This window comes from Apostichopus japonicus, chromosome 14 (genome assembly GCF_037975245.1).
Source record: "Apostichopus japonicus isolate 1M-3 chromosome 14, ASM3797524v1, whole genome shotgun sequence".
Taxonomy (NCBI): domain Eukaryota; kingdom Metazoa; phylum Echinodermata; class Holothuroidea; order Aspidochirotida; family Stichopodidae; genus Apostichopus; species Apostichopus japonicus.
The window spans coordinates 7,020,854-7,165,032 of NC_092574.1; the positions used below are offsets into that span (position 1 = coordinate 7,020,854).

Here is a 144,179-nt window from a genome sequence, read left to right on the forward strand (position 1 = left end):
GCTTTATATTATTATTTATTATTAAGAGGAATCATTTTACAAGAACCTTGATATCAATGGAAAGGGTAACAATTGTTGATTTCATATCTAATAAGTTTCATTAATTTTGGGCTACTTATGTATGCAAATTAGGTCCCCAAATAGCTTATTTTGGAATACATACTACCAATATAGTAATAACCTTTTTGTTTTTGGTGTATTTTATGTGTTAATAGTATTATCTAACATATTTCCTATATCCTTTGAGGCTAAAATTGTGGAAATTGGTTGAAAAATGACCGACATATATAAGGATTGTTATAAGAACTGCGGACGCGCCCCCTCCTCAGGATATACAATACATGAACAATACACATATATACAAAACACATATATACACGCACACGTGTATGGCAAGCCATGTAATACATCTTCCGCATAATATATCCTCGTATTATAATAAGGTATATGTGCGTATTAATTCGAACATTATACGCGTATTAAATCAGACAATAACTGTCATGACTTTTAGCTTACATCCACAATGTAGCCTCGTTAGTGCAATAAGTGACCTTTTGCAAAGTATTATCTATTGATGTACCTTGTACACCCAGTCCATTTTGCAAGTTTTTCCTACGTTGAATTGGTGGCGCTATGCCGATATTCATTGCTTCACTTTAGTAAGGAAGCCTGTACAAAACATAATATTTATTAGATTTTCGAAAAAGGGTGTAGGGTGCGCGAGATATGATTTTTTGAAACACTGACGAGTTTTTCAAGAAATTGAAAAGAAGAATTTAGAAGAGGAGTTCTGCCACCACCATTTATTCTGCAATAATCCACCATGATAAGGATATCAGAATACATACAATTAAATGGTACTCAGTCAATGAGGGGTGACCACTGCATAGGCCAACCCAAGTAGGATGTATGACCAATAAATAACAGTCCCAAAAGGAATTGGCAACATATACTTTACAATGAAAACAGTTTTGCATAATTCATACAACACATCAACCATTAAGTATGACTTCTGATACAGGTGCATGATTGAACAGGTCTATATTGTGATGTCTTGACTGACCTGTAGAATACCTGCAGAGTTTTAAATGTACCTTTTGAGGGAGTAAAAATCAACATTCACTGCCGGAGTGATATGACTGAAATTTACCTTAACAACAATAAGAAAGGTAGATATTATAAAGAAATGCTGTCAGCGCTTCAGGACCTCAGAAGAAAGTGACACGGAAATAAAATGAGATGTGCTAAACCTAAATAAAGGGAGGGAAAATGTGACAGATTTTAATATCTGTCAACAAATATTACCTTGTTTTTTTTTTGGGGGGGGGGTAATTGAATTCTGACATTGCCTTGTAATGAGGAGAGTCACTGGGTGGTTGGTAAATTAACAATTATTGCCACCTTATGATAGCCTTTATCAACTGACCCAGTTAAATTGCATAGCATAAGACTCATAGTACACTTGGTTATGATAGAAGGCACCATTCTGCCTTGCACGCCAAATGGTCAGTATCATCATACCTATGGTCCTATAATTGGGCCCAACCTTCTTGGCGGTTACACCAATTAGCTATTCAAACAACCTTTTCACACATTTAGCATGTGGAAGAGAATATTTAAACCCCTCTTTCTTTCTGAGTACCAATTAGTTTCATAACAATGAAGTAAGATAAGAACTATGGAAAAAAGATACAATTGGATAAAATCTGAATACTATTATTATTGACCGAGAAAATTTGAATATTCATATCTGCACAGCAGATAATATGCATACAAATGTTTCCTCTGTCAACCATTTAAACCATGTTTGTGCCATTGGCATAGGTGCTGAAATCAAATTGTGCAACTAAATTCAGTAGGCAGCTTAATTTTTCTACTAAAACTTAAAATGACGATTGAGTTTACCAGAAACTCTGACTCCATCAACCTTGATTTAAGAAAATGCATCATAACTTGAATCAAACAGATTATAAACTAATCCTAGGTTTAGGTAAACATTTGAGAATTAATGTTAGGTTTCATACACATTTTGGGAGTGAATTTTAGATTTAAATAACATTTTAAAAATGATTCATAGGGTGAAAAATTTCATGTCAATGTAACGTTAGGTGAAAACATGTTGTCATGTGGTGCATAATGGTAAACAGTCCGTGGATCAATTTAGTTTGAATCTTATTTTGCCAACTCCCTTAGAAAAAGAGTCGTAAAGTTTGTAGGATATGGATATCAATATGTATCCCTCAAATACATTTTATGCTTTTAACCAGTAAAAAATATTAAAAGAAATACAGAAAAAAATCACAAAACAAAAGACAAGCAATATAATAAACAACCACCACCATTTTGTAGTGCCTTATTGACTTTTATAGGGCCTAGGACTTGTTCAAGCTCAGCAATGAATCAGTCAGGGCATCAGCACTGTAAGTCCATTCAGTTTCGGTGGTGTCTGAAAAGAGAAGGAAGAAGAAGAAGGAGAAGAAGACCAAAAAGAAGGAACTGAATACAACTGGATCGTGTTAAAGCAGATTAACATAATACACAAGCCACAAAACAAGTTTACAAACAAACGGACAGAGTGTACATAATTTTTAAAATAATTTTACACATTTTTCAACTGAACAAATGAACAAAAGTGTAATTAAAAATGGCAAGATAACAATAACTAACATATCTGGCTGTCTGTTTGCACAACTTGTTATCTTAGGGATTTATCCAATGATATGCCCCCGAAAAAGACCCTGCTAGGAATTTCAGACCCTCTACCTTATGTACATGCAACTAAGCATGATTTTAGTGAACAATCAAGTGCTCTTGATTAATGAACCTTGGCTTTATGGTATTACTAGGGACAAAAGGAGGAAATACAATATTTGAAACTGAAAAAGAGGGTAATGCATTGTGAAGATGTCATAAATGTCACATGAAAGACATACGACATACGTTGTTTTGCTCTTCTTGGCCTTGTTACACAGTTTAAAGGAGCAGAGTAAGGGTTTATTTAAGCTGTATGTGTGATACTTTCACATCAAATAATCCCAAAAATGAACTTAGTACAAACTGTGTCAATAAGTTTATTTTCACATTAAATTAATCATGGTTTTTCAAATGTACTTAACACCAAATTTAAATGTCACAACAGGTTATCACTCACCAGTCATATTAGCTCCAATGGATCGACGTTTCCGTCCCATTGTTGGAGCTTCTAAACCAAAGTAATGTAAAAAATATCACATTATCGTGCATGTTATTTCGTTATGTACAGATGAGAGACGATGAGGATACATGTAACTATGCAGGGCTCCAATTGACCATTGGGGTATAGGGCAAATTGTTGATCAGTGATCGTACCATTTACCATACCATTAAGAATCATCTGAAATCAATGGCAACAAACTGCAGTGGCCCTTTAATAAAGTTGCAGAAGGTATCTTCATAATGCTCAGAAATTTCAACAAAACTCAAGTGATATAGGGAGCAGCAGTAAACGTGGAAAGACATAGATGTACAGGTTTACAAATGATTTCAAGAATATGGTGCTGTTTGCTGTCATTTTCTATACATGTTTTTTTCTCAATTTGGTAAAATATGCCTTTGTTCAGTTATGAAAGCTACATCATTGCCGTGGTTACCTGGCCATTAATGATAAATTGGCTACAAGGCAATACCTAACTTACTCTAAAATTGTTGTCAAGGTTCTATCTATCATTGATGACTTGTAATCTGAAAGAACTCTTGTATTCCTTTTACAATTCTCTATAGATGATACACCTGACAGAGGAATATTAAAAGTGTTACACAAAGTTAACAAAGTGGATTAAGTAGAAACGTTGTCCAACTACAGACACTGGGTTGGATAGCTTAGAAAAAACCCAGAAACTTTGAATGATATAAAGTCATTAAGCTACTGTGTGGTTATATGCAAAAGCAATAACATGCAGTAGAACTACATACAATCAGCTTACCTTCTATTTGGAAGACGAATCCACTATTCGTAGGTATTTCATTGGGAAACGTGCTCACAAATCTAATCCAGAGTGTGTTGTCACCAATCACAGTTAACATCGGAGCTCTTACTGTGTCATAGGTGTTCAAAACATTATTTCCAATGACCCCGCCTGCACCAATGGAGAGAAGCTCAGTGGGATTGCCATTAAACGTGGGTACCATGAAAAAGACAAGTACGGCCTGTAAGTTGACAGTTGATGTCACCACAGTATTCAGTATGAGGCCTTGAGGATACGTATTAGGAAATCCGTTTGATACAACAAAGAAGCTTTGGGGTGATTGCGGATCAAAGAGTCCTGTTTGAAGAAGAAAATGAAATCATATAGTTATAACATCGTTATAATGTACGTACGATTCCTCATGAAACTGTACAACTGATATAAGCAGCGTCATATAAATCTATTCTTTGAATTAAAAGTGGTAAAAAAAGTGATAAAAAGTGATAAAGTATAGTCATTCAGAGTTTTTTTTTTCAAGACAAGAACATGAACTTCAAAGCTTTGATTTTTTTGGTTGTTGTTTCACAATTAACCAGATTAAAAGTGAATGAGAATTTGATAGCAGTAACTGATTCATTACAACACATTATAATGATGGGACAGTAAAACATAAACATGCACCCAAATACACATTTCCCAACATTGGTTAGTTCTGCGAGTAGTTCGTTCATCATGCATTTACTGAACTTAAAATCATAGCAATCAAAAAGAAGTAAAATACAAAGAAGAAGAAACAACCCCCCCCCCTCCCTTTCAACAAAACACACATAACCGTTAATTAGTTTTCAATGAACTTTCCCTTTGATTGCTGTTGTCTGCTGATGCAGTAATTTGATTTGAGTGTTTAATTTACTTCTAATATTACTGATTCATCAACCAAATATGGGATTGATTGCACTTACTTGCAAAACAACATTGGCTTTCTAATTGGCCTAGAGAACATGTGCAGCAGACATCGACAATGTCCAATGCACTCACAAGGGCATTGTTCGCTTGAGTACACGATGATACTTGTCCTGCAGGACACACCGGACTGGCAAATGAAAGCCTTATCATACCATTTCCAACTGCTGTTTCCATTACCTGACCAGGGCATTCTGCAAACGCTTGTGTCACAGCTAAGAGTAGAAACAGACAATTACAATCATAAACTCTATCAGTGCCGTAAAGGATTCAATACATCGGTGCGAATATATATAAAAAATTGTAGGAATGATACAATCAAGCACAGAGATCACATTTTAAAGCAGCTGTGTGCATTTAGGTCATCAATAATGTAACAAAAGCTATAGAATATCACAGATTATTCATAATCATAGTAATCAATGATTTACCCAAAATTCTTCCACCTACACATATTTTATCTGATTTTTGCCTATCAATATTACATGCATTGTTTTGTAATAATACATTACTTGTTCTGGAAATTGGATACTAGTCAAGCTCAAAACTTAAATATTACAAATTATTATAAATCTTATGTTAACAGATAATTTGTTTAAGTTAAGGCTAGTACTTATTTGGTCTCTATCTTAGTTCAAGTTCAAACTGTCCTCATGTTCTGATATGTCTGACTACATGAAAAGCAAAGAAAGGCAATGTGTGCAACAATGTTGTAAATAACACTGAACCACAGACACACCGTATTAAAAACCAGTTAACCAATATAAACAGACATTGATCTCTGATGAAATGCATATAACATTTCAAAGCTAAGAAAAGAAATATATCTTTCAGTCGAACTTTGCTTCCCAAAATAAAGATTACATCGATACACTGTGACAACAAATGAAAAGGTGGCAGTATTTCAATTTGCATTAGCATAGACATAAAGAACATTTCTTGATCCGATAGGAAACAAATAGAATTTCTCCTACAGGTTATCAGCTGCTACTGTGGCGATGCATTCCTGGTATCAATGTATCTATAAATATACTAGGACCAAGTAGTGTACTTACGTGTTTGACAGATGTTGCCTGAGAATCCTGCCACACATGTACATTGGAAGGTATTACCAATATTAGTACAGGTACCACCATTTAAACAAGGTGAATCACTACAGGGATTAGTAACTAGTAACAAAGAGATGGGGAAATATAGAAACCATTAATGCCAGAAAAATCATTAAAATTTAAAGATACAAAACTGAAATATCTGTGATAGATCTTGAAGAAAGTTAGAGGTTCAAGATTGTCCACTGTAGGATTTAAACTAACACGGGATGACAGACAAACATGATCTGCAATGCATATACATTCAAACTGCAGTCAGATATTAACAATGTTGAATAGTAGAACACAGATGCCAGGTTATTATTGGTATATCAAACCAATCCATTAAGTTAATATTATAGCTCTATTAACTGTGAGGCTCATGTGGCAGAGGTTAAGCAGTATGTCCTTCCAAAAGAAATATTAAGAAATAACTTATTTCTGGTTTTCAGAACATGTGGTTACAATATAGATTTAAACAAGGTGAAATAAATTAGATGGACAAAAAATGGTATTTATATGTATCTTAAATTGTAGTCGGTTGTGTTAAATGTGCCACGATCTAGTATAAATGTTATTAAAAAGTTTATGGCAAAATGATTGTTTACCGGCAACGCTACCTCGAACCTCTAGAAAAAACCAATAGGAATGATAAACTCAATAAGGTGGGCTCCACATTCAAACTACAAGGTAGATAAAACTATAATATTGGTGTTATCATGTTTACAGTGTTTCAAACTTCATGTGACCTTTAATGACCTTTGAACTCAAACAAAAACGATAGAAGTTCTTGTACTTGATGAATTGCCAAGTGAATTAGCTTAGTTTTATCACATGTATACACACTCACTCTCGCCTTCAGCAAGAGCTGGATCAAAAACTGATCAAGACCAGATGACAGCTTACCAAACTTAATAATGTTAATTAGTGTTTAACTAACTGTAAGTTAGTGTGTCTTCCAAACTTAAACAACGTTACGTTGAAAGGATTGGTGGCACAGACATGGTTTGTGCACAATTGATTTGATAATTAAGACAAATGTCCCACAAGTGATTAAAGGTGCAATTATTTGTTGCAAATGATCCAACAACAAAAAAACTCGGCAATTTGTTTATACCTAGACTCATTTTGCAATGATTACTATTTAAGGAATTATTTACAAGAGTGGTTATCAATTGCATTTATCCTGCTCAAGAAAACTATTGATTATATAAAACTGGAGTGATAAAAGGCATTTTAAGAAGGTCGACCTCAATATTTCGCTGGTGAAATGGGAAGATTATTTTATCATGGGCAACCACAAGTGTTGGGAAGAAGGATGTGAAAGACTGTCACTGCTTCTTGTTCAATGATCATGGTGTGTCAATTTGCCAGTGCCAAATAAGTCCTTACCATCAACTATCACATAAATTACAGTGAGACTTATTTGGGCAGAAAAAAAACAGAAATTATAACTGGATATAACTCCAAAAGTTACATAGTGCGTCAACAAGGTGCAATGCTGCCTAAAATCCTCAACTAATTCATTTGACTGTACAGAAAAAGAAAAGATATAAGACGTCATGCAAGTCTTGTATTTATTCTTACCCACAGACACACTGAAGGTACAGATATCTGATAAGCCAAGATTATCTGAGCAAAAGCATGTAACAGTATTGGTTCCTGATTGGAATGTTGTTCCAGCTGGAGGGTTGCAATTGACTGCTAGAGTACCTTGTTCAGCATCATTACAAGTAGGGGATGTTGTGAAACTGTTGACAGTGCCAACTGGACAACCAGAAAGCATAGGTGCAGTGTTTGCTGTTGCTGAATTAAACAAAGAAATCCACAACTTGAAGAAATATAAAATAAATGAGATTATTTGATTTTAAAAAGTAGAAAGCAGTCCTAGTTTCTGAATTCCACAATTTTATTTTTAGAGTACTTATATGAAATTCATGCATAAAGGCCTAAATTAGTGTTCTAGATTTAATTATAAGTAGTCCTTTTATTTCAATATTGAGAATCTGGATAAAACAATCAGAAGAAATGACATTTATAACTGGATATAACTCCAAAAGTTACATAGTGTGTCACCAATGACCAATGTTACCTAAAATCCTCAACTAATTCATTTGACTCTACAGAAAACAAAAAAAACACAAAAAGAATTTCAATGATATAAGACGTCATGCAAGTCTTGTATTTTTTCTTACCCACAGACACACTGAAGGTACAGAAATCTGATAAGCCAAGATTATCTGAGCAAAAGCATGTAACAGTATTGGTTCCTGATTGGAATGTTGTTCCAGCTGGAGGGTTGCAATTGACTGCTAGAGTACCTTGTTCAGCATCATTACAAGTAGGGGATGTTGTGAAACTGTTGACAGTGCCAACTGGACAACCAGAAAGCATAGGTGCAGTGTTTGCTGTTGCTGAATTAAACAAAGAAATCCACAACTTGAAGAAATATGAAATAAATGAGATTATTTGATTTTAAAAAGTAGAAAGCAGTCCTAGTTTCTGAATTCCACAATTGTATTTTTAGAGTACTTATATGAAATTCATGCATAAAGGCCTAAATTAGTGTTCTAGATTTAATTATAAGTAGTCCTTTTATTTCAATATTGAGAATCTGGATAAAACTATAAGAAGAAATGACATTTATAACTGGATATAACTCCAAAAGTTACATAGTGTGTCACCAATGACCAATGTTACCTAAAATCCTCAACTTATTCATTTGACTCTATAGAAAACAAAAAAACACAAAAAGAATTTCAATGATATAAGACGTCATGCAAGTCTTGTATTTATTCTTACCCACAGACACACTGAAGGTACAGACATCTGATAAGCCAAAATTATCTGAGCATGAGCATGTAACAGTATTGGTTCCTGATTGGAATGTTGTTCCAGCTGGAGGGTTGCAATTGACTGCTAGAGTACCTTGTTCAGCATCATTACAAGTAGGGGATGTTGTGAAACTGTTGACAGTGCCAACTGGACAACCAGAAAGCATAGGAGCAGTGTTTGCTGTTGCTGAATGAACCAAAGAAAACCACAACTTGAAGAAATACAAAATAAACGTGATTATTTAATTTAGTAGTAGAAAGCAGTTTTACTTTCTGAATTCCACTCTAGTATTTTTAGAGTATTAATTTGTAATACATGCATGAAGGCCTAGATTAGTATTCTAGATTTAATTATAAGTATTGCTTTTACTTCCATATTGATAATCTGGATAAAAGTATAAGAAGAAATGACATTGATAACTGGATATAACTCCAAAAGTTACATAGTGTGTCAACAAGGTGCAATGCTGCCTAAAGTCCTCAACTAATTCCCTTCGCTCTACAGAAAACAAAAGGAGGAAAAATGAATTTCAATGAGATTATATTTCACGCAAGTCTTGTATTTATTCTTACCCGCAGACACACTGAAGGTACAGATATCTGATAACCCAAGGTTATCTGAGCAAAAGCATACAACAGTAGTAGTTCCTGCTTGGAAAGTGCTTCCAGCTGGAGGGTTGCAATTGACTGCTAGAGTACCTTGTTCAGCATCATTACAAGTAGGGGATGTTGTGAAACTGTTGACAGTGTCAACTGGACAACCAGAAAGCATAGGTGCAGTGTTTGCTGTTGCTGAATGAACCAAAGAAAACTACTACTTGAAGAAATATATATATATAAGAGATTATTTGATTTTAAAAAGTAGAAAGCAGTCTTAGTTTCTGAATTCAGCAATTGTATTTTTAGAGTATTAATTTGAAATTCATGCATCAAGGCCTAGATTAGTGTTCTAGATTTAGTTATAAGTAGTGCTTTTTTTTCAACATTGAGAATCTGGATAAAAGTATAAGAAGAAATGACATTTAAAACTGGATATAACTCCAAACGTTATAAAGCGTGTCACCAATGACCAATGTTACCTAATGTCCTCATCTAATTCCCTTGGCTCTACTGAAAACAAAATAAAATGAAATTCAATGAGATTATATGTCATGCAAGTCTTGTATTTATTCTTACCCGCAGACACACTGAAGGTACAGTCATCTGATAAGCCAAGATTATCTGAGCAAAAGCATACAACAGTAGTAGTTCCTGATTGGAAAGTGCTTCCAGCTGGAGGGTTGCAATTGACTGCTAGAGTACCTTGTTCAGCATCATTACAAGTAGGGGATGTTGTGAAACTGTTGACAGTGCCAACTGGACAACCAGAAAGCATAGGTGCAGTGTTTGCTGTTGCTGAATGAACCAAAGAAAACCACAACTTGAAGAAATACAAAATATACAAGATTATTTGATTTTAAAAAGTAGAAAGCAGTTTTATTTTCTGAATTCCACTGTAGTAATTTTAGGGAGAAAATATTGCTACAAAGGATACATTAAGTTCAAATTCGTGGTAAAGAGAACATTGACAGCTAAGCAAATATTCCAAATATACCAGGTTACAATGATAAATCAAGAAGAAGACTGTAATAGCTTAAGTAGAGCTTTTAAAGATAATGATGACATCACATGTCACTTACTGTGAACTTGAATAATTATTCACAGTAAAAAGGGGTCCTATTCCACCCATGGTTTCTTTTAAATTAATCTTAGATATGCAGGATAAAATATTTGATTTGATTTGATTTGATTTATTTGATTTTCCACTGGATATATACATGTGGAGGGAAGTCCTCTAAAAAGCCAATTCAGGCTTAACAAGGTAAAGGACTCCCAGGAAAGAAAGAAAGAAAGAAAGGGAAAACAAAAAACAAACAAAAAGCATATATACATAAATGAAAATATAACTAGTGTCTTAATAAAGAATAATTAATAACATACAATATAAACGATGTATCAATACTGAGAAATTACTTCTTTTTTTAGTGCTTTTCTAAATGTTTCTTTAGATGGTTTAGATTTTATAGTAGCAGTTAGATCAGCTAAAAATTCAGCTAAAATTCAGCTAAAAATTCAGCTAAAAATTCAGCAGGATATTCAGCTAAAAATGGAAGGATATATTTATGGGTCATAGCTTTACATCGATCTCTGATAAAATACATATAACATTTCAAATCTAAGAAAAGAAATATATCTTTCAGTCGAACTTTGTTTCCAAAATTATGATTACCTGGATTCACTGTGATGACAAATGAACAGATGGCAGTATTTCCATTTGCATCAGCAAAGTTATAAAGAACATTTCTTGATCCAATACTATAGTTTCCAGGGGCTCCATTTGAGCTGACAAGATTTACATGGCCGCTGTTATCAGTGACAATCAAATCTGGCCAGGTGACAAATGCAAAGTCAACTCCAGCATCGGCTGTGACGGTTACACCTTGTGTTGGGCAGTTGGAAATGACAGGCATCTGGTTGTCCGCTGGAAAACCAAGAAATTACATGACGACTTGTTGAACAAAACCAATAAATGCTCCATTTACAAGGAATATAAGTAAAATGAACAATGAAAACTAACTGTGAAATCATATAAAAAATGGGATAGAGAAAATAAGATTGGAACCTGTGATTTCAGGGTTTATATGACCTACACTCTGAGGGCTATCCAGCCCTTAGTTAGTAGCAATCCCTATATAGCCATATATTTTTCTGGGGGGGGGGGAGGCAGTCAGAAGCCAAGATATCACACAAACCATTTAACCAGAGTTCATGCTCTGGTTGCATTCGAATACAGCCCAGAAATTTGTTGGGAAGGGATTCAGAAAAGACAAAAGTTCTTACTTCTTTTCCATAGTTATAAGTATATATGATTTGTTGTATAACAGGTTGAATGTATGTTACATTAAGCTGAAACTAATTGGTTAAGAGAATTACACTTAATGAGAATACTGGGTGGTATCCCCCAGTCAAATGTTTTGCCCCTCCACTTGCCCCCCATATGAAATTGGTGGGGGAAACAAAGATTGGACGAAAATAACAATATACATTTAAAGGCAAGGGCGTAGGAACCGGGGGGGCTGGGGGGCGCCAGCCCCCCCAGTGAAAAATGTGGAGGGGCGGAAGTATCATTCCGCCCCCCCCGGTTCGCAAGTCAGAAAACCCCTTTTTCATTTCTAAATGAGAAAAAAAATCTCATTTGGAGCACCAAATTGCATCTAAGGCCAGGTGAAAATTCAAAATTAAGTTTACAAAATGGAGTGGGTGTTGAAGAGTGCTATATAGCACCAAATTGCATCTGAGGCCACCTGGAAATGCAAAAAAATCCAAAGGGGAGGGGGACACCCCCTCCCCTTAGACCCCTCCCCCAGGCCGGCCATCGGTCTTCAGCCCCCCCACTCAAAAATACCTTCCTACGCCACTGTTTAAAGGCTCCTGAGGGTACAACAGTGTGGGGTTGCCGTTAACCTGTAACTTATGGGAATTCTCAAATTAATATACCAGCCAATGACGTCTCAAGTTAAGTAGATAACCTGCTACCATGCTTGTTATATATCATTAGTATGTTTTTAACTTTATACTATGGTTATACTATGGCTATACAGACCATCCGAAATTAATCCGAAATTCATATTGGAAGCTGCAGCATGATATATTATGTAATTTCAACATCACATGTGTGAACTCGCACAAACTGATCAGTAGTTAGAATAAGCCTTACCGAAATATTGTTTCCAAGGACTATACAGGTTTAAGCTTATAAATGTAAAAAAAACTATGGTTGTAGTGGGTGAGCGAATGAAGCCTTAGTCGATGAAATTGAATTTCATATACAAATTGAATGTAAAACATAACTAGTAAATCGCAGACTATGAGACAGCTTAAACTGCACTGTTCAAAGAATAGTTCAAACCGAAATGAGAGCTTCAGACAAAATAATTGAAAGGACGAAAAACTGCCCCCAATTGTCAAAATCCCATCGCTATACTATTTTAATATTTTAGTTTATCCAAATTCTAAATTTGATTTGACAAATAACCGATTTTACCTCAAATATGAATCATTAAATTATAAAGAAATACATAGGTTTTGTAGACTAAGTGTGGACGATACATTCATGTAATTTAAACAGTATCAGAACAGAGTACATAGGGTTAACAGCTAAGAGTATAGTGACTTTTTTCCAATCACGTAGCCTGGGGGAGCAATAGGGGTATAGTAGCACCCTTAAACAAGAAATGAGAGAAAAAAGAGAGAGGCAGAAAAAGAGGGAGAGAGAGGGGAAGGAAGAGATAAAAAGGGGGACCATGAGTAGGAAGAATTTGGAGAACAACATAGAGAGACCTCACACAAACTTTCAAAAGTGTGGAAATTGGAATATTCATTCCCATTTATGACTTAAAATAGTTTTTATAGGCATAGCAGTATATTTAAGCCTTTTGTCCCCCATACTTTTAAAAAGCTTTCTATGCCAGCAGCCTACATAAAGTAGCTATATCCAAAAGGATTGCAAACTACCAAATTGATAAAATTTGAAAGCTATGAAGCCTCTAAAGTCCAGCATTTCGTATACTGTAGCTACCGTTCAGCAAAGAGACCCCGGACCCTATCAGGGACACAGATAGCACATGGGGTTCTCATTGACAAGACACTAAATTGAGTCCGACCCATCCCTAAGATGAAATCATGTATACGCACTTGACTTTCTCTTAAATATATCAAGTTTTTGTTTTTAGTTGGAATGTCCGTTCAACATCATGGAATTCAGGAATAAACTGTGCAATTTGGGTAAAGAGACATTGATAACAGCTCCATTACCATGGTTTCAAGTGTTTGGGAATGGGTTATATTGCAAAAGTATATAAAACGACCGAACTGCTCGCGCACCTAACTTGTCCCCAAACTCGGAACTCTTTGCCCCACTCACCCCCCCCCTTCGTCCCACGATGAAAAAGTCTTGTTATGCCACTGTTACCCTATGTAGCTGAATATGTAAAATGAACTGTACAAGCATGCTGAATGTAGAATGCATAGTTCTACCTCACATCTGTTACATAATCCATGTTAGTATACTCCATAGCTGTGTGGCCATATAGTCTTTACTTTGACACTGAAATAAGGATACCTGAGTAACATATTTTGTATTTGTGTGTTTTATGTTGTAGTGGCAAGAAATGGTTCAGAAATTCAATGAAGAGCAAATTACTCACCACCTGTTACTTCGCAAGTGGTTCCACCAAACCCTTGAGCACATGAGCAGACAAAGAATTTACTGAATGCAGTACACTGTCCTCCATTTCTGCAAGGTGAGCTTGAACAACGATTAACATCTGTAAAACAGTAAACGTTTGCTTTAACCATTTGAATAACACGTTTAGGCTTGTAACATATAACCTATGTGCACAAGAGGTTAACATACTCATTACATACTACCATTATTACTTTATGAATAAATAAATGTGTCTGTAACACATTATCTTTGTCTATATATAAGAGCATACCTATTTTTAATTTTTTTTTTTTCAATTTAACTATTAACCATTTCAGTACACCATTATTCATCTTCACTTTACTTTTTAATCTAATAATATATTGCAGTAATACAAGTTGAGCAATATGTTCCTCATTATCTTCACATATCTCCAACGACCATAAATATTTACCATTTCTGTGTTAATGTCTTTAAAATAATACATTTTGTATCAAATAATTTCTGTTATATGATATTATCTCCAGAGCTCAAAATGTGGGTTAGATGGCTAATAGATTTCACTGTTTGCTAGAAGAAAATATAGGCCCAAGCATTATTCTGTCAGTGCAAAACTGATATTGCTTTTGTACAAACTCAAGTAGGGAGTTTTATTTTAATCAGTATATTTTCGTGAAATTCTTTTACATAACCATTTTCCTTTCATAAATTAATACAATATCATCAGAATTTACATACCATTACCTTATATATATCTCTTTATCGTATCTTATGATTATTATTGATATCATAACCATGTTACAATACATAATTAACAGTTTTTGTCTAATCTGTACGTCTGGGATATTTCGATCATTGCTGGTTCATTTATAAGTTAGTATTATGTTTTTTTTTTGTGTAAATTAAGATTGAAAGATCAAATTCTGGTATATTTAAACTGAGGTCAAACATGTGCACAACTTTTTCCTGTTGGGTGTTCCATCCCTGCAATTTACCTTGTAACTGACATCGTTCACCCAGGAAGCCAGCTGAGCACTCACAGAAGACTCCAAGATCATCGGTGGCACTGCAATAAGTATTGCGACAAGTTCCACCATTCAGGCAACTAACTCCAGTAGAAGTACAAATATCAAATTGTGGGAAGGCAGCTGGCGAAAACATAAATATACAGAAACCATGACCATACCAGAGAGCAAAAAAAAGGAAAGAAAATACACAAGACACAGAGATAAATAATCAGGAACAGATGCTAATATGGATGTTAGATAATAGTTTTAAGGAGATAGATAGATGCTATGGACATGTGTATTATAAGATAGCAGTGTTATGGCAGTGTGTTTTTTCATCCAGCAGTATGCAGTGCAGTACGTTGTCAATATTCTTTGCTAGTTTCAAGCTTTGTAACCTTATGAAAATAAATACGTCAAGAATCATTCAAATTTTGAGAAAGGAATAAACTATATGAAGGTGCCGAAGGGTTATTTCCGTTCGAAGAGGGAATTTAGTAATCTGGTTTAGGTATGACGGGTCATCAGAATTGGGGCAGGCTAATTCTTTGCAGGCTGAGCGACACAAATGTCGTGGAATAAAGTTAGAAACAGTTGGGGAAAAAAAAGGAAAATGATGACAAACTTTAGTACTAAAATAGACTTGTAACATGTTGTGCTCATTGTGTTGTTTTTTGAAATCCAAATGGTTAGTCTTTTTGGTGGTGTCCAGTTGGTACTTGACATGTCACATAAACAAAATATCCTATCAATATTGGCTTTTTGATCACACAAGAGATCATGCTTTTGCAAAAGTTTTGTTACATTTTGCAATCATGTATTACAAAACCTAGTCACTGGGACAGCCAACAGTTAACACTTTTTCAAAGTAGAATTCTTGGAGATTCAGACCCATAAAATTATGTATGGAATGTTCTGTTGTGTTAAGTTCACTGTGTTATTTATCACTTTAGCCATCACCCCTTTGCCTTAAAAGTTTAATTATTAACTATTTCCTGACTTTGTGTTTTCAAATTTATTCACCCCTCACCCCATGCCAGAGGAACCTCTGTCCTCTTTGTTAGAATTAAAATCAAAAGACATCCAGTTATAATTTCAGGATTTTTTGCTGCTTCTACTGGGATGAACAATATTATTGAAATTTTTGTCATTTCCTTTCGTTCTTTCACAAATGTATTAAGATTCCTATCGCTGGCAAACAGTAAATTGAAAATGATAAGCAGGCGTGCCTTCAAGACTGCATCATATGACAAAGCCTCAGGATCTTCACTCTTATCCCGTTTCAAAGATTTGAAGAGAAAATAATCTTTGTACTAACCCAAAGGGAATTGGCAATTTTGTCCAACAAATCCTGGTTGACAGGCACAGGTGTATTGTGGTACAAACACAACATTATTGGTATTACTATTGTAGCTGTTGTAACATGTTCCGCCATTAGTACATGGGTTGTTTCTGCATGAGTCACTGCTAATAATGACATTGCCTGTAAAAACAGAAGAAAATGAAAAAATATATGTAATCAGTTCTATACAATCATTGCAGTTTCAGCATGTAAAAGAAATATTCACATGTAATCAACACCTTCCTAATTAGAAACCTCTGCAATTACATCACACATACATGGTACACATGCTTCCTTGTAGCGACAGGCCTAACTTGTTGCAGGTTCATATAAACTGTCAACATATTTGCACTGATAATGTCTTACTGGAATCTTTGAAATCACAACATAATTCTAACACTTTTTGCACAAATTAAAAAAATTGTAGATTGGATGAGTTTCTTCATAATGTTAATAGGTTTACATTAACATTAAAACAAAACATGTGTCTTTCACACCAAGACAATGTTGTTTCTCAGACAATAAAGTTTTTGTACATAACTGAAGTTTTTGTTCTTTATACATCCTTTCCTTTAAATTCTGGAGCTGTCCTGAAATATACCTCGGATCTTTGTCATATTCCATTTTTACCCCTTAAGGATGATCCATAATTATTACCTTCAGTATTGCTGATGATGTAGCTGGCTATGCTGTTGTATTTACGGAATCATAAAGTTACATTATATATACATCGTTCATGTGTATCCTCACTTTACATCCCCATCAGCTTTTGAGACGCAGTTTTAAAGGTCTACTGATGTTGACAACGAACAACAGTGTCTTCCAAAAAAGTTCATTTCTCAATGATAAAAGAAATGGTGGCACAAACCATTTCATATTGAATTGGATTAAAAATTGGTCATACTCACCCTGCCACGAGTATACTATATTGTTTGAACTCCCTTACCCCCCAGGGTATCTTAATTGGATATGCTCCTCTTTCCCAGGGTATCTCCAAAATGTCTTCAGCCATGGCAAAGAGGGAATCTTTTGCAAGGATTATTGGAGAGATCATTACCAATCCATTAACTTGTGAGGAAACTTACTTGCTATCTCTCCACAGAGTATACCAGTGTATCCATTCCTGCAAATGCACTTGTAGTTATTGTTTCCAAGGGAGACACAGCAACCATCATTCATGCATGGGAAGGTATTACAAGGGTTATTAACAACTGCAACATCTGAAAATAATGAATACATAATGTGATACCTCCTCAATCTGAATGGCTACATATTCACCTGCTGAGGTTATCGTTTATTGATCATACTCTACCAAGAGGATCTTCTATTAGTTATACTGTACTTGCCCAGAGTAACTCTAATTGGTCATACTCACCCTGCCCAGAGTATACTCCATTGCTAGAACTCTCCCCACCCAGAATATATCTAATTGGATATACTCCTCTTTCCCAAAGTATCTCCAATTGGTCATACTCACCCTGCCCAGAGTATACTATATTGTTTGTACTCCCTTACCCAGAGTATCTTAATTGGATATGCTCCTCTTTCCCAGTGTATCTTCAACTGGTCATACTCACCTTGCACAGAGTATACTATATTGTTTGTAATCCCTTACCCAGAGTATCTTAATTGGATATGCTCCTCTTTCCCAGAGTATCTTCAATTGGTAATACTCACCCTGCCCAGAGTATACTATATTGTTTGTAATACTTTACCCAGAGTATCTTAATTGGATATGCTCCTCTTTCCCAGGGTATCTCCAATTGGTCATACTCACCCTGCCCAGTGTATACTATATTGTTTGTACTCTCTTACCCAGAGTATCTTAATTGGATATGCTCCTCTTTCCCAGAGTATCTTCAATTGGTCATACTCACCCTGCACAGAGTATACTATCTTGTTTGTACTCCCTTACCCAGAGTATCTTAATTGGATATGCTCCTCTTTCCCAGTGTATCTCCAATTGGTCATACTCACCCTGCCCAGAGTATACCATATTGTTTGTACTCCCTTACCCAGAGTATCTTAATTGGATATGCTCCTCTTTCCCACAGTATCTCTACTTGGTCATACTCACCCTGCCCAGAGTATACTATATTGCTTGTAATACTTTACCCAGAGTATCTTAATTGGATATGCTCCTCTTTCCCAGGGTATCTCCAATTGGTCATACTCACCCTGCCCAGAGTATACTATATTGCTTGTAATACTTTACCCAGAGTATCTTAATTGGATATGCTCCTCTTTCCCAGGGTATCTCCAATTGGTCATACTCACCCTGCCCAGAGAATACTATATTGCTTGTAATACTTTACCCAGAGTATCTTAATTGGATATGCTCCTCTTTCCCACAGTATCTCTACTTGGTCAAGCTCTCCTGCCCAAAGTATACTTTATTGTGTGCACTCTCCACCCAGAGTATTGTAATAGGACATACTCCCCCTGCACAGCATATCCTCTATTAGATGCTATATTTCCATTGATCGCATTCTCTCTGCCAGAAGTATTCACTATTGGTCATACTCCCTTGTTCACATTATCTTATAGTATCATACTTCCACTATCCAGAGTACCCTTTACTGTTCATATTCTCTATTTTAAGTATTGATTTCTATATTGGTCATACATGACGAGAATTAGTCCATTAACCATAGGTTGTATATTTCAGCTCTCTTGACCTCAACTTACTGAAACTTTATCTCTCCTGCAAACAGACTCGTTAGTTTGGAAGAATTGATTTGTTCACACCTTGCCATGTCTGCCTTGATCTGATACTGATTTGGCTACTAGCTGAAGAGTTGTGAAGAGTTGCATAATAGACGAATAGGCAGCTCAACTAAGGTGTGAATAGATGGGACTGATCACTCAGCTAACCAACTGGAAAAAAACCTGCCCTTCAGTACAAACGGCTGGTTGTTGGATGCAACCTATGTACATAATGGACACTTTCAGGGCATGTAAGCTCTGTGTGCGGAGTGTTATCTATTGGCCATATGTTCCCTGCAAATCATGCTGAGGATATGCCATACTAGTCATACTCCCTCCGATCAGAGAATTATGTTGGTCCTACTCTCCTTGCTCACAGTATCCTCTCTTAATCATACTTTCTTTGTATTGAGAGTATCTTCAACTGATCAAGATTCTCTCTTTTAGGAATATCCTCTATGGGACATATTCCCCCTGCTCAGAGTATCAACCTTTGGCCCAACTCCCCTTGATCAGATTATCCTCGACTGATCATACTCAACATACTGACAGTATCCTCTACTGATCATACTCTACATGCTGGCAGTATGCTCTACTGATAATACTCTCCATGTTGAGAGTATCCTCTACTGATAATACTCTCCATGCTGGCAGTATCCTCTACTGATCATACTCTCCATGCTGGCAGTATCCTCTACTGATAATACTCTCCATGCTGGCAGTATCCTCTACTGATCATACTCTACATGCTGGCAGTATCCTCTACTGATAATACTCTCCATGCTGGCAGTATCCTCTACTGATCATACTCTACATGCTGGCAGTATGCTCTACTAATCATACTCTACATGCTAGCAGTATCCTTTACTGATCATACTCTCCATGCTGGCATTATGCTCTACTGATAATACTCTCCATGCTGAGAGTATGCACTACTGATAATACTCTCCATGCTGACAATATCCTCTACTGATAATACTCTCCATGCTGGCAGTATCCTCTACTGATCATACTCTCCATGCTGGCAGTATCCTCTACTGATAATACTCTCCATGCTGGCAGTATGCTCTACTGATAATACTCTCCATGTTGAGAGTATCCTCTACTGATAATACTCTCCATGCTGGCAGTATGCTCTACTGATCATACTCTCCATGCTGACAGTATCCTCTACTGATAATACTCTCCATGCTGGCAGTATCCTCTACTGATCATACTCTCCATGCTGGCAGTATCCTCTACTGATCATACTCAACATACTGAGAGTATCCTCTACTGATCATACTCTACATGCTGGCAGTATGCTCTACTGATCATACTCTCCATGCTGGCAGTATCCTCTACTGATAATACTCTCCATGTTGAGAGTATCTTCTACTGATAATACTCCCCATGCTGGCAGTATCCTCTACTGATCATACTCTCCATGCTGGCAGTATGCTCTACTGATCATACTCTCCATGCTGGCAGTATCCTCTACTGATCATACTCCATGCTGACAGTATGCTCTACTGATAATACTCTCCATGCTGAGAGTATCCTCTATAGATAATACTCTCCCTGGTTGGATATATCCTCTTTTGATGATAATTATCCCTGTTGGGAGTAATCTCTATTGGTCATACTCCCCCAGATCTGTTGTTCAAACTAACTTTCTCTAACTATTACACATTACTGGTTTTACTCACTAAGGCATCATCTTTTTTAAAGGGGAGTTAATTCAATGATGTCACAAACTTTAAAAAGCACTATAGTACACCAAAACAATACAGTTTAACAAGGTTGCTTAGAGGATTCCACTGAATAACCATAGAATGTTCATTTATAGATGGGAAGTATTGCCGGAATGTATTTACATAATGGCATACTGGGAGCAATCCGATTTATGGAATGTAGTTTCAGTAACCGATGTGCAACTACCGATGTGATTTAGTTATATGTGAGTATGACCAATTGGAGATACTTTGGGAAAGAGGAGTATATCCAATTAGATATATTCTGGGTGGGGAGAGTTCTAGCAATGGAGTATACTCTGGGCAGGGTGAGTATGACCAATTAGAGATACTCTGGGCAAGTACAGTATAACTAATAATGTGTAATTTGTTTGAATAATCTAACACTGCAATAGTAATGAAAGTAGGCCCATGAAAAATATTGAACACGGTTAATACCACACGTTATGCCATAAACTAAATGAATCTAAAGATAAAAAGGAACACTTACTATTTCCACACAGTACACCGCCAAATCCAGTTTGACAACTACAGGTAAAGCCCAAGCATGTTCCTGCAACCCTCTGGCATATTCCATCATTCAAACATGGTGAAGCCACGCATGGATCAGGGATCACTAGATAAAAAAAAAAAATCAAACTTAGTATGAAACAATCATCTTATCAAACTGTGTCAGACTTTGAACCAACTTTACTGCACTATTTTCTATCTATCGCTTCAACGACCCCACTAAGTTTCTCAAATTTGTGTATTGAATAACAATTTAGACGACCTAGTCCCGTTTAAGTGGTCACCAACTCTCATATGTTCATACTTACCAGTTTGACAATTGTATCCAGTGAAGCAGCCGGTACATTGGCAGGAATAACTGGTACAGGATTCAGCAATGTTAGTACAGGTACCGCCATTCAGGCATGGAATCATTGAGCATGGGTTGAATACTGAAAAGTACAAAAGGTTTAAACATGATAAGACATGGTGGTGGATCTACCAGGAGCCGTGTAACAGTCACACAGCAGACTCTCTAATATCACGGCCACCTAAATAGATTAACATTTCTAAAGCTTTTTTAGGTAAACAACCTTTTATTGTTTGATATTTGTAATACACACTGATGAAATACACTATGATATATGGCATGCACTACTCACTCGACATCTGCAAAATGTTGATTTGGCTGCTTCATCTACTTTTTACCTATCCACAATTATAAAAGCAGGATAACGTTTGTTTGAGACAACCAAGTTTCTGTACAGACAAACAAAACCAGCTTTGTAGGTTGTTCGGTGGATGACTAGTTGTTGACATCAAGTTCAAATTGCATTGTAAACTAAATTGCATAACTAAATACCCCCCCCCCCAAAAAAAAAAAATAGGTAAACTGATTGAATTGGTATCACCCTCAATTACTTTGGCGATACTGAAATCAAACAAATATAGTAGGCATGTTATGCACATACCAGAAGGAGAGTTCTACGAGCCCAAGGCTGGTTTTATATACCAAACCTATATGTCTCTCCCACAATGTGCATATTAATCATTCTTTGTTATTTTGGCCCATTTTGCGACAACCAAATTCGCTGTTTGGACACAACGAAATAGTGTAACAATAATAGTAAAACCTTAAAATTGGCCATGCAAATTGGCCAGTACCGCACAATACTATTGTACATATTTGTACATATTAAAGAGACACAACAAAAGTGTTTTAATTAATGTCACAGGATATATTCATAATGAATATATCGCAATTGCGCTGTCATATAATGATATACTGTACCATCATTATTTAATGCATATGAATAAGGCATTTATACTATATCATATATTTTACTGAATATATTAGTATAGTGTTCTACTGCTTTGCTTTCTAGTAGAGGGTTCTACAAGGATAAATATTGAATATTACATTTTGAGTTACAATTTCAGATAAAAATCCATATGGTTAAATTCTAGCACCTATTTTGTTTATTTATTTATAACAGAGTTATTTTCAAGGCAACAATTTTGAAATCTGATAATTTAAAAAAAATAGTACCAGATATTCAATTCACTTCAGTTTTTATCTGAATCAATCACCTGTAACAATCAAACATTACTAAGAGATAGATTAAACATAAGAGTGATAACATCAGTATTGACAAAAATAATAGGAAAATATATTTTAAATCTCAGAAAGTACAACATACAGGGGAGAGAAAATTGACTGATTTAGGAGACTACCATGAGGGTTAAAGAAGAAAAACTTGTGGAAAAGAAGTTCCAGGAGAGAAAAAACCCCGAAAAAACTAGCAGACACTAAAGGACTAGTAAGAGACTGACATATACTAAGAATACAATGCAGATCCCCAACCTGCCCACACCACAATGTTCCCATATCACTATGAAGCAGGTTACACATCTGAGATTTAAGACAACCAGAAGTAATTTACATACACCTCAACAAAACTTACTCCTTGACAGACTGTCATTCAATCTGACATCCATTATTTTAGTCAATGTTATCGGAAGATTAGCAAACTCACCCCCTTGACAGAATGGTCCGGTCTGGCACCCTGAGCAGACACAGGTGTAGGAATCACAGTTTGTTGCACTTGGAACACAGCCACCACCATTGCCACACTGGTTGTTATCACATGGATTGGAAGCTGATAAGACAGGAATAAATCACAAATTAGGAACTGAAAACAGTAACATCTTTCTCATCAAACTCTCCCTTAACCTCCAGCCTTCATTAGACATCAACCTCAGTGTCACAATAGATGCCACCAACTGAGATCGCCAGCTCAAAAGAAGTTATACCATCCATATACAGAACAAGTTAGACCCATAAATTGTATTGAACATTTATCATCAATCTCTTCCACTTACCTTCACCACCTCTGGTATTAAAAATGTTATTACATGAATTACCAGTTGTAACGCTACCAACGTCCAGGTGTGGGAAACTCCCTCTCACGGAACCAACCGGAGGGGCGGGGTAGGTAAGAGGGAGGTACAAGAAAGACTAGAAACCGGACATCACACAGCTAAAGGGTAAAGTTAATAAGTATATAATTCTCATATGATTCTTTACACTAGTTTAGATACTGTACATATATATATGTAACACATAGCTGCGCTAGGATCGGGCACCATTCATGACTGTCGTAGCCTTACAATCGCACAGCGCAGGGGTCGGGCACTGCACAGGAATTGAATAATTCAGGCTGGAGGTGTCCGGCAATCGGCAGGTCCCGGGCAGCGCAGGTGTTGTGCAATACGCAGCTTCTGGGCAGTGCAGGTATCGGTACAGCGCTATGAAAATACATATTTTAAAAATCGGTGCTTCTATCATACGTTTCTCGCAGCCAAACGACACACATCCAGGAGAAACTTTTATTTAAATACCCCGTTACAAGTAACCCTTGTGGACTCTCACTTCCGTACATACACTGTGCAAAGGCCTTGACCAATCTGAGACTACCTGTACAGTCCTACGATGAGCCGCGACCGATGAGGCCAACTGACACACCTAATATATTCCCTGTCCGTAACAAGCACGATTGAACACCCAAACACAAGTTAATGATAAAACTATTCTGTAACCGTTGCGTGGCTTTAAAATGGCTTGTTGCCTCCCCACAGTTCAGCGGACGTTTAAATTAAATACATGAAACCCGTAGATTTTCGCTACATAGGTTATGACAGACTATAGAAACAACAATATGAAGAATGATATAGGGCAACGAAACAGTCACATCTGCCATTTCACCTTTCCTACACAGTTCTCCTTCCCGATGCAACTCCTTTCTTCCCAATTGAACATCAGCTTCGTTAACACATTGTCTTTTTTACGACTATGACAGGTAGTCGACAACACATAGAAACATCAAAACGCAGAACATGTTACACCAAAACTTATGATATGTTTCATACTTGGCATTCGCCAGACTTATATATCCTTCTTTAGAACACCCATCATACTTCCAAGAGACTGGTAACTATAAACCAATCTGTTCTTGTAGATGGTATGATACTCAACTGTCCACCAGTAAGCAAGATCTACATAAAGGAGAAGAGCCCTCAAGCTGCAAACGTTGATAATACTCACATATCTGGCAATTAGCACCAGTAAAACAAGGTGGACATTCACAGAATGTTTGAGTGCATGATCCAGCATATACTCTACATTGGCCACCATTCTGACACTGGTTATTATTAGTACATGGATCCTGAGCTGAAATAATAAAAAGCACACATTATGTCAACCTTTTCTTTATTTTCATTTTCCTTCCATCTTTTCTATGAATCTTAGTTGTAATTGTTTTTTTCTTTATCTTTTGCTTTCAATTCTGTAAAGAGGTCCGAGCTGCTGCCTTGTAAAACCATCTAATTTTTCTTCAGCTCTCCTTCACTATTTTGTATCTTGATACTTGCTACATCTTTGTTATTTTTCTCTTTTGGTTTGGGTTTCGTTACACTTTTGGAAATAAACTGAAGTGGACCGAACTGAACTAATGTCTATTTCTCTCTCTGCGTTAGTGTTGAAATGGCTCAGTCTATACCTATAATGCTGCCTGTAACTTTTTACCTTATTGATTCGTAGCTGAAAAGTCCTTGCTGCCGACTGGCAAATGCAAGCTAAATTTAAAAACACAGCTAATTGATTGCTTAAGTCTAAAACAAATCAGGCTTAATACTGAGTGATGTAATGGTTTTTTAACTTACAGACACTGCATGTATCTCCAATGAAACAGTCTGGACATACACACCAGAATCGGCTGTTATCCACTGCAAGGCAGACTCCTCCATTAAAACAGGGATTACTGTCACAGGGTGAAGCTACATACAAAGACACAAATGAAACAACACTTCGTTTTAACCACCCAAAATGAAGGTTCATTATTAACATACAATACAACAGATAATGCATATAGAATATTATATAAAACAAGACGTAACGAAACATTGTTACATGCTTTTAAATTAAGCACAATTAGAGGACTCTTCGTAACTAGTAGTACGAGGATGGGAAGACTCTCCCTAAATACTTCTGTTTTAATATTACTAACTTTTCTGTCAAACTCCATTTACTGCTACCTTGGCACCAAATTGTAAATAACATTCAGTGTAGGCGATTGCCTGATGGCTTTGAAATATTGCTATATTGAGTAAAATATTTTAGATTAATGCATTAGCTGAAAACAACCAAACAAAAAACAAAACTTAGTCTTTTCAGATCAAATGCAAGGTGAAAGTCTTCTTAACTTTATAGCGGGATACCCAGAATATAACAGACAGTAAACAAATTTACAGAGCATGGATTCCAAATTTATCATACACTACTGAACTAGTCTAACAAGTAGAATGGAGCGCCTCTCCTTAAAGACCGCCTGTTCTCACCTTAGACGAAGCAATGAGAAAGGTACCAGTTGGTCAATAACATAGCTTTTACACTCTCTTAGTGCCTCGAGAAACATCTAAAAACGTAATCAAACTTTCCAGCAGTTAAGGAAATTTCAACTCATGCACCAAGGAAAGAAGATTGTTTTCATGTCCATCTAAGCTTGTATTATTTTGGAAAAGATGACAACTATCATTAGCAACAATAGATTTTAGAATACATTTAGAAAAGTAAACAAGTAGAATATATCGGTAGCCTATTATGAAGGCTGAAATTTGGATTTGGCAAGATCTGATGGAATATTACTTGGCATTTGTTGGCAATGACAGAAAGTCAGAGCGTAACCTGCTAATTCCACACACACAAAAATTGTAACAGAGATGATGTAGTTAAGGAAAGTCTTAAAATGTAATGTAAAAGTATTTTACATAAAGTTTTGTAGGACCAAACTTGTTTGGGATTTGACAGAACTGTCAATTTGACAAAATGTTTCTAACCACACCGGTCTCCAGTCTGAAATCATATAATACATAAATATGTTCTTCATCAGATTTTTCCAAAGTTACAACTCTTTAAGTTAGAGATAGAGAGAGAGAGAGAGCAGTCATTATGGTTGTGTGGGACATTATACAAACCTGTGTTAACTGTGACTGTGAATGAACAAGTTGCAGTCAGAGGTACTGCATTGCTGAATATGTAAGTGACAGTTGTATCACCGAGAGGGAAATAAAAGCCACTGTAAAACTGAGGATCGTTAGAAACAAACACAGAACCAGAAGTATCCTCTGCTACCGGAGTTGGGAAGCTGACGACACCACCCGACTCTCCTGTCAGTACTGTCACCGCTTGATCTGGAGGACAGAACACTATGGTGGGAGGTCCACCTGCAAAGAAGGAACGTGAAACCAATTGGAACACTGAAGATTGAAGAGCAAACTTCTATCAATCACTATATCTGGCAATAACCAATATCATGAATCAGCCAATGAGCTAATCTATCAATCATGGAGCAATCATTTCAACCTAACAGACATTTCTTACCAGCAATTCAAATCCATCAATGAATTAAATATATTGTAAAGAAAAACCTGACAAATTTGACCAATAAGTCTATCTATATCAATCCCTTTAATTCAATTATTGAGTTTGTGATGAGTATAGATAGACTTTGTTGGTATTACGACTTTTGATTACTACATGAATAATACACAGTGCTAGTTTCATAATGGAGAACTTACACGATAGGTACTCATTTAAAATTACCTACCATCTACCAACATGGCTGGTCTCATTAACACTATAGAAATCAACTGCTTCCTACACCTTTGATGCTAATTCTGAATTAGATCTTGAAATGATTTTGATGAGTAAAAACTACTTCAGGAATTAAAATTTTGCAATAATTAGTCAATAAAGTCATTGCGATACACAATATCGTTTTTAATGTTTTCCTTGTAATTCTGAAGCTATGATTTGTAGAGTTTCCATACTACCATAACTGAGGCTGAAGGTGAAATCTACCATACATAATTATACTTAACCTTCAGTTGATGAGAAACCATCCTGTTATACAACATTATAAGCTTTAAAATAATTCCTTTTCTTTTCATTTGTAAACAAGCACGATGGTATTGAGAAATTAGGTCTACTTTAGCAAAGTTTCTTAATTGTCTATTTGTGATATTTACAATATACTATCAGTATTGCCATTTTCCATTTATATCACTAAATGGTGAACAATGGTTCATCAGAACCTTTTACAGTTTCAACAGAGCGTTCTAATTTCATTCTCCATTTGCCATGACTATCCCTTCTCATTAGTTACTAAAATGTCAACAAAAGTTAATAACCAAGTGATAGTAGCCCACATATAGGCCTACACAAAATAAAAATGATCTTGCATGGCCTCTCAGTTACTGATTAACGCTAAACTTTACCAAACATAGAAAAATAAGAGCATCTCTGTAACTTCCCCCTTTCATTTTCTTTACAAAACAATTTGTGCCCATTTTGCAACTTAATTTGGGAGTGCAGTGAAACAACAAGTCTAACGTTCACTAAAAGCTGTAATAATAGCTAAATTGGTAGACAGATCCAATACAAGATTTCTCTTGTGAGAAATTTGGCAAGTGTCCAAGGTAACTGTCAGTCAGTCCTACGTACATGAAGCATCTGGGAAATCCTTTTGACATACAAGATGTAAAACGTATATCACATATTCAAGCCTAAAAACAAAAATTGTGGTATCAAGACTAAACTTCTACTTAATGTCATCCATCAGGAGGTACCAATTGTTTACCCTCATCCATTTCAATGTATTATCCCATGAATTATCATGTAACACCCACTGTACAAAGACAATATATATACAACAAATTGAGGGTACAAACGTTCCTTTTAATATAGCCACACAATCTTGTCATGTCAATATGATGCCAACCTAATTTACAAAGATCAATCCTCTCAGACTAAAAGCTTAATACTGGTTTTTACCAGGAGGGTTTGATTTCACCTCAAAGTGGGAAAACCTCAAAATTCTTTGACTATATTTAATTGCAAATTACACATATAAGTCATTGCCGACATGCATGTAAACAAACTTCCTTAAATGATTAGAAAATAGAGTATTATAATTACTTTACTACCTACTATTAACTACCTAAAAAATTTGGACCTCTGTTGACTCTGACATTTGACCTCCACCAACTGCAATAGCATTATTGTAATCTATAAGGTGCAAGCTACATACCACATATTACGACCATCCACCCCATACATATTGGGTTATTGTGTTTCTAAGACATAGCTTCCTCACAATAACAACTCCGCACAGTACTACACACACACACTATCATCATCGCATAGATTCCCTTTGCCTTTTTGACAAGGAATCAATATCCCAAGCAACAAACACTGGAACCAATTAACATACATTAATTAAAGTAATATGTTTAGGAAAGTACAACATGGAAATAAAATCAAGGTACCATGCTTTGACTATGAAAAAACTCAAATTCAACGTGTTTCTGAAGAAAGGGTCATTTTGTTGTACAAAGTATGGCACACTATGGGAGCAAATACTTAATATCATTCACGTGAACTGTGAATGTGCAAGATTGTGACAACTCTTAAAACTGCCGCTCTTGAAACCTTTCCATCTTATATGAATTGAATGCAAAATAAATTGGATATTTGGATTTTCTCTTTTTAAATTTATCTATCTGTTTTTTGGGGGGGGGGGGGGAGTTTCTTTATTTGCTTATTTGAAATGAAACTGAAGCCAAATTGATTTACACCTTTATCAGATTCCAGGATCAATTCATCATGATAAATCAGTTAATAATAGCTTTGATAATGCTATGTGTTTAAGAGATGGCTCCTCTAACGTGCAACAAGAAACAGACAAAATATCATCCAATTATTAGTGAAAAAGTCTAAATGAGTTTTGCTTACTTTAGGCAAACTTTTAGAGAAGGTTGTTAATTAATCTGTGATGCTGGTTGTACTACATGATCAAGTCATATTAACTTAAGACCATCGCGCACTGCCCGACTGATCGCTACCCAACTCAACCAGATTGTCTTCGTGTGGGAAATCGTGGATAGTCTGGCAGTGCGGACAAGACTACAACTAATCAAGAGTAGTGAGGGAAGTTTACTCATAAAGCCTCAATTAGTACTCTAGAATTAATTAGAAGATTGTGCTTCCGTTTCAATGCAGAGATCTGGATAAACAAGATATAAGAACAAATGAAATTTATAATTGGATTAAACCCCAAAAGGTTACATAGTGTGTAATCATGTGACCAATTATATGTTCCTGAATGTCCTCAACTAATTCCCTTGACTAAACAAGGCAAAATGAAAATCGATGAGGTTATATATCACGCAACTCTTGTATATCCTTACCGACGAACACACTGAAGGTACAGACATCTGATAAGCCAAGATTATCTGAGAATGAGCATGTAACAGTAGTAGTTCAGCATTCTTATGAATGCAGGATTCTGTGTCTGGGACCCAATGTTTTAGCCAGGGACTCAAAATCTTCAAATTGCTTGGATCTGGCGGACACAAACTTTGTATTACATAACAAACTCAAAGTACACACACTCAACACTAGGCCTATGCAAAACATATAAAAAAAATTTTTTGAATGAACATCTTTCTTTCTTCTTTTCAAACTATCCACAACTTCTGAAAAGAACAAAAACTTCTTCCAATCCTACCGATGATTGAATTTGTTTGAAAAAAAATAAATCATAACGATTAAGCGCAATGTACAGTGTTAACAATTTCCATTACTAAGACTTTCATGCTAAAATATAGTCAATGATGCTTGTCCAAATTTCCAGTGATTTGATTGGCTAATAGTCCCTTATTCAATGTCTGCAGACATTCTTGCATCTGTAGTGATCCATGAACATAAAGTATGCAACTACACGAACTGTATTTATTCTTACCTAAACACACACTGAAGGTACAGAAATCTGATAAGCCAAGATTATCTGAGCAAAAGCATACAACAGTAGTACAGGGAGTTCCTGGTGGGAAAGAGCTTCCAGCTGGAGGGTTGCAATTGACTGCTAGAGTACCTTGTTCAGCATCATTACAAGTAGGGGATGTTGTGAAACTGTTAACAGTGCCAACTGGACAACCAGAAAGCATAGGTGCAGTGTTTGCTGTTGCTGAATGAACCAAAGAAAACCACAACTTGAAGAAATATAAAATATATGAGATCATTTGATTTTAGAAGTAGAAAGCAGTTTATTTTCTGAATTCAATTGTTTTTATTTAGAGTATTAATTTGAAATTCATGCATAAAGGCCTAAATTAGTATTCTAGATTTAATTATAAGTAGTGCTTTTGCTTCAACATTGAGAATCTGGATAAAAGTTTAAGAAGAAATGACATATATAACTGGATATAACTCCAAAATAAAAATAAAATAAAACTGTTAGCAAACTGCTTATCCACTAGAGAGCCTGTGTAATAGAATGTGTAAAAGTAAGTTGGCCTGACGTTTCGATCCTTGTAGGATCATCTTTTCAGAGGCTAAATGACAAGTAAAAGTACAGTAACAGAAGGGACAAAAACATGCACAGAATACAGACAGGTCAATGAGCACGGTGAACACAATGAGATGGGTGAAAGGGGATTATAAGTGGACAAGGCATGGAGAGAAGAACGCTTCAGGGGAAGAGGAGAGGTAGGAGATAAACAGTGGAGGGACAAAGTGAGGATTAAACGAACAGGGTAGGGAATAAACTGGAGAGGGACAAAGACAGCAATGTGTGGAAAAAAAAGGAGGGGAAGAGAGCTATGAAAAGGTGAGTGAAGGGGGGGGGGGGAAACAAAGGGAGAAGGAGTGGGACACAGAAGAAAAGTTAGTCATGTCCTTCCTGAATGTTCAGCCCATGAGGTTGAATGGTGCGAAGGCATTGCATCCACAGCCTCTCTCTGCTGATTCGTACTAGGTCAGGACGGCTACCTAAGGATTCAATCCCCTGTAGGGACATGTCGTTAATGGTATGGTTGGGAAGGTTAAAATGTTCTCCAACTGGGGTCTCCAACTGGATATAACTCCAAAAGTTACATAGTGCGTCAACAAGGTGCAATGCTGCCTAAAGTCCTCAAATATTTCATTTGACTAAATTACAGAAAACAAACAAAGACAAAATGAAATTCAATGAGATTATATGTCATGCAAGTCTTGTGTTTATTCTTACCTAAAAACACACTGAAGGTACAGAAATCTGATAAGCCAAGATTATCTGAGCATGAGCATGTAACAGTAGTAGTTCCTGATTGGAATGTTGTTCCAGCTGGAGGGTTGCAATTGACTGCTAGATTACCTTGTTCAGCATCATTACAAGTAGGGGATGTTGTGAAACTGTTGACAGTGCCAACTGGACAACCAGAAAGCATAGGTGCAGTGTTTGCTGGTTCTGAATGTACCAAAGAAAACCACAACTTGAAGAAATATAAAATATATAAGATTATTTGATTTTAAAAAGTAGAAAGCAGTCTTAGTTTCTGAATTCCACTGTTGTGTTTTTAGAGTATTCATTTGAAATTCATGCATAAAGGCCTAAATTAGTGTTCTAGATTTAGTTATAAGAAGTGCTTTTGTTTGAACAAATGATGGATAAAAGTACAAGAAGAAATGACATTTAAAACTGGATATAACTCCAAACAATACATAGTGTGTCACCAATGACCTATGTTGCCTAATGTTCTCATCTATTTCCCTTGGCTCTACAGAAAATAAAATAAAATGAAATTCAATGAGGTTACTGTATATGTCACACAAGTCTTGTATTTATTCTTACCTACACACACAATGAAAGAACAGACATCTGATAGGCCAAGATTATCTGAGCAAAAGCATACAACAGTAGTACAGGGAGTTCCCGGTGGGAAAGAGCTTCCAGCTGGAGGGTTGCAAGTGACTTGTAGATTACCTTGTTCAGCATCATTACAAGTAGGGGATGTTGTGAAACTGTTAACAGTGCCAACTGGACAACCAGAAAGCATAGGTGCAGTGTTTGCTGTTGCTGAATGAACCAAAGAAAACCACAACTTGAAGAAATATAAAATATATGAGATCATTTGATTTTAGAAGTAGAAAGCAGTTTATTTTCTGAATTCCATTTTTTATTTAGAGTATTAATTTGAAATTCATGCATAAAGGCCTAAATTAGTGTTCTAGATTTAATTATAAGTAGTGCTTTTGCTACAACATTGAGAATCTGGATAAAACTATAAGAAGAAATGACATATATAATGGATATAACTCCAAAAGTTACATAGTGCGTCAACAAGGTGCTGCTTAAAGTCCTCAAATATTTCATTTGACTAAATTACAGAAAACAAAAGGAGACAAAACGAAATTCAATGAGATTATATGTCACACAAGTCTTGTATTTATTCTTACCTACAAACACACTGAAGGTACAGCCATCTGATAAGCCAAGATTATCGGAGCATGAGCATGTAACAGTAGTAGTTCCTGATTGGAATGTTGTTCCAGCTGGAGGGTTGCAATTGACTGCTAGAGTACCTTGTTCAGCATCATTACAAGTAGGGGATGTTGTGAAACTGTTGACAGTGCCAACTGGACAACCAGAAAGCATAGGTGCAGTGTTTGCTGGTTCTGAATGTACCAAAGAAAACCACAACTTGAAGAAATATAAAATATATGAGATTATTTGATTTTAAAAAGTAGAAAGCAGTCTTAGTTTCTGAATTCCACTGTTGTGTTTTTAGAGTTATCATTTGAAATTCATGCATAAAGGCCTAAATTAGTGTTCTAGATTTAGTTATAAGAAGTGCTTTTGTTTGAACAAATGATGGATAAAAGTACAAGAAGAAATGACATTTAAAACTGGATATAACTCCAAAAAATACATAGTGTGTCACCAAAGACCTATGTTGCCTAATGTCCTCATCTATTTCCCTTGGCTCTACAGAAAATAAAATAATAGAAATTCAATGAGGTTACTGTATATGTCACACAAGTCTTGTATTTATTCTTACCTACACACACACTGAAGGAACAGACATCTGATAGGCCAAGATTATCTGAGCAAAAGCATACAACAGTAGTACAGGGAGTTCCTGCTGGGAAAGAGCTTCCAGCTGGAGGGTTGCAATTGACTGCTAGAGTACCTTGTTCAGCATCATTACAAGTAGGGGTTGTTGTGAAACTGTTGACAGTGCCAACTGGACAACCAGAAAGCATAGGTGCAGTGTTTGCTGTTGCTGAATGAACCAAAGAAAACCACAACTTGAAGAAATATAAAATATATGAGATCATTTGATTTTAGTAGTAGAAAGCAGTTGTACTTTCTGAATTCCACTGTTGTTTTTTTAGAGTATTAATTTGAAATTCATGTATAAAGGCCTAAATTAATGTTCTAGATTTAATTATAAGTAGTGCTCTTGCTTCAACATTGAGAATCTGGATAAAAGTATAAGAAGAAATGACATTGATAACTTGCATATAACTCCAAAAGTTACATAGTGCATCTACAAGGTGCAATGCTGCCTAAAGTCCTCAACGATTTTATTTGACTAAATTACAGAAAACAAAAAAAGACAAAATGATATTCAATGAGATTATGTCATGCAAGTCTTGTGTTTATTCTTACCTACAAATACACTGAAGGTACAGACATCTGATAAGCCAAGATTATCTGAGCATGAGCATGTAACAGTAGTAGTTCCTGATTGGAATGTTGTTCCAGCTGAAGGGTTGCAATTGACTGCTAGATTACCTTGTTCAGCATCATTACAAGTAGGGGATGTTGTGAAACTGTTGACAGTGTCAACTGGACAACCAGAAAGTATAGGTGCAGTGTTTGCTGTTGCTGAATGAACCAAAGAAAACCACAACTTGAAGAAATATAAAATATATGAGATTATTTAATTTTAAAAAGTAGAAAGCAGTTTATTTTCTGAATTCAATTGTTTTTTTTTAGAGTATTAATTTGCCATCATGCATAAAGACCTAAAGTAGTATTCTAGATTTAATTATAAGTAGTGCTCTTGCTTCAATATTGAGAATCTGGATAAAAGTATAAGAAGAAATGACATAAATAACTGGATATAACTCCAAAATAAAAATAAAAATAAAACTGTTAGCAAACTGCTTATCCACTAGAGAGCCTGTGTAATAGAATGTATAAAAGTAAGTTGGCCTGACGTTTCGATCCTAGCAGGATCTTCTTCAGAGGCTAAATGACAAGGAACAGTACAGTAACAGAAGGGACAAAAACATGCACAGAATACAGACAGGATAATTAGCACGGTGAACACAATGAGATGGGTGAAAGGGGATTATAAGTGGACAAGGCATGGAGAGAAGAAAGCTTCAGGGGAAGAGGAGAGGTAGGAGATAAACAGTGGAGGGACAAAGAGAGGATTAAAGGAACAGGGTAGGGAATAAACTGGAGAGGGACAAAGACAGCAAGGTGTGGAGAAAAAAAAAGGAGGGGAAGAGAGCTATGAGAAGGTGAGTGAAGGGGGGGGGGAGGAAACAAAGGGAGAAGGGGTGGGACACAGAGGAAAAGTTAGTCATGTCCTTCCTGAATGTTCAGCCCATGAGGTTGAATGGTGCGAAGGCGTTTCATCCACAGCCTCTCTCTGCTGATTCGTACTAGGTCAGGACGGCAACCTAAGGATTCATTCCCCTGTAGGGACATGTCGTTAATGGTATGGTTGGGAAGGTTAAAATGTTCTCCAACTGGGGTCTCCAACTGGATATAACTCCAAAAGTTACATAGTGCGTCAACAAGGTGCAATGCTGTCTAAAGTCCTCAAATATTTCATTTGACTAAATTACAGAAAACAAACAAAGACAAAATGAAATTCAATGAGATATGTCACGCAAGTCTTGTATTTATTCTTACCTACAAACACACTGAAGGTACAGTCATCTGATAAGCCAAGATTATCTGAGCAAAAGCATGTAACAGTAGTAGTTCCTGATTGGAATGTTGTTCCAGCTGGAGGGTTGCAATTGACTGCTAGATTACCTTGTTCAGCATCATTACAAGTAGGGGATGTTGTGAAACTGTTGACAGTGCCAACTGGACAACCAGAAAGCATAGGTGCAGTGTTTGCTGGTGCTGAATGAACCAAAGAAAACCACAACTTGAAGAAATATAAAATATATGAGATTATTTGATTTTAAAAAGTAGAAATCAGTCTTAGTTTCTGAATTCCACTGTTGTGTTTTTAGAGTACTCATTTGAAATTCATGCATAAAGGCCTAAATTAGTGTTCTAGATTTAGTTATAAGAAGTGCTTTTGTTTGAACATTGAGAATCTGGATAAAAGTACAAGAAGAAATGACATTTAAAACTGGATATAACTCCAAACAATACATAGTGTGTCACCAAAGACCTATGTTGCCTAATGTCCTCATCTATTTCCCATGGCTCTACAGAAAATAAAATAAAATGAAATTCAATGAGGTTACTGTATATGTCACACAAGTCTTGTATTTATTCTTACCTACACACACACTGAAGGTACAGACATCTGATAAGCCAAGATTATCTGAGCAAAAGCATACAACAGTAGTACAGGGAGTTCCTGCTGGGAAAGTGCTTCCAGCTGGAGGGTTGCAAGAGACTTGTAGATTACCTTGTTCAGCATCATTACAAGTAGGGGATGTTGTGAAACTGTTAACAGTGCCAACTGGACAACCAGAAAGCATAGGTGCAGTGTTTGCTGGTGCTGAATGAACCAAAGAAAACCACAACTTGAAGAAGTACAAAATATACAAGATTATTTAATTTAGTAGTAGAAAGCAATTTTATTTTCTGAAATCCACTGTAGTATTTTTAGAGTATTAATTTGAAATTCATGCATAAAGACTGAAAGTAGTATTCTAGATTTAATTATAAGTAGTGCTCTTGCTTCAACATTGAGAATCTGGATAAAAGTATAAGAAGAAATGACATTTATAACTGGATATATCTCCATAAGTTACATAGTGCATCAACAAGGTGCAATGCTGTCTAAAGTCCTCAAATATTTCATTTGACTAAATTACAGAAAACAAACAAAGACAAAATGAAATTCAATGAGATATGTCACGCAAGTCTTGTATTTATTCTTACCTACAAACACACTGAAGGTACAGTCATCTGATGAGCCAAGATTATCTGAGCATGAGCATGTAACAGTAGTAGTTCCTGATTGGAATGTTGTTCCAGCTGGAGGGTTGCAATTGACTGCTAGAGTACCTTGTTCAGCATCATTACAAGTAGGGGATGTTGTGAAACTGTTGACAGTGCCAACTGGACAACCAGAAAGCATAGGTGCAGTGTTTGATGATTCTGAATGTACCAAAGAAAACCACAACTTGAAGAAATATAAAATATATGAGATTATTTGATTTTAAAAAGTAGAAATCAGTCTTAGTTTCTGAATTCCATTGTTGTGTTTTTAGAGTACTCATTTGAAATTCATGCATAAAGGCCTAAATTAGTGTTCTAGATTTAGTTATAAGAAGTGCTTTTGTTTGAACATTGAGAATCTGGATAAAAGTACAAGAAGAAATGACATTTGAAACTGGATATAATTCCAAACGTTACATAGTGTTTCACCAATGACCTATGTTGCCTAATGTCCTCAACTATTTCCCATGGCTCTACAGAAAATAAAATAAAATGAAATTCAATGAGGTTATATGTCACACAAGTCTTGTATTTATTCTTACCTACACACACACTGAAGGTACAGACATCTGATAAGCCAAGATTATCTGAGCAAAAGCATACAACAGTAGTACAGGGAGTTCCTGCTGGGAAAGTGCTTCCAGCTGGAGGGTTGCAAGAGACTTGTAGATTACCTTGTTCAGCATCATTACAAGTAGGGGATGTTGTGAAACTGTTAACAGTGCCAACTGGACAACCAGAAAGTATAGGTGCAGTGTTTGCTGTTGCTGAATGAACCAAAGAAAACCACAACTTGAAGAAATATAAAATATATGAGATCATTTGATTTTAGAAGTAGAAAGCAGTTTATTTTCTGAATTCAATTGTTTTTTTAGAGTATTGATTTGAAATTCATGCATAAAGACCTAAAGTAGTATTCTAGGTTAAATTATATGTAGTGCTCTTGCTTCAACATTGAGAATCTGGATAAAAGTATAAGAAGAAATGACATTTATAACTGGATATAACTCCAAAAGTTACATAGTGCATCAACAAGGTGCAATGCTGCCTAAAGTCCTCAAATATTTCATTTGACTAAATTACAGAAAAAAAAGAAGACAAAATGAAATTCAATGAGATTACATGTCATGCAAGTCTTGTATTTATTCTTACCTACAAACACACTGAAGGTACAGAAATCTGATGAGCCAAGATTATCTGAGCATGAGCATGTAACAGTAGTAGTTCCTGATTGGAATGTTGTTCCAGCTGGAGGGTTGCAATTGACTGCTAGATTACCTTGTTCAGCATCATTACAAGTAGGGGATGTTGTGAAACTATTGACAGTGCCAACTGGACAACCAGAAAGCATAGGTGCAGTGTTTACTGGTTCTGAATGTACCAAAGAAAACCACAACTTGAAGAAATATAAAATGTATGAGATTATTTGATTTAAAAAAAGTAGAAAGCAGTCTAAGTTTCTGAATTCCACTGTTGTATTTAGTTTAGTTTAGTAGAAAAAAGGATCAGGAGGGACACTTAAGTCCCCATCAAGGACCCTATAAAGAGAGGGAAAAAAACTGAAGACACAAACACTCAGACCCGATTACAATGCTTAAAGTGCTTGTCCAAAGCATTCTTAAACCCATTGACACTACTTGCAAGTACAACTTTCTCAGGCAAACTATTCCACTCATTCACAACCCTATTAGAAAAAAAGTTATGCCGAATATTAATCCTACTATGCGACTTTTGAAGTTTAAGACAATGACCTCTAGTACAACTACTGTTTGCAAACATGAAAAAGTCGGTAAAGGATAAATTGTCGAAACCATACACAATCTTGAAAACCTGGATCAAGTCCCCACGTAACCTCCTAAGCTCCAGTGTGGTGAGATTCAACAGTTGTAACCGCCTATAATAAGGAACCCTCTTTAAGGAACTAATCATCCTAGTAGCCCTCCTCTGGACCCTTTCAAGTACTTCCTTATCCTTAGCAAAATAAGGGTTCCAAGCCTGCACAGCATACTCCAGATGAGGCCTAACCAACTGCTTATAAAGCCTAACTACGATGTCCTCTTTCAGAAAACTGAAGTTCCTCTTGATCATACCTAAAACCCTATTACCTCTTTTAGCAGCTTCAAGACAATGTTTGGAAGGTTGCAGAGACGAGTCAATGTAGATACCTAGGTCTCTTTCAACAGAGACCTCCTGTAACTCCACACCATTTAGATTGTATGTAAACTTTTGGTTACTACTACCAATGTGCATTACCTTACATTTATCAATATTAAAAAGCATTTGCCACCCCTGAGACCAGGAAAAAATCTTATCTAAATCCGCTTGAAATTTCTCAGAATCGCTTTTGGAAGAGACCTCAGAATACAATTTGGTGTCATCAGCAAACTTCTTAGCTGTACACAAAATATCTCCGTCGATGTCATTTATATAGGCAACAAACAACAGGGGACCTAATACAGACCCTTGTGGAACCCCACTAGTAACGTTCTGCCAAGAAGAAGCACAGCCATTAATTACCACCCTCTGTTCCCTATTACCAAGCCAATTCCCGATCCAAGACAGTAAATTCCCTTTGACACCCATGCTCTTCAGCCTAAGTAAAAGACGCTGGTGGGGAACTTTATCAAAGGCCTTCTGGAAATCCAGGAACACAACATCTACAGACCTCTGCCTATTTAGTGAGCTTGTTACATCTTCCATAAACTCAAGGATATTAGTGAGACAAGACCTTTTTTGACAAAAGCCATGCTGAGACTCTCTGATCAAAGACTGACTGCTGAAGTGACAGACCAAAGACTTTTTAACAATAGACTCCATGACCTTACAAACTACACTAGTGAGACTAACGGGCCTATAATTACAGGGCTTAGTCTTATCACCCTTCTTGAAAATTGGGGTAATATTAGCACATCTCCAGTCCCTGGGAACATAACCTTCATCCATAAATTTACTAAAAATCAACGAGAGTGGAACGCAGAAATAGTGTGCAAAAGTCTTCAACAAATACGGATGGATTGCATCCGGTCCAGAAGCTTTAGAAACATTTAGACGAAGCAGCTCCTTTAAGACAACGTCATCCGAAAATAAGACCGTATCCAGTTTAGGCCTATCACTGCCCCCCTGAAAATCTGGAATACTACTCGTATCTTCCCTTGTGAAAACCGACACAAAATAGTCGTTCAAAAGATCTGCAAGATCCTGACTATCAGTAACTATCTTATCAGCCTGTGGTGCCCTAAGGGAAACAATTGCATCTTTAACTTTCTGCTTAGACCTGACATAAGAAAAGAAGGCCTTTGGGTTATCCTTAATTTTTAGGGCGATGCTTTTTTCGAAATTCAATTTTGCATCAGAGACTAAGCATTCTACTTTCAGCTGATGAATTTTAAACTTGGCCAAAAGAGATTCAGATTTAGTCCTCCTAAACAACTTCCACATTCTACGTTTTTGCCTAATTGCACATCTAACTTTCTTATTCATCCAGTGAGGCATACTGCTTTTACGACGACGATTCTTCCACGGAACATGATTTTCCATAATGACCTTTAATTTATCAGCAAAACAAATCCAAGACTGAGAAGCACTCATATCACTAAACAAATTAATCCAATCTGTACCCTTTAGTAAAGTTTCAATTGCCTCTGTATCTGATCTCGAAAAATCAGGTACTTTTTCCTTGCTAATAGAACTTACGACCTTACAAACAACATCAAAAGCTAGTATATCATGATCACTAGTTCCTAGTTTTCCTAGACCGGTCAAATCAACAACATTGCTTGGATTAGAACTCAAAACAAGATCCAGGATGTTATCCCCCCTAGTAGGGAAAGTAACATGTTGATGTAAAAAGCAATCTTGCACAACATCTAGAAAATTACTACCTTTCCTACTACTAGAACCATCTATCCAATTAATGTCAGGAAAATTAAAGTCGCCCATTATAACAACATCACCTTTAGCAGCCTTTCTAATTGAATCAAACAGCACGACATCATTATCATCGCTGCTGTTAGGAGAGCGGTAAACAACACCTACAGTGATAACGTCCCTGGACCTCTTGGAGTTGTTTGTGGACAACTCGCACCAGACAGAATTAACAAAAGACCCTTGCAACTGAGATTTCTCAACACTTACAATGTCATCCCTAACATACAGTAAAACTCCCCCACCAACCCCATTATGAGTATCCCTTCTGTCCTGACGATACACAACATACCCCGGGTGAGAAACCTCAGCACTATCAATGTCCTCCCTTAACCAAGACTCGGTGATACCAAACACATCCGGTTTCAGATCCTCGAGAAGCACAGTAAATTCAGCAAAATTTTTACGAATACTTCTAGCATTGGTAAAGACAATCTTCAGCCTATCCCTGAAACTATGTACCTTAGCATGCCTCCTAAAGTTAGAACTATGACTATCACTTATTTTGCTCTCAAAACGCCTATAATCGCCTCCACTAGGAACATAATCCTTATCCAAACTAATTCCTGACTTCATTTTTAGAGTACTCATTTGAAATTCATGCATAAAGGCCTAAATTAGTGTTCTAGATTTAGTTATAAGAAGTACTTTTGTTTGAACATTGATAATCTGGATAAAAGTACAAGAAGAAATGACATTTGAAACTGGATATAACTCCAAACGTTACATAGTGTTTCACCAATGACCTATGTTGCCTAATGTCCTCATCTATTTCCCATGGCTCTACAGAAAATAAAATAAAATGATATTCAATGAGGTTATATGTCACACAAGTCTTGTATTTATTCTTACCTACACACACACTGAAGGAACAGACATCTGATAAGCCAAGATTATCTGAGCAAAAGCATACAACAGTAGTACAGGGAGTTCCTGTTGGGAAAGTGCTTCCAGCTGGAGGGTTGCAAGAGACTTGTAGATTACCTTGTTCAGCATCATTACAAGTAGGGGATGTTGTGAAACTGTTAACAGTGCCAACTGGACAACCAGAAAGCATAGGTGCAGTGTTTGCTGTTGCTGAATGAACCAAAGAAAACCACAACTTGAAGAAATATAAAATATATGAGATCATTTGATTTTAGAAGTAGAAAGCAGTTTATTTTCTGAATTCAATTGTTTTTTTTTAGAGTATTAATTTGAAATTCATGTATAAAGACCTAAAGTAGTATTCTAGGTTTAATTATAAGCAGTGCTTTTGTTTCAACATTGAGAATCTGGATATAGGTATAAGAAGAAATTACATTTATAACTGAAAATAACTCCTAAAGTTACATAGTGTGTATACCATGTGCAATGCTGCCTAAAGTCCTCAACAAATTCATTTGACTAAATTACAGAAAATAAAAGAACACGAAGAGAATTTTAATGAGATTATAAGTAATGCAAGTCTTGTATTTATTCTTACCCACAACACTGAAGGTACAGTCATCTGATAAGCCAAGATTATCTGAGCATGAGCATGTAACAGCAGTAGTTCCTGCTTGGAAAGTGCTTCCAGCTGGAGGGTTGCAATTGACTGCTAGAGTACCTTGTTCAGCATCATTACAAGTAGGGGATGTTGTGAAACTGTTGACAGTGCCAACTGGACAACCAGAAAGCATAGGTGCAGTGTTTGCTGAATGAACCAATGAAAACCACAACTTGAAGAAATACAAAATATACAAGATTTTTTAATTTAGAAGTAGTGAGCAATTTTATTTTCTGAATTCCATAGTATTTTTAGAGTATTATTTTGGAATTCATGCGTAAATGCCTAAATTAGTGTTCTAGATTTAATTATAAGCAGTGCTTTTGTTTCAACATTGAGAATCTGGATATAGGTAAAAGAAGAAATTACATTTATAACTGAAAATAATTCCTAAAGTTACATAGTGTGTATACCATGTGCAATGCTGCCTAAAGTCCTCAACAAATTCATTTGACTAAATTACAGAAAATAAAAGAACACGAAGAGAATTTTAATGAGATTATAAGTAATGCAAGTCTTGTATTTATTCTTACCCACAACACTGAAGGTACAGACATCTAATAAGCCAAAATTATCTGAGCATGAGCATGTAACAGCAGTAGTTCCTGCTTGGAAAGTGCTTCCAGCTGGAGGGTTGCAATTGACTGCTAGAGGACCTTGTTCAGCATCATTACAAGTAGGGGATGTTGTGAAACTGTTGACAGTGCCAACTGGACAACCAGAAAGCATAGGTGCAGTGTTTGCTGTTGCTGCATGAACCAAAGAAAACAACAACTTGAAGAAATACAAAATATACAAGATTATTTAATTTAGTAGTAGAATTAAAGCAATTTTTTTCCCTGAATTCCGCTCTAGTATTTTTAGAGTATTAATTTGAAATTCATGCATAAAGACCTTAAGTAGTCTTCTAGATTTAATTATAAGTAGTGCTCTTGCTTCAAAATTGCGAATCTGGATAAAAGTATAAGAAGAAATGACATTTATAACTGAATATAGCTCCAAAAGTTACATAGTGCGTATACCATGTGCAATGCTGCCATAAGTCCTCAACAAATTCATTTGACTCTACAGAAAATAAAAGAACACGAAGAGAATTTTAATGAGATTATAAGTAATGCAAGTCTTGTATTTATTCTTACCCACAACACTGAAGGTACAGACATCTGATAAGCCAAAATTATCTGAGCAAAAGCATATAACAGTGGTTCCTCCTGCTTGGAAAGTGCTTCCAGCTGGAGGGTTACAATTGACTGCTAGAGTACCTTGTTCAGCATCAATACAAGTAGGGGATGTTGTGAAACTGTTGACAGTGCCAACTGGACAACCAGAAAGCATAGGTGCAGTGTTTGCTGTTGCTGAATGAACAAAAGAAAACCACAACTTGAAGAAATATAAAATATATGAGATTATTTGATTTCAAAAAGTAGCAAGCAGTCTTAGTTTCTGAATTCCACAATTGTATTTTTAGAGTACTAATTTGAAATTCCAGCATAAAGGCCTAATTTAGTGTTGTAGATTTAATTATAAGTAGTGCTTTTGTTTCAACAGTGAGAATCTGGAGAAAAGTATAAGAAGAAATGACATTTATATCTCCAAACGATACATAGTGTGTTACCAATGACCAATGTTGCCTAATGTCCTCATCTAATTTCCTTGGCTCTACAGAAAACAATATAAACTGAAATTTAATGAGATTATATGTCACGTAAGTCTTGTATTTATTCTTACCTACAAACACACTGAAGATACAGACATCTGATGAGCCAAGATTATCTGAGCATGAGCATGTAACAGAAGTAGTTCCTGATTGGAAAGTGCTTCCAGCTGGAGGGTTGCAAGTGACTGCTAGAGTACCTTGTACAGCATCATTACAAGTAGGGGATGTTGTGAAACTGTTGACAGTGCCAACTGGACAACCAGAAAGCATAGTTGTTGTTGTATCTAGTGACAAAAAATTAAGATATATTGACAATCATGTGAAAGGTCCTGAAGAAAGGGATATAGGCTCGTCAAGAGTGATTCTGCTGATTGCGTGATGATAAGCAGGATCAGAAGAAATTTTCACAGTTGATTTTATTTCCACATTATCTTTTAACTATAAGTCACTTACTGACAGGATAGAGAGTCTCCAATATAATCACATAGATACAATTTTTATCTTATTAATTCAAGCATACTGTACAGTCATTCCCTTACACGATGATGGGTACCCCATTCAAAGAAGAATGTTTCCTAATTCATCAATGCAATAATACGTACAGCATCTTTAATACATCAATGCAACCATATATCATTAACTGGCAGGTTGAAGAGTAAGTAACTATATGACAGATGTATGATGTTTTTACCCCTCAATGGCAGAAGAATGCAGTTATCATTTACTTACAGGATGATGAGTACCCAAGTAACAGATGAATATGTTAATGTTACTCATCAAAAGTGCCCAATAATGATGGATGTGTTTTAGTACATCAATACAAGCAGGTACCATTAACTGACACGATGATGAACTTTAAATTTAAATTAGATACAGCAAGGTACTTCATCAAAAGAACCCACATAAATAATGGATATATGCATGTGGGTTTAGCTCTTCAAAACAAGGATATTGGATGATGAGTACCCAATTGAACGTATATGTGTTGTTTCAACTCATCAAAAGTACCCAATTAGATTATTGATGGTTTTATCTCACCAATGCAAGCAGACATATATTTAACTGACTGGATGATGGATACCCAATTAAATGATGGGTATTTGTAGTTTTAGCTCATCAATGGAAGCATAGGGTTGGAAAACCTTGCTTAATTTCCTGCTGATACTTTGCTAATACTGGGGATTTCCCACCATTATTCGTGAAGCAGAGCATTTTCACACCTTTTCAAGTTCGAAATTTAAGTGTAACTAATGTTCACCATAACAAGTTTTGCACAAGTTGGCTTGCTGTAAAGGCCACCACCTTCAAAAATCAGTCTGAAGCATTTTGTATGGTCTGTTGTCTATGATGGAGATGTGACAAAATGTCTAAATGATATGTTTTTTTAATCATTGTTTAAAATGGCTCTTTTAGCCTCTTCTTTTTATTATAATAAATTCATTTTCTTGTATGTGTGTGCAGGAATTTTGCCTGATGAGACAGCAAATGTATTGTTAACCTGGTTGGATGGATGCACGGTTTCCCAACCCTGTGCTACCATAGATCATTAATTGACAGGATGATGAGATGACATGAAAGGAAGCAAAATTAAAAGTATTCAATTATAAACATTTTTAATCTTATTGTTCGGGCCTAATGACGGCAGCGGCCAATTGCTTGTAACAGCAATTTCCTGGTCACTCGTGGGATAACCTCTTTTTAAAATTATGTTATATGGATGGAACATGTGATCATCGGATAAAAGGCATATAATGCAGCATTACATGACCAGTGTACCATCAGACAGCACACCAGTATAATTTGTGTTTATAAACCACTTTAAAAACTGTTGCTATTGGCGAAACATTATGTCCAAATATTTTAAACCTATGGCAGGAAGCTCAATATGGAAGTGATATTCATGCTATGCTAGTGATTGATCACTGGAAGCAGACTGAATTGTGTGGGACTGTCCCAAAGCCTTCTACCCTAGATATGCAGTGTTGCCCTTATATCTCCCAATGGGTCTTTGTTCCCCTTGTACAGTTTAGTGACTTTCTTTCAAAAAGTCAAAATTTCAAAAAAAAATGTGTTGTCATACAGTTTGTTGTGCCCTAGAAGCAAATTCAATTCATAGGTTAGAAGTAGGTATCACAGCACCTTTTACATGATTCGAAAAGAAACAACAAGACTAACTTGAGCAATGTTGAATGTTTTCCTTATCAACTTTTCAACACTACCCAACATTCAACTTTCAAGTACAATGACTGTGGTAAGTCTACACAAATTTGTTCATCTTTAAATGAATGCCAGCTACATGGCAGTTACATGTCATAAACTCTGTTGCCAATTTTCCTAGTAAATGTTGTGCATAATTGTCTACAACTAGTTGATTGTGTCAATGACTAATATATAATTTGGCATATATTTTAAACAATTGAGGAACATTGTCTACAGTAGTTAAACAATGACAATACTATATTTGTCTTTGAGTATCTCTATCAGTGCTGTTCAATTTCCAACACTATTCTCAACTAAACCTCAAACCATAAGCCATGCTTTATGAGGAATTTGGGAGATTCACCAGCAAATCACCTGAACTTCAGCTGTTTCAAACTTCCAATTTGGCCTTCCCAAAAAGAAAGAACTAGTGCGTGTGTGTGAAGGATAAATAAAGGCCTAAACACACATAAGATCACAGTTTGTTATAAAGCACTGGAGTAAACAGTGTGAACTACTTTCAGACCATTATGGTAGCTTAAGGCAAGGATATTGCCCTAACTGTGAAATAACAAAAGTAAAAGAAAACAAAAGGTCAGAAAAGCTGTTTGTAAACAGAGAAGAATGGTACCAAGACTGTTGAAGAAATCACTTTGGTGGCAAAGATTTGAGATTAGAGTGACTCCATTGCCACTTTACAAGTTTTTTCAATAGTTGATAGTTTGATAATTGTTTCTGACACTGTTGCTTCAAATCACAGTAGATCTGACAAGTGCCCCCTCTAGTTTTAGCAAATTATAACAATTTGTGCACCCTCCACAATATTCACAACAAAAGGCAGGTAGCTCAACTTAAGAGATTACAAACTGTTTCCCACCAAGCTGTGTTCTTTCATAACTGATATTCCACTTACCATCATTCACTTCTACAGTAAAGCTGCACGTAGAGAAACCGCCTCCAGAGAAGAATATGTATGTGAAAAGCGCTGCAGGGCTGCCAAGTTCAATCGATGTACTAGCAGTTACAGGATTGTTATTACTGGCAACACCGGTGCTAGTAGGTGCCATCCATGGAACAGTTACAGATGAACCTACTACCATGGTAGCTTCACTTAAAGGAAGAAATATATTCCCAGGACAGTTGTTGATCACAGGACCAGCCCCTGGAATGAAAAGTGAATATATATGCTCTGTTACTGAAATTGAACGAAAACAATTATAATGCAGCTGATTACCAACAGCATCATAATGCTCAGTTGGAGCAATGACTGTCACATCAGTCCCTGTTAAGGAAACTACATTCACGAGAATCACAAAATAAAGGGGTGATGAATCAGAAAACCAATGATTCCTTCCCATTAAAATAACTTTAACAACAAAGAAACTATAAAGTGAACATACAGGTATATTTTGTTGAGTCGACCTGGCATTGCTCATTTATATAAAATGAATGGTTGTGAACACACACAATGTCACAATATTATGGAAAAATCAATTAAAGTGTCAGAAATGTTGTGGCCATTGCAATATATCTAGCATTTGTGTGTCCCCATACAGTCCATTTAATACAACTTTGCATACAAATATTATTCAATTCTCAAGCATTTGTAACTTCAGTGATTAAGTACTAAAGTATGCTGATCTATGAACCAAAGGAGCCATGCAAGATGTTAGATCAAAGATCTGTTTACAACAGTTGAGCACTGTTTCACATGCAAAAACTGATACCAAACCTTCAGAAGACCCTATGTGTATAGAGTAACTTATTAAGTTATATATCTATGTCTAAGAAACACAGTAGTTTCATGAGTTTAAAGGGAAATTGTTGTCCAATTCTAATGATGAAATGTAAAGAACTTTCATCTGAAATGTTTAAAGGACTATTATTGTGACTCAAAGCTATGTGGAGGATAGTGAAATCACTTATTACTCTTTATATGAGTTAATCTTTCAATCTGAAATAAATTAATCATTGAATTGAAAGTCTGTCAATATCATTGAACACAGTACTCCTTAACATCTATTTCGATAAAATACTTTTAATTGCAAAAGCAAAAACTAAATTTATAACCTACCAAAGCCCAAGGCCTGATTCACAACCTGCTGTGATGCTAGGCTCTGATATAAGACACCTGTGTCTTGAAGAAAGGAGCATCTGGGAAATAAAGAATTTCCTATAGTAATAATCATAATAAATAAGTTCTTAATTTAGCGCCATATACCAAACGACCTCTAGGCACTTAACAAAACCTTAAAAAAAATAAAAAGACAGAGAAATCAAAGCAATAAAAAGTCTAGAAAACACATAATATATATTGAAGTGTCAGGTCAAAAAATAAAATAAGCTATTAACATGAGAAAGGGGCATCTGCAGAATCAAGAATATCATTTCTAGCCTAGATACTATAATGCCAATAAGCAATTGGCACAGTAACATGCATACATGTGCAAGATAAAAGAATGGCCCCGGGACATCTGCAAAATCAAGAAAACCATATCTACTTTGAAGTTTTGCAATGTACAGGAATAAGCAGAGTAACATGCATGTGCACTATAATAGAAAGGAGCATCTGCAAAGTTAAGAAAACAAAGTGGCTATTCTTACGACTAGTTGTAACAATAATTCCCTTTTGCGCATGCGCAGTTGCTATAACATGGCTATTTTTACGATTAGGAGTAACAATAATTTCCGGTTAGGGTTGGATTGAGGGTTAGAACTTAGAGTTACCCCTACTACGTACATGCGCAGTTGCTTTATTTACTTTGAATTCGCCGATGTCATAAGAATAGTTTATAAATAATTGTTACGACTAGTTGTAAGAATAGCCACGGCCTTAAGAAAACCATTTCTATTTGTAGTTGCATAGTTTAACTTTAAGGCCAAGAAGTGCATGCCATGTGCAAAATAAGGAAAAAGGGTTTTTCTTGATTTTGCAGATGCAGTACAATATATGTTCAGTAGACTCTTACTCTAACTCTTACATTTAAAACAACGATAAACGTTGGCTTAGGCTAGTAATATAGTATAGTTTAAATTAAGCTTAGGATAATATGAAGCATAGGCGAATTAAGTCCTGTGATACTGTTACTTGTTTGTTATGTTAGGCTATTCACTTCTACCCTACCATGGGCCAGATCGTTTTTTCAAAAGACATGTACTCGGTTCTCGGCTGTTTTGTCACGGAATACATAAGTATTATTTTCTTACTCTTAGCCGAGTCAGACCCCTGCCCTTATCGGTATCGTACATGGAATAGTAAGCTGGCCAGCGGGGTTCTTTCTCCGTGTCGCGTTAGGCTGTCGTGATTTCTGACATATAGCAAAGGCTACTGTCGTCTGCATCTGCTTAGCCTATTTCCATTTCAAGTATTTGAGAATTATACTTTGATTTGTTCTTTATATTTTCCTTTAAACTAAGTAGTAAAGAGTATGATAAACATTCGAAATAATTTGAAATAAATTGTTACCGAGTATTTTTGAAAAAGCGAACATCGCTAAATTTTACTTCCTATCCCACCTACAGACTACAGTCACGGTGTCTTCATGAGAGCCTTGGGAACTTCGTCTACTGCATGCTTTCTGACAACTGTTTAGGCTACTGTCGTCTGCCATCGGCTTATTCCATTTTTAGTTATGCTGAACTAACTTATTTTATATATATATATATATATATATATATATATATATATATATATATATATATATATATATATATATATATATATATATATATATATATATATATATATATATATATATATATATATGTATATACTTTTGAATTCAACCCATACAAAAATAGAACGACCTGCAACTTGTTTACAATCGACGTAACACAGAGAAATGTTAAAGAGCCGATATAGGAATCGGCTCCAACAATATAGGCCATTCTCACACGCGTATTACACCCTCAAACTGTGGAAAAGTTCGAACTGCAAATCTGCCAAGTAGTCTATTTACAGAATATGACATCGAACATGATCAGAAACATGAATAAGAAGTTAATATTTGACTTGATCAGGTCTCCCACCGGTGGAATTATTTCCCCAAATGACGGGAAAGGTAAGATTTTGCTACTCAAATCAAAACGCATATAGGCTACTGGTCATGAATACTAAAAAGTTGCTAAACAAATTTCACGATCATTGCATATGGTCTGTGAAACTTTACAGTGGGCCCTGTTTGCGTATTTTTTTTCCCCAGGACGAACGTGGGCATCGGCCAATCAAATCCCTGGATTCCAAACATGTGACGCTTTTTCAAAAAACATGTTGTGAATCTTTTTTCCTAGTTTTGACCCCAGATTATGAACGACAATCCTTCATTTTCATTGAAACTGGATCCCTAACCCACTTTCTAAATCCTACCCCTGATTTCAAACGAATTTGTAAATTCCAGAAAAACCTGAAACCCACGTTCGTCCTGGGAAAAAAAATTACGCGCCCTGTTTAGCCCCTCACATGCATAACCACAAAAGTATTCCTCAACAACTTTGGTTCACCACCGTTATACATTATATCCGTACAACATTTCAGTATAGATTTGGACAAACTCTATTGGAGGACCACCATTCTTTACCATCGACTACTTCGCCCAAGCAATTTGCCATTCTTCTTTGATATTATGTGATATCAATCCACCACCTCCACCCCATCCCGACCCCCACACCGACCCCCCCCCCACTCCATCCCTACGATCTCGAGTGGATTACAAGGATACATTGGAAGTACGGATTGAAGCATGAGGTGGTGTTTACTATATATCAGGTAATTGTGCAGGGTTGAAGTGTAGGAAAGATACATGTTATTGCTTTACCTGAATTCTATATTACCAGGTGCAGGTGCAGCAGCCTGGTATGTGAGTACTACTGGTGTGTCCTTCATGATGTCATTGTTTGTCGTTCCAATGGTGCTAGCAGTCGGAGCACCGCAATTGTAGACGTTATAATCGTTAGTAGGCAGCAGGGGATTTCCGTTGACAAGAGTAAATGTTCCAACAAGCAAATTGGTAATAGTATCTCGAGCTTGGCATATTAACTCTCGTAACATCCGACCAGCAGGCTGGTTGGCGTAAACGGTGACTGGAACCAGGAGAAAAGTCAAGTAAACATGTATTAGAAGTTATATATACTTGTTTTTAATAACAAATGTTTCACGATTCGTTGCTATCATTTAGAACTATTAATTGTAGCATTGTATAGCAGTTTGGAACACCATTGAGTGCTTTCGTTTGAAATACATGACAACTGCACCAAGTAAATACAAAATTGAAAAGAAAAGAAAACACAAAGGGAGGGGTGGGAAATTATATGTGTTATGAAGTTATTTATATAACGGGGTTTTATGTTTGAGGCAAAAAGGAGAAAATCAATCAATGGGAACATCAAACACCAAAGTGTAAACATGAGAGGGTGTGCGACTGTAAACACCTCCTTTTCTTTGAACCCCACAAAAATGAAATGTAGTCATAAGGCGCAAACTTGCATGTAGACCTAGTTAAAGACCTAATCCGCTAGTCTAAATGCCTCAGATTGCATCATTTCACGTTTAATTAGGACCCCCTGACTCCCCTAAATTGGAGACGTTTTCACCACCTCCTCTTTAATATATCATCGATCCGCAACCTAAGAAATTACACAAGCTGACAACTGAAGTATTACATTTCATCGTGCCCTTGTAAACTTCTCATATTATTATATTTGTATGCACGTTATCAGATATAACGCAGACCGATTCCAACTTTGGACAATACAATTCCCTCTGTCGCCCTCATTTATACCTGGTGAACAGCAATTTACCTGTGCCCATTGAGATTTATATATATATATATATATATATATATATATATATATATATACAATAATACAATATAATAAAATTGTACAATGGCTACATTCCGTACCCCGTGAATTTTTACCCCACGTGACGTCACAACATCACGGTGCTCTTTGATAATCTCCTACCGTTATTAATATATATCTGTAAATGTGATGATTAAACAAATTCGAAGGACCAGAGATGAATATGGAGATTATGAGTACGTTCTCCTCAGAGATTGATAATCACTTTCTTTTAGTAAATTAAATCATTTCTAATTCAGTATAAGAAAGGAAAATGCGATCTGGTGGTTGTTTTTACGTGACGTCACATATAACTTCGTTATGCAATTATTAACTGAATTGAGAATAAAGTTTCAGCAGTAAATTTCGAAGTATCATAACGAACTGTATGGAATTGACTGCAGCACCAACGAAATTTTTCTTTCTTTTTCTTTGCAATTGATATTTTGGGGGATTTTTGGTCTCTCCTTACAACACGTGCCCCCCCCCCCCCCCCCGAAAGCTGAATTTTAGCATTTATTGTTGATGAAATATTTCAGTTATTAAATGAAAAATACTATGTACCTATGACGTAACCTGATACTTTAGTCCAGAGGTATAGGCACGAAACAGATCTTGGGGCCCAAAGTGAATTGTTGAAGCCTATCCGCGGGCAACAACACGCACGGTTGGGCCTATACTTTTTTTAAAAGGAAAATTACAGTACATAAGACATTCTAAGCCTGGGTAAGATCAGAAAGCTCTTCAGATGGGTTGTGAAACTGCTATGGTGACATATATAGCATCTAAACACAAACAAACACACTCAAATCTACAAAAATAAACGAATTATGTTTTTCTTTGCTATAAGGGAATGCGGGCCGAATTAAAATGATTTGAAGAAAAAAACCTTACTGGCCGTAGAAAATGTGCCCGATACAATAAATGCTGCCCACAGGCCTTTATCAAAACTGAAAGCGATGTAATTAGGCATTTAACTAGGAATACTTTGAAAATGATGAACCGAAGAAATCGAAGCCTGCATGTATATTGTGAAGAAAATATTCTCTACCCGATCACACAGCAGTTAATAACTTGATACTTACTAGCCACTAAGTGCTCAAGTTAACTATGATGCCGTGAAGGGCCATCCATTTGGGCGACTATATACATTTCATTGTAGTAGATAATAAATTGCAAGTTTGCAGAAAACGCAGATTAAAGTAGAACATATGAAACTACTTTATATTTCGGTGGAACATTTTGAGCTTGTTTTGTAATCGCATGACGTCATAATTCGATAACGCCACAATATGACAGTGTTCATTTCCGGGACCAGTTACGCGTAATGGCGCAGTCATGCTAAGATATGTGACGACGCTATATATACAAGATCTTTGCGATGGACCTAACGTCGTAAAACATGAGTTTCTTAACAACTTTAATGTAACTGAACGTCCTCAAAATAACGTTGCGCCAGAATCTAACTTAATCTGTCAGAAATGCAACTTGTATGGGGTTTGCAGACGACATAGTTATATCTCACAGTATGACTTTCGCTCTATTCACTATTACGTCAAGAAAGCATCCAGATATACGGGTCGTCTGTTGAACGGTTTTCCAAATTTCTTTAAATTTTACACGAGAGTCAAATTTATGGAACAGTGCAACAAACTTGACATCCTCCACTCATTTCTTTATTTTTAATTTCCTATAGCTATTAACAGATTAACAAATGGACAAAGATTACCTGTAATGGTGGTTCCGGTAGTGTAAAATTGCGGTGCAATTTGCAACACGTAAGGGCTATTAGCATTAGGTTGGGGGGTTAAGCCGTTGACAGCCCCCAGTGTATTGCATGAACCGGTTGTAAAAACCTGCTGTGCATACGTCGATGAGATTTCCAAAATAACTATCGCGGTGAGGAATACCGCCAGTACAGAAACCCTTGAAGCTGGTGTAGCCATGGTGTGTCTTGTCTGAGAAATCACCTCACACGGAAACACTATAAAAACACACCTTAATCCTTGATCACCTTTGATGCTTAAATGAGGAGTGTACTGCTATTGTACACCTATGGCAATTTTTTCTTGAATGCTTCAAAGTTGGTTTTAGTTGACCTTAAACTTATACACATGTATGATTAAGATACTTGTGATTAGTGAGCTGTAACATGCAATCAATTTAGTTTTATTTGAGTTAACGGGAAAGCCGTCTGCATCATTGTTATAGCAAATCAAGTAAATATTTAAAGACCTGTTTCTTATATTATATGAGCTGTGTAACAATATGTTTACCAGACCTTAAAGTTTTACTTCTAATAATAATAAAAAAAATAACTTTTTTTTTTAATATGAGACGTGTGATAATATGTGTACCTGACCTAGTAGTTTTCCTGAATAAACTTATGTCAATTCATACTTAGTAAAGATTCCTAAATCCTATTGGTCCATTCAGGTCAGCTGACCGTGGTTAATCCTGTGAGTAACGCACGGTAAAATTACCGGCGGATGAATACAATTGTTACCATGTTTTGTCGTATGCTTTGATGAGCTATCGAAATACATCAAAAACACAAAATCTTGTTCAAATGTCTTGCAAGATGCCAACAGAGGTAAAGGACGCGAAAACATAGATCCGCACTCGAGTCTAGGCCAAAGTGTAGGCTGCACAGCTGTTGCCTCCAACAATGACATTAACGTTACTGCTGCTGTTAAGGCTGAAACGTCTAACATGTCCAAACTGTTTTCCAAATGTTCTTTCCAAAGTCCTGTGAATGTTTACTTCCAAAATTCATAGTTATATCCGTATTAAAACACCAGACAGTTGTGGATGCTTGAGTTTAAATATATCCAGTATCTGTCCGTAATTAAATGTTCGCAAGGCCGTTATGTTGCTCATAGTGATATAAATTTAAAGTTAAACGACCGCAGTGCCAAGCACTGTGTAGTGTGTACGTTCAAGTGAGTGTACGTACGTAGGTACGGTACGTACCGTACGTGTTCAATACAAGGCCTACTATGTTATCGTATGACTGTATACCATACGTACATGTTTGTCCCTAGAATGGTTGCTATCAGTGGCGGAGATTTCTTGTCAGAAGTGGGGGGGTTGCAGGCCATTGATGAAATAAAAAGTCATAACTGCTGGCTCACTATCTAAGTGGAGCGCCACCATAAGTTGGCGCGAAGTGCACAAGAATTTTTTGGCAAATATTGCTTCCCAGATTGCAGTAAATGGCACTGCCCAGGCCTTGAAAAGCTGGATTTAACCAGGGGTGTATACAGGATTTTCTAACCCGGGGGGCGCGTATTACTATCTAAGCGGAGCGCCACCATTGGTTGGCGCGCAGCGTACAAGAAAATTTCTGGTTTTGGTACCCCCAGATCACCGGAAATGGCACTTGAAATGGCTTGAAACTGACCAACCATATGTACACTTTTGCCTGACAACCAAGTTTTTTCCAAATACTTTTTTTCTCATCTATAACCTTTTTGAAGATTGTCACCAGTCACACATCATGTTCGACTTCATCACATATCCTGTGGATCATTGCTTTTGTAGGTGATTCTTCATCGCGGCCCACAATATCCGTCAGCCCCACTGTTCAGAATTTGAAAATTCACAATTCTCGTGAATAAATTCACTTCAAAACATACCCATAATGTTGCACAAAATATCATCAATGGACAACCGATATAGAAAAACCTCCTTCAAACCCTAACAGACGGGTCAAAATTGCACAAGTATGATGAAGTATGATGAAGAATGTTGGTTAGGGAATTTTCGAAAATTCAGACGGCTACTAAAAAATTTCGTTGAAGGAAATAAAAATATACCAGATATTTCCGAAACCGAACACTACACACATCGACAGTTTTGACCATGGGCGCAGATCAGTCTTGGATATTGGTAGGGACGCGTGTCTGTTCTATGACACTATCTAAGCGGAGCGCGACCATGGGTTCGCGCGTAGCGTACGATTTTTTGGGGCAAATATACCTCCCAGATCGCCGGAAATAACACTTCCCAGACCTAATGATGCTCCTAAACCTCCTTAAGTTTTAGATCTCATTGCTTAGAAATTTAGTTTGGAGAAATACATGGGCGTCTGCAGAAAGAAAATCAGGGGACAAATAATCCAAGTAGACTTTTGTATATACGATGGGTCTGGGGTCCTCTCCCAGAAAACAAATATAGACTGCCGCAAATGCGATTTCCGTCCTATATTTAACAACTGTGGATAAAATACAATAAAATGAGAACTGCTACATGTCATTTGCACAATGCTGGATCAAACTGCGCCAAAGTTCCATACAGGGGAACTTGAAATGCAAAGACAAATTGGTGGGGACACGGTATATCATGTCCCCACTACTGAAAATGTTGGTGGGTACGCGTCCCGCTGTCCTCACCAGGATCTGCGCCCATGGTTTGGAGGCTGTTTATCGTGGAACGCCATTTTCATGCTCACTGATATGATGTGATATCTGCTGTTTGCTTTACAAATTCGAATAATTTTGTCACTGTTCCTCTTCCTCTTCCCGTTTTCTTGCCGTATTTTCTACTCCATCCTTTTCTCTCTTTCTTCTTTTTCTTTTCCTTCCTTCACCTCGTTGAAGTTGGCAAGTGTATGCAGTTCCAAAGCTATTCAACAGCAACAAAACGTTATTTTGTGTATTTCTGTTGTGGGGTGAAGTTAGCGCTATGAGCTACAAGTTCCAATGCGCAAGGTGGGGGAAAGGGGCTAGAAATAATGTGTCGGTCAATTCTAACTCGGTTTTCGGTCGTTAATTGTTGATGTAGCCTACCAGGTAAAAGGTTGAAATGACTTTAACAATTTCAAATTTAATAATTTGATTTATTATGCCATTTGGAGCACATAACATAGGCTATAACAGAACATTACTGGCAAAAACTAGGGGGGGTTGATTGTGTGGGCCAACCCCCCCTCTTCAAAAAGTGGGGGGGTTAAAACCCCCCCAACCCCCCCTGTTTCTCCGCCACTGGTTGCTATGGGAACCAGAAGCTGTAGGGTATTGATATGATGAAGCCAACTAGTAATTGTTTGTAGTTCCTTGTTATTGAGACCTTTCGAAAATAGATTTATGGCCGCAATATTGCCGAACATTAGTTTAAATGTTATTATGGTTCATCTTTTATGAATGACAGCCTTTCAAAGACGTGTCCTTTATAATTATTCACTATCGTTCAGTATTACTTTATAATTGCACATGTACATTGTTATGCTGGTATTCGACTTACGGGGCATCACTTTAATAAATCTTTGGTTATATGTAACCAAAAATGTTTTGCTTTATGATTTTTTTCCCCACACAAATGGTAGTGTATGAATGAACGGGGTTAATCAACGGTCTAGCGTGCGTTACTCACATGATTAATGCACTCCGGGTGTTAATGCTATCGCTGGATGCACTAGGGCTCCGCCCTCGTGCATCGCTTGCATTATCCCCCGATCGTGCATTAATCCTGTGAGTAACGCACGCTAGACCGTTGATTAACCCCTTATTAATGATTTCATTTCATTTATTTGTTTCTTCACAATTTAAATACAGAGAAGTTAACTAAGTGACAAAGCATATCTACAACATGGAAAATTGTGAAAGGAAGCACTTCAAAAAATCCACAGGGCTTGTCTAGTAGAGCGCTCCCATAAGTCAATAGAGAGAACAATACAAGAAAACAGTAACACTTATATATCCACCCACACACCAACCCAACACGTATAACCCACCCACCCCACCACCAACAATACACATATATATATATATATATATATATATGTATATATACACACATATGCATACATACACAATTGCATACAAATACACACACGCATATAAACCATATATATATCTATATATATACATATATATGTATATATATATATATATATATATATTTATATATATATAAGTATATACATATACATGCATTTATATACACCCGAGTTACCTATAGTAAACGTTGACAAAAATATATTTGGAGTTATTACAGTACTTCCAGGGAGCGGCCGTGTATATGCAAGTGATTTTCAAATGTTGTGTTTCTTCGGATTGCCGTTCATTGAATTCCAGGGCCTTGTTCAGAACTCTCAGCATTGGTTTTTATACATGGAAGAGCCTTAATGTCTTTCCAACTGAGCTGAAAATTCCAAAACAGTTATGTAATTCAGCCTGATATTTTTCCCCGATTGATACTTTAAACTATAGAATGATTGTGATATATGACGTAATGTTAGAAAAAACCAACCACGATATAGCAATCGTTTTTTAATGAGTTAAACATGTCTTATGACGGATAACTTGTTATTTCTAAATGTATGCTTTTATGGAATTGTGTAACATTTATCCTAAATGTAGTAACCAACCATCTCAAAGTGCACAAGTGCACCACAAGTGCAGTGTTGTGCACCTTCGCACGCTGTGGACATGTGGCCCCCGTATGCCTCAGTGCACTGTCGTGTACCTCGGAACGCTGTGGACAGGTGGCCCCCTGTATGCCTCAGTGCACTGTTGTGTACCTTGGCACGCTGTGGACATGTGGCCCCGTATGCCTCAGTGCACTGTTGTGCACCTTGGAACGCTGTGGACAGGTGGCCCCCTGTATGCCTCAGTGCACTGTCGTGTACCTTGGCACGCTGTGGACATGTGGCCCCCGTATGCCTCAGTGCACTGTTGTGTACCTTGGCACGCTGTGGACATGTGGCCCCCGTATGCCTCAGTGCACTGTTGTGTATATTGGAACGCTGTGGACATGTGGCCCCCGTATGCCTCAGTGCACTGTTGTGTATATTGGAACGCTGTGGACAGGTGGCCCCCTGTATGCCTCAGTGCACTGTTGTGTATACCTTGGCACGCTGTGGACATGTGGCCCCCGTATGCCTCAGTGCACCCACCTTGAGTATACACACAACATTTGTACACAAGAACCTTGAGTTCATGCGCACTTTAGTATCCTAGCTGTGTACCCCACAATAGAGTACAGTACACCACAGGACACTACACCAGAGTACACAGTAGCTTTGATCAATTGCGAGATACAGTAAGGTACACAATACAAACAAAATTATAGCAGGAACGATGAAATATAGGCGAAAGCTGTTATGACTTCAAAATTAAAGTAAACAACCTCACCCAAAACTATCCTAAAAATTGAGTAAGATATATAAAAGTTAAACATTTACTTAACTTGATGAAACCATTAAAATCTCTCTTTTTATGAGCAGCTAAATGATTATGTACGTGTGTACGCGCGCACGTGTGTTCAAAACATGTAGTATTATACGTTGGTTCGTAACTATATGCTTAATTATGATTAACCTATATACGTAATAATTACAATTACATATTACAGTTATTCACAATGACGCATATATAAACCAATCAAATCATAATGCATGCTTTGGACCTACAGAAAAGAAAGCACGCAAGAACAAACAAAACATCAATCAAAAGCAAAACAATAGCAATATCAACAAACAAACCCAAACACGCACGCACTCCGACTTAGACTGCGTAGTTAGCTGGCTACGGCAAGTAACCATGCACAAACATCACTGCGGACCGAATCATAAAGAGTAACATTCCTCTTGTACAACTTCCATCAATGAAGCAATGGTGCTAATATTTTAATACTACTAATAATAATGACCACACTACTTCATATGGTTATTCTCCAGTTAAGATCTTCTTTCAGTGGCGGCGGAACGTGGGGGGGGGGGGGGGGGGGCTCAGCCCCCAATGAAAAAGTTGAGGGGGAAAATGTATGATTAGCCCCCCCCCCCCCCAATATTTACCAAGGCTCCGAAACGTGCATCTGCCCATATTTCAATGTATACTTGTCGATCTGTCCGATGCAGACGTATACTATATAGGTGTTATAATTTTAGTAAATGCTGGGTATAGACCACATTTGTTGACATTAAGAAATGCTTTCGGTTTTTTCTTATGACATTTATTTAATTATTGCATTTAATTGCAAGTAGTAATTTACTACACTCAAAAACGTCTTTGCGAGTACACTACGAGTAATAGTTACTTTCTTAAAACACCATCGAATATACAAATTACAATGTTTTTACAGATTTTTACGTGCAATCTGAGAAATTGCAGGCTTGAGACCCATATTTTAGGGCTTGGTATTCTCAGGATAAAACACTCGGGAAGTGCCGTTTCTGGCCATCTGGGGGTTTGAAAAACCCAAAATTTTCTTGTACGCTCCGCGCCAACCGATGATGGCGCTCCGCTTAGATAGTCTCCACACATTAGCCCCCCCCCCCCTCCCAAAAAAAAATAATTTTCCCGTTCCGCCGCGCCTATCTTCATTGATAGGAAAAGGTGGTTAATAGAGTGAACTCTATATTTATCTATTGAAATTACTCATGTATGATATGAAAAGTGCATGTTCGTCCCCACATAAATAGAAGTGAAACGGCTTGGATATCTAAAATAAGATGCGGTTGAGCCGTCGAGTAAGCAGCCACGGTGTGGACAACAGCGGACGACTCCCGGATCATTTGGTCAAAAAACAACGTAATACGGTACCTTATACCTCAAACAGGTCACAGGTGGTAATACGACGCAGATGCAAGGACTACAACATTTAACTACTTTTCTAAGCCATATAGTAATAACATGAAGTTACAACAACGCATCCGTTTGATTTTTTTTAAACTCATTATTAATAAATTAGAATATCCTGCTTCTTACGCAATGGTATAATGTATATAAGAGTTAATTGTTATCCTCAACAACGTTTTGATTCTGCGAATATGCTGTTGAAATCCTCAATGTCTGTAATGTTCCATCAAAGAGTACAAGAGTTAGCTAGAATACTTTGTCATTATCATAATCAAGTTAAGTAAGTTCCATAGTTTTGTTCTAAACTTCCAACGGGGGCATCTAGACGTTTAACTGATAGTTTAAGACGACTATGCCGTGAATTTTAAGATCCTTGAGAGAAAAAAATAGTGAAAATATACGTCATTGTAATAATCACTTATTTTTAAGAAGAAACCTATATGTTCTGTATTTATACATCATCGTACTTCCAAAAAGTTAGGTTCTAAAAGGGGTACGATGGAGTCTAAAATCCTTCCAAGTGATAGAAACAGTTAACTTGTTTTATTATAATAATAAAAATAATGATAATAATAAGTATTCTGATTAATATAACTGTATTGTATAAATTTACAACATCGTTTTTTCCTACAAGTATTGTAGTAATAGAAACAACATTATTTCGCAGAAAAAAAAACGTTTCAAGATTTTGTTCCACATATAGGCTATAAAATACAGACGTTTATCACTTCCTTTAAACGGCTGCGGTCAAGTCTAATATCTTCAAAGTGAGTAAACAGTAACGACATGTGTTTATAAAAACAACAGATCATAAAAATAGCTTGTTTTAGGAAGGAACCTATGTTAGGACAATTTTCCTATCCATGAATGTTTTTACAACATCACCTTACCTAGATTTGTAATTTTATTGCAATTTCACAATGTTTTTAATTGACATCCGTCGAAATGAATAAAAACCCCAAGGCTATATATAGCCTTTCAAAGGTGTTAAATTGAGGCAAAAAATACAGTATTACCAAATTTGTTTCGGATTTCAAATAAAGTTTCCCGACGTTTATCTCTGACTCCTAAACGGCTACGGTTGAGTATAAAATCGGTCAGCTTGCGGCTTTGATAAGCCAATGAGGCTTCTTCGCGGGTTCCTGCTTGCAGGAGGATCTAAAATACATACATAGGCCTATATACATGCATTATAACGAATAATACCACATTGCTATAGCCTTTCGAAGGTGTTAATTTGTGGCCAAATATTCAGTTTTAACAAATCGTTCCGAACTACAAATAAGGCTTCCATGCGGCTTAGGTGGAGTCTAAAAACATTTAAACTGAGAGAAATAGGCAGATCTTATCTTTGTTATAATAATAATAGCTTGTTTGAAGGTGGAACCTATGTTATGGCAAAAACTTTACATGGCAAAAACTTAACAACTTTACGTTATGGCAAAAACTTTACGTTATGGCAAAAACTTTACAACATCACTTTACCATATATGTTTAGAGAGATTCTAAAATTAATGTAACTCCCACCCTCATACATACTCACAATCACATCCGCCTGCATAATTATATATATAGGCCTAGATTACGAGTATCATCGAAACCAAACTACACGAAAAAATAACTTATGGTTCGATCGTGTCACATTGGAATTGAAGAAGACAAAGTTTGTGGTTAAATTTAACGGAATTTGGGATCTTAATCTGACCACATTCGTCGACATATACATTGATGTTTATTTCGATAATTTTTTTTTGTGCAGGACCACACATCAATGTTATTTCTTCCATTACACTCGTTGCTGTCATGCCAGAAAATGTCGGGGCCGACATGGTTGGAAGCTTTCTTGCCTTTGGTTGGATTTGTTACGGCGATTAAGCTGCTCCTGATACCTTCCTAGTATGTATTATTACTTTCAGAGTAGAAGAGCAAAACTATGTTGTTTGAGATTGTTGCACATATGCTAACAGTTAATCTCTCTTTAAGTTTAAGAGTTATAAAACCGCACTCCAGTAAACTGCAAGCAACACATATATAGCAGTTTAGCGAAATTGTCAAGAGCATGTTTTCCTGCACGAATGTTAAACTTAAGATGCATGTCCAAAGTGGATATCCTCGCCTACCATAAAATGATATACGCTAACGCCTGATCTGTGACTTTATTCGAGTCCGATCCTTAGCTGTTGGTATTGTGGTCTATTTGTGGTATGTTTGTACTGTGGGTAGTGTTTGTACCCTTACTATAGGCCCAGAGCCGGAGGGGCTTAATGTTAGATGTAAAGTATGGGTTAAATACATTAGTGTTAGGGGTCCCCTAGCCTAGACCCATGTTTTGAATATGTATTGAGCCATGCATTGAGAACCAATATATACTGAGGTCCGTGACTAACAGCTTGCAGGGCTGTCACAGTGATAAGCTTCAGGGCTAAAATGGAAGAGCCCTCTGTAGATATACATCTCGAGTATTGTTGTACTATACCAAGTAAGGGCCATAAGTGTGAAAGTACAAAGAATAAAGGCAACTTTTTGAAATGGATCAGCTTCCAACTTTTTTGGCAAGATGTGGTATTTGAGGAAACTGTGATGAAGTTTAATGGATAAATCTTACTGTACTGTACCTGCCTTCACATATTTGCTTTCTTTCTTTTAACAGTCATTCCACAGATTTTGAAGTTCACAGAAATTGGTTAGCGATTACTCATTCTCTACCAATATCAAAATGGTACCATGAGGTAAAATACAACTTTTTCATTTATTGCAGACATCCATACACAGGTGCTTTTGGTTTAAATTGAAATGTACAAGTTGTTTATTATCTTTGAATAGGATTTGCACTCTCGGTCAGTTTCATTCTAGCCTTTAACCCAGGTTATTTAAAGATACTTATTGTTGTTACAGCCTTGGAATAACCTTTTGGTCATACAACAGAGAAACAGAGAAGAAAAACCAAAGAACTGCTGCGTCAAAAGCTGATTTGTTTTGAACATGTATAAAATTAAAAGTAAACCTATTGTTTTGTGAATTTATTAATTAATTTTTTGTGTGTTGTTTCCTCGCCTTGCTCCATAGAATACATCAGAATGGACTCTGGATTACCCTCCATTCTTTGCCCACTTTGAGTTTGGTCTTTCAAAGATCGCAAAGTTTTTCGATCCTAAGATGCTTGAAGTAACCAATTTAAACTATGACTCTAAAGCTGCCATCTATTTTCAACGATTGTCAGTGATTGTAACAGATTTAATGCTAGTTTATGCTGCAAAAGAGTAAGTCTGAGAACAGTAAATTTGTAGTATTTAACCATTTTTGTACTTTTTTATTCATATCTACTTATCCCTTTTCGCATTCCCACTTTAAATTGGGAATTCAATGCATAGAGTCTCCTGGGGAGGCAATTATTTTATGACATTGAGCCGCCACATGTGCATGTTGGAGAAGCTGAATGGCTTATAAGTTAACGCTTCACATCTATCTGATGGCTGTCAAATATACAATTTTAGCTCATTTTAGAATTATTTTTGTTGACAAATTTGAAAAACCATTTCAGATGGGTAAAACTATGGATTACTCCTGGATGAAAAACCTACCTTACTTACCCGAGATCAAACCCATGCCCTCCCAGATGTTAGCTTTCATGTCCTCCCAAATGCAACCACCTTTATCCACTCGCCCATTGGCAATGTGAAGAAAAGATTTGTAACTTAATCTGCTGTCACTTTCAATCGTAAACTTTGTAATCAGATTTGAAGAATTAAGAATTCAAAGCTTTGCCGTCACAGGGTTACGTTTCCTGATATTTGTTGTTATGTAAAGGTTATATCGTTATGTTTACTTCTTGTTTCCAGATGTTGCGCTGTCACGAAAACCCTCAAAAGAAGGCAACCGACCAGCCTGTTTGGTGACTCGGCCTTTGTTCTAGCCGTCTTACTTCTGTCAAACTTTGGTCTCTTCATCGTTGATCGTATCCTTTTTTTAATGTATCCAACAATTTAGTGTTGCATCAACCTCGATAATTAGATGATATGGGGGTCACTTGAATAATGCTTGCTTTCTCTGAGATGTAATCTAAATCCATATGTGCGATTTTTACAGTTTTATCCACTTGTTTTGAAAGTGTCCATTGCGGGCGAAACTGTGATATCATATATGGACTACACAAACAACTGCCTTGTTTCAGTTGCTATTTTATTTTGGTATTTAAGGATATGCTTGAGGTCATCAAAATGAAAAGATGATTTTCAATTGTCAAGCCGTCTTCAGTGCATCAGTGGAAAAAGAATTAAAAAAGATAACTGACGGGCCAATGAAGGGAATAAATTCAAAGTTTTATATTTAATAGATCAAAGTGTAAAGCTACCAAGGTTGGCAACTGGAAGGCCTGATAAATTATCAGTTTTTGATATTTCCTTAACTCCCCCGCTTTAGATATTCATTTCCAGTACAACGGCTTTCTCTTTGGTCTGCTTCTCCTCTCGGTGGCCAAAATTTCTCAGGTTTGTATCTTTTACTATCATATAATGTTGCCTAACCAATATCATCTGCAACCCGGCCCCATCAATCATATCATCTTCATTTCCAGCCCTATCGGTTCGTGATCGCTCTGTTTATTTAATAATAATAATAATAATATTCCACTTTTATATAGCACTTTATACCAGCGATAGGTCTCAAAGTGCTTTACAAACGATATGTTACCCCTGGTAAATGATAACCCATCCCAGAAACAACCCTCCAGGGGGCTGCAGTTATATACTTCGCCCAGTGACAAGTTACCTCACAGGTACCCATTTAACCCCTGGGTGGAGAGAGGCAATTGAGATAAAGCATCTTGCCCAAGGACAGAACGTAATGGACTAGGCAGGAATTGAACCAGCAATCCTTGGATGTTGAGTCCGACGCCTTAGCCAATCATCCACCACGCTCTCTATATTTATCGTAATTGTCCGCTGTGTAAGTATGAATGTCATGGCTCCATCGACCCTACGATACTGTGTGTTTCAAAAAATTTAAAAAGTGGAGAATCGGAATGAAAACCAGGTGTCAGTGATGAGCACTTTATATGAACCCAACCTGGACGTTTAGTAATATCAGGGTCATTTGAGCTGCTATCCACGAGTCATTTTTAAGATCGGGCACACTCTCCAAAATTCATAAAATATCATAAACTGTCACCAGAGCAGAATGAATTCAACAGTCGGTATTTCTAATTAATTAGACTAGAAGCTACCATCATATCAGCCAGTCACACACCCTCGGTAGTGGTAATATGAATTATCCTATCGCTACCCTCCCCCTAGTGTCAGATCTGTACCCTAAGGTGACCATATTTGCCTGACTGGAATCAGGGACATTTATTACATGGTGATATGGTGGAGGGTTTTTAGGGGAGGCGGTGCCTAAGGTGCTTAGATGTAAAATGTTGATACTTAGAAGCACTTTTTAAATCAATTTTATATTAAAAAATGTAGCTTTTTCTTAGATCATAGATGAAATTCACTTACTTTACGAAAGAGTGCTAGGCTAGATCGATCTAGCATATTTAACAGTGTTTCCACTTTACACTGGCCCACCTGAAATACCGGTTAGTTCCGTTCTGCGACTGCACACTTAACCAAATTTTGTTTTTTACAATTATTTACTAATAATGTGGGATATTTTTGAAATTCCTGAACATTTTGACAAATTGGGGACATTTCGGGGACACTTGTTCATCAGGGACAGCACACTGTAATCCGGGACTGTCCCCAAAACTCGGGGATGCTGGTCACCTTACTGTACCCCCTCTCTCTCACCCCTCCCTCAATCATCTGTAAGCCACCACTCCAACAACCACTCCAGGAAAATAACACTGTACAGCCCCCCTAGCCTTAGCTCTGCAATACTGTAGAGTATATTTCCTAGGTTTGACCAAATTTATCTCATTATTCCCATTTTCAGCGATTCTTTTTTGGTTCATTTTCAGGGTGAAAACCTGACTGGGGCATTTTGGTTTGCGGTTCTCTTGAATTTCAAGCACATCTACCTTTACGTTGCTCCGGCCTTTATCGTCTACTTACTGAGGAGCTATTGCTTCACAGAATCCAATAAAGGTAAAATTCCTGTTTGAGATCTAGAACACATGGTTCCTCCAAAGATGCATTCTCTTGGGGGAGGAGGTGGGGTGTGTGGAAGGTAGCTGCAGGGGCCAATTCACCATGGGAATGCCCAAAGGAGCACTGCTCATATAAAATATAAAGGAATACGGCTCATTGTAAATTTTACCTCAAGTAACATCCTACCTGTAAAATATACAGACCTAATGGCCCAGTGTACAGTAAAAACAATGTATCCCATTGATAATATAGCACAAACTGTACCAAGAAAATGGTTACACATTATGCTAGGTACTGTTGCTACTGGCCAGCAGTCCAACCAATGTAGAGATAGCTGATCAATACTAATTTAATATTACTGTGGACTGAAATAACTTGATGATGATGATTTTTATTTGTTTCAACACATAGTAATACAAGGTGAACAAGACAATATAACTGCAAATAAGTAAAATATGTGAAAGGAAGTAAACTAAGAAACCCTTGTGGGCTTAATTGAATAGAGTACTCCCATCAAAGAAAATAGAAAACCTTAACACCTAAAAAAGAACTTAGGTGGTAGAGTCCAGGATTTCATTCCCTGAGGTTGCTCATGTGAACTTTGTTCCAGCCAGTATACAGTTTTTTTATTTTTATCAAAAATGCATAATTTGACTTTTTCCTGTCTGTTGTTTTGTGTCAAACTTATTTGTACGAGCGTCAGTGCTATTATCATACACGGATAGGTTTTTTGATGTTGTGTCTTTTTTAATTCTTTAGTTTTTAGCCAAAGAGACATATTTTTTTAATTTGATGTGCACAACAGATGTTGCAACTTATAAACAGTTTTGGACGATGTTAAAAAGAAATTTTGAAAAAGTAAGCATTTGGTAATAAAAAATGTATAAAAAAAATCTGCATTCTGTGTGAAGGTTGCTTTGATAACTTTGGATTCATGTTCACTTTTCCACCTTGCAGATAATTCTGTGAGATGGCGCTCTCTCTCTATTGTACGGCTCGCCGCATTGGGGTTCATCGTTCTCACAATTACTGGAATTTCATTTGGACCATTTATTGCAATGGTGAGCGAATATATTTTTCTTGTCTAGATTGGTTTGGGTGGGGGGTGGGGGGTTGTGTGGTAGGGATTGGAGGGTGAAAATCAAAATGTTGCAGGTGATATTTGCTTTCACATTAATATTGCATCACTAAGCATAATGGGAGATCAATATTTGATTTCAAAACAGATTAATGACTTCAGTTAAAGTATCAACTCTTCCAGTTCTAACATGAATAGACTTAGGTTAATGAAAAAGTTATAATGTCGGTGCCTCAAAGGATGTTAAGGAATTGCTGAACTCTCTTCCCTGCTTGTAGTGGAAGTGTTACAACCTCATCAAGTGTTGTCTATCTGGCATTCTCATAATATCCTTAGAAATTGGCAATAATTGTTACAGTAACAAGAAAAATTGAAGGTAACAATGTTATGGTGACAATGCACATTAACAAATGTTGTAGGAATATTACATGGCAGATTTACTTGTTCCCTTTTTTTCGGATATTGCCTTTTCGGACATTGCCACTCGATTGATACGATTTAACGATCGGATTTATAAAAAGAAACTCACAAGAAACTGTTCCGACAACAAAAATGGGTGCTGACCATATGCAAAACTATGACTTTACCAAGCGTACACCGGTTGCATTCAATTCCATTTTCTGAAGCTCTTCTCCGAAAAGTGTCTCTTAATGTGCTATTTTCTACATTATATTTTGATAATTCTTAAGATTCTTAAGATGTAAGGATTTAGCTCAGTGTGTTTGAAACTTTTCTGATATTCCCACCTCCTTATTAGTAGTTCGAAAAAAGAAAACAAGAAAATAAAAACTGTGCTCTCCCTTTACCAGCTGTGGATGAATTTTTTGCACATAAATTTTGAGTGTTGCCCTGGCACCTCAGGTGAAGGAAGACCATGTTAAGTTAACTTGTATTTTGACAAATGGAAAGTTGCAGTACTCCTCGGTATTTTGTATGTATCTGTGTGTCGTGATGTCTACCCTAAACTGATCTTATACTTTACTAAAGTATAATCACTTCTGACGTATTAGTTACAACCCTCACCAAAGTATTTCTTCACCTTTTCACAGAATCAATTACCTCAGGTGCTCTCCAGGTTGTTCCCATTCAAGCGAGGTCTTTGCCATGCCTACTGGGCTCCAAACTTTTGGGCTCTTTACAACATTTTGGATAAATTTCTGACGGTTGCAGGTAGATGTAAAATTTAAAACAAAACAAATCCCTCGCTTAACGTTGATCAGTTGTAAAAGTCATAAGCACAAACAACAGTTCTGGCGAATCTGCACTGGATTACGTGTGACTACAGGGTTAGATTCCGAATCCTGACGTCTGTCTACAAGTGCCTTCACCAGTCGTCACCGGCCTACTTACGTGAACTCATCACTCAGTACCAACCGCGTCGCACACTTCGTTCATCATCTGACAAGTCTATTCTGGCGTCGAAACCTTCCAACAAGAGAGTTGGAAACCATGCCTTCAGTCACACTGCTCCTGAACTGTGGAACAAACTCCCGTCAAACATTCGGAATGCATGTTCTGTTTCTACCTTTAAGTCTTTGTTGAAAACGCATTACTTCAAGGAAGTCTATGGTTAATTGTTGTATAGTTTACTTGTTTGTTCAGCACATTGAGCTTCGGGATATTGAGCTCTATAAGTACTGGTGTAATAATAATAATAATAACATCCCCAAACCTGTCCACGATTTTTTCCCAAGTTTTACAAACGTTAAGTCGAGCGGGGTTGCCGCCATCTGGGAAGGTGTTCGACAGGCGTTTAGAGAAACGAGCAAGTCTGATGATTTAATTCTCCTAACTTTTGTCCAAAAGAAAATCCTTGTATAATAAAGACTGTGCTCATTCAAGGGTTTTTAACTTTTAATGAGCAGAATGTATGACTTCACAACCTTGGTTCAATATTGACTTACTTCATTCATTGCACAGGTAAACGAGCGGGATTTACTGCTTCTACTAACCTGACCACTTCTGCATCCATGACCGGGGGTCTGGTCCAAGAGTTTGAGCATTCCTTCCTCCCAACGGTTCCCCCTCTGGTCACTTTCCTTCTGACAGCAGTGACAATGATGGTAAGTTCAATCGTTGCTGCATAATCAATGAAAGATGTCCCTTTTTTTTGTGTTGTGTTTGAAGTTTGAGACAAGATCATTTGGTATTTTAAGAAATAAATAATACAAAAATTAATTTGTTTTCTTTCTCTGGTCAAGACATTATCTAAGTGACCACGGTAATTTTTAGTATTTCATGTGCGTTTATATTAATTTCTGAGTGATGATAAATTAAGGAAACTTACAAACATTACTTCCTTCACTATGAGTGTCCTAATTATGCTGTAAAATGTTTAACTTGATCAGTAGCTCAAAACTCAGCAAATTTTTATCTGTCATCCTGAACAAATAACAGTTTAATTACAGTAGTGTAGAGGTAAGCGTAAGTCACAGAATTAAGTTATTAATTATAGTAATAAAGTTTAAAGCATTCATCAACTCGAGCAGTCAAAAGTTGTATTTTGACTCAGCAGCCAATGTTCTTGTCCTCTTTTTCAGCATAACCTTTTCCACCACTCAAATACAGCTAAACGTCAATGATTGGTCAGATTAACCCAAATGACCGATGCATAAATATTTGTTTGTGATCATCAACATAACGTAACATGAACTTTGTTATCTAATGTACCTTGATCTAACCTTCCTTGTATTTGACATATAAAGTAGTTCTTTGTATGTGACATGTACTGTAGGGTAGCCGTTGTTTTGTTCAATTGGTAATTGGACTATTTACCAGTTAATGGCATATTTTGTATCAGAAGAAAACAATTTTTTTTATGTTGGGGGGAATCTAGTGGGGACACCAGAGTATGTAGTCATGGTTATGAATTCCAACAGCTGGCATTTACATTAATTTTGTTATCTTTGTCTAGAGGGACGAATATATTTACCAGGTAATGGCATATTTTTGAGTCAGAAGAAAATATATTTTATGTAGGGGAATTTAGTGGGGACACGAGAGTTTGTAGTCATGGTTATGAATTCAAACAGTCGGCACTTACATTAATTAATTTTTATAATCTTTGTCTAGAGGGACGAGAGTGGGAAGCCTTTAAGCGATGAATTTAATTAGCATGCGTCACTTTCTCCTTTTTTATTTGCATTTACGTCGGTCCGTGATTTTCGTCACAATTCAGTGGATTCATTTACCGACGATAATTATCCCGTAAGTCCCTGAATAAGAGTAAAGACTCTTTAAGAGCGAGTCTCAGGATACGATCATTAATCTCTCCCGTCTCTTCTTGCTCCTCAGCCGGCGCTCTTCAGAATTTGGCGTCACCACGACGGTTGGAGAGGCTTCGTACGTTGCATCGTCCTCTGCGCGTACAGTTCTTTCCTGTTTGGATGGCACGTCCACGAAAAGGCAATTCTTATCATCATACTCCCTCTGAGGTGAGCGATTTTAGACAGAATTTAGGAAGTTTATGGTATTTATCTCAGTTTTTACTGCATGGACAGGAAAATCTCAAAAATGATCTCTGATATCATCTCATTCTAATCACGTGATCCCGAGGAGGACATGTCCACGATGACTCGAGGAGATGACATGGGTTGATAGTCATGAATCATGTTCTAAAAGTCTGTGGGAAAAAAGCGGGTAGGTTCATATGTGTAACTGTACTGAAATTGTTATAGTCTGCACAGTGGTAAATGCATATATGTTTTGTACATGTGCGATCATGTACAGAGGCCAGTACATTCCACATACATGTGGTGGTTTATAATAAATATGGAAATATGAAAAAATGGTTCTACTTCAAATCATCCGATAAGAAATGCCGGATATACATGCGTCCGGTGAGAGTTTTTTTCAGCAGGTGGATAGTACACGGTCTGGAAGGATTGTCTGGCTCAATGCCAGATGGCTGGCAACCGTTGCCATGGTAGTAGGCATTCACATGTTGCATTTATAAAACAATCTACCACTGAGTATTGGAAGTCAACATCATTTCTCCTCCGTCGATTCAGATGATTAAGTAAATTAGATGGCCTGTCGGCTTGAATTCAAAAGAATTTTTTTTATGGAAAGATTTTCCCAGTAATTGAAGTTGCATTTGGACTTTGTTTAAGGAACCGTAATAATTATGATGATAATGATGAAATCAGTTTTGTGTGCTGTGGGATAAGTATTACTCAAATATTACCAGATTTCTGAAGAATAATTGATGCTACTTTAACAAAATTGACCTCTCTTTTCCAGTTTTGACTGTTGCATCTGTTGAATAAGTGAGACTGTTAGAATCAATCTCCCCACCGATCATAATGAACGAATGAGTTTTCATTAAAGACAGATGGATGAAATGTTTTTAATTTTGGTGTCACCTGATCATTGCTGAGGTGAAAATTTTGTTCGTCAACATCAACGAATGCCAGGACAACCTCAGCTTCCAGCATAGCTAAATGAACGTAGCGAAATAGGACACCACAACTATAAATTGATTAACAGAATACATACATTTTTCTTTCCAGAATCAAATTGTACTGCAAAATGACAAAGATGATGAGATTTTGCAAAACAAACTTTTTTTTTTCTTCTTCAATTTTTGATGATTAACAAAACTGCATCCTGTTCTCAGATAACATTAGACTGACCCTGTTGTGGATATTATAACAAAAGCCTTTGCTTAATATAAACATAGTTGAAGAAAAGTCCTATTTTTTAAAATTTTGTCAGATTGGTTCGTTCACACCGTCAATAAATTATAGCATACTTTTATTCTCGATTGCATTTTTCAGCCTTTTAGCCGTAACTTCCGTTGACGATGCTAGGGTGTTTCTCCTGCTCTCTACCGTTGGCCATTATTCCCTCTTCCCACTTCTCTTCACTCGTCCAGGTGAGTAGCATTTCAGATCAGGGTTAGGGAGGGAATTAGGGACACAGGGAGGGGGGGGGGTCAGCTGGAATCAAGAAGCACGAATACCTTTGATGTATATAAATTTCTTTGATCTCAAAATAAGGCTCGGGCTCACATTTTGCTTTCAAGCTATGTTTTTATTTTAATCTTCCCCTATTCCCTTTTTTGACCCTTTGCAGAAACGCCAATCAAAGTGTGTCTTTTCTGTGCCTTTACTGTCTTTAGTTTTCTCGCCTTGCAGCAGATACACAGGTTAGTGTAATCGACACGTAATGTATGTATGTTTGTATGTATTTTAGATCCTCCTGCAAGCAGGAACTCGCGAAGAAGCCATCATTGGCTTATCAAAGCCGCAAGCTGACCAAAGTCAGTCTCTTAGATTCATATTTTATCGTCCATGATTATGAATTGTCAATTGTCAACAACTCTGTAACTGGACGACATACATTAATCTTGGAGTAACTCGAACTCGGGACCTTATGATTGAAAGGCACCAGCGTTAACCACTGAGCTAACACTCCCTTAATGTTGTACTAGCCTTCACATAACGATGGCAGTGCGGTAGGAATCTGTAGAAATAGCCCTGTGGGGTTAGCTGTTTGATAGATACTATGTGATCATACTTAAAGCCCATTTGAAAGCAACTCTTTAAGTTTGGCTCGTCAGACTTCGTTTCAAATAATTGTAGAAAAGTGTCAATTTTTTGTATTTCATTCATCATGTCAATTCATTGTAGATGAGTTAAAAATTTCCAGGATACACAATGCGTAGATTGAACTGGAATAATTACTGTAATTATAATTAACTGCTAATTAAATTTGATACACTCTGGCAACTCCAGACGGTATCTTAATAGTTCGATTGTTAAGAACCTTATGTTGAATTTCAAGCAATTGACGAGCAAAAACAATACTGCTGTTTCAATTGTGCTTCTTTGCTTTTCATTATTAAATAAAGAAGTGTAATCCATTTCAATTTTTTATCTCTCACAAGTATATATAATAAGCAAAGTTCTAGACGAAACCATACCATATTGAATATCATCGTTTGAAATATCGAAAGTAATCTTTATCTAATCTAATCTTTATTAAAACTCACTGTAGGTAGATTGTCATTTGTAAGATAAAAATCATACTGAAAACGAAAAAAAAAACTAACCCCCCTTTTCTTGGGAAGGGGGGGGCTTGTACCTTTCAATTGGTCCTATGCTTATTGTAAAAAGGTATCCTTTTTGGGCATTTGTTAAAAACTGCCAGAAGATATTCACATATTAAACAGTATCACCAGCGGTTCGCGTTCCAGATAGTGAAGAGAAAAGAACCCACAATACTAATGGACTTTTTCTAATCGCAGAGATGTTACATTGTAAAACTCCACATCATCATCATCATCATCTCCATCTTCATCATCATCATCATCATCAGCTTCTCTCTTCACTCTTCAGGGTCGAAGACAAACATCCTCGTCCTGCTCTCGGTCTACCCCTGCTGTCAGTCTTGGAATCTCTCTATCTCTGGCTGCTGGTAGCTCTGTTCCTCTATACCGACGGCGTCCATCCGTTACTAGGTTTGTCTGCTCAATTACCCTTCCTGCCTCTGCTCCTGACATCCGTCTACTGCGCTCTGGGTGTGACGTACTCGTGGATTAAGTTTTATAGATTATGTCTCTTCGGCCACGAGATCAAGAAATCTCACGTTAAATCCAGCTGACGAGATGGGGAGAACAAGATGTACAAGTCAAAAATCAGCCTCTCAAAAATATTTTTTTTGTTTTTCTGTTGACTGATCGATTTATTAAATTTATGAAGGTTGTGAAAATACAATGTCCGGGGACTCGAGAAACCAATCTCCCCGCTCATTTCTGCGATGAGTTTTATAATAACAAATTTACAGAAAATGATCATAGTTTTACAATCGTCTCTCGATAGCATCATCATGAGATAAATTAATAACCCGACATTGAAAAATTATCGTGGAATACTTGATGTATTGTAAGGTCTGGCTGTGACTCAGCTACCCGCTGAATGTTGTTTGTCTAGGTATATTTGATTTTCTGTGAAATTGAGGCGAATAAATTAATCACAGCTCTGTAAGGACCTTAGTTCCATCAAATGTTTTGTTAAACCAAAAAAACATTTGTGTTTGGTTAGCCACATCCATGAATGATTTGGGAAATGCCCTAATAAATGTGTAAACATTTAACTATGGGCTTTCATATTTGGAGTACATATTAATTGTACTGACAGGCACTGGAAAAGTCAGATTTGGTGTGGGTTATGGTGCCGCTCGGTGTTACACCAGCTGTAAAGGGTTACGGTCTGGTCATGTGCGAGGCGAGTGGGATGGGGTTAGACAACATTGCTTAGAATTCGATGAGTGATTGGTACAGATAAATTAGGATCTAGAAGTGATATTTTTCTTTTCTTCTGAGCGAGGCTTAGGGTGTGGTGTGTGCGTGGGTGTTTACTCTTAAAGGTGTCCCCTTGGGGGCTGCAACACCCAGTTGCAAAGAGTCAGTGGCAATCTGACATTGACATAACTTTGATAAAGTCACCCTGTTGAAAATCAAATAAACAAGCAAACCATGTTTGTTTGTTGATTGAAACAAATGAGGATTTTTAGTTTTGCAATGACAATAGCTCATAGCTGTTTGTTATCATTTTTTCTCTCTATCAGCAAGCCATAGTGTAATATGCAGTTAGGGCATCAATGTCGAAAAGAGTAACTGCAGCAAAGCTGCAACATCCCCGCAGCAAAGCTGCAATATCAACACGATTGTGATTATCTCAGCAATAGTATGTGTGCTATGCAGCCTCCCCCCCTCAGCATCTTACTCTCGACACAGCTGAATTTAAATGCGGTACCGTACGTCCGGTGAATAAAATGCCTGGTACTGCATAGTAAATTAAGATACAAATTTGCTACTTAATCATAACCATGTTCAGCAGCTGTTGCAAGTGCTACGTATGTATTTTCACCAACTCAGGATAATGGAATTTAAAAAAAATATATATATATATATATATACATATATTTATATAAATATATTTATATATATATATATATATTAGTAACAATAAAATAGAAAAATCACACTGGGTATGCAAGTTGCCAGCATGAAATTATTCGCTGTTGTCACGTGACACGATTCGCAGAGATTAGATCTTGTACTAGCCTAATCTCGTTAGACGTACAAGGCCATCTGTAATTCCTGCCGATTAGTTTTGAATTTTCCTCTCGGAATGTTTGCAAAAAAATTGCGATAGTCGATGGAATATTGACCGCATAAGAGAATCGAGAATCGAGTCGGAAAGGCCTGGCTTTTATATGCCTGTAGTATGTGATAAAGCCTCTTGTTTCAAACAAGGAGGTATTCTTGTGTAAGAGCAGAATCAGTGACCAAAATATGAGATGATGTCTGGTTTTACTGCATCTAACATGAATAACAATCATTTATTCGCCCCCCCCCCCTCCCCCCATCATTCCAAAGTTATGATGTATTTCTGCTCGGTCGACCAAAAAGTTGTCAAATCATAAAGCTTATCTCCATACTAATTTTTGGAGACAATCAGAATGTTAAGCCCCGTTTTATTCATGCAAATGATCCTAACTACAGCTGCTAAAATATGTAAGACAGGTCTAGACCAGGGTTGTCCAACCTTTTGAAGAGGAGGGCCACATGGAATCATTATGATGAAGGAGGGGGCCGCATGAACCCTACGCTTGATTTTTCGATTTTTTGCCCGAAGCCCAAGGCAACAAAATGTGAGCATGGAGCGCATTGATTTATTTTCCTTCCTGATAAAACAGATGAATAAAGTCCAGCCGCCCCCCCCCCTCCCCTCCGCTGAGAGTGTGTCACACAAACTGACCTGTATGCAGTTTTTTGGACCAAGAAGGTTCGAATGATTGATTATATAGCTTCAAATTGTTATCAATAAATCTGCTCACTAAAATTTCGCACCGTAGAGCATCTCTGGCGGGCCGGACGCAACCCTGCGGTTGGCCGGACTGTTGCCCGCGGGCTGTAGGTTGGACAACCCTGGTCTAGACCAATCGGTGATATTTGCTTTGAAGTTGCATATTCTCTTGAAGTATTAAACACACATGATAACATACATATATATATATAACTATATACATATAACTATATATATATACTGTATATATATAATATATACTGTATAATATATACTGTATATATATATTGGTAAGAATGAATGGCATTAGATAATATATATATATATATATATATATATATATTTATATTTATATTTATATATAAATATATATATATATATATATATATATATATATATATAATCTAATGCCATTCATTCTTACCAAAAGAAAAAGAATTATTATGATTACGAACAAGAATAAAACATCGAGAAGACAATTAAACGATACATGTTATCTATTTCTTATGTTTATTTCGACTTAATTTCCATGGCTTAGTATGTGCAAAAATCACGACTTGGTTTCTTTCATCATCTCTTCAAGCTTTCAGAACCATCTTCGCCAATAAAGCCTTGAGAATGTCAGCTAATCATATCGCGTTAATAGTGTTAGCTTTCCGACATTGGGTAAAGCGTTCTCCCAGAAAGAAGAGCAAAACAAAAAACAAAAAAAAAACACACAAATATGAAGTCAGCTTTGTCCAAATCTATGGTGATGAATCTGATAATGATTTTTATTATTGTGTTGCACCCTTGAGGCGTTGCCATGGTGAGTCCTTGGATATTGTATGAGTGACGTTCTCTGTGGAGAGAGAAGAGATTTGGGATTTATTCCGATGCAAAATATGAAAGGGAAAACCTTTGGTAAAATGGCGATGCAACAATAGCTTATTAAGTGGTAATTCTAAAGGCTTAATGCACACGTAGTACAGAGTTATTTAAAAAGTGGCAATTATAGATATATAAAAAAAAAATGTGTTCTTTCTTCTCTTTATTATTGGAAAAGGTACTTTCATTTGATCTGGGACATGTTAACACTGTTGCATTACATTATGATGGAATGTGTTTCTAATATGTAGACAGTGCATGGTGTGATATTTTGATTTTGAAAAATCAATATTTTCAATATGAATCATATGACAGCATCATATGTGTGTAAAGAGAAATATTGCTGAGAAAAATTAGAAACATTCAAATCATTTTGTCATCTCCAAAACAACTGTCTGGTCGCCTCCATCTATAACCCCACCACGTCCTGTCATTCCCCCACCCCTCTCCCTTGCAGGGGGTAGGCACTTTTCCCCCACTGTTCTCCAAAATAGCAAATGTGCCCTACTGGCAAATAAAATGTACCCCTGTGATGAAGAACTGTCTTTTGAATATCTTAAGCTTTGGCTAATTTTAATATTTTATTTTAACTATTTATTTTAGTCTGTACATGCTTTTTTTCTTTAAATAGCATCCCATACCTTTTTGTAGCTCGGTTAACAATAAAAAATCTCAATAAATAGTATTGATAGCATACTAACACATCATATATACTTAAGTGATATGGCCGGTGTGTATCGGTTTATAGCATAACGAGTGGTGGTTGTGGAATGAGAAAGTGCCCCCTCTGATGTTGTACCCACCCCCCAATATTTGGAAGCTTCCTACCCCTTGCTCCCTTGCCTACTTTAGATTCCCTCACCAGCCTGCCTTCGATAGCCAGGTCGGGCCCAAGAACAATTATGTGACCAGCCCACCTCTTCATTTTTATGTTTATATGATAGTGTCTCTTCGGAGCGGATTTTACAAGGAGGGGGAGGGGGGGGGGAGGAGTGACCTTGTGGTCGTTGAAGCCGATTTCACACGGGGAAAATCCACCTCCACGTCAAAACACAAGTTTGTAATAACTGCTTAGGCTATAATAAATTTGCGTGCGTTTGTTGAAAGTGGCCCTGGAAGGGTAAGGGGGTGGGGTAGGGGAGAAGGGGCTTTAGACACTAAGATAAATGAACTCTCCTTCATTGTCCGGGAGTAACATGACAGATGGTCACCTTTCAGAAGACTTTTCAATAATTTTAAGCAAAACATAACTTTTTGACCAACACCCGATGACCTGCATCGTATACTTACCAAAGCTTTGTTCAATGATACTAGTCTGGATTCAATGCTTTGTCTTACGACCTGTATGAAGATAAACAAAAACAAGGAGGGAAAATTTATTTAGTTACAAAAGAAGAACACCCCATTTAAGATCTGTTCCGATACATCTTACTGTGCAGGGTTTAGATCGTCTGACCGATCATACTGTAACCATAGCAATGATGACGTCACTGCATATGAATATCATCGTCGTATGTTAATATGTTTACTAAGTCAGTGACCCATTATTTATAAAAACGTGTTTCTTCTTGTTGCGCATATATTAAAGGACAGCTGTTTGGTGCTCGTAAGGGTAACAATGTCCCGCCGAGAGAACACACACGGATATTAGATATTTGAGCATGTTTCTTTGAACAATGTTATCTGGATAATCTTAAAACCTCAAAGAAAATACGTTGCTATTCCAATAAACATCGAAAAATTCTCCCTCGGCTTAGATCACTTTCATTGCGCATGCGGATGAAAAAAGGCCTACTTTGAATATAAAACAATAGCTATAAGATGTTGTCATGGTCGTGGTGTTAAAAAAAAGAGCCGTCATTTTCGGTGAATTTAGATTCTGTTCCACTACTGATCCTTGTGAATAAATCAAATGTCTTTAAAAAAAATATATATATATACAACAAAGATTCAATTGTTTTATAACCCCGAATATATTCACAGTGACGTCATCGCACACGGCTTTTACCCCGCCTCACATGTATTTGTAGAGCCCCTACCTGCACATTTTCTCTATGTCCAATACACCATTCTTGTAATGTCCAATGTTGTCCGATGAGTCCTTCCTTTTGAATGTTTCCTCGGTGGACCATTTTGTTGTCCACTCGCTTTTGTGCAGTTGAAATGTATTGTGTTGATTAACAGCTTTCAAGGTATCAACAAAACAATGTCGTTGTCGTACCAACGAAATGACAAGATAATTGCGTGTAAACGCTTATGATGTCGCACACTAATGGGCGTAACTGCAGAAAGGATCGTCACATAGGCCTATATATATATATATACTTGTTCCGCAAAATGCGCTCAGTACAGAATGAGAAATCTGTTACCTGGTTACAGCGCCTTTGCGCTTCGATATAACGTTTCGATTGCGCGGCAGTAATCAGGGGTATCATATCGCTACACTTGCAGATGGCTATAGTGTTTACAAGTCATCGAGCGCGACTTTGTTTATTGAATTATTACGTAACAGATAAAGCGCACATCGCTGAGACTACTACGTGCCAAAACCCACGTGACTTTGTCGGCGTCGTTCTTTACCACGCGTCACGAGCAGTTCCTTCTGGTCAACGCAGAGAAGAAAGTAATTCCATAGTGGAAAGTAGGATTTATTTTCAATCGTGGCAGATGCCTTTGATGGTCGGGTGTATGAAGCTTTACGCGTGCTCATTGCGTGACTATGCGTTTCGACTTATAAGCGCATAAATAGAATGTATGACGTGTTTAGCGAACGTCATAGTAACACATAGAGTTGGGACAACACACACGGTATTTATTCATCTATGTATGTATACATATATACATACATTGCTTGAGGCTAGGCTTCGGCTCCGTAGCGTTGCTGTTCACTAAATGCTAGCAACATGCAATCTCCGTGCACTTCTACGACCCCGGATGAGAATTCTGCCCTCGATTCGTTGGAGAACCCTGCTCTTCGAGTCAGAAGGGGAGGGACCATCCTGGACACGGTGCCTTTGCTTGACCAGACTGGGGATTCCCCTCAAGAAACATATTTAGAAGAGTCGGAAGAAGTGAAACATGTTGTCTGTGAAGAAGTTGATGCAGCTACAGAACATGTCACAGAACATGCCACAGAACATGCCACGGAACATGCCACAGAACATGCCACAGAACATGTCACTCCAAGTCTACCAGAGTTAGAGGTAAATGTAATTTACAAGTATTATCGCTGTCTGTGATATTATCGCGTATGCCCCATCTTGATGCCCCACTTAGATCCAAATTCAGATGCAAAAAGATAAGACATTTACCCTGAAGAAATGTGATATTTCTTAACGAGTTTATGAGAAAGGCATTTTGACGTCAATGAAAAAAATAAGGATTCGAAAAATAAACCTATTCACGACTTATTTCATTAGATATCGTTTGCAATTTTTGCTTTTTTTTCGGGGGAAAAAAGTTTCACATTCCTAAATCACGACGTCGCCCCCTCAATTAATAAATGACGTCACCCCTTCAACAAATAAATGTTTCTCGCCATTTTACACTTACTTGTTTGTTCTATTATTTTTTTAAATATTTTTTATTATTATGATTCTGGTGCTATGTTCCCGCTATAGCCTTGACCTACAAACTTTTAATAAAAATCGTATTTTGGTCAATGAATAAAATATTCTAGCCCAGTTCACAGCAGGAGACCGCTGGTTTAATCGATAAATCAATCAACCAGTATATAGGCAGGATAGTTTTGATTTTGAGGTGTGTGTGCGTGTCTGTGTGGGTCGGACGTGAATTCATATAGGCCTAGTTATAAAGCAGTGCGATAGATTTAAATTGCTATACGTAAAAACGTCTGTTAGAATGAAATACCTTTTACACATGTCGCAAAACAATGTACGCTGTAACCACTATTAATAGCTAAAGGTGTTCTTTATTCTTTATTTAGCCACACAGTGTAAAACGTCGACTACATGGGTAATAGTTACATCTACAAATGAACAGCCAATTTTCAGCACAAACTTTTCTCTGAATTGTGGAGAACGAAAATGAAGGCAAAGCACAAGGATTTATTCGTGGGAGGGGAGGGGGGTTTTTGGGGGGGAGGAGAATGTGTACATGTGTGTGGTTGGGGATGGGGGCATTGTGATGGGGGCATGGAGATGGGGAGAAATGAAGGGGTCGGATGGGTGAAATGAGTAATAACAGTCGCTACCCATTGGGTTCGTTACTCGCGAAATGTTAAGTACCCATGTATGTCCTTAGTGTGTGTTTTGAAGAATTCTTTAATAAAGTTGTTCTTGTCACTGATATATTCAATGAACGATTGTTTGGAAGAATATGTATTTGACTTTGTAAATAAACGGTCAATTATGACAACAAAAATAATTCAACAATAACTACAACAATAACAACGTAGCCTACCATCCTTCTTACTAGGACGAAACATCCTGAGTAAAGTGGTTTAGAAATTACAAGATCCAAAATGAAGCGACCTAAGTTGTGATGTAGAAGGCGGAACAGTATGAGTGTTAGGGGAATGGGAGGGGTGGGGGAGGGGGAGGGGAGGGTAGTTAGATGGGAGGACTTATCTACATTTGTTATTTTAAAGAAACTGTTACTTTAAAATCTTATCTGAATCCTTTTTTTTTTCTTTTAATACTATTACTTAATTTTCAGCCTCCTCGAACTCCGCTTCAAAGATTTCGCGCAATTGCTACCACTGTGAAGCATAACTTACTCTGGGCTCGTCTGCTAGCTAAAGAGGATAATGAGAAATCGTTTGTAGTGAAACACGAAGATGGCAGCTACGACCAGAGTATGACGTTTAATGTGAACGCATTCAAATCTAACGTACAGACAGTGGACTCGCTGCCATCTGACGCAAAACGCATCATGACCAAGAACCAATGGGGACGCACACCAGCAGAGCTTAAATACCTGCAGAGTTTCATCGGAAAGGTAAGTTCAGTTTATTCTTGGAACTGGTTGCTACGTTTTGAGAGTATATCATGAAGGTATATTAGCCTAGTGATGTATATACATGTGGTATGATTCTATACGATGAGATATTGCGCATTATACAACACCTAATTGTATTCTGGTCATTTGATTGGTCAATTGCTCGTTGATTGCATGCAAAATCCGCTCGATTCCACTCTACGAATTAGAACCATGGGTTATACTTTTTTGGTAGCACGTTTTCCAATGGTAAGAGAGCAGAGAAACCTGTCTGTTCAAAACAATCTGTTGCATGAGTGCATTTTACCCATCTTAATATAATATGTTGTATAAAACAAAATAATGAATGGTTTCCATTCGTTCCATTCGTGCATTCGTTGAAAGATGTAATTTGTTCCATTCAACTCGGCTGCGCCTCGTTGAATGGAACATTCCATCTTTCAACTCATGAAATATTTGCACTATTGCAGTCATATCCATTCATTATTTGTATACTATTTGGTGATATGTCACGGTGTCATGGTGCTACATCACTATAAGGTAGCATGTACACTTATTAAAAGCTCAATTGGCTTACACACTAAATCACAAAAGTCATGTGGTCTCTTAGTCCAGATTCTCAATAGCTAAACGCTACCCATCGTTAGATAGCTGACTTGTTGCAATGGCCTTTCATGGCACCATCAATTGTCCGTATCATTTACCATGTCGATTCGTCACTTGTAAACAAACCTCTTCACTCAGTAGTAAACAATTTTCGTACGCTGCCCCTGAGAGGCCTAGAGGGATCTAGACTTGCCTCAATTGACCCAATTTTAGTACCACATGTACTTCCATGCATGCTCTTTAACATGCAAGCCACAAAAAAAAAATGCATTTTGGCACTTATTTCTGATTGATATAGACTCTAATAGGAGTATGCCACCTTAACATGTTGCTGTATGGTGTAGTGATGGTGCTATAACACAATAATATAATGGTTTGGTGCTATGAGGTGAAATGGCGCTCCAAGTTAACGATGTGTGCATAGCTACAAGGGTATAACGGAATGTGCCAAATTTATACTTTGCTGCATTTGTAATGAAAGCTATATTTAAGGTATATACGATGCTATTTCATCATTTCGGTCACAGTGCTATGGGACGCCGCATATGGACTTATTACAGTCTAGTTGAGTATCGTTGGGCGTGGTCCGTGTAAACGACACAAGTATGCCTGGTTGGATATTGACTCACTACCAGTGAAAATATTTAAGATGATGTACTCCTATCGCGCATGACGCGAAAAGAGACATCCGTCAGACGAGCCTTCCCCCCCCCCCCCCGCCCAACCCCCTCCAGACATTTCCACAATTGGAGAGTGAAGAAGAAAAGGGGGGAAAACAAAGAAAAATATGAGGTCGGATATCTGTTTTGGACGATTGACCTCAACAACACCAGTTTCGCAACATTCCGTTTCCCTTGATCAGTACGACTGTCATAACCAATTTGTTTTACGATGTATCCGCAAAATTAATAGAAGAGGCTCATCATAACATTTACCACTAACTATATCGATGCATTTAACATCTCAGTATATTGAACGGTAAATCTTTTTGTGTTAACAGAATCTAACTCCTTATAACTGCCTCTCGCTTCCCCTAACACTCTCTTGAGTACACTCCAAGTGTTGGCCCTCTTACTGTACCCCCCTTTTATACCCTTTTATCGATTCCTATATAGTTTGATGTTCAGTCATGATCAAAGTCCTCGAAGACGATCGGTCAGGATTAATTAGTCTAGCTCTCTCGTGGTCAAAACAAAGAGGAAGTGATAAAACATGATCTGAGGGAATGTCGGATCACTGAACTTGTAAAGGGAGACGTGATAATTGTCGGTGACAAGTTGAAAGAGAAGAAACCGCACTTTAAAGTAAAAAACAATAGAATAGAAAGAAAGAAATGAAATGAACAGAAGAAAATATTCTACCTTACCTGGGTAGGGCCACGGGCGGGGGGGGGGGGGGCGGGGGACGTCCGAGGGTGTTAGCAAGTATCATGACTATATGTTTTGCGCAGCGACAATATAATCATTGGTCGTGTTATTTTAAGATGATAGAAAGAGTTGGGAGAAGGAAGGGAAGGCTTGAAGGGGGTGGGGGGTGGGATGCTTCCGATGGCGTTAACAAGTTTCACGACCATATATTTTTGCGCAGCGACAAAAGAATCATTGGTCGTGTATATTTAAGATGATAGGAGTTTAGAGAAGGGAGGGGGGGGGGGTGGTTCCATCAAAGTCTTCATCGGCTATACATATGGTACTTGGGATTCAGTTAGCTTGTTCGCTTCACTTGCAAGAACTAAAAACGGGACGCTCGCCTGGCGAGGGGGGGGGGGGGAAATTGGTCAGAGGGGAGTAGAGGAAGTGAAAGGATATATCGATTTATCGAATAAGTGTAAAATTTTAAAGCGGGTTGATTGGACCCGGAAACCCTCCTCCAATCTTCTGTAAAACTTCTGATAAAGGTTTACCTCATCAAGTTTAAGTTTTTCTTACTTATTTCATTTATGTATATGTATATGTACAATGTTAAGTTCATGTTTTTGTTCGAGTATATTTTCCACTTTTTAGTTCCAGTATAGGACATGGATCAAATGAACGCATTTGCAATTTTGAAGAAAAAGGTTTTTCGTCTTCAAAACGTCTCTTCGAAGTAAAACAGCGAGTGAAAATAAAAACCCAACGTGTTATTTTTTTGTTTTCTCGCGAATGTCTGTAAATTGATCTTTATTTCTTCTTGATGTAATGCTCATCTTCAGTTGAAGTGCTTCGAGAGATATTCCGTGACTGTCAAGAATGAATTAGCTGCTGTCCTTTACTACGAAAGCTTCGAAGAGGGAAGGGTGATCGTCCGGCAAGGACATCCGGGTCTCTCCTTCTACTTTGTACTCTCTGGGACGGTAACCGCCGAAGTCACCGACACCGATAAACGAACCGGCGAACAGAACACCCAGACTAACGGGGAATTTACGGCAGGGTCTTCTTTCGGTGAACTGGCGCTACTGCATGGAACAAAACGAACCGCTACCATTATCTGTAAATGTAAGACACTCACAGACTATAAATTGTATTTTTGTGAAAAAGAAAAAAAAATCCTCTCACCACCCCACCCTCCTCATCATTTCATAAAGCTTGAGCGGCAAGACCACCCGATACTCATAGCTAGTACAGTAACTACTGTTCATGTTCCACAACCGTGCATCAGTAACTACTGCGCTGTGTTCTCAACACGGTAACATATGTTACAGTTGGCACAGTAATTACTGGAAAGCTGTTACACGTTGAACTACGAGTCCGAAAGGTGAAAATTTGCAGTAATTTAAAAATTTAAAATTTAAATGTTTTTAAATTAAAAAAAAATAACATTTAAAATTTTAATATTTTTTTTGTTAAATTTACAGTAGGAAAAAAACTTGCCACCTGTAACACATGTTACCGCCTTACGAAAACAGCGCAGTAGTTACTGATGCACGGTTGTGGAACATGAACAGTAGTTACTGTACTATATAGCTATGAGTATTGGCTGGCAAGACACACTTTCACTTTGAAAATGAAACGTTCGTAAAACTATGCACGTACCGACTGATGATGCTTAACTGCCCCAAACAAACTAACAAACAAGTTAAAACAATGAAGAAGGGAAAGAATGAAATTAACACCCACTTTGCGATATTTGATATCGAAGAAGTACTAGCGGAAAGAAAGGGTCTGAGGCGGCACTAACAAGTTTTTACTTCAATGTAACAACATAAAAAAAAGGTCTGTAAATTAAGTTAGTTAGTGTCGGCAATGTTATATGGAGAGGGGTGCAGTCAGGGGGTGCAAAGGTTTAGGGACCTTCTTCTTGATGCCAACGTGATCTGCATGTATGCCAACCATGCCTGCAAGAAATATACCTTTTAACCGATGTGCGATTGATGGGATTAATTTTTTTTCATATATAATGATTTTCTTTTTTCTTTCAGGCAATAGCGAGTTTCTCCGTCTTGATAAACCAGACTTTGATATGGTACTGCGGAGAAGTTACCAACAAGATTGGGAACTTAGAATGAATGCTCTGAGGTCTGTCGCAGCATTCGGTGAATGGGACGAGGAAGAGTTGTGTGCTACCAACGATAGAGCAAGACTTGTAGAATATCCTCCGAATACTGTAAGCTGATCAACTGCCCTGTTACGTATTTCTTTTTTAAATTCCACGGAGGCAACGGCGTTAGTCAGAAAGCTGTTGGCGTGGATACAGGGTGGGCACCGATTTTATCTTATATGGACCTCAATGCTTACCACGCGCGCGATTGTATTCATCAGTTTTTCAATGATGTATATAGGGAAAAAAATGAGGACCAAATTTCACGGTTGCTTGCTATCGACGATTTGTTCGGGGTACCCGCAGTACGTGGGTTTCGAAAGGGAAGGGAAGGACAGAGTGACGTAATAACATACCAGTTCGTAATAGGGAGAAGGGGGGGGGGTGTAACACTGGGTTAAAGAAGCTAAAGGCGTCGCCAGGTTGGAGTGCATGCCGAAAGCGCTGACTTCCTTTTGATAGCGAAAGTTGCTAGTTTCGTCGGAACCGCGCCACTTGGATCAAGGCCCCAGCGACGCCGGTTCGATGCCCGAGCCGCCGGCTATTTAAACCCCAACCCGCCCCTTGGCCTTGGGTATAGGTGCCCCGTTTATCCCATTAAGTTCCCGTGTATCTACGTCGCTGTATCAATATAGGCCTACATGTGTATGTATAGCTATGAGAGCCGCATAAATTTATGAACGTTTCTTTGTCTATTAACATTCCTCAGCTTATTCTTGGAGACGTGGACCAACCCCCTGATAATATTTACTTCATCAAGACTGGCGAATGTAAAATAGTCCGGGAAGTCACCCTTATCCAATCAAAAACGCCGTTAGGTAAAATCAACCTCTCTTTGCCACCTTTCGACGAGGACCACGAAGTCAAGAGAGATTTTCAACTGGGTCCGATGCAGTCATTTGCCAAGAAGTATCTTCATGTTACTACCATTGGGAAGGGATCATTCTTTGGTGTAGGTTAGTGATAATATTACGTCGGCATCAACATTATTTCGGTCAAGTGCATGGTTTTCTCCCTCCATCCGGGGTGTCTCCAGAATAGTTCATGAAAATCATCGGGTTCTTTTTTTTTTGGTCAATGAAAGATGATAAAACATCAGAATGTGAATGTGAATAATAATAAAAATTAATTTAAATAAAATATCAACTTCTGACATCTGCATTATCCTCCCCCCCCCCCCTTAAAGAGCCAAGGTAATCGGGCGTATTGTAACACAACTAGCCTACATATAAGCTTCCATCCACAGCTTTGTCTACGTAAGTAAATTAATATTATTTCTTCTTTCTTTAATTTAATCTGTAGTCGGCCTAACCAGTGGCAATCCTGTAACTTATAATCTAGTTCATCCCTTCCAATCTCTAATATCTCCTTCTCTTTTTATCCTATTTTCCCAGGCGAGGACCTACGTAAGACTTACGTCATCAGTGCGGTGAAAGTGGAGTGCCTTCTCGTATCTAAGGTAGCCTTTATGCGCCATGAGCGAGGCCGGTGTTTGCACTCTATGAAGGACACCATTGAAGATCTCTACCCTTCCTACGAGGAATCATTCTCCAGTTACCTTGACGACAAAAGATGGCGGACATATAAACACAAGCTCGTGAAGGAGCTGGTCGGTCAACGAAAAATACTAAATACGACAAAATTATCGGCTGTACCTTTAGTCCTGAGAAAAGATTGTGTTCCAAGGTCTTTTCGTCTTTAATACGAAAGACTATACCCAAGAAAATAACGAAAACTCAAGGAAATATGTGATATGATATTATCTTGATATTGATATATTTACAAAATAAAATTGCCACAAATTGAATTTGACTAAATGTACACATAATTTACGAAACTTTTAACAGCTCAAAGCTTTTACATAAATACTGTGTGTTTTTCTATACCGAGCACTGTATGTTTTAAGCCTATATACACCACCCATGACATGGCCAAAAGTTTGCAATTATTTAATAGATTCCCATAGACTTCTAACCAGCCATGCATTTTTTTGTTGTTATTCACTACCTTATACGTCAATATGTGAACATTATATATTTAAATCATATTTCTTACGGGAATAATTGATTTTTTTTTGTGTTCAATTCGATTTAAAGTAGCTTTCCATGTTGCATGTAGGGGTAAACTTATAAGGCCGTATATAACATGATACTGACAATTTCATTAAGAAAGAAAGGTCTTTCCCCCTCTCAAGGAAACGAGACAAAAAAAAAGAGTGCTAATGTGTTAGCATTGTATACACGTCTGGCATTACAAAGTATAAGGTTAACTGTCAGCTCGAGTTTGCTCTCGATATTTAAGACAAATAAGACCTTTAAGATGCAATGCAACATATCTATGTTGATTATAACGTGAGTGACGTTTCCTAAATGTTAAAAGGAGAAAAGGAAAAGAAAAAGAGGGAAGGATATTGGGAATTAAAATCATGGAGGCCGTTTTAATGTACAGACGGACAGTCACGTGGGCATATGCAGCGATCATACACGCTAAGTTTATTAACCAACCGTATATACATCATTGTTGTATCAAGTTTGCGATAATCTTCAAAAAGAATAAAAAAGAAAAGAAAAGAAAAACTGAATCCCCCCAAAAAATAAAATAAAAATCAGTATTGATTATGAAAAACCAAAATATCGACGGAAAAGCATTTTGATGAAAAGTTGACTAATTTTGAAAATTTTGTTCATCTTGCACGGGGAACCTCTTACAACATGAAGATATTGCCAATGAGGTTCTCGCAAGGCCAAATGAGGCCGATTTTATAAGGCTAAGTAAAGGGCAAAACGTATGGACTTGATCTCATTTGAGACATAACGGCACCTAACATAGAAGGGACTTTCGGTTGTACGTATTATGTGTACACCGTGGAACATGAGTTTATGGGCACAGGTTTTAGCTATAGACGGATTTGTCCAGGGGACTTGTCATACGTAATTAAAGTCTATGTTGAACAAAGGCCTCAAAATGTCACTAATAACTTAAGTAATGAAATGTCTGCCAAATACCAAGTGGAAGTGACAAACAAGTTAAAGGATTATGAAGACGAAAAAATAGAGCTCGCTGGCAAAGAAACTTGTCGGCCTATTGCTTTGAGCCATCGTAAAAGTACGAAAATTTTTTGTTTTGTTTGAAAATGCTAAAACTACAAGGTTTGGTGATGGCTGAGCTTGTGTGAGGCTGAGGTGGGGGTTGGAAGGGGGGAGGGGCAAGGTAGGAAGGGGAGGGAGGGGGAGGTGGATCACTACAGCAGTTTCATTGCATAAGGCGTGCCATTAGTAACCTATCTTATTATGGTATAGAAGAGACAGATCACATGAAAATGTTACAAAGAATTATTAAATCGATTCACTTGAAGTGACTAACACAGACTTGTATCGCAAGGTTCATTAACATTTCTTAAGGTCTTAACTAGCAATATGCATGACATTAACTGCGCATGCGGACTAAGTCCGTTACTGGTAAAAAATAAGCAATAACAAAGCAAACATGCATTTACCGCATTTACACATATTGTGTTGGGTACTAAAGTTATTTTGGAGAAGACTTGCTGTTTGAATGGTTCATTCGTATTGCTCTCCACTCACCAAAAGTAAACAACTTAATGTCACATATTATTTGTCACCCTTATTGAAACATTTAACAAACATTTCACTGACCACTGCTTACACAATTAATTATTAAGTAATTAGTCTTATTAAGTAGTATTACATTATTGTCTCAATGTCTCACCAAAAAAAAAAAAAGGACTGACCGTCTGAAGCTCCAAGAAGTCACTTTTGAAACTTGATGACAATAAAGACGAGCTGTTCGTTAATTTCAACGCTAGATTCACATTGCGCATGCTCAGTTGGATAACTTAATAACGCCTCATTTGTAAGCCAGTAACACTATACTATAGCAAAGCAGCAATGAAAAACGTCAATTTACCACTGTGAAACCATTGTTTTTTTTTGTTTTTTTTTCTTTTGTCGTAAAGCTGATGTTAGATTTCTCAAACTTACTAAAGACATATTTCTGGATTCTCCTTTGTTCACCATATTTTGTTTTTCGTTTTTAGCACTACGACACTTTGTCTGCTTAAGACGAAAATGTACCCTTCTTTATCATCAATTTACATTCAGGTTTAAGATATAGAGAAAGAGGAAATTAATACATTTACATTTATTCATCCTCATTGTGATGAAAGTATCTAACATTTCAGTGTGTGTTTCAGCTTTTCATATAATTCACTTATCACAATATTTTTGTCGAACACTTTCCTTCAGCGTCGTACAAAAAAAGCCCCCCCCCCCCCCCCAAAAAAAAAAGAAGCTTACTAAGAGAACCTTTCATCTTACTGCGTCAAAAGAATGACAAACAACCATAAAAAACAGAAGGTAGAATGAAAGAAATCACTCAGAATATATAATATATACACCAAAACAAGGCATTAGCCAGGGAAAATGTCACTGGAAAGATGATTCGGGACATTTCGTCAATTTTGCTGACACTGTTAAATGTCTTGCCGTCTTTAGCTGTCCGTTTGAACCTTTGACGTCGGTTTTCGGCGTTACCGGAGAGACAGTTGACGATGTCACCACAGCAGTTCGTGTCGTCTTCGTCCGAAGCTCCATCGTCACAGTGCGTCTTGTTCGGAGTCGAATTCAACAGGCGACGGGTGCCACGTGATCGGTCACGTGATATGCCGCGGAAAAACGAGAAGGAGGACTTGTGACGCTTCTTACGTTTCTTGAGTGTCTCTTCAACTTGTTCAACCTTTTGTGTTTGTTTTATTTGCGAGGGAGGGGGGGGGGAGAGAAAATAAAATAATGTGAGCATTAAAAGTGAGGGCGTATAAATTATGTCTTTATACAATGTAAACATTTGCAGAAACGAGTGTTCTTGATTGCAGTTAAGTTACAAAGGATTCCATCGGTCTTCAATTAGCATAGCAATGGAGAGAGCGGGGGGGGGGATGGGGCGGGGGAGGGGGGTTGCTAGGGATAACTGACCATATGAAAACATACTATGATATGATTTTTCTGTTTTGTATTTTGGCTTTATAAACCTGTTAACCACTGTGCATGGAAGCGATCTGAACTGCGCTTAAGTTAGCAACTTAATGATTAATTATAAGTTCTTTTCGTCAACGCCATTTTTTAATGTTAATTCCTTCGTTTCATTATATGCCTTATTTATTTGTCACAAAACAATGTTCTTCTAGCGTCATCACATTAAAGGATACTATATATATATATATATATATATATATATATATATATATATATATATATATATATATATATATATATATAAATATATATATATATTGTCCAACACAATCAGACAATTAATCCGTTGTGTTGCATCGCATGCATGCTTTTTGAAATCACAATAACTTTATATATATATATATATATATATATATATATATATATATATAAATATATATATATATATATATATATATATATATACATATACATATATATATATATATATATATATATATATATATATATATATATATATATATATATGAATGTGTCTCGATGTTGGATATTGGCGCTGATTTAATAGGCTTTGAACTACAGACTAAGTTATCAAGCCATGTTGGAAAATGTTCCTCATTAAATTCAAGAACACTACGGACATGACGCAATGGCCTAGACTGTCTACGAGTATTGGTTGAAACAGCACCTCAATTGAGGTTCGTTGTGTGTAAGTTGGAAACAATCTTTTAGGCACACATATTAATACACCAAACCTAGCCACCGTACTCGAGATAAAAGTGTTATTGTTTTATGCAGTAAACCACTTAACAAGCTGACGATGTAAGCCTGAATGTATGACGTCACAGACCGTTAATATGTGTGTTAATGACGAATGAACTGTAGGACTCAATTGTTATTCAAGAAGCTAGTTAACTACAAGCTTAAATAAATTTTAAAAAAAATAGTAATTGTATGCAAAAGTTAGCTGTAATTAAATTTTTCAGACAATTAATTCCCTTCAATGGATATCGAGTCAGCTACAATAAGCAGATGTTCCACAATAGCATTTTCGTTTTGCACGGAAAGGCTGAGAATATTACAGTGTATATATCTCTTCATAAATGGATCCCAATTGCCGTGATGACGTCATTTCAAGTAAATACCAATCCTGCAGCAGAATATCGTTGCATTGACGGGCAGTTTTAACCGCATTAAATTGATTGATGTACGGACGATTGAACTAATGACGTCATCGTTTTAGAAATAACGATACACATAAATATTCAACAGCCGTATTGAAACGTAATATTGTTGTAAATATGTATATTTATATGTCACACATTCGATATGTTAAAGTATTAGAAGGCGTTCACAGAAGATTTGAGAGCCAGAAAAGGGGTCACTGGGAGAACTAATTCACCTTAAAACCACTGTTTGCATTATTTTTTTTCAAATATTTTATGATACTTTTTTTATGAAAATATGCTCTGCCCCATATTTTGCCGGGAACCTTCCTTTTTTATCGGGTACCTTTTTACTCAATGACCAAGGCTGTACCCCCCCCCTTCCGCACCACCACCTTGACACACGCCTCACGTTAGGTCAGACCGCTCCGTTGTAAGCTACTAAATCTGCTTTGGATAATTCAATTACTCTGGCCGTGACCTTTGACCTATGACATAGCCGTGCATGTTTACCTGAGCCTGCAACATGTCATCTTCCTCGTCGTCCTGCATACCTGGCATCATACCAGCTCTTCGTTTGGTGAAGTAGTTAACAGAGGCAAATTCACAGACAGCCGCGAAGGTGAACCCGAAGCAGAGCAAGACGTAGTAGTCGATCGCATTGGCGTAATGTACTTTGGGCAGCTGTGTCCGTGAATTCCATCCCAGTGTTGTGATGGACAATATTGTCATTATACCTAAAGTTGTAGCCAAAAAAATCAAAAGAGAAACGAACAAATGATCAGATTTTAGATTTACCCTTGTTCACAATCGATTCAAAAACAGACCGTAAAACATGCCATTCCAGTGCACGTGATTAACAACAATTGCCATTTATACTTCTTTTGTTTTTATATATCAAAACTCCAAAAGAATACGAAACAATGATCGCAATTTAGATTAACATTTTCAATCGATACAAGAAGCAGACAGTAAAAGTATTCTTCCTTCAGTGGAGTGAGTGCAGGAGCGTAGCCAGGAATTTGCCAAGGGAGGGGCGAAAATGTAGGCAAACTATCAGAGCCGGAGATACGGCATTGCAAACTATCTAAGCGTAGGCGCGAAGCGTACAAGAAAATTTTGGCGTAAAATGCCTCCCAGATCGCTGGAAATGGCACTTGCCATTCCTTGTAAGTTGCATCTTAGCATTTTCTCTTTTGAATTTACTTGCGATATCATCAAAACATTAAAACTTTTTTTTTTATATATGCTCATGGGGGGGGGGTGGCTGCCCCCTTCGCCCCCCTCCTTGGCTAAGCGCCTGAGTGAGTGACATATACATACCTAACGAAACCCTCGCCGGTGTGGCTTCTCGATTCAGAAAGAAGGATATCCAGGATAGGATGACCACCATGGAGCAAGGAAGGTAAGTTTGAATCAGAAAGTTACCTAAATTCCTCTTCAAAACAAACGTAACTTTCAGCAATGTACGATTGCCTGTTTGGAAAAGGGGAAAGAACATATAATATTTAAATGGGCTCTCGTCAAGACTGGATTATTTAACTCATCTGTTTTTGTTGTGATATGAGCTCTCTGTTTTGTCGAAAACGAATAATTCCGAGTCATTTCGGGGTATTTTTTCTGGAGAAGGTGCCTTATATCCGTGTTAAAAATAACAAGGAGTTTAGTTCTCTGTATACGGTACGGTATATACATGAACTATATATAGAGGGAATGATACAAAAAGTTCTGAAATGAGACTGGTATATGTGGGGAGAAGGGGTGGGCCGGGGGTGGGTGGGGAGGCAGGGGTGGGTGGTTTGCAAATGTTTGGAAAACGCGATAATTGCAGGTATGTGGATTCAGGGGTCTATAGTGTTGTCTGGTTTCAGTCGATACTTGCCCAAGCATCTTCACATATGTTTACACTGTTAACTTTACGTACCGTATTGCACTATGAAATTAGAATGATTTGACAATTTTTGTTCTTAATTTCATACTCTACTTCATATCGTCTGGAATAAACTTTGTCTCCTGTATCTCATAAAGTAGAAAAGCTTTAAACCCAGCAGGGGGGGGGGGGGCGTGAGGGGAGGGGTAGGAGGCGGTCTATAGGGGGTTGGCACCCATCACAACGTCAGACGAGGGAAAATGGTTCAGTCGGTATTTTATATATATGTATATATATATATATATATGTATATTTATATATATATATATATATTTTATATATATATATATTATATATATATATATATATATATATATATATATATATATATATATATATATATATATATATATAGGGAGTAGAGCAGTTGATATGCATGGGATAAAAATCATGTTCGCAAACCACATAAATATTGTTTATGTTCTTACCGATTCTGTCCGATACCTTAATGTTTTCGAAGGCATCCCATGTTATTAATGCATACTGAGAGAGGCGAATATCGTCCGATATAGCCACAGAATCTTTCAGATTATCAGAATGTTTCCATTTGTAAACAACATCTTCAACGGAGTAGGTATCTATCGATGGGTGTGACGACAGAAGATGACATATAATAAACACATTTAAATAGTAGTATCTTTCAAGAATAGATATAGAGAACCATTTAACGAAATAACCAACAAAAGGGGTTTCAATCATTCACGTTTTTAATTTTCTGATAGAGAATTTGTGATATTAAGATAAATTCTTCAAAATCGATGTGAATGACATTATTTCCGGAGATGAACTGACAAACAAACACAAAAACAACTAACGAAACACACAAACAGACAAACAAACACCGTTTTCTTCCCATCCGAATCAGGATGGTGCGGGTTTAAGAAAAGGTTGTAATTTTCATAAATATGTTCCTTGAATTTACATATATTTATTAGTACGTATTCAAGGACTAACTAAACTACAGTAGAATGATAACTGTTTTCTCTTGTCGCAAAGTTCTAGCAATTTCGAGACACCGTTGTTTGAAAGTCATATATATATATATAATGTATTATACATCCTCGTTACACACAGACCGAATCAAATTGTCAAGTCAGCATGACGAGAGACGAAATCACCGTCTTCTTCTTAACGATGAAAAGAATTGATTTGTTTTAAACATGTTTGGTATAACATTTTCAATAACAAACCTATAAAAGAATATATATACATATATTATTGGTCTTGATTAGTTTCAGAAATATTCCATTACTCTCGCGGTTATTACTAAACTTCTATACGTTGAAACGGGCAAATTTATTCAGGTTTCCAGTATTTAAGAATTCAGCTTGATATAATTTAAAAGTTTAAACATTGCCTCTTTTCGAATACTATAGTACCCCGGGTATAATCTTGAATTTCAAACTTTTATCATTCGTCTGTGGCTATATAAGCCCCTACAGCGAATGTTATTAGCATTTATATAAGACACAAGTGCGCAATCTGCATAAACTATGTGGTTTCATTTATATATATTCTCTCATTTGTGCCTGTCGTTTACACGGTTACTTTGCGAAGACGCTAATTTGACATATTGTGTATAGGCTAATCATTTACTGTTGAAACCTCCAGGTATCCTATCATGTCCTTGCAGCAATGAATGCACATGGTGGAATAATTCACTCTTTATCACTACGACGAGAAGTGAGTCATTGAACTCGAAAAAGATGGTTAAATAATAATAATAATAATTTTTTTTTTAATGAAATAAAGACCTTCATTAATCATTTTTTTTTAAACACAGCTACAGTAGCCCCCCCCCCCACCCCGGGCACCTCTCACGCCAGTAATGGACCTAAGACTGTTGTTACAAGTCATCACGTGGGCATCAGTAGCAATTGATCGCACGCGTAACACGTGTTTAGGAAATTATAACACACATAATGTTATCGTAACTCATAAACGGTTAGATAACGTATATCGCGGTGTTACACTACTTCGGTTATGTGAAACGCATCTTTTTTTTGTCATTTTCATGTCGTTCGTGGAAACTGCTTTTCATACATGTCTTTAAATCTTGGCTTTTACGGCATTTACGTAAGTAACAATCAGTAGCCTCACCCCCCCCCCTCCTCACCTCCCCTCTTCACCATCCTACTTAGTCCACCCACGTGGCTATACGATTAGTTAATACTGTAACTATACCTGACCCCGCTGGAAGTTATTTAATATTAAAATTCAGATTATAGATTACGTGTTATATATTGCCTTACATTGTTCTCTACAAGTTTCTAGATGCAGGTTAACGAATTTCGTCCCCCCCCCCCCCCACCTTCAATATTGTGCTTCATATACTCTGCTCTTTATACTATAAAACAAACAAGGAATAATTTGAAACGCAATTTCATCGAAATGTTGACCTGAACTGAATCAAACGCCTCTAGCTTTTTATCGAGAAAAAAAAAGAGAGAGAAGACCATGTAATAATCTATATGAGGGGACACTCTGTAAAAGATAGAAATTAATCTTTGGCGCTAGATCGCTCCGCCGTTGACAATTGTATTTCTATTCCTTTCTTCTATTTGCTTTTTCGACTTTCAAGGCCAGAAAATCACTTTTAGCTACAGGTTATAAAGATATGCGAAATCACAGCCGATGATTAATTTCGGACTCTTTTTGTTTTGTTATTTAAGGTTTTTTTTTTAGAGAATACCATTTGTTCGCCGATAGCATTTCTTATCTGGCGACCTCTAACACCCAGATGTTCCAAATACCAAGAGTTCAAACTTACTGCTTCCAACGATCACCGAGCAGTTTTGAGAATCCATTGGGTATTTCTGAAATTGCATAGGACAGGCGGCCACAATTGTCAACCTAACAAAAAATAAAGATAAAAAATATAATAAATAAAAATGGTGTGAATGTATAAATTTAAACTAAGTCGTGTGGAAGACTAGTGTGGAAGTATATAGATGTGGTTGAGACGGGTTGTGTGGTGGTGGTGGTGGTGCGGTGGGGGGGGGGGGAGGAGGGGTGGGGTGGGGGTGCGTGGAGTCGAGGCCTTCCATTGTGGATTTTTGTTGATGTTTTATTATGAGCGGACACCCAAAATGGCCGCGCTGATCGAAATATATGTATACATACCGATAAATTTGTCGGACCTTAATGTAATCATTAAACATTTGTTAATAAAATATTTTGAGTTAAAAAAATAAAATAAAGAAAAACCTAAATGTTGAAACTGTTTATGATTGATTTGTTACATAACATAATGATAAAAAAATAAACAAAATTTCACAAACATACAGTCAATTTGAAAACATTGATTTTAGCTGGATCCGTTAGAATGAGATATACACCACGAGTTGCTAACACGATGTAATGTCAATAATATCAAATTACCATGTTAAGATGTCTACGGTTAAGATACCATATACACTGCAAAATGTTTATTACATTGAATTCGTTGTAAAACAAGAGCGTACTACAAAAATACTACATTATCTGTTGTTTTATTGCACAGTATACGATTACGGTAATATGTTACAATAATACTACAGTAACATGTTACAATAATATTGTAACGCGCTATACTTCAGAAACATGTTGCAATAATACTACAATAACATGCTACAATATTACTACAGTAATATGATATACTAGCATCTTACAATAATACTACAGTATTATAATATACTGTGATACTACAGTAACATGTTACAATAATATTGTAACGTGCTATACTAGTACAACAGTAAAATGCTGCAATAATACTACAATAACATGCTACAATAATACTACAGAAATATGATATAATAATTCCATAGTAATGCGGTAACCTGCTACTGTATCTCGCTCCAGTAACTCTCCCTAGAAAGTCTCCATATTGGATAGACTTTTATCATCACAGTGACACTTTCTGTGTCTCAATGACAGTATAATTCAACAGTAAAATCTAAGAGGATTTAAGTTTAGCCCTCAATTCAGCCTTCAAATTGTCTTTTTACGCAGACGTATTTGAGAAACAGGAAGAACAACAGCAACAAAACAACAACAAAATTCAATTTCATTCCATACTTAAGTTCTCAAATTATCGTACAGAATAAAAAACACACAACACACAGCAAAGTGCAGTATAAAAAAGTAACATAATATGTAGGCCACTATACAAAATAGAAATATTGTTAACAAGGTTAGTGACCATACCAACAACGTCAACAACAATAGGCTCACAGACCGTGCATGCGCACAAGTATACACACATGTAAACAATACAGTGCTATACACAGCGGCGTTTGATTGTTTACCGTAAAATATAATGTGCACTCTACTGTATAATCGCATACATTAACTAATTGCTAAGTTTATTGATTAATTTTCGTTTATACCAGAAAGAAATTTAGGACTTACCGTTGGGTGTATAAAATGTCTCCATTCGGAAAAATTCGAAATAAACGATTCGGCGTAGTAATAGAATGGGATTTGGATTTTTTACCGTTGTATATATATGTATCCGGGTACCAAATGCTCTCTAACATAATGGTATTCAACGACAGGACCTTAAAATTCATTTGGTTCGAATTATTATAATTCAAGCGAGGGTCGGACCAGCGCTGCCGAAAGAATACTTCGACATAAAATTCCTGAAGACAATAGAAAGAGAGAGAGAAAAGAATATGGTTAGTGTTTTGTGCAATCCTAAAACAATTAGTTAAACTGATTAAATGGTAGGAAGGGAAAGGTATCAGGTACAGGGGGAAGGGGGGGGAGAGGAGGGGACGGTAAGGGGGTGGGAAAGAAAATATTAAAAAATAGGGGAAGATTTAAAGTTAACAACTAGATGATCGAAAGTTATCAAATAATCTTTCCAAATACTTTTCTCCAATTTCTATTTCTTGCTAATTTACAATCTCTGTTATTTTCTACTATTTTGATGTACTGTACTTACCTTTTGTTTTGTAACTGCATAACCCGCCCCCACACCTCAATATTATCGAGAAGATTATCGAGAAAGAACAGCGACGGTGGTGAGACGGTGTGTGTTGTGTGTGTGTGTGGTGGGGGTGGGGATGAGGCGAGATGAGGGGAGGTTGGGAGAGGGGTCAACTGTCCAGTTTGACATTTCGTACTCTTTACATTTGTATCATACACCACTCTTCTCTTCCCCGTAAAAGAGCATTTGTTTCTCTTCCCCTCTTTCCCATATGTTAGAGCCCCCCACCCTCCACCCGCACCCCAATAGGAATCAAAACCGTTGTATCTGAGAACCTTCCTATTTTTTTACGGCATTTTTTTTCGATATAGAACGCCACACAATTCATAATTTTTTATCGTACCATTTCCTCTATAAATATTTACCGGGTCTTTTTCGTTTCACACCCCCCACCTTAAAAAATAATATTAAGGAAATCTTGTTACCACTGATCAAGAACCTTCATAAGAAAAAAATTACGCTCGTTTTTCCCCCCCAGAGTATGACGTCATAACAGTCATATTTTTATACCATTTCCTTTAACAATATGTACAGGATCTAACTCGTTTCCACACAAAACCAACAGAACGTCTTCTGAAAGTATACCATGCGAACTGTACCAGAGGAAATGAAAACCTGAAGAAAAAAAAATCCTCTTCAGTTTTTCACCTGAAATAATTTGCAGATTTAAAGTTGAATGAAATTGACTTTAACAGGCGTGTAACGGCAATCATGTTAGATATGCTAAGTAGAGCGTACATTTTGGAGCACCAATTGAGGCTATATCTATACGGAATAAAAGACTAGTATTTACTCGCTGAATAAGTTGAATGAAGTGAAAGTATTGTCATAGTGCCTCAGAGCTCGAAATAGCGGGAAACTATAAACCATGGTACGTATTGTGGAATGAATTCGAACTCAACGCTTTTGTTCATTTTTAATTAAATTTTGTAAACTATATAGTATATATATATATATATATATATATATATATATATATATATATATATATATATATATATATATATATATATATATATATATATATATATATATATATATATATATGAGGCGAAAGGTTAGAACGAACTATTTAAAAACGTAAATTAATTTATGAAATAAATAGGCCTTTCAACCAATTGCTTGTATATTATCCGGGCCGAAGGAATAAGCCAACACTTATATATCTTATAAGTACAAAAGTACACACGAATAAATAAATAAACAATAAAATTAACAAACTGAAATAATAAGGGTAATATTATATTACACATATTTAATCTGTTATAAGGGATGCGTAATAAAATAACTATAAATAACTGCAATGAACTTTCAACTGTTTAAAACTTCGAGTGAAAAAGGACAAATCCAAGTGGTTAATTCAGACAATTATTTTGGCACAAATAAATTGCAGATGGACGAAGGCGCCTTCCAGTACGTCGCCTCTTCCGCAATGCCAAAAAAAAAAAAAATGTAGACAAAATGAATTATCTATGTACTGGTTTTAATCAAAGGGGAAGGTCAATTTGTTTAAGAAAGAGGAAAATAAAAATCGATGATTGATGCAATTCCTTTTTATTTAGAGAAATTATGAGTCAACATAGGGATTTCATTTGTTTTGTGAATGAGGGGGGGGGGGGGGGGTGGCGGTGTGTGTTGGGGGTGTACTTGCATTAGATTAAGTAAATATATTTACCCTTTTACATGACATGGTTTCTTGTGTTGTTACTTTCACCAAGCCAGGAAATATTCAAATATATTTCGTGAATGATTTTAGCTTTGTCGATAAAGCTCTTCGTGGTGAATAACTCCCCTACCTCCCTCCCCTCTTCCCTCCCTCACGCTCCCCTCCCATCTACTAAGAAAAATGTTGCTCATAGGTATCCTATTGTACTGTAGTAAATATGTGATATCGCTCCAAGGTAGACTGTTAAACAAGGTTTGTAGTCAAAACAAACAATAACATAATTATAGGCCACACTATACAATCTGGGAACCTTTTAATTTTCTCTCTGTTTTCATATTTTCAAGGGTAAAATACTAACAGTGTTGACATCGAAACCAATGTCATCATAATGTCAATATTAAGAGCTTCAATATTTTCAGCATTTGAAATTCCCAACTCCATAACAGAAAATAAATATTGCCATAAAGATAAGTAAAACATCACCAACATATATAGCATATATACACGGCTTTATAGTATCATTATTTAGACTTGATCAAGTCCTCGTCTTTGTATATGTAAATGAGCAGTAGTTCTGTCATATCTGCTAAAATGTAATACGATTTTCGTTACTCGTTTGGTGAAGCCGTTCCTTACATAGACTTAAGTTAAGTTTTAGGCTTAGGAACACAACAAACATTGGGTAAAAGTGGTCCCATGTGGCTCGAGTAATGTTTTATATTCATATAAATATTACATTATATTAAAAATATTATATTGTTCAAGTGTGCACCATTCTGTGTGAAGGAACATCCACACGGATTTAGATTTGTTTTAGCTGTTTTGGCAACTTCTTCATCAGACCGTAAGTTTTACCATTGTAACATAAACAGATGAAAATGGTGGATATTCGTCCTCTTGTTTCTTTGGAGGGGGGGGGGGAGGTTTAAAATATTAGTGTCACGGGAAGATTAGTGCTAAATATGATAGTATGCCGTCGAAGGCTATATGGTCAAATTTCATCGTGCCTGTAGCGTGATTTTTGGAAGACTATAAACTTACAGCAACAGCTTGGAAATTTCCGGGTAGGTAAATCTTTTTTTCCCAAGACGAAACCAAGTATTGTAAGGCAACATTACAGCTTTAAGGCCGGGTAAGATTATTTTGGCTTCCAATTTGTTGGCGGGGGAGTGGGGGGGGAGGGGGGTAAACACAGCTGCTCTTGGAGGAGTGATAAGAATAATTTACCTATTACGAGTGGACCTTGAAAATGACACCAACTATACCGGTGTCATCGAACCTATACCCATCTGCCTGTGGACAGTAAAACCTTTATCCCCCCCTCCCTCAAGCCTTAATATCATGTTTTGGAGCTAACAGACTAATAAATTCATGTTTCACGCCAAACGTACGTCAATATTTAGCCCTAAGCGTAACTATTTTGTTTTTCTTCCCCCAGATGCATCACAAATTTCCAAAGGGAGGTTACTAAAATAGGAAACCAATCGGAAATATGACCCACAGCGTATTGTTAACCAGTCTCTTAATACGCCAACACATCTTTGACTTTGTTTCAATTTTGTTTCTCTCTATGTTATTTGAAATCTTTGCGACCTTGTAGGAATCAAATGTCAAATGTCATTTGAAGAAACTATGAGACAATCACCGCCCTTTCCTTATAACGTTCTGCTCAAAAAAGTTATCAATACCAAACCAAGAAAAGTAAATAAAAGGAAAAGAAAAAAAGGTAGCAAAATATAAGAAAACGGGAAAAAGGTCAGAACAAAATATGTTCTTCAAGCATTCAATTCATGCCATCTTTTTTTATTAACGAAATGAGTGTACTTAAAATAAAGTCGCACGCCACTTTCCAAATTAGCATTTATAGGACGAAAGGCATAAATCATGCGTATATAACTCTTTTAAGTGTCGAAATAAATTCTGTGCCAGAAACGCCTAAATCAACCAATATGATAAGAAAGGAAGTCACGTGACTTGCATCTATCATTGCATCTATAGGCACCCACGAGCTTGGGAGTTATCAGGTAAATTATCTAAATATATACACATACAAACTCCCTCCCCAAAGAAAAGAAAAGATAAACAAAACAAAACAAAACAAAAACAAACAAACATACATACCCACACACGCTCACACAACGAAAAGGTAAGACAGTAGAATAACTAAGCGCGTGAATATAGTAAGGTTAAACTAACAACTTATCGTACGCTTTGGCTAAAGATGTAAAATATTTTAATTTTTTGAATACAATACGTACTAACGTGAAGTTGAAAGCAAATCAAATATATACATATACATATATATATATATATATATATATATATATATATATATATATATATATATATTTGATTTGCTTTATATATTTGCTATATATGATTTGCTATATATATATATATATATATATATATATATATGTATATGTATATATATATATATATATATATATATATATATATATATATATATATATACATATATATATATATGATGAGGAAAAAACCCTCCTCTTATTGTTAATCTTCTCAATGAATTTATCTAGAATATAAAGGCACGCGTCCATGCCGATGCACATGGGATGGGGATATCCCCTCTGTGCCGTCCATCTTAGCCTCCATCACGTGAACAAATACTTCACAAGTTACAGGGCACGAGTATTGTGCCCTTTCAGAACTTGTTGATGCCCTTTCTTCATGTTGGTGCCCCTTCTTAAATTGTTTGGGCCCCTCCTTAAGTTGTTGATGCACCTCTTTAAATTGTTGGTGCTCCCCTCCTGATATTTTTGGTACCCTCAAACTTAGAATTCCTGGCTACGGGCCAAAGATATAGCCTATCGTGAAGTGTAGGCTTGAAACTGACGTTACTGTGTGTCAAGTTTCAGTTCGTTAATAGCGCCCTTGAAAACATGAAAAGATTTAATGTTGACAAATAAAGAAAGCAATATATTTATGAAACTATTGTCATTTTAAACTCTCCGCGTGCTCTGTCAAAATTGCCTTTAAAATTACAAAGACAATTTTTGACAGTGTTATTTGCGCATTCCATTATTAAACTCTCCGCTGTGTTAGATTAGTTTACACTTCACACGTCGTAAAACAGGGAAAAAATAAGGAGTCCATCAAAAATAATCAGTTCAAGGGGGGGGGGGGGGGAGAGTCCGGGGCGGGGAAGGATTGTTGCCGGTAGCTCGACCTACTTTGCACACAAATTTGGGTATAATGTTAGTAAGTCTGTCCCTAAAACTTTGTTTCTACTAAATAGCCTACTGCTTGGGTTTATACCAATTAGTGCCCAAGTACACTATGAAATATGTTTAGTGCTAACGTGTGCTTAATGGCACGTCTTCGGCTTACGAGTTACATGGGCAGTTCTATTAGAGACATTAGCAGACAGATCGGATGGTTACGCAATTCACGTTCCATCCTATACATTTTTCAACATAGCCTCGATTGCCTGGGATTTGTAACGTTTTTCTTATCTAAAGCTTTATTCCCGCCAATCAGCGTCGCCAAGGTAACCGTGGCGTAATGGTGTCATATACACGCGAAAGGCAACACTTGTGGCGATGCTATAGAAATACATAGACTATAGAAATCCTGAACACGGTCGAATGTTCACCTGTATAGACACAGAGCGATCAGACGTAATGGACTAAGAAAATGAAGCAAAAAGAAGCAAAAATCAACAGAAACTTGAACCAAAATATGAACACCTGAGTGTAATCAAGTAAATATAGCAATCACAGGCCATGTTGTAGACGAGAAGTCTTAAAGGGCGCATGAACGCAGATAAAATACCTAGCTTTTGTAAACCGAATATACTTATCTCTGATGAGCAACTCACCCAAAAAGCTAAGTAAAATCTTGCTCGTATTGGGAGATATCTTAGAATATTAGTCGTGTCTGGGATTGTCATTTTTTGTTGTTGTAAATCTGTGACGTCATAATACTGCCACTACAATCTGGGAACCTTTTACTTTCTCTCTGTTTTCATATTTTCATATTTTCAAGGTCAAATACTAAAAGTATTGACACTGGTCATCATTTAGGCCATGCAAAGAGCTTCACTTAAAAATTGTAGAATCAGCATTTGCAAAGCCAATCTCCGTTACAGAAAAAAAAAACTGTCGTAAATAAAAAAAATAATAAATACAGAAATAAAGAAGAAAAAAGACAACAAAATGTAGCATATGATATCATATTTAGACTTGATCAAGTCTCCAGTCTCTACAACACATATCTCTATCACATAGACCAAAGAACGATCATTGGTTTGTGTCTTTTTTTAAGACATCCTGCTCGAACAGTGCAATCTGTTTGACGAACCAGAAGGCGGGAAAAAAAGAGAGATAAAAAATAAACATGTAAATCGTTTTTCTGTTGCCATGCATGATGTCACGTGTTACACCAATTCCTCTGAGCATACCTCGCACAACAGGCCATAATACATTAAGCTGTATCCAAGCTCTTAGGCTATGCGTAATATTTGCCCAGTAACAAAAAGGGTAGAAAGATATACTTGTTGCTAAGCTTGTGTTCAAATCATTTAATTTGCTTATTCTATTCTCCTTATAGTTCTCTACTGACTACAAATCTGTTAACGCCTCTCCTGTTACATTATTTTGTTGCATATAGTCACTGCACATATAGACACAATCATTACAACAGTATACACAAGTGGAAGCCTATATATATAATGATCGTTTTATGTAGTAGATGACATTTTATGAACTAATATCCATACCATTACAGAGATGTTGTATAAACAGATAACATGGCAACAGTTTGCGATCTGAAAGAAAGAATTATGCTTGAGGGTAACAAATTTCAAGGCAAAATTTGGAGAGAAAGAGAGGCCCCTGCTAGGTTTTTTTGTTTATATTCATTATAGGCAAATAAAAGAGGATAATGCAATGGCTATATTTGTGAGCCGTAAAGTTTGATGTTTTTTTATTTTTTCTCCTTCAACTTTCGCACACGTTTCACTAAATTACATTTAATTCATAAAGTAATAAAATTCCAACCTCTAAAAAATACGTTTGTCACATTTCATTATTTACCGCACTGGTTATGTTTCATATGCAAACAATTCTCTCGTTTCATATTTCCATAATTTCGCTTATCGATCGGAAAAAATTATGACAAGTTTCATCTTACATTAAAGTCCACAGAGAGTCATATCTATAGATATGAAGCAAGAAAAAAACTCCGAAGTGATTGATGGAGTACTAGATATCAAAGACTATGTAATAATATTAACAAAACGGTGCTACCTCAAATTTCGCGCAACTATCACTAACTATAATGTCAGCTATCACTATAGCTGCTATATTATTTCACTGTGCATTGAAGACAAACACATACAAAATGTATGTCGCAGTTCAAGTGTTGATCACATTGGGTGTATATCATGCAAGAAAAACTCCGAAGTGATTGATGGAGTACTGGTTATCAAAGACTATGTAATAATATTAACAAAACGGTGCTACCTCAAATTTCGCGCAACTATCACTAACTATAATGTCAGCTATCACTAGCTGCTATATAATTTCATTGTGCATTGATGACACACACATACAAAATGTATGTCGCAGTTCAAGTGTTGATCACATTCTGTGAAGGCATATATATAAATAAGTATATCCCTTACATTGTAAAGTTATTTAGTTTCGTTTGATATTTATTTTATATTGAAAAACAAAACGAGTCCAGACGCGTCCATTGCTTTCATTAAGTGTATGTCTTTTTGTCTCACAATATGTTGCTATTGCATATAGGTGTAGGCTCACACGTTGTTAATTAAATCATTCATGAAAATTTCCCGGAGGCAAAGGGGCTATATTATCATCACGTGACGTCGTCGGATTCCAAACTCAATTGTGGCAGGCATGTGGTTTTGTGTTTTATGTTGAGTTTACGTGTTCATGGCAAACATTTGTCGATTTACAACATGAAAACAGCACTCAGGAATGATACTAATTTCAATGAAGAATACACATAAACACACACAAAAGGAAACAAGATGAAATACAAACGAACAAAAACAAACATATCTTCTCTTGAGAAGAGGAAGCCACAGTGTAAATGGTAATATTATAAAAAAAAATAGTGACTCCAAAAAAGTATAAAAAAATAGCCACTGATATCTTTAAGACTAAATATAAATGATTCGTTCATTATTTACATATCTATAAACCGTTTATTCCTGACTAGTAATGATATTATCATATCATAACAAGAATTGATGTTGTTGTTAATTCTTGTCTCAGAATTATAAATGAAAAGATTTCTCTCAAAGTATCACCAGGGTATAATATACGCAAAATGTTTCTTTAACCTTAGTTTGAATTTAAATGAGTATTAAAAAGAATAACACAGGTGTTTTCAGACTCTATATAAACCTGGATGCATCAATGTCTGTCTCTCTCTCTAGTCTCTCTTTAGCGCATATTGAAACGTTTATTCATCGACTAAGCTCAGATTTCATTTCAGACGCTAAGTCCCTAATTTAGAGGCCCTAAGCGAAGCCTCTCTTCTCTCTTGTCTTCGGACGTTTGCAATCGCATTAGCAGTCATTGCAGCTATCACTTTTAACTCTGATTTACATTCAAATTCTTATTTATCTCACGAAAAAAAGCAACAAGCTAGATAGCCTGAAGACAAAACAAGAATGTCTTAAAATTCTTGACACGAACAAGACGTTTCGTTCGCCAACATCGCGACTTTGCATATTTTAACGTCGTTTGGTGACGAGCGCGTGTACTGACACACAATCCAACTGTACGTGACAAACTATGTCAGCTTTGATGCATCATACTGTGGTTAGTGTGACCAATGGTTAGTAGACATACGTATGTATGAATGTATGTATGAATGTATGTATGTATATATATATATGTATGTATATATATATATATATATATATATATATATATATATATATACATATACATATATATATATATATATATATATATATATATATATATATATATATATATATATATATATATAAACGAATGTGTAAGCTTGACGATGATTAACCATGTTAGAAGATAAACGATGTTTTAGTAGCCAACACTTCATTAACTTTAATATTGAACTGATCCGTTGAAACGTTTCTTTCATTATTAGAATTGATCAGAATAAGTAAATTAAGAACGAAAACTGACGGTGATGTTATAACCAAACTGGAAAAGAGCCCCTCCTCCCCCCTTAAAAAAAGGGGCTTTATGTTTGATAATTTTTTTCATCAGATGTCTTTGTCGTTAATTGGCTTATCGAATTCGATACAAAATAACACACTTGAATAGCATCATACTATTTGACATAAGGTGTATAACATTTCAATTGTTAATTTCGCAAGTGAAAAAAAGTAATTGCATGATTACGTAAACACACATTTGTCACAAGATTATCTCGCTTATTAAATACAATTCCTTTGATTAGTTTACTCAGCATACAATCTTTATATTACTTACTAAAGTTTGAAGCATTTTTTATTTTATATTTTATTACCTTTCAGGCATCATGTTGTCTCAATATTAATATCTCTAGCATGTAATATATTTATTGATATAAGCCTATGGCTATCTCCGGTGTGGTATGCTGTCGATGTTGCATTCGTGATATAATAATGTTATATGTAGTTATACAACATAAAATACCGTAATATTTATATTGATATGTTATTAGTATAAGATTGCATAAAACAGTAAAATATGACAATTTTTTTTTCATGGTTATTAACTAAAAGTAGAGTTTACTGTCCCAAATATGATATCACCTATTTACTCTCTCACGTTGGTCACCCATATATATATATATATCCGACTTACTCAGTTATGTGGTAGCAATAAAAATTAGTATAAATAACACATGTATTTAACGTCTCAAGTATAGTTTTCCTACTACATAGAATTATTATCTATAAATATATACTAATATTCTATCGAGGAATATTCGCATTTTTTCCAATTCTGTGTCGCCAGTGAAATCGAGTTGTCCACATGTGTTCCTTTTCGGAGGATTTGATGTCACCATCGCACAGTTTGCGAGATAGAGAAATAAAAACACCACGCGCTATCACGTTTGTGTAACCATGCACCCCCACATTGTCACTTAATTAAATTAAAAAATCGTAGTCTAAAACTTAATTAGTTCCTTTCCAGTTTAATCATTCATGTCCCTGAATGAGCTTATCAATCAACGGATAAAAGGCCGGGAGTACACTGCTCGCCTTCGGGTAAATGAACCATTTTCAAAACCTCCCGGGGAGACCCCCCCCCCTTAAAAAGAAGAGAGAAAAAGTTAGTATCATTTTACTTCATTCCCACCACCCCCCCCCCCCCAACCAACTACACTTGAAAATTTCTTCAGTGGAAAAGAATGTTCAAACTTGACCGCATTTGACTTCCTTTGTTCTACCACATAGAAAATAATGTTTAATATATGTGTCTTTAAACAAATTAAATAATTAAAAGTCCTGAAGCTCGTGGAAGCTGATACTTTAGTTCATTTGAAACCATATCCCTCTACAATCGTGGATGAAAACTCCGGCTTACGTCAAGCCGTCTTTCTAAGTTGTTTAAGTTCAGAGACTTACAGGGATGTACCCATATTTTCAAGGGTGGCATTAAAAATGATTTGTATTGAAAAATCTTTTATTCCTAAATTCAATATCTATGACTGTGAAATGTTACTGATGAGATGAAATTGATATCTATTGTAAAAGTGTGTCGAAAACTTGTCTTTGGTCGTACAGTATATAAAAAACCATGATCATTTTCCTCTGAAGTGGGTGGGTGGTTTCTGTTGGAAGATCATAAGTTCACCTTGCACGATTCATCAGTAACGATCAGCTAAAACAAAGGCATCTGGAGGTTCTTTCATACTGAATCTTTGAACTTTTCTGTTCCTAATTTTGCATTATTGTTCTTATAGTAGTGTCACTAAGCCGAAGCCGAAGTCGAAGTCCATTCACAAACCCCAAGACAATGACGAACACTAAGACCAACGCCGTAAACACACGAAGACGAAGACCTATACACCTAGACAAATACCTATACATCGAGACGAAGACCTATACATCGAGACGAAGACCTATACACCTAGACAAAAACCCTATATACCTAGAACAATACTTATATATCAAGAACAAGACCTATACATCGAGACAAAAATATATACACCTGGACAAAGACCTATACATCTAGACGAAGACATGCACACCTAGACAAATACCTATATACCTACAACAATACTTATATACCTATACAAGACCTATACATCTAGACAAAAACATATACACCTGGACAAAGACCTATACATCTAGACGAAGACATATATACCTAGACAAGACCTATATACCTAGAACAAAGACCTAAACATCGAGACGAAGACCTATACACCTAGACAAAAAACCTATATACCTAGAACAAGACCTATACATCTAGACAAAAACATATACACTTGGACAAAGACCTATACAACTAGACGAAGACATACACACCTAGACAAATAAATATATATAACTAGAACAAGATCTATACATCTAGACAAAAACATATACACCTGGACAAAGACCTATACAACTAGACGATGACATACACACCTAGACAAAAACCTATATACCTAGAACAAGACCTATATATCTAGAACAAGACCTATACATCTAGACAAAGACCTATACACCTATACAAAGACCTACACACCTAGAACAAGACATATACATCTAGACAAAAACATATACACCTGGACAAAGACCTATACAACTAGACGAAGACATACACACCTAGACGAAGACCTATATACCTAGAACAAGACCAATAAAATAAGCAAGATAGCAAGACCTACATCAAGAACAAGACATGCCAAAACCACGGCTGTACAGCATACACTACACGTATCCATACGTTGCTATTATTCTTTTTCGTTCATACAGCATTTTTCACTTGCACTTCCATTTGAATATCATAGTAAGTGTATTGATAACGACCAATCGCAAATATCAGTCCACAAAAGATTACACTTCAGTTTATAATTACAATAATTAAAACAAGAAGAGATGTTTAATAGAGAGCCTACCAATTAATCATAGTTAATGAAGCCTGACATAGTTCATGAACTCTATCCCCCCCCCCCCCCGGGAAGGCTCAGGTTTTATGTAATTGGAATATTCTAGAGCTACCTATAGATCACAAATGAAATTGAATTCTTCCTAAAGACAACTTTGGAGTCATTCGCTTCACCTTATACCCCAGCGTGAAACATACCGTATTCCATGAGTACCCTATTAGAGCTGTTATATTGCCCACATTCGGTCCAAGAATGTCTATACATACTTGAGATATAATGGCATCTTATTAAGTAGTGATTTTTTTATTTTATCATCCATCACTTTTTTTTGTTGATAAATTCTCTTGTCGTATCGAGTAACTCACTCATTTAGCCTTTCGACATCTGTTGTGAGGTATTGAGTCTGCTTATGTTTCGACTTTAAATGAGCAAGTCAACGCACGTACGACCCTCAAGGACACTCACCGGGCGGAACGGAACCCGCATTGAATAGATATAAAAAGTCAAGGAAACGCGCGCGGTTCATTTTTCCTCTGGAGCATATACTCAAACCTTATTTAACAGATCTCATTGGTCATGCTCTACGCGCCCGTGTGAAAAAAGAAGAAGCTTGTCTAAGTTTTAGAAACCAGAGGCTACTGAGCGTGACGTCAGATAACTTAAGATGAAAATTATCGAAGTGAATACAAAAAAAAACAAAAAAAAAAACAGGGTAATATTTCCATGAAAAAGAGAAGATAAATTTGTTTTGTAATGATTTCGTAATTGTATTTTATAAGCTAACATATTTCTAAGATGATGCCAATAGAAAAGTCAGGCAAGGAATGATTGTCTTTAAAAAAAAAAAAAAATATGTAACTGAATAGTAATGAAAATCGTATACCATTTGTAAACAAAAAACGAACCATCGTAAAGGTAATTTGTCAAACCAAGAAAAGAATAAATATATATATATATATATATATATATATATATATATATATATATATATATATATATATATCTATCTAATATAACGAAAATCCACGTTTACTCCAAAAGAAAATATTATTAGAGAAAACCAGAGAAATAAGATATGACTCATAATTGACAAATAAGGAGTAAGTTTTACAAAATATATTGGAATTTTCGGTCCCCCTGGGACCTTCGTCAGCAATACTTGGCAGTCGAATGAGAAGTACAAAATGTGACACAATGAAAGTATGACGCTAGATAAGAGTAAGTTGCAATGATGGAATTAAAACCAAATAAACCATGACTATACAGGAAGCGGATTAAGGAGCAAAGAACGGATTACATATGCTTGTAGAACTGGTAGTTGTTAAGGGGTCCCAAGTCTTTGTTGAGGCCGGTGATGTGAGACTTAATACGAAAGATCCAATCGATTTCTTTACGTTTACGTTCAGTAGTTGATTTGAAGTTCGAGGCAATTAAAATACATTTTAGGTTTTTTAGAGAATGACCATGAAGATTGAAATGTTCGGACACTGGGAATCCTGCAAAATTATCACGAATAGATTTTTTGTGATTATTAAAACGTAAGCGGAATCGGGAGCCTGTTTCACCTACATAATTGCCCTCTTTGCAAAGTACACAATAGAAAATGTAAATAACATTAATAGAATCACAAGAGAGGGAAGGGGGTCTAAGACTAAAGTCAACATTGGGAATCTTGACCACGGTGCCTGGGGTAATATGGGGGCATATTTGGCATCTAGGTTTACCGCAAGGAAAATTGCCTGCGGAGGTGGAAACTGAGCGGGGGAGTCTGGAGGAAGTGAGAAGAAATTTAAGGTTGGGGGGTTGACGAAATGCTAGCATGGGGGGTACCTTAAACGATTCTCCTACAGACTGATCGTCTTGAAATACAGCAAATTCCTGTTTGATGGAGCGAATGAAATATTTGATGAGGGGGTTGTAACTGGTAACGAACGGAATGCGTGTGTTGGGACTTTTAGACTTGTATTTTAATAAGTCCTCACGGCTCAACTTGTCGGCCCTGGAAATACCCTGTCTAATTAAGTGAAGGGGGTATCCGACGTTCAAGAAATAACCAGTTAATATGGATACCTGGTGTTTAAAATCACATGGGTTGGAGCAAATGCGTTTAAGTCTAAGGCATTGGCTGTAAACAATAGAACTCTTGAGATTATGTGGGTGAAAACTATTAAAGTGTAAATACATATGAATATCAGTGGGCTTATAATAGACCGAAGTGGTTAAGGAATTGCCATCCAACTTGATCAGAACATCTAGGAATGAAATTTGATGTTTGGAAACTTCGACAGAAAATTTAATGCTGTCATGAAAAGAATTAACATGATCAAAGAAAGACTTAAGAGATTCTTCACCATGTGGCCAGACAAAAAATATATCGTCAATATATCTATAATAATGTGATGGCTTAAGAGGAGAAGTGGATATTTATGCACGAATTAGAACAGGAAATGCTATCCACTTCTCCTCTTAAGCCATCACATTATTATAGATATATTGACGATATATTTTTTGTCTGGCCACATGGTGAAGAATCTCTTAAGTCTTTCTTTGATCATGTTAATTCTTTTCATGACAGCATTAAATTTTCTGTCGAAGTTTCCAAACATCAAATTTCATTCCTAGATGTTCTGATCAAGTTGGATGGCAATTCCTTAACCACTTCGGTCTATTATAAGCCCACTGATATTCATATGTATTTACACTTTAATAGTTTTCACCCACATAATCTCAAGAGTTCTATTGTTTACAGCCAATGCCTTAGACTTAAACGCATTTGCTCCAACCCATGTGATTTTAAACACCAGGTATCCATATTAACTGGTTATTTCTTGAACGTCGGATACCCCCTTCACTTAATTAGACAGGGTATTTCCAGGGCCGACAAGTTGAGCCGTGAGGACTTATTAAAATACAAGTCTAAAAGTCCCAACACACGCATTCCGTTCGTTACCAGTTACAACCCCCTCATCAAATATTTCATTCGCTCCATCAAACAGGAATTTGCTGTATTTCAAGACGATCAGTCTGTAGGAGAATTGTTTAAGGTACCCCCCATGCTAGCATTTCGTCAACCCCCCAACCTTAAATTTCTTCTCACTTCCTCCAGACTCCCCCGCTCAGTTTCCACCTCCGCAGGCAATTTTCCTTGCGGTAAACCTAGATGCCAAATATGCCCCCATATTACCCCAGGCACCGTGGTCAAGATTCCCAATGTTGACTTTAGTCTTAGACCCCCTTCCCTCTCTTGTGATTCTATTAATGTTATTTACATTTTCTATTGTGTACTTTGCAAAGAGGGCAATTATGTAGGTGAAACAGGCTCCCGATTCCGCTTACGTTTTAATAATCACAAAAAATCTATTCGTGATAATTTTGCAGGATTCCCAGTGTCCGAACATTTCAATCTTCATGGTCATTCTCTAAAAAACCTAAAATGTATTTTAATTGCCTCGAACTTCAAATCAACTACTGAACGTAAACGTAAAGAAATCGATTGGATCTTTCGTATTAAGTCTCACATCACCGGCCTCAACAAAGACTTGGGACCCCTTAACAACTACCAGTTCTACAAGCATATGTAATCCGTTCTTTGCTCCTTAATCCGCTTCCTGTATAGTCATGGTTTATTTGGTTTTAATTCCATCATTGCAACTTACTCTTATCTAGCGTCATACTTTCATTGTGTCACATTTTGTACTTCTCATTCGACTGCCAAGTATTGCTGACGAAGGTCCCAGGGGGACCGAAAATTCCAATATATTTTGTAAAACTTACTCCTTATTTGTCAATTATGAGTCATATCTTATTTCTCTGGTTTTCTCTAATAATATATATATCTATATATATATATCTATATCTATATATATATATATATATATATATATATATATATATATATATATATATATATATATATATATATATATATATATATAAATATGTATATAAAAAGTTGGTTGGTTGGAGTCTTATCTTGGCGCAGAGTGCTCTATGTCCGGTGGACAGAGCGATATATATATATTATGTTCAAGATAGCAAAGAAAAGGTGTTTGGAAAACCACTCCATTTATTCACTGTTTTGTGCATCAGTGCTTTAGTACTTCTTGCCATCGACCTTTCGTTTTTGCTGCCGTTCAGGTGGGGTTTTAACAAATTTTTAAGGAGCTGTTGTTACATATATTCTAGCGAGTTTCCCACGCAGATTTGAATCATTTTAAAATATTCGAAGACACGCAAAAGCAAAATCTGCTCAGTTGATGGCTAATGGAACTTTTTAGATTTATGCAATATTCTATAAGATTTTGCCCACCCACGTTTATAACCCAAATAATATGATATTCTATTTTAGTATAAGGAGTATCCAGTTTTGTAATTCTGGTTCACACTAGATTAAAATTCCGATAAAATTTGATTAATAATCGTAAATTGCTTTTTTCTTGGAACTACTGGATAGCTTAAACTTAAAATCACAAGAAAGTTAGAAAATTAGTTTTTCAAATTAAACTACTTTTTATAGGTTTGCAGTATAACTTACCATATCGAGGTCAATAACCGGTCCAAGACTCAGGATAAAAATATCGACCTTAACGGTGGTTGGTTCAACTGCTTGAAAGAGAGGCGGACATGCAATTTGCAAATAATATTAATAATGACAATGAAAATAATGAAAATGAAAATAATAATGAAAATAATAATAATAATAATAATAATAATAATAATAATTATAATGATAATAATAATAATATAATAATTGAACATATATATATATATATATATATATATATACATACATAGGAAATAATAATATACCAAATAAACGATAAATAGGAACAATTTATGAATTTTAAAGTAGAATTTGGAACTTGATTACTAATTAACTCTTTCGATAATCCTTGAAAATGTCTACTATATTTTATTTACGTATATCCTATAGTTTTGTATATAGTGTGAGTACATTATACAAGTTTAATTATTTGGGGTAAAGTTTTCATTTATTGAATCCAATATAACAGTAATCATACCTTTGTGTTAAAGAGAAACGAACGACTATTTGCCAATTTTGAACGGTGACGTCACGTTTGTTTGCCTCAAGTAAGTTGAGTACAAAATTTAAATCATCTCTACCTACAATTTCGCGATGACGTCATATAGAAATTGAATGATAGTTTCAGTAGGAAACTTGGATTATATATTCTCTTACATCACTTCCCCCCCCCCCCAAATTGGGAATTCTTAAAATTCTTATCTGTTTTCTTTTAAATGTACAAGTTTCGTCCACAATATGAACTGATCACAGTGGTGATCCAACTCAATAACTTACCTCCTGCATTCGGTCTGACATTCTTATTGTATCCGTGGAGGACATTGTCCAACAGTTGCGTCACATTCTTACGGGCCTGTTCCTCCCTGTCCAAGTCTTCATCACCCACAGTGGTCAGTTCATTGTAAGGAGTGGTGAAATTCCCAAAGACAACCCTGTATATGTTACAATAAGGTACAAAAGAATATATATTTATGTCTATATATATATATATATAGGCCTATATATATATATATATATATATAGGCCTATATATATAGGCCTATATATATAGGCCTATATATATAGGCCTATATATATATATATATATATATATATATATATGAACCACTGGTTCAAATAGTCATTGAATGCGTACTGCTTACCACAACACTACCAACGTGCGGTTAAAGATTAAAGCAAATTTTACAAAATATACTGTATATAAGCTATTCGTCATAGTGCATGCCTTGGAAAAGTTAGGATATGGATTAAAAGGGGTATAGGCCTACATGTAACACTAAATAAACAAAGTATAATTAAAAAAATGCCATTCGTTGGCTAGAAATTGAATTGCTTGAAAAGCATCAATGCTTACCGTCACTACAACACCAAACACACACACAAATAGTTAAATATGAACAAATTCTATAGATAGAGTGTTCGTATTGATAGACAAAGTGATATTACCTGTACGGTAAGTTTCATGTCATGCATATGCATAATGCTAATAGTGCATATATGCCCGTTGGCTACACTTTAGATGAGTACAAAGTAATGTGGAACGCGACATCATGGGATATAACTCAGTTATGTTAATTCATTTCTTATCAGACGTGTATTCAAGGGAATTTCTGTTTGAGGAATTCTACACGGTCAAGTACCGTCCAGGTCCCCCAAGCAACAAAATTCTCTGAAATTATGAATTTTCATATTTTAAGGATTCGGTAGTAAATGGTAGTGCATGATAAAATAGGCATGAAGTTAATCGGATAAACCATGGTATGCACGGTGCGAAGATTAAAAAGTTTATTCGTACAACAGGACTTATAGAGAAAAGAACAAATTGTAGAATGGAAAAACTGAAGAAAAAGTGGTATATATTGATACCTTTATAAATCAGTTGGTTCTATCAATAAATTAAGATTTCAGTTTTTGTAATAACATTTGTGTCAGTCGCTGACCTACAGGAGCAACAAAGCTGAAAATAAGATCAATTCGACAGTGATGACGTCACATTTGACACATTTGATGTTTTCCGGCGTCGATATATTTTTTCTCAGCGTGGTACTAGTTTTGAAAGCCAAACAGTGAACCAATAAGATTTCTAGATTAACTAGAACATTAATGCGTCTAGTATATACACACGTACCACCATTAACTGCATTCATCTCTTTTCAGAATCACAAAATGTAACCACAGTTGTCAAATGTGTAAACTTTTCTCTCAACAATTTCGAAAGAATAGTGGTGGGATGGGTGATATACATTAGTAATGAACTGCATTTGCATGAAAATTCGGCATAGAACAACCCCACCCCCCCCCCCAAATACGACAGCTTCATGACGAACTACTGCTTTAATTCTGAGCTGTGCAGAACTTTCATTTGAAAGTGTCATTTGAAAGTTTCAGGATGTCCCATAGAAAGCGGGGACACGTGACCGTGTTACTTGATGAATTAGACCTATAATGTCTTTTCTACCCTCGTAAAAACAAAATGGCGTATTATAGATATATGTATATAGGTTTGTAATATAGCCTACACTTGTTAACTGAGTTCTCGTGTATCACTCATACAGTTAAAAGTTTACATACGCAATATAGAGGCCTAGACTAATTCACAGGAACAAATTAACATAGATCAAAAGTCTCGCAGCTTCAATTCATTCTGTTATTTTAACCGCTAAGAATTTTCAACGTGGTGACATCCAGATATGTTGTTACACCTGTCCCAAGGAGACACTTCCGTCTTGTTGTTACACGTACACCAATGACGTCACAGAAAGCGTCCAGCCACTAAAGCTTGGCAGTAACATAGATGTCTGTCCTAAACACACACAGTCATTCCTTTTGACATGTCCCGTAGAGAGAACAGCACATGTTAAAGCATAACGAAGTTAGCCCTAATGAAATCAAGGGGGTATAGGGAAGGTACCTATATACACCTCTACTGGGAACATAAATATTGCAAATATGACAGCAAAAAAAGAGATTGAATAACATTGATTCGGGTTGGCATATTTTATTTCACGATTATGTTTGTAATTGGCTGAACTTAATCACGTATCATTTTTAGCTCTCCCATCCCCCTATACCTCAGTAAATGACCGTTTGGATAATGTACATATACATATCCTATGGCGTTCTGCCATTCTAGAGTAACTTAATTATTCATTGAGAGTTGAACTCAATTTGTCACTTTATGAGCAGTAGGGTTGAAGTGACCCTAATGAAATTCCACATGCCGTAATCCAAACACAAGTACGCTTAATCATTAGCTAAAATCTTATCAATTTTCGTTTCGAATATTTCAGAAAACGTTTGCTGTATATGTGAATTTATAGTTCATATTATTATATATGTGATCAATACTTATGTAATAAAAGTGTAGGGGGCGACAAAATTATCAAACTCGAATTCGGCTCAATATCTCTTGAATATTCTTTAACCAGTGTTGGCTAGTATTCTTGTTTGTTGAAGAGACAGAAATTGAGTTTGACCATTGTCATTCATATTCATGAAAAATACTCGGTGTTTGCTCAAAATGTCTTCAAATTAGGACGTTACAAGTGCATAGAACGTCTTATATTAGTACAGGCCCATGTGACAAGGTGACTATACATACATGCAATGACCTTTTATCCTACCATGAAGAGAGATCCTACAACATGTCCTATACAAGTATGAGGACTTGAGTAAGTCTAAATATGACATTATCTGTTAAATAGTGAGTATTGCAAGGCATAATACTGCCATAATTGGTTTCTCTGTTAACCATGGTTGTATTCATTTCGAAAATATGAAGAAGAAAAACCCACAAACGAAGACAAAGTAAAAGGTTCCATCTCCCAGTGGCACTATGACGTCACATATTGACAAAATGGCGGCCATCTGACACGATATTTCTCACATAGAAACAACCGATAAACGATGTGTTTTATTCCATTACAGTAACAAAGAAAATTTAATTAACATAACGGTAATAAATGAATAAATGAATGAATAAATGAGAGGTTAAGTAGAAAAGGAAAAGATAACGTTACAAAGAAAGACCTTTCTATAATTCTCAGATTTTCAATATGTAAAGACATATCATAACATTGCCACAGACTAGCCAGGTCAAAGGTCAAATACCCTGTTGAACTATCTAAACAACATTTCCCCTACGTATATAATAACAAGCATTATATGATACGCATATATTAATAGTATCAAAGGTAAAATTATCAAAGTGTCATAAACTAATGCATTAATTTATGTGAAATTATTGATGTGAAAATCATATATATTTCAATTTACAAGTTATAGCAATCCATAACAACGTACTCTTACCTACGTTCATAATTGCGAGCTAAGTACATATGCAAAAAAGACTAATATCTTTAAAAAGTGGCATACTTATGAAGAATAATATTATTCTCCATTTTCCCAAACCCTCTATGATGCTACAACAAAATTTTTGGCAGTTTTACAGTTCAACATGATAGAAGGTCGTAAAGTTTATAACAAGCATTGCGATGGCTACACATAAACCCCACTGCAGTGTTTGGCTAAAACACAATTAGCATATACTACACGATAATTTTAGAACACAATGCCAGAAATTGCATTCACCTATATATATATATATGTATATATAATTATGTAGTCATCATTGCTTAAACGAGTTTACATTACACAACCTACCATTTGTACTAGTTTGTGCTATATGTAACCAAATAATTCTTCCGCATATACATATACCTATATAAGCCTGTTGTATACTCGCTTGCCTAACTTGATAAGCTATTCTCGTTCAACGAATAAAGGCTTGTAAACACGATCAAAAGAAAATGTTAGAAAATTGTTCAACTCACCATGACGAAATAGCCAATGTTGTTAACGTGAGCAGAATACTTTTCATGGTTTGTCCGTTGTATATACTCCTCCACAGTTTCAATATTTCGAACTTCTTTTAGCCGAGAAATTCCTACCTCCTTTCCTTGCTTCGACTCCCCTTTTTTTTTGCTGCTGATATTTTGACGAATTTATCAAGCCAGTCTGTGCTTCATGCCCAAAAAAGGAGGCAAAAATATCGAACACGTGTGGTGAAAAAAAAACTAGCTTACGAACGATTCTATCTAAATTGTGAGAAGAAATGAAGTCGGTGGCGCCATACACGAAGTGCTGTGTTTCTCCTCGTATATACAACAATATATTAGTTTCATAACAAAATCCTCCCGGCATGCACGAGTTAATAAATTTGATGTTACTTAAATCTATACAGCTATATGGGAATCAGAGTGAGGCGGTTATTATTGAGGTCATGTATAGACGATTGTACTATAGTAGATAGAGAGAGAGAGTGTGTGCAGGAGAGAGGTGGAAAAAAAGAGAAAGGAAAAACGACAGAGACAGAGATAGTGTGAGAGGAAAAGAAGAAAATACAAAGTAATCTCGTGGGGAACCGGAACGTTATAATGGACAGGTTCCCCACACAGCTGGTATGAACACCAAGAATAGCCTCCATTATGGATCGGGGCTTCCAGGCGTAATGATATAATAATAAACAACACTTTCAAAAGCCGGCCAGGATTTGCCGCGTTATATTATATATATATATATATATATATATATATAAAAATATATATTAAATAATTATTCCCGCTTCCCTTTGGGCGAGAATTTGTCAAATATGTCATACCTTATCTGTTTCAGCAATTATAGAGTGTGTTCATCACGCTTTGGAGTTTATTTTTACATTGTTACATTAATATATTACATTAATGTAAGATTATACATAAATATATATATATATATATATATATATATATATATATCATGAATTGATATTATTTCGCTGCTTATGGTACCGTCTAAAATGTGTTTTATCTTGTCAAAAATGTCACTTAAAAAAAATTATTATTCGCGGTTCCCTTTGAGGGAGAATTTGTCAAATATGTCCTACCTTATCTGTCTCAGCAATTTTAGAGTGTGTTTATTACGCTTTGGAGCTTATTTTTTTATTATTATATCCCAAATGCCCCTTGGCGGTGTATGATTAGGAGAACTTATTAATTGTGTTTGTGTGGGCGGGGAAGGGGGGGGGTTGTCGAATTTGAAGAGTAATATAATTGATAATTAGTATATGCTGAAAGTTTTCTTATTTAAATGGTAATTAGTTTATTAAATATGTAATTAATTGAACAATATATCCACCGGGTTTATATATAGGAAACAAATCAAATTCAACATTTCGTACGTTTATTTTCCGAAGCTTTTGCAATTAAAAGTAAATTGCATGAGGACGTGGTTTTGTCCCTTTTTCAAACATTGACACAATTTTAATATCCCCTTCCGAAATAGTCTTTCATTTTATTCCTCAGTGTCGACATCGGAAAAAACGTTCCATTGTCATCCCGCAATTCAAATTTGTCCATGTTTTGGTATACATTTCCAACGTTGTTGCGCAAGTGCGGGTTAACACAGCTTCAATGGTGACATTTCCTTACAGTTAAATCTTCCGTGTCTTTCTCCATACTTTTGGGTGCAAGACACCTTTGATCTTTAAGACTTTATAAGAAGAAATAAGAAGTAACATTTTAAAATAGAACCAGCCCCCCCCCCCTCCAAAAGAAAAATGGCTGTTGGCATGCAGCTAGCTAATGTCAGGTTATGTATATGCACCGCTAAAACGAACGAGCACGCCGAATGTAAACAGATTTCCGGTGAACTAAAAACTATAGAAACAACAACCTGGGCTATGTAAATCCTATCAATTGCTAGAGATTTATATCTTACCTCTTTTCTGGGTTAATCGTTCTCAAATCATACACCAGAGAATACCCCGTTCGAATTGACACATAAATATATATATGTATATATATATATATATATATATATATATATACATATATATATACATACCAAGACAGATCGTGTTTGAAATGTCAAATCCAAGATATAGGGTTATGTTCATCCCAAATTCCATCGTCAATTTCGAGCCTAAAAGCTATCAGGAAAAACCAATGTGTGGAAGGGATATCGAGTACTACTAGTAAGGTTTGATTTGTAGTGTAATGATGATGGAATGGCTTTAACTTATACACGATCATTATGTGGGAAGTAAAAACACTCATTTATCTGTGAACATCATATACTGTATAGGAAAATAAAGCTGCGAAGGCGTTATCAAGCAATCGCGAAGTCTTCTGTATATCTGTATCCGAAGTGGCAATCTGTTATAGTCTGGTCTTTATTGTCAAGTTGATTATACTTTCGTAAATGAATGTAAACAGGTTTTTGATTTCTGAAAACAATTCCACTTTTATCTTAAAAGTTCTGTATTGAAGTATATCAACACTTGCAACACGTCATCAACGTCATCAACGTCATCAACCACAGAAAACGATGAATAATTTAAACGCTAATGGCGCTGTGACGTCATCACCAGACTTGTTCAAGTCTTCGATCTTATATATATATATATATATATATATATATATATATATATATATATATATATATATATATATATATATATATATATATATATGATAGATGTGCAAAAGCATCGATCGATAGTATACAAATAATGAATGGTTATGAGTGCAATAGTGCAAGTATTTCATGAGTTGAAAGATGGAACAAATTACATCTTTCAAGGAATGAAATATTTGCACTATTGCACGAATGGAAACCATTCATTATTTGTTTCATACAACATATTATATTAAGATGGGTAAAATGCACTCATGCAACAGATTGTTTTGAACAGACAGGTTTCTCTGCTCTCTTACCATTGAAAAAAAAGTGCTACCAAAAAAGTATAACCCATGGTTCTATTTCATAGAGTGGAATAGAGCGGATTTTGCATGCAATCAACGAGCAATTGACCAATCAAATGACCAGAATACAATTAGGTGTTGTATAATACATTATGAATGGAATGAGATTTCCTCTTCTCCATCTTTTCTGATGCGGTGGAGGAGAGAGAAAATACGGGCTGGGGGACCGTTTGGGGGCGGAGAGAGAGGGGGGGGGGACGATGTGTGTGTGCGTGTGTGATATGTTTATGAGTATTCATCGTTAACATCTCTATCCCATAGGATAATTGTAATGGCTACTACATTTATTCTCTTAAAATTGTAACCTTTAGGTTTGCAATTCTTCGTCAGTGTAACTTTTGCCCATTACGGTGGTGAAAGCAGTTTTACAGAATATAAAACAAATTAATTGCATATTTTCGCATACGAATACAAAAATTCCACAATCAAGCAGGATTTTTGTTTTCAAGATATGATGAACTTTAGCTTAGAATTTAGTTCTTCTCAATTAAAACTGATTCTTATTCTATACATCTAAGTTCTTCTCTCACGAAACGAACCTTGCTTTATACTTAGTTCATATTTACCATTGCCGTAGCTTAATTAATTTTTTTCTTTTCTTCTCGGAAGCAATGTCCTATACAAGAAGTGATATTAAATTTTCATTTTCGTTCTTTTTTCTAAAGATTAAAAAAAGGCTACGCTTGGTCAATTGCTAATTAACAGGGTCACGAATATGCGTTTGCATCTGTTTTCTACCTTGTCCAAGGGTCATGATTGGTTACCACTGTCAGAAAATCGGGGTAAAAAGGTTACTAGAAAAAGATAAGAGGAAAAGAATAAACGAAGGATTACAAGAGTAAAAAACAAAAAAAATAATTGGCAATGAGATCATCATGAAAGTTATTACGAATGCCTACCCTAAGGTTATATCTACCTGCCAGGGAACAGCAATCATCTCCCCTTTGCACTTTTGCAGAGCCTGCGATAAATTTAAAAAATTTCGAAAATTAAATCTGGAACAGATCAGAGGAAAAAAAAAGTTCATGATGCTGGGTAAAGACAATTTTGTCCCTGCACTACTTATGACATATTCAGGTTTTAATATAGGAATGCTATCCCCAGGGCGGTCCTCTGTAATTTATTGAAACATATGAAGATAGCCAGATATGCTTAAGGTGATGATAATTAGATTACAAGCACCTTACCAAAATACGTCCGCTCCTTAGCTATCAACAATCTCGCCTCTATATGAGAGGAGGTCACATCAGGAACTTTCAGGTAGCTAGTATAGTAGTAGAGAAGTACCGTATGTGTTGAGTAAATAGAGAGTAAATGCGGTGCTATACACACACTCACACAAACACACCCATATATAATTATATATATATATATATATATATATATATATATAAATATATATATATATATTTATATATATATATATATATATACATATATATATATATATATACATATATAGATATAGATATATATATATATGTATATATATAGATATAGATATATATATATAGATACATATAGATATATAGATACATATAAATATATAGATACATATAGATATATATATATAGATACATACATATATATATATATATATATATATATATTTATATAGATATAGATATATAGATATACGACGACATGAAAAAAGACCAATAAACACCAAAGTAACGAAACAAGACCATTCACATGTTGTTATAGTTTCATGTTACGAAGTAATTTGTTATATACTGAGATTAACTTAACTGGCTTTAAAATGACGGTTCTCTTGAAACACACCAAAACTATGCTTTAAGCAATTATTATTTTCGTGCAGAAAAATATGTTATGTACTAATGTATACTCGGTCGTATTTCACAGCGGACATTACAGGTTGTAAAGTCAGCCGTACACATAACATTTACTACTCTCGTTCGTTTCACAATATACCCTTATAATATTTACTCCACCTCAACGTAACAGTACAGCATAGCTTGTGTATGGTTTACCACTGCTTACATTATTAGGTCATATGAAATATGCCGTACCTTAAATCAAAGTAGTATAGCTATTAAGCTCTTGAACTTTTGGTAACTATTTCGCACTTTCAGCTCGTGTGTTGTATATATACAAACACCTCTTCATGTGAACTAACCGCGGGGCATAATTGGCCAGACGTGTCCCCTAACATGCATAAAGTGACCATTACTAGGGTAAATACCGAAAATACACACACTTTCGGCAACAGCCTGCGTATGGTTGTAGTTTTGCTCGCGGGGCAACGAAAGATGAAAATCTGAGAAACGGGTTCAAGTAAGAATAAGTTCAGTAACCGTGGCTATAAAATCATCATCATACGACAACGGTTGATGAAATTTACTGTCATGAATACATGTGGGAGTATATATGCCCGAGTCTTGCATTGGAAATGAACTATACGCGGCGACGGAGGAGATGATGTACTCTGGTTAAAGAAAAACCAGCGACGAGGTGTTAACAATTCATCCATAGTAGATGAACATAATTAAGTCCTTTTGCTGGGCCTCAGTGACAATTAATTCACAACATTAACACGATATTGCAATGTCAATATATAAGTGGTGGCAAGAATAAACGATTATAAATATTAATTTCCAAAATTATAAAAAAAAAATATCAAGCAAAATAGTTTCAGATTATGACGCTATACTGAAGGAGATTACAATTATTTTGCATGTGGTATAAGATGTTTTACACCACATTATAATATATAAGGCAGTTCATGGTTTATTTTGAAATCGAAATTATCTCTGGTGTAGAATGTTTATGGCTTACACCGAATTGCCTCGCAGTCTACGTAACTATCATTCAACATGTTACACCTTGCATTTTTGCGACTATCATCCCTCTTGCATAATGGTTCGTATTTTTCCTGATGGACATATTAATATATATTTATTTTATAGTGCCCCACAGCCTATATTAGCTCTTGACTTATGTCAATCCTCATGGGCTATTGTTCACTCTAGCTTTTATAAAAAAAAAAATATATATATATATATATATATATATATTGCAATATACAAATAAAATTTCGATGAAAGTTTTATCAGAAATTTCATCTTCATTGAGACTTTTTATTTAAAAAAAAGACTCTCTCCAATTACCTTTTCTGGTTAGAAATATTACGTTTAATATGAACGAAAAGATTTGTCGAAATAATGTTTATTAAAGTATGACTTAATTGTGGATTATAATACTTCAAATGCGTAAATTAATGTAAATTGTAGCAATTATGTATCCTTAATGTTCTTGTTAAAATCTTTTGGTGTCCATTCAGCTAAATGACAATTGCTTTTCGTTAAAACTGTTTTAGAGGGTATATAAATCGTTAATTATGTTAATTTACTACATTTGTCTTCACTTATGTCGTAATAAGCAACAAACATTACAGTTGTACTCAGTATAATGCTGTAAGCTTTTTTTGCTTAAATATGTTTGACTTATCGGAAACCACGTTTTGATATAATTGTATATGACAAATATCCTTGCATTATGTTAGATTTCCCCATCAACTTACTCACTTTATCTCGAGGTTACTCATTAGTCTGTCAAATGACATTTCCGTACTCATTAATCCTACTCTAAAAGGAAGATGCCTCGTTTTTACTTCCGTTCCGTGATATTTGCTTATCACATTATAAGGTAGCGTTTCATACGTATACTGTATGTTTTGAGAGAAAATGACATTTATATAGATTTTATGCTGTATAAAATCCAGAAGGCTATATACAATAGCATGTATGTATGTATGTATGTATGTATATTAGATCCTTCAGCAAGCAGGAACTCGCGAAGAAGACCCATTGGCTTATCAAAGCCGCAAGCTGACCGAAGTCAGTCTCTTACATTCATATTTAACGTCCATGATTATGAATTGTTAATTGTCAACAACTCTGTAACTGGACAACATACATTAATCTGGGAGTGACTCGAACCGGGGGACCTTATGATTGAAAGGTACCGGCGTTAACCACTGAGCTAACACTCCACAGCTTAACCACTGAGCTAACACTAGTAGCAAATCTCCTGATACTTGTCCCGTGAGAATGGTCTAAATTTGTAGCTTAAATACATGGTCAACTTTCCAAGACTCGTCATGACTTGTGATCAATGCCGGAAATCACCCAATTCTCATGGCTTTATCAGTTATAACTGGTAAAGTGAGTACACGATAAAACTGATGTGTATTATGAGTTCTTAATATGTGTTATACATTTATGACCAGTTGCTACTGAGAAGGACTTACAAACAGAAAATACTAAAACACACTATCCTATGCATAATGATTGACTGGACTAACCAGACTACTCTTAAGGTTACGCCAAATAAGTTCGTCCACATTTTTAACGGAAAGTGGATGACATTTTACTGCAAAACGCTTAAAAATCTGCAATTTGAACCATCTTTACAAGGTATACACATACTAGTCAAACATAGGGACATTTGTTTAGACTCCTAATCAGTCATTTAGTTGAAACAACCTTTGTATAATGAATTCGTCTGTTTTTTTATCCACAGTAGCATCTGCTGACAGGTCTAACATGTGTTACGGTGTTATAACACACTGCAGCTTATATACTGATTATAGCGGTTGTCTTTTATTCACAGTACAAACTGATCAAGCCATGTACATTGGGTGCGGACATACACACGGTTTTAGAAGGAAACGATTAAGAAAACTATACGAAAAACATGATTCTTATAACAAAAATCAAATATCTGACCAATTGAGAATGAAACTTAAAGTCTATGATCGTCTCATTCAACTTTCAAAGTAAATGATCCATTGTACCATGAGCCATGTCACGTGATCATATATATACCCATAAAACGATACCCATTACCCCAATGAATCTATAGGAATATACGTATAGCTGATTTTTTTCAGGGTATATACATCTCGCTAAACAACCATGTATACAGTTGCGTGACAGTCTCCGCCTGATCGTTAATTCCTGGTATTATAATTGCATACGATTGTAATGGAGTTGACTTTTCTTCCTTAGTAACAGAATGTGTTAACATTCTTAGGACAGTTAAAGGGTGGCGACCAGAACTTGATGGAATGTGTAAACTGATCTGCAATGCTAGATTCTTATATGATACGAGGGCAATGTCCGTACACTGTTACAAGAAATTGATATCCGGTGGACTAAGAGAAATATATATAACAAAAAATATCGATCGTTTTCGAGAAGTTCTGTTCTTGTCTCGACAGGCAGGTTTGTTTTTAACGACTTCATGCAGTTTTATATAATTTATAAAAAAACCCTTCCAATTCCCTTTCCCATAGGTTTCATCGATTTCGTTACATATTGGGTAAAGTAGGAGTGAAATGCAATATGTTCGGTACTTCTCTCATCAGCATAAACTTTGTTTCAGCTTGAACTCATAGCCTTTTGTTCTTTTCACTGTTATAGTACTGATTATCGCTATTTCATAGTAGAATGTATGTTGCTATATGCACCAGTTGTGCGAAAGTTTTGTCAAACGGTTGTAGGTCGAGATAACTCATATATGTTCTTTTCTATAGGTATTGTCAACAATTTGACATACAAGAAAAGAAAATTCCAAAAGATTTTCCCATATTTGTGTGACCATTGTCTTGAATTGTCGAATAGAGCTCAAATATTTTTTTTTTATTAGATGTTAAACATTTCATTTGGGAAACTCGCAAAATATTCCCAATATAACTTACATAGATTCCGTAACTACTATTTTCATGTCCACTGTAAAACCAGCAATGACATGCACGTTTTACGCATTCTGAGTTTGTGTACATGCTAAAGATGCCAAGCGAACCCCCCCCCCCCCACCCCCCCCAAATAGAGAAGGTTTATAGTATAATCATTAGAGGTCTATGGTTTTGAAATAATGCATACAAGTCAAAGTATGAATTATGTAAAGAAGTCTGGCAGTATCGTACCGGAAACATATCTGCGTGTAACTGTACAGTCTTTTCATACATGGCGATATCTGTATCATGATAAAACTAAATAATAAAACAAATCTTTAGTGACGTCATTTATCACTCTTTTTAACAAAGGTTCAACAAATTTGAAAAAGAAACAAAATGAAATAGATAGTATCTTTAATTAATAATTAGTACAATTGATAATACAAATACTTTTCACTGTAGCAAAACATCGTTCAATGCACGGAAGGAATTGATGTTTAAAATACTGCTACAAGTTGTCACTTCGGAATTATTGAAATCAGCGTATTGAAGGATGATGTCTTTATTATTTACTGTCTTCCATATTTCTCGGGGTAATATTTTAGTTTGGCATTATGACCACTAGTAGTGCTTCATCACGCTAAACATAAACAGAGAAAGGGTTTCATGTTTCAGAATCTGTGAATGCATCAAGCACTCATTAACTCTTGAGAGGGTGAGGCTCACGTCCAGGTATAGACCCTTGAAACAAAGGGGTGCTGTAAAAGGGTGTAATGAGAAATTCAAAACTTGTGAAGGACTTGACTAGAAATCAATCATGTTGCAACAAAAAATTATCCGTTTAATTGAAAGAAAGAAAGAATTTACAATACTACAACGCTATCACAACACTAATTTTACATTTAAGATTCAAGGCGAATGCTGTTATTGTTATTCAGTTAGGCCTACACTATTAACGACGAGTGAAAAATACTTCATATTGTTCGTACAATCATATTTTTTAGATATTATGGAAAATTCGGTAGAAGGTTCTGTCAAATATTGAAATTAAAAACCCCAAAGAAGACTGGTTTATACAAAGATACCAAAATAGATGTTTTGAAATAAGATATGATTATACTTCAATTAAAATTTGTAAAGTTTAGCCTTACCGCATAAGAGACTTGGACAACATGAAATAGTTGGATAGTCGGAACTCCTTTAACGCAATTCAAGTTACTATACGTTTTGCATTGCCTTCACCCTTTTTCCTACGACAGAATTCTTTAACATGAAGCAGTCACACGCTCAATTAATCAGGCTGCTCACTGTTGAAAGGTGAAGGATTATCTTGGCCTAGTATAGTGAGATGCCAATTCTAGTTGATCTTTTAGGAGCGTTAAGTACATGATCTTGTCATATTGCGGATAACATAACATATAGCAACCTCTTACGATCTTCAAAATCTGGTTAGGATACTTTTTAAAAACTCATTGCAACCAAGAACACCCGTAACTGTTTGAAAAGTCCTAATACTCAATCCGAAATACTCGTCTTTTTATTTTTCATTTCATCATTTTCTGGTTTCATTTCAGTTGAAATCAAGTACACATGTCAACAGAATGACTGTTAAGGGGAAACTTGGAATGTGATCTGAGGCGACCTAACTGAAATCTTGTCTCGTTTGAAAGATATCCTGATTTTAAATGTCAAATTTGTGGGTTGCCATTTTGTCAATGTTTAATGTCACAGTGCTGCAATTAAAGATTAAAACACTTTTCAAAGTAAGCAGTATTGTTACTGATATATCACTCGCAGTATCTGGAGTTGTTATAGAAACTTACACAGTGGCGTAGGAAGGTACTTTTGAGTGGGGGGGGGGGGCTGAAGACTGATGGCCGGCCTGGGGGAGGGGTCTAATTGGATTTTTTTTTGCATTTCCAGGTGGCCTCAGATGCAATTTGGTGCAATATAGCACACTTCAACACCCACTCCGTTTTGTAAATAATTTTGCATTTCACCTGGCCTTAGATGCAATTTGGTGCTCCAAATGAGATTTTTTTCTCATTTGGAAATGAAAAAGGGGTTTTCTGACTTGCGAAGCGGGGGGGGGGGGGGCGGAATGGTACTTCCGCACCACCATATTTTTCACTGGGTTCCCCGGTTCCTACGCCCTTGAACTTACATAACAAATATCACCAAATAAAGAAATTAGTCAAGAACAAAGAAAAAACATGACATTTTTAAGCACTTGTGGCCCTGTGACGTCATATTTGACTTGCGCAAGAAGTGTTCAATCTAGAAAACATATAAACATGTATAAATTATATTAACCCATGCAAGTCAAATTATCCACTTTTTTTTGTATCTGTTTGGGATATTTATTCTTCATATACGCATCTTAACCCTTTAGGAAACTGATAACGCCGTAAGTTGGATTAGCCTTTACGATGATGTATGCAGATACAAACTACATATATAAGTATACTGCTTATTACAATTATACTGGTTTCAAATTAGTGTAAGGTTAAAGGTTCGTTCCCCCTGCCACACACATTCTTTTGAAAGCATAGCTTAAAATGGCAACATTGTGTAGAACGTATAATGCTCGAGAATTCATATTGTCAATATGTAAATATGTAAGATGTTTAGTTTAGAAATACTTAATTTTTCATAATCAGGTGGTTACATTTATAACTTCACTCAAATCTCCTCCGACCTGTCTCTGCAGGGCGTTGAATTTATAAGTCACCGCGCTGAAGCAACTCTATAGTATCCCGCAGAGAGATGCTATGAAGGAAACATTACCGTAGCACCCCACATCATGGTCTTTATCAAGTGACTAAACCATCTTGTTATTCTTGTTTTAAGTAATCTAAGATTTTATCTTTATAGAGTTAAATAAGTATATCATACTGATATCTTCAATCAGGTAATTATCGAAGCTGCGGAACAGATTTTTTTACCGTATGCAACCATATATAGCTATTTACTACAAGAGTAATGTCTTATGCATACCTTAGGCAATAGGCAAAATGCTTTGTGGCTACCTATTATTTTGCTTTACATTTAAGGTCTTTCATGACTGTGAACAAAAACTATGAGACTGTATAACATTACACAATCGAGAAATTCAAGCAGAGACATAAACAGTTACGGTACATGTACAAACTGCTAAAAGTCTGTGTATAGTCAGATGAAATGAATTTTGTTTCTAATATTGATATTACGTTATAGGAAGATTAATATTCTTATCGATTTAGGATATCATTCGATATTAGTTTCTTTAACTAAATATAAAGACGATTGGGTTTTTGTAACCTTAAAATTAGCTTTCACTGATATTCGGGTCATGTATTGCTTCTATAGACATCAAACTATATATCAGATTGTACACTATGTAATGCATTGACATAACTTGTATCGGAACTGCACCATGATTGCCTATAGTAGACTATTATCACCATGGTAACAGGACAACAAAGTTAAGTGAAGAATGCTATGACCTGTCACCGAGGAGGTTGGGACTGCACTGGAGGGTGGCAAGTTAAAACAAAGGATACCTCAACATGCGTAACATTGATGATAATGAAAACACGTCCGTTGTAATGTGATTAAAGGAAATTTCGTCGATGCGAATCATTTTCAACTTGATTAGGTTTGCACTTTTATAGCCCTGCCTAAGTATTTTAATATCATTGGTATTTTACCTGCCCGGTGAGAGTTACCCCGAGGGTACAGACACTAGAACGTATTGCTTTTAAGTTGCTACGTAGGGTGTAATAACCCTTAAACAGCCTATATCTATCACCAATGCATATTGCATGTTATCGTATATATATATATATATATATATATATATATATATATATATATATATATATATATATATATATATATATATATATATATATATATATATGTATATGTATATGTATATGTATATATATATATATATATTTATATATATATATATATATATATATATATATATATAAATATAAATTGCAGATGAATTTCAAAAATCATAGAATCAAATCGATAAATGTAAGTATCTATGGTTAATTGTATTATCAATTTATTGTTTTCAATTGAATCAAATATATATATTAAATCAACAAAAATTAAATCAACCCGGTATAGATTGTTTCAGGACTGTCGTCATTTACCACAAATATGCAAAAATTTAAAACTAAATATGGACCTGACAATGTCGTAGTATAGCACTAAGTATATGTATAAGTCAATAAGCGTCAGTATTTTGAACTCGCTTAGCGAACCCTATACTGTACACAATGGCGCCCGTATGGCAAAACGGTTACTAATTTTACAGGGTCCGCTTCCAGCTATATCGTATACAGTTTGGATGTAAACTAGGCACAGTTTTCAGCGAATTCTTTCTTCTTTTTGCTTCATCGAAATAGGAATTTTTTTTAGAAATGCCAAATATGGGAACGAACTTATTAGAAATGAAATGATTATTTAAAGTTAATCATTTTGTATGACGTCAATGAGCCATTTGTTTTGCAAGTCGGCACTTTTCTTAATTTCCGGTACCAAGAACCCAGCCACATTTTTTGGCGTCAATCTAATTTTGTCCAAGGGTATCGCGTTCTCGGCAAACTTGTATTAGGTAGTTTAAAAAGAATATATATATAAAAAAAAGTTTCTAAAATATCGTAATGTCTTTTCTTGGTACACTGCATTAAGAGCTCTATACAGAACCAGAGGACATCGCCTTAATGGCTAGGGGTTTTATTGATTAAAAACTCCAAATGAAAACAATAATCATAAAATAATTATTAGCTATCTGAGCAATGTTAGTTTTCATTTTCCAATGACGACAAATTTGACAGATCGACTTAAACAGTTTTATGAAGCAAATATCAAGGTTTGAAGAAACTTTTCACATTTTCTTAGAGCATGTCGATAAAGACTATATGTTTAGACGTTTTTTTTCATCTCTTTTATTGACTCATTTGACATTTATACAAATAAACATGATAATTTTGTGAGTTCTTTAATATTACAATACAACTCAATCATTGCCTAACAATTTAATATTTTCTTATCTTTACTTTTAATAGTACATAACAATATCAATATATACAGTGCAGCCGCAGAGACAAAACGTACAATAATACTATTTATTCAACTATAACAATCGCGACTTGCACAACAATGAGAAGCAAAACATTACGAAGAAGAAATACTAAAGAGGAAACCAAACAAGCAAAGAGACCCTACAAAAAGAGCGCTAACTGCAAATGAAATCCTTCTTACTAAATGCAGTTTTAAATTCTTGAAGGGAGATCGGTGGATTATGCTTATTCTTATACATAGATAATATTCAATTTGTAAGTTAAACTTAAATTTAGTTACGAAATCTATTCCCTTGGGAATGCTACCCAGAGTTTTCTGTTAGACGTTTCTTTGATATAGAAACCAAAAAGTTTTATTCAAACGAAAAAAAAGGAGATACATCGCTTTGAAACCAAACAGAAGAAGAAGAAGATATTGTGACAACTAGAGTAAATAAAAGTGAGAAATATGACTTTAATTATAAAGACAAATGTCTCATTTTCTAAAGAAATAAAGGAGTACCGAAGTTAGTAGATGATTAAGTATTTGTAAACAAATTAAGACAAAGAAAATTAAACGTTTTATTGAGATCACTCATAAGTACAGCCAGTAAATATGATTAGAAACTGTTATTTCAAACATTTGAAACATTAATTATTTAGAAAATGTTTCTTATAAAACTGACACAGAAGGAAAAGAATACACTCGGCGAAAGACAACAAAGGCAAATAACTTAAAGATTAAAAATTAAAGAAACAAGATGGTTTTCATAACTGATATAACACAATCATCGGTCAAGTTCCGCCCTTATTTCCACTGATGTGTTGATTGAATATTAGGTATGTCTCGTCACCACCTTAACCTAATTATATTAAAACGATAACAAAGTTGTTCTAGATCTTGCGTAGAAAGATAACAATATGAGTTTTGTTATTGGTGATGATTGATCGATTAGAAAACGTAAACTGAAGAAGATACTAAACATGAGAATAATAATCGCCACTTTAATCATATTATAATCTAGCTCATTAAATAAACTAGTCAATTTTAATTTCAAAGAAAACGATAATAAAGTTGTTCTAGATCTTACATAGAAAGATAACAATATTAATGTTGTTATTGGTGATGATTGATCGATTAGAAAACGTAAACTGAAGAAGATACTAAACATAATAATAATAATATGAAAATATTAACAGCAATATAACCGTTCCTTTCTTCGCATGATCAAAAACGTTATGCTGCAAAATACAATAACAACAAAACAATTCTCAAGGTGGTCTATGTAAATGAGTCTTCTAAATTAATCGACGATATTCGCCACTTTAATCATATTACAATCCAGCTCATTAAATAAACTAGTCAAATTTAATTTCACATACTTTAAGTAAAAGTCGACATTTTTGAAGAAAAAAAATCCATTGTGCTTTTACATATTCGATTACTTATTACTTAATGTATGATTCAATAGGTATAGACCCACTTGCTACTTAACATTCATTTTGGTGACAAAAATAATCCAGGCATGTGTCTTAGTTTGTTTAATTGCAATCATAAAGTAAATGCTAATTGGTTGGTTTAGTTAAATTTGCCTACTAAGTAAAACCAAAAGCCATAATTTACTGTGATATAATAGGTGCAAATGTCTTGTAAATACTGATACTGCATACTGATACTATATATATATTTAAATATATATATATATATATTGATATATATATATATATTGATATATATATATATATATATATATATATATATATATATATATATATATATATATATATATATATATATTTATATGTAGATATAGTAAAATTGCCCAGTGGTTGTTGATGTGTAAAGGAAGTGATGTTTTATAATATTCAGAAAGATGCAAGTCTCATAGGATCTAAAGTTTCCCAAAAGAGGGAAATTTGATACAAGCTAAGGGCCTATGTACTGTGTTTCATTACTTTGAAAATATTTGTTTCAGAGGCGACTATAGCTAAAAAGGGTTTTATCAGTTTTGGTATTGGAAGTAAATCATATTTAGTAACAGAGTAACAAGTATCATTATGTTTTAAACACTTGAAAGTATAAACTGCATCTTTTTTTTTTTACTTTCAAATTTTCTTCATGATGCGAAGCATTTGTTATCTTTGCTATATTTTACATGAAACGTGAACGGAAAAGTCAAAATATTATCTGTTAAAATTTTGTAAATATGTTCTTTCAAAGATTTATCGCAATTGTTAAAGTATTGTATATATCTTCGTTTCTTACGTTTGTTAGTATCATTAAACCAAATGGAATTGACTCGTGGCTGAAATATATCGATTTATCGATATATTGATGGTCATAAATTGTAATCATTTAACCTTCAATTTCAATCATCAGATTAATTACCTTCTCATCAGTACATAATGCTGTACACTTTGCACTATCAAGGTTTTCGCTCAACTGTGAAAGGTGAAAAAGTTCACGTGACCTTTTTGATTACACTTTCATTTTCACCGCTGAAATTAGCAGACAAATCGTCCAACCATCAAAACAAGACAGAAGTACATGAGTGATGAAGATGAAGATGTGAGTACAGACTCGAACAGACTGCATGAAATAGATCTTACAAAATGAAATTCTTAACCGATTTTTTTACTTCAATGATGGTCAGTTAACCTAAAATGAAAATTGTTTCATATCATCTTTCAAACGTATAAATATCATAATTGTCAGATGAAAAGTTTGGACATTTTCTATAACTTATATATACTGACAGTATAAACCTAAATTGGTTTAGGTTTTTGGAGTCATATAAAAAAAAAATTCCTGTGAAATTCGGTTGAAATATATTCTCTAACTTTCGTAAAGGGCATCATATGATGCCTTTTCCTCGATAATCTTTGGAACGTAATATACGTTGAAATATATATATATTTATATCATTTTGTGCCGAGATAATCATCTTCAAAATTAACGTAAAATTAAGAAATAAATATACGAAGAAATTATTGGAAGAAAATGATAAATCCGATGTTTTTGCATTTTATAAAATTCGTTCTAGAAGGTTGAGAAGTCACTTTTTGGAACCTGTGAAGGGAGCTTCGTTTGTGTCAGATATATTTTACAAAATCTGGTTTTCCTATAATATTGCTGAAATTTGACTTCCGAAGCAAGGAGAAACTTTCATAGTTTTTCCAATTTTGTACTCGAATAAAGCACACTGCAATGAAAACCCTTTTCCATTCTACATTGTTATACAGTTTCAAGAGTAATGCGCTCCAAACGAGATTAGAATAATTATCATTCGAATCTTGGAATATCTCACTATTTTTATTATGTCAGCATGAGACGAAAACAGTCCTGTGACCAATTTAGATATAACCTAGTTTATTTCAATATAGGGCTATGTTCTTTTTAATGCTAATATCAGTGTCTTGAAATCCTTCTAAATTATCTAATCAAGATTGATACAATCACTTGTATCATTTTTTGAGCATCTTAATGAGTTAAATGCTCTTAGTTTGCTCTTAATGAGCAAAATAAACCGTGTGGTATTTTTATCAATTTAATTTTTCGCATATTCAAGAAAAAATATAATATATTTAACAATAATTTTATATTGAAGAAGATAGAGAAAAGGGGGTTATTGGTTCTTTCCGATACTGAAGTTAGTGTGTTAGGATACACAGACTTATCCTACGTTAGAACCGTTCTTCACAGGACGTTGTTTAAAAACCCATTACCATGGAACGAGAAGATAATTTTAATTTTTATGCATATTCAAGAAAAAAATATAATATATTTAACAATAATTTTATATTGAAGAAGATAGAGAGAAAGGGGTTATTGGTTCATTATTTATATATTGACGTTAGTGTGTTAGGATGCATAGATTTATCCCACGTTAGAACCTTTGTTGAAATCCCATGATTACCATGGAACGAGAAGATTTCATCTTCCAAGCGATCAAAGTGAACTTTCATTAGCTTCAGCGCGAGCCTTCTATTTCAACGTGATCGCACTACACTCACACTGAACGAGAAGATAATACTCATCTTGTTCTGTCTTTTAATAACGTTTACTTTTCTTAAATGTATGTCTTACAATGTAATTGTAGCCGGTGAGGAGAATCTCATAGGGAAGTTTACTTCTCTTTATCTTTTCTTTTTAACCTACCTTGATGTTTTTTGGCAGCTTCCGAGAGAAAATAACGAGTTTTGTTACGCATTGGAACATTTTGTGACGCGAGTGTCCTTGGCAGTGAGATTTGTTATTGATTAGGTTGCAACTTAACAAAGCATAGTGCGGTGAAAAAAAGAGAGAGTAGAAAAAAAGGCGATGAGAATCTTGCTTCCTTTTATTACAAATGAAGGAAAAGGAAAACTTGCCATCTGATTTAAAGACCGTGTGTTATCTTTCCAATAATTCGGTCACACATGGAATTAAAAACTCTGTAAGGAAAGATAAATCGAAAAAAACACTTCAAGGAATAGATTTCAATCGATGTCAATCAAAGGGAAATCAGGGAGTTGGAATAGACTGTAACAATTAGTCCATGTGTACTGACAGGAAAGTCGAAGTTGTAATATTCTGTTTGAAATTCACTACTTTATATATCTATTTATGTATGTTTATATATGTTTATTTATATATATATATATATATATATATATATATATATATATATATATATATATATATATATATATATATATATATATATATATATATATATATATGTATATGTATATATATATATATATATATATATATATATATATATATATATGTATATATATATATATATATATATATATATAAATATAAACACATATAATTACAATCATGAAAAAAGTATTCACGTGATGGATTTCACAAAAAAAAACCCGAAATACAAAGACACACATAAGAAAATAAAGCAAAATATATAGAATATAAAACGCGAAAGAATTACAACGGAACTTTCATCGCAAGGCTGCTTAATTAGTGTGTCTTCTACCATGTAATATGTACTCAATGACTTCCAGTATAGGGAATCCCTGCATTATGACCTCTTTGTTAATTATGGTTCAATTCTTTTAAATGGTTAAAGCCCAACGAAGATTTAAGCACATAGGCAGCTCTTTAAATATAGACCGTACGTACGTTTCTACCATTCACGTCAAAAGGGTCATTGTGAAGGCAGTTGATACCCGTGCGTCCGTCAACTTTTGGCCTTACAGTGATAAACATGATACGGTATAACCTAAAGCCGTCAAACGTAGTAGTGGTATAGTATGGACTCTTCTCTTTCTCATCATGTTTCGGTGTAGATGTAAAATTGATTTAACTTCGTGTGTAACGTTAAACCAGACCATGTAATTGAAATCAATCATTCTTATCTTTGATCACGTTTATATTATATGACCACCTTATACTCAAATACGTAAGTCATATGTACATATAGAGGGAGGCTACCTTTAAGATCTTTGGAGGACTTTTGTTACAAGAAGTAACTTTGAATAGTCGCTAGAGTAGGATTCATTTATCTTCTTCTGTCCTTTAAAAAGAAGATGTTGACGTTATCATGGAATCCCGATGTCTTCACAGATAAAACCTAAGTGATGTATACATTTCGAGCATCAAACAAGTTGGTTCTAATACAGTTATCTCCAGTTTTTTTTTTTTATAAATAATGCGATGAAAATATGGGCTGTTAGTATTGATTGTTCATTACCTCACCTTTACCGCAAACCTATGCATTTTTTGAGGAGAAAACGTCCGTAACCTACGCATCGATAGAATGGGAGGGAAGTATGGGGTGGGGGGGGGGGGTTGGAGGGATGGGTAAAAAATGGCTTAATATCGCAAAAATGAAACACACATGTATATTAATAGTTGCTGTAATAGGTTCTTTGTACTTTTCACTGTTGTTATTAGTATGTTCTTCAGTAAGATCGCTCTGAAGGTTCTTGTGTTTCAGATTGGTACAACAAGCTGGCAATAGCTAGCCTATAAACAGATGCTATAAGAGGGTCACAACTTCAGGCTCTAAATTTGCAAGCCAATGGAGACCTATATTCGTAGAAATAACTGATGATGATGATGATGATGATGATGATGATGATGATGATGATGATGATGATGATGATGATGATGATGATGATGATGATGATGATGATGATGATGATGATGATGATGATGATGATGATGATGATGATGATGATGATGATGATGATGATGATGATTATGATTATGATAATACAAAACATCTACTGTTTGAACGTTAAAGCCATTAGCAGGCAAACTGTATTTAGAGAATTAAACTTCGGTGCTTCCTAGAGGAATTATCAATTTTTGACACCAACGCAAGGCACCTAATAATATCATAATTTGCATAATTAAGGTGTGAATCGTAACGGGCGATGTCACAAAGTACGTAATATGTGTATCGATATATATACACTTGACACTTATTTTCGTTACGAATGCTACGTTATAACTCGAGTCAACCTCTTACTGAAATAACGATCTTTGCTGTGAATTTAAGGAATGCCTTATCGTGAGATTTCCGAAGGGGGAAAAATTATTCATTGGATATATGAAAAAATTGAAATTGCGTATGTATAATTTTCATATAGTTATATTTTTCCCAATTGAATAACGTGTATAAGTTTACAGTTAACCAGGGCAGAATTCTAAAAATTCCAGTGAAAATTGTATTCCTGTCACAGGTTTTGACTGATTGCTTAATTTGAAGGCATTGACAGGCATATACATATATCTATATCAAAAACAGACGTACCAAAAAATAAGAAGGGAAATATAAAAAGCAAAATGGGTGAAAGTTTTAATATTAAGTAGAGTAAAAATGTAAATTTTTTTTTTCACTTTGATAAAGTTTTGACGCATGTCCCTACCCGAAGAATATGTTTGGCATTTCGCAATCTATAGGATGATAATGCTGAATGGGGGTGGGGAGGGGAGGGGGCTTGAGGGGAACGGGTGGTGAAAATCTATCTCTGTTTGTTTTATCAAATTAAGTTTTGGTTCCATCGTTCCTATAATTTACTATGATATTTGACGGAGAAGAAAATCCAACAGTTTCTAGTATAGGTACCAGTCATTTTCTTTAGCAGGACTGTTGTCATGTGATCATAAGGTTGATGACCAAAGTTATACTAATACAATACAAATACATACTATCTTACATACTCAGTGTTTTTCTTTATAGACAACTCTGATGTAGAAACCTGCGCGGTGACTGACACTAAAAGAAAACAGTCACTATTTTTCAACTGTCCCAATACTTCCGATCTGTCACTCGATATAGAGATTTTGGTCACGTGGCCACATGATTAGCTTAACGATTTTTTTGTAAAGCAGCTGCATAAACGTACATTCGATCTTCAGTTAACCGTTTACCCCTTAATAAAGTCACCTTGAAAGCAGGCGCGAATCAGACGGTGGGGATCAGAGTTTATACACCACCTCCCCCTCTTCACCCCCCCCCCCACACACAACAGAAGTAATAATTAACACAACCTTACGTGTCTAGACCTTGTGTTATACCTATAGCTTAAATTTGCCTCAGAATGAACCGTTTCAAGTCTAAAATTATATTGGTTCCTGAAACCCTTTCGGGGCGTGGGGAGGGGGAGGGGGGGAGACAACCCAAACCCTCAATGCGCGTCGTCATCAACCCTTCGTTATTTAAATCCTGCATCTTTGTGTACTCAAACTGACATGGTTGTAAGGCCCACAGAGACCGTACATCGCCAGATATGAAAAACGAATATAATTAACATTCTTGTCATGCAGGCCGAGGAAACTGTACATTGGAATCCAAAGGTCCATTTTATTTTTATTTATTTATTTGTTTTGTTTTTACTTGTTTTATTTATATATTTATTTATATTTATTTTATTTATTTATTTATTTATTTGTTTTTGTTATTTATTTGTTTTGCCATTTGGATGTAAACGTGTGGTATTACACACATTGTTATACAGTATACACTGTAAAATAAAATACGTTTATATGTCCATACACAATGGGATTCATATTTAAAAAAAAAAAAAATCATATCAAATTCGGATCAACAAAAAATCAAACCAAACAAACAAGAAAATATGATTTTTTTTCGACCAATATTACAAATGATATATATGATCCAGAATTGCTAACAGAGTTTTTCTGTAATTAAAAAACAAAGAGAAAAGGTTAAAAAAACTGCCCCCCCCCTCAAATATAAAAAAAGTCGAACTGAGAAAAAAAGTACATTGGGAGGGAGGAACAAAGTTCACATGGCCTGTGCATACTTGACGAAAAGGCCAAAAAGTCAAGCAGGTCAAAAGTCCCATGTGACTAATTTTTGTTTTTATATCTTCGGCGGGTTCTGAAGTGTTTCATAAGGATTTATAGAAGAAACTTCACTTTTGTGAAGAGGGTAAACTTGACTCCGTTCACGACTTATCAGAAGACATAATCTTAATTTACAAAAATACAATTCCCTATACGCTAATATAATTCCTCGAAGTATAATGTTCACTTAATTATACACTTACCGACACCTAATTTTGTTTTTTTCAACACCACCACTGCGCCGTGAAAATAGTTGAGTGGACAAGCTTCTTGTACCAATTTGTAATAACCAATTATACGTGATTTTTTTCCCCTTGAATTTTGTAGCCTTTTCCATTTACGTGAAACTATACAACCGACTGACCAACAGATCAATCTCCAATTTGTACTTTTAATTCTGTGAATTTCACTTCACTTCCTCTACGTTTATCCTGCCAATTTTCGAAATGAACTGCTTTCGATTAGATTGTCAGATTTTCAGCTCTTGCAAGAAATCTACGCTATAAATAACATTTTCTGTTGTTTAACATGTTCCCGGAAATTTGTCTCTAAAGGCGAGGTTTGTACGTAAACATTGGTACCTTTTTTTGCATTTTAAATGTCACTCACCCAACGGCCTATTGTCTTATTTCTTTTATGAAATATCCCAACCCGATCCCACACATTCAGTCATTACGACCTGTTTCATTCATAAGTTCGCGCTACCGTTATAACATCTATACTCAAATTACCTATACATACACACACCATACCGATACAAGAGCTTTTTTATTTCTCTGAAAACACTACACAATTTTATTCTCCTTCCTAAACGGAAACTATCTTTCTGTCTGTTTAGTATCTTTCAAGGAAAGCGATTTTATTCCTTTTAAAGTTTGCCAAGTATTTTTCTCGGATTTTTGTTAAAATCAGCATCATTTGATACGAACAATCTGTGAACAAGAAAACATGTTTTTTTTTTTCTTTTCTTTGGCCAGTATAAGGACTACAGGCAATAATATTTTGGCACTATTTGCGCATGCGTATAGCTGTGTAGCATGAACACAGTGTGTAACACAGAATGCAATACGTGCCGTGAAGGTCACAAAGCATAGACTTCTCTAACAACGGGCTCTGGGAATTTCTGTTGAATCGATTCCCGCGCTTTTCGGTTGTCGTCTGCCGATTGTTAATTGTGTCAAACCAGTAACAGAGTGTTGGTTCGAATGTATTATTACCAACTCTTATTTGTGAGCTAAGGCGCAAAATGGTGTATTTTGGAAGTAAAATACACTTCTTTTTCCTCGGACTTATCGCGATTCAACACAGCTTGCATATCAGGTAGGAGGTTTGATTCCGTTTATTACATTGT

At 35.9% G+C, this 144,179-nt stretch overlaps 5 protein-coding genes across 8 annotated transcripts in view; 3 read left to right on the forward strand and 2 right to left on the reverse strand.

The window, feature by feature from the left end:
• Window positions 1–785: 785 nt before the first annotated feature.
• Window positions 786–54,149, reverse strand: LOC139979620 (uncharacterized). Of its 3 annotated transcripts, XM_071990596.1 has the most exons (41): window positions 53,814–54,149; window positions 51,061–51,325; window positions 48,321–48,400; window positions 47,160–47,408; window positions 44,119–44,331; window positions 43,530–43,745; window positions 42,924–43,139; window positions 42,328–42,537; window positions 41,715–41,939; window positions 38,091–38,309; window positions 37,481–37,705; window positions 36,879–37,097; window positions 36,268–36,492; window positions 35,661–35,879; window positions 34,401–34,619; window positions 33,787–34,011; window positions 33,185–33,403; window positions 32,580–32,804; window positions 31,977–32,195; window positions 30,711–30,935; window positions 26,884–27,132; window positions 25,573–25,686; window positions 24,956–25,081; window positions 23,388–23,510; window positions 21,681–21,803; window positions 21,353–21,478; window positions 17,509–17,643; window positions 16,400–16,564; window positions 15,070–15,222; window positions 14,076–14,195; window positions 11,099–11,350; window positions 10,006–10,224; window positions 9,403–9,621; window positions 8,798–9,016; window positions 8,191–8,409; window positions 7,583–7,801; window positions 5,963–6,076; window positions 4,907–5,122; window positions 3,963–4,301; window positions 3,152–3,202; window positions 786–2,446 (listed from the first exon to the last, which is right to left on the reverse strand). In XM_071990596.1, exons 1-41 carry the CDS (start codon window positions 54,028–54,030, stop codon window positions 2,373–2,375), a joined length of 7,905 nt encoding a protein of 2,634 aa, XP_071846697.1. In that variant the 5' UTR covers window positions 54,031–54,149; the 3' UTR covers window positions 786–2,372. The 3 variants fall into 3 exon arrangements, with proteins under 3 accessions (XP_071846697.1, XP_071846698.1, XP_071846699.1); XM_071990597.1 differs by lacking the exons at window positions 51,061–51,325; window positions 53,814–54,149 and adding an exon at window positions 49,454–49,689; XM_071990598.1 differs by lacking the exons at window positions 51,061–51,325; window positions 53,814–54,149 and adding an exon at window positions 49,371–49,412.
• LOC139979622 (dolichyl pyrophosphate Glc1Man9GlcNAc2 alpha-1,3-glucosyltransferase-like) lies at window positions 50,281–75,727 on the forward strand. The gene is made up of 14 exons (XM_071990599.1): window positions 50,281–50,307; window positions 62,426–62,562; window positions 63,317–63,395; window positions 63,733–63,926; window positions 64,506–64,621; window positions 65,086–65,153; window positions 66,623–66,749; window positions 67,710–67,813; window positions 68,880–69,000; window positions 69,751–69,893; window positions 71,125–71,264; window positions 72,609–72,706; window positions 72,907–72,979; window positions 74,172–75,727. Exons 1-14 carry the CDS (start codon window positions 50,296–50,298, stop codon window positions 74,434–74,436), a joined length of 1,677 nt encoding a protein of 558 aa, XP_071846700.1. The 5' UTR covers window positions 50,281–50,295; the 3' UTR covers window positions 74,437–75,727.
• A 4,344-nt stretch (window positions 75,728–80,071) lies between these two features.
• LOC139979991 (uncharacterized) lies at window positions 80,072–89,178 on the forward strand. The gene is made up of 6 exons (XM_071991313.1): window positions 80,072–80,716; window positions 82,191–82,472; window positions 85,270–85,552; window positions 86,476–86,660; window positions 87,304–87,550; window positions 87,989–89,178. Exons 1-6 carry the CDS (start codon window positions 80,417–80,419, stop codon window positions 88,294–88,296), a joined length of 1,605 nt encoding a protein of 534 aa, XP_071847414.1. The 5' UTR covers window positions 80,072–80,416; the 3' UTR covers window positions 88,297–89,178.
• A 152-nt stretch (window positions 89,179–89,330) lies between these two features.
• LOC139979992 (gamma-aminobutyric acid receptor subunit alpha-2-like) lies at window positions 89,331–121,130 on the reverse strand. Of its 2 annotated transcripts, none has more exons than XM_071991314.1 (9): window positions 120,772–121,130; window positions 116,717–116,871; window positions 115,931–116,001; window positions 99,071–99,303; window positions 97,452–97,534; window positions 95,110–95,259; window positions 94,075–94,227; window positions 93,265–93,488; window positions 89,331–91,349 (listed from the first exon to the last, which is right to left on the reverse strand). In XM_071991314.1, the coding sequence occupies exons 1-9, from the start codon at window positions 120,816–120,818 to the stop codon at window positions 90,990–90,992; spliced, it is 1,476 nt and encodes a 491-aa protein (XP_071847415.1). In that variant the 5' UTR covers window positions 120,819–121,130; the 3' UTR covers window positions 89,331–90,989. The 2 variants fall into 2 exon arrangements, with proteins under 2 accessions (XP_071847415.1, XP_071847416.1); XM_071991315.1 differs by having other exon boundaries at window positions 115,931–115,998; window positions 120,772–121,129.
• A 22,758-nt stretch (window positions 121,131–143,888) lies between these two features.
• LOC139979939 (gamma-aminobutyric acid receptor subunit beta-2-like) overlaps window positions 143,889–144,179 on the forward strand; it is a 54,064-nt gene continuing 53,773 nt past the window's right edge. Inside the window, exon 1 of the mRNA XM_071991196.1 lies at window positions 143,889–144,148. Coding sequence (XP_071847297.1) covers window positions 144,075–144,148 — 74 coding nt within the window. The 5' untranslated portion in view covers window positions 143,889–144,074. The remainder of the gene's footprint in view (window positions 144,149–144,179) is intronic.

Bases quoted from the DNA above. Each gene is read 5' to 3' on its own strand.
- LOC139979622 (XM_071990599.1), top strand. The intron at 66,750-67,709 runs GTAAAATTCCTG...TCCACCTTGCAG, and splicing joins CTTCACAGAATCCAATAAAG to ATAATTCTGTGAGATGGCGC. The intron at 69,001-69,750 runs GTAGATGTAAAA...TTCATTGCACAG, and splicing joins TAAATTTCTGACGGTTGCAG to GTAAACGAGCGGGATTTACT.
- LOC139979620 (XM_071990596.1), bottom strand. From the start codon at position 54,030: ATGGCTACACCAGCTTCAAGGGTTTCTGTACTGGCGGTATTCCTCACC. The intron at 38,310-41,714 runs GTAAGAATAAAT...TGGTACATTCAG, and splicing joins TTCCTTCAGTGTGTGTGTAG to AACCAGTAAACACTGCACCT. The intron at 3,203-3,962 runs GTAAGCTGATTG...ACTTTGGTTTAG, and splicing joins ATTCGTCTTCCAAATAGAAG to AAGCTCCAACAATGGGACGG.
- LOC139979991 (XM_071991313.1), top strand. From the start codon at position 80,417: ATGCAATCTCCGTGCACTTCTACGACCCCGGATGAGAATTCTGCCCTC. The intron at 86,661-87,303 runs GTAAGCTGATCA...AACATTCCTCAG, and splicing joins TAGAATATCCTCCGAATACT to CTTATTCTTGGAGACGTGGA. The intron at 87,551-87,988 runs GTTAGTGATAAT...CTATTTTCCCAG, and splicing joins GGGATCATTCTTTGGTGTAG to GCGAGGACCTACGTAAGACT.
- LOC139979992 (XM_071991314.1), bottom strand. From the start codon at position 120,818: ATGAAAAGTATTCTGCTCACGTTAACAACATTGGCTATTTCGTCATG. The intron at 95,260-97,451 runs GTAAGTTTGAAC...ACCCATCGATAG, and splicing joins CTCGGTGATCGTTGGAAGCA to ATACCTACTCCGTTGAAGAT. The intron at 94,228-95,109 runs GTAAGAACATAA...TTTTCCAAACAG, and splicing joins TAAGGTATCGGACAGAATCG to GCAATCGTACATTGCTGAAA.